This window comes from Cyclopterus lumpus, chromosome 25 (assembly GCF_009769545.1).
Source record: "Cyclopterus lumpus isolate fCycLum1 chromosome 25, fCycLum1.pri, whole genome shotgun sequence".
Lineage (NCBI taxonomy): Eukaryota > Metazoa > Chordata > Actinopteri > Perciformes > Cyclopteridae > Cyclopterus > Cyclopterus lumpus.
Window position 1 is genome coordinate 1,135,740 of NC_046990.1, and position 133,069 is coordinate 1,268,808.

The following is a 133,069-nucleotide window of genomic DNA, read 5'->3' on the forward strand; positions in this document are numbered from 1 at the left end:
GTAGCCCATTCTCTGGACTTAGCCCTCTCACACTGACCTGGCCTAGTAACTGCAGCCTTTTGACACCAGGCCCAGACTGGAGGCTTAATTCTGACTGACAGCTACCAAATGGCAAAATCCCATGAAAGGCCCCAGCTTTACACAACTGGGTTGGCCTGTGACCCTGAATGAACAGCAGCCCCAGCCCTCCACCTCCCCCTCTTTCCCAGCCTCATCAATGAGGTAATCAATAGCTAGTGACTAGTGATTAATGACTCTTACTCATCTGCTGTACATTCACAGCTGGGATGACACACACACACACACACACACTTGTGGACCCCTGCTGACAGACATTAATGAGGGTTGACAGTCTGGCAAACCCTTAACTGTTTTCTTTCACACACACACACACACACACACACACACACACTCACACACACACACTCACACACACACACCCACGCCAAACAAAAGCAGCCTTGTTCAGTCGCACCAACACTGGTCACATGATTCAGATATTGTTGCTGATATCTAGTGTTGTCTTCTAGTGTCTACTGTTAGCTTTTTGCTTATTATTAGCCTGCCATTTCCGGACATGACTAATAAAAACCTGTCCCTTGTTAACAAGTAGCTGAAAAGTTAGCGTGTTACATTGTCTTCATTCGCCACTTCATGACAGGAAGCTGAATCATGAGTCCAAAATGAGCCAACAAACAAAAACACGTACGGTTGGGCTTTTCCTTCAAGCACTATTACAATCTTCTGTCGTGTTTAGCATTTAGAGAGTTTGGGTAATAATCGTACTACTCACTGTTGCACAATAAACATAATAGGAAAAAGAGATGCTGTTGTTTTAGCGACTTTAAACTGTAGCTGCTGACACTGAGGATGAGGTCAACGGTGGTATCTGCTGTCATCTCCCCACCATGCGCATTAAGTTATAGAATGGTGCCTCATCACCTGCCGAGGGTGCACACTTTCAAACACAAACAATACATTATGTAGATAGAAATCACAGACAAATAGCCAACTTCAATAACTTCATAATGTTCAAATCATGGCAACAACGAGCATGTGTTTTCTGCATGTTGCAGTGGATTGAGCTCTCAAGGACAGCGTTCCCAGAACAATGTTCAGGAAGATGGATGTAAATAGGTCAAAAACAAGGACAATGAAGCTGAGCAAAAAGGTCAAACTAATCAACAATGACAACAACATACAATATACACAAGTTAAATGGTTTCTGTAAATTGCACACAAGTGTGTGTGTGGTCCATCGGTGTGCCCTGCAGTAACCACACTCTGATAATAGGGTTTAGGACTGTGGAGTACACATTGTCAGGTGCACCAGGTGGCTGTGTCAGAGCTCATCTACAGCAGCTGCCGATTCAGAGCTCATCCAAATATCTACAAGGAGGCCTTGAGGTAAAAATCCAATTGGGCTCTCAGCTGCGGGGCTCTCATCCCGGAGCTCAGGTGCAGTCTGGTTCCACATTTCTCCTCTCAAGCTCCTCCAGATCCCATTCTGCGTCGGTCCAGGAATGGGTTCCTAAATTAAGACTGCTAAACAGAAGAGCCCGACATTGTCGAGTTATTAAACAATTAATGTACAAATAGCTGGAATGGTTGCAACCAATTAAATTAAGAGACGATACAAGATTGATGGTACTACCTGACCACTATTCAGACCACTGCATGGGGGGGGGGGGGCTTTGAATGACAACACATATACATCCAAGCCGTAAATCATAATCCACTAACTAGCTTTTTCATGATAACATATAATATATGATAATATGATGACATATGGCATTTGATCATATAACATATGTCGTATGATCATATGATAACATGATTATATAACATTTGATCATATGTTGATATATGATTGACTTCAAACACAAAATTGCTTGACGGTAATGAACTATTCAATCCATATGATTTGGATAACAGGAGTGTCCGGCCAAGTCGTGGTGGAGGGGGAGGTGGGGGGGGGGGGGGTCAACTATGGACTGAGGTAACTGTCCCCTGTCCAAATGTTGTCTGTCAGGTGGCGTTTCAATGTGGACTGGAGCTTGGTTAACTGTCCTTGACCCACTACAAGCCAACAGCCTCTTACAACTCAAAGCCAACTTACTTCTAAACGTGTGTCTGATCTCTAATGCTGACCTCGTTTCAGGCTGTGAGGTGAACATGCCTACCTCGAAGACAGAGGACAGATTCCTGCACTACACATGTAGGAAAACAACTTTGTCATGCAGGCTAGTGTCTATCCAACGAGGTGTTAATGGGCAGATAGCCCACTTCCACCTATGACTGTTGGCTATTCTCACACGCCACAACCACTGTGGACCGATAGTGTTGCTCGTGAGGAATTTCTCAATCAATTTTCAATGAAAAGCAAAGAAAAGCAGCAGCCTTGAGATGCCATCAGCATTCCATCCTGGTCCTTAAAAAACATAACAAACAACAAACACACACAAGCTGCAAACCTTACAGAGGTGCTCGTATTGATCCTGTTTAAAGTGGTTACGTCCCTCAGTCACTGACACATACTCAGGTGGAGACATAACAACCACAGAGGAAAAACAAACTTCACATTCTTTCATCTCTAAAGAATATCCACATAAGGTCTTTTGTTTTGATAGGATTTGATTCAAAAAACATATCATCCTTTTTAGTCTGTGAAGCTAATTTTTTTTCATTCTTATGGAGGTTAAGCGGATATTAAGATACAAACTGGCACATGTGGGGCATGATTACACTTCAGTTATAATTGTTAACATGTCACTAGTCCATTTTAGTTTTGGTCCGTGTTGGTCAAACAGATGTTCTCTGTCTCTGGAGGTGGCACTGCTGGATGAGAGCAGCTCCAGGAGTCCAACTTGAGCAACATACCAGTGAGCTGTGGACATGATCTGAAAGGTGTGAGGAAGACATCTCTTAGACACAGCAATCATTTCTTTTCTTGTGGCTGGAGATTATTTGCAGATGTTCAGGAGCTCGGAGAGTTCTTTGTTTGTGTACATGATGTAGAGTCAGGGTTGTTCCCATTGGATTGTTCACACTATCTCTGAGTGTGCAGCAGCATCATGGAGTGCTCCCTGTACCGATGTCGTTATCTGCTCCGCCGTGCTGCTCTGAGGATGTGGCCACACTGACGTCCTCCAAGGTAAAGACTGTAGCAACGGCCTGAGTGAGGTCAAAATAGATCATAAGTTATGACTATAACTATGGATCTATGAGACCGACAGAGCATCTTTTGAAGCTTTGAGCAGCCTGAGGCCTTCCAGGCGAGAGGAAGAGGTCTGTTGCTCTCCTGAAGGGTTCTTCCCTTTTTTCCCTGTGAAAGGGTTTTTTTGGGAGTTTTTCCTGATCTGATGTGAGGTCAAAGGTCAGGGATGTTGTGTGTGTACAGATTGTAAAGCCCTCTGAGGGGAGTTTGTAATTTGTGATTTTGGGCTATACAAAATAAACTGATTTGAATTGTTCACCTGGATGCTTTACAGACCTTTAGTCAAGCACTGCACTTACCACAGCTATTGTGACTGGATGGATGTGTGTCACCCAGATACATTTTTCGGCATAGCTAATTGGCAATTTGTGACCATGGCAACCAACAAAACAGTATAATTTATGTCTAATTAATAGCATGTATGTTGCTGTTTTATAGTCTCTGCTCAGCGAGTAACATTTTCATGTTAGCTTATTGCAAATTGCAAAAGGCATGAGAGTGAGCTCATTTCCCTAAGTGCTGTGACTGAATGTATGTTTAAGAGGCTTTTAAAGGTCTGCCTTCTCTCCATGCCAGTTTAATGTTGTTCCCAGACACAGTGGGTAACAGGCAGGATCATTAAAATACCTCCAAGACAAATGAAAAGCAGTAACATGATTAAACCCTCTATTAGCACATGCACACTGAGCCTGATATAACATCTGAAGCTGGTCTTTGTTCACAGGAAGGACCTTCAGTGTGGGCTGGATGCACAATGTCAGTGTTTGTACATCAGCCTCAGCACCGTATCTTTGCAGATGTCCAGATGGCCTTCAACTCAGGGGGCTGCATCTATTTAGGGGCCCACCTGATCTATTTCACGGGGCTCAAGGATAACAGCGTCACAGGTTGTTGACCTGGGGTCAAAAAGGTTTCAGCAACGTTAAAATGAGGTGGTAGTTGTCGTCATCAGGCAGCAGACTTAATATGACTGGGAGCCATTGACCCTGTCAAGAAAGAATACAACCGTGTGTGTCATGGTCTTGGGTTGTGTAGTCTGTTTCCTGTTTCCTGTTTCATGTTTGGTTTTACTTCCTGTCTTTGTGTGTGTTTCATTCATGACTTTCTTTCCAACCAGTGTTCCTGCTGTCTTTCTGCTGAATAAACCTTTTGTTTGTTTAACATGTATTTCTGTTACTTGCCTGATTTTAGATTCAGTTTGCTTCATAAATCTTTCCCTGCTAACTCATCAATTAATTCTGCATTTGGACAATTTCATAATGAAGGTATTTAATGTCATTTAACTTCTGGGTGGTTAAATGAAATCTCCAAATAAAACTAGTGCATACGTAAAGATTTGATGAGGTGATGACAGCACCGTCTGCTCAGCACACAATTCAAATAATTATCATCATTTTTTTTCCACGTCTAAAGATGACAACTTGGCCTAATGAAGAAAATGTGTTCAGTAAATTCCAGTATTAAAAAAAAATTATGTTGACCTGATGGTGGCAAGTTCTAAACCCAATAAAAGAAATTGACAAAATAATGTATTTAGTTGTACCAACGTGATGCAGTTAATTTGAAAACTATGTTTTATTCTACCTTTATTCAAGAATCAGCCCGATATATATACACACTACAATATGGCATTATAAAAGTACCAAGAGGCTCCCTGGGTGGACCCGTGTGGTGACACTCACTGACATGTGGGCGGGGCTGGGACGCACAGGAAGTTGTGTACTGTGACTCCAAGTTGAACACATATCGGTAAACACCGTTAATCACAGGTTAGCAGATGAGAATGTTAATTACAACGACGGAAATAACAAGACCCAGAGGATGCTTCTATGTATCGACACCCCCTCTGTTACTGATAAGGGCCAGATGTTTGTGTGTGTGTGTGTGTGTGTGTGTGTGTGTTCACACTTTATAGTAAGAAGTGTTTGGAGGAACGAGGTGACGAGGGGGGTTTAATGTTGAATATGAGCTCACCAACACGTTGCTTTGTTGTTTCCCACAGCTCTATCCCCGTAACGACACACACACACACACACACACACACACACACACTACCAAAGTTACTAGCAAAACCGTCAGCCACACTACGATTTAGGACGACAATTTCATGAGCTTTAGTTAGTTAATGAAGAAGTGCGCAACTTATTTGACTTTGTATTATATATCAGTTTTATACATTTTGAAAGAAAGCAAAACCCCATTGGCAGTGTTTAGTTTTCCTTGTGAATGCTGTGAATGGGAGTCAGGAGTGTGTTAAGAGGTGCAGACCCAACGGTTCCTCCTCTTTTGGTCTTCTCCATGTTAACCGTCAGGGCCCAGACCTGACAGTTAACATGGAGAAGACCTTTCTTTAGCAGAAGGCACTAACTACTCACATTACAAATGCTTACTGGTCCTTTTCTATAATTAGAAGAACTGTCTGGTTCTGCAGATGAAACTAAACCAGGTTCAATATGTTCTATCATCTCTGTGACACAGTGCTCCTTACAATGATAAAGGAATACTCATCATAGATGTCATATAACTTTATTACATGATTACAAATAGGAGTATCTTTGCTGTGTGTTTAAATGCTGACAGGTTGATCCCCACTGACAGCAAAAGATGCTCCATCTATTATGCACATTGACAGAGTGAAGCAGAAAGAGCATCAGTTTTTCTTTCACCCGGATGTATCGATATTGTCTCCCTACAAACAAGCTGCATCTAAATCAATCAGCATGGCTCTATGCATCCAATAGCTGGCTAATTGATGCACTAATCCAGTCACTAAGTACTGCAGCGCTGTGGAGTCGGCCCAAAGCAAACACACGAGTCGTCAATGAGCTGCTCCTCAAACACGAGGCTGACAGAACATCTCTGCACTATAGATCACAGCAGAGAGACGCTGGCCTGAAGCAACTCGGCTTCCTCATCTAATTGGACTTCAGGAGATGAGGCTGCAGCACATTTATACCTTTCTGTAATATCACATCATGTGACGGAGAGGTTTGCTGACATGACCTCCGCCCACACTGAGGTCATGACCTCAGGTTTGGGAGGCTTTTAGTAAACGTTCTCCGGTTCAGAAGGAACCTGTGGTGGATTTAGAAAGTTGGTTCCATTCTTAGGGATTAATTAGATTTAACTGATAAGTTATTACTGGTAGCATGCAGAAGACTTTTAAAACAATATTTTGAATCTCCATGTTGGGAAATAAATAAGAAAAGACAGTCCAGGTGAACAGGGTAAAACAATTACTAATGGATATCACCATGAAACGGATTAATGACATTAGGACAATTCTATTTTTGTATTACACGTTTTCTGAAATGTTATGTTTAAGAATCCTTATGAGGTATTATTAATAGTGAATGTAGAAGAAATCTACAGATGCAAACAGACAAAGTAGTAAAATAAACGTTTTCTTTCCACTAGGCTTAAAGAAGAAAAATCTAAAAGTTGTTTTCAATGAATGAAAAACAATAATGTCGTAGCAGGCTTAAAATAACTATGGAACTAAAGATAGTAGAGAGGCTGTAGGATGGTGGAGGAGGTACTAAAGACAATACATATCATGTGTGTCATGTCATATATGCATGGACAGATTCAACTATATCACACTAAAAATACTACAGCATCAGAGTTGATTTTATTCTTAAAATATTGAGAATTTATTGTCATGTTTTAAGACAACACAATGTTGTGTAGGTGCATCAGGGATAACATTAAATGTGAAAAGTTGATGAAGAGAACACAAAGAGCCTTAGAGTCTAGCTGCTTTACATTCAGGCTCAGCAGACCGAGTGAGATGTGGACCTGGAGCCGAGGACCAGAACCTGCTGAGCACCACCACCATCCTGCCCACAGCACACGGCTAGAAGAGAACAACAACACCATGTTGGAGGATTCTATCGTACATGGTTCACCCGGCTGAGGGGAAGAACCGTTAGTGCCGTGCAGAGCTCTTGCTGAGGTTGTGAGACGTGTTTGAGATTTACACAACGATACAGTTGAGGTAAATAAAATAGTTTGCAGTGCCAACAGCATTTTAAAAATGACATTCAAAAACGTGATGTCAGCTTCCAGGTAACACACAGATCTTGCCAGTAAATTTCATCACGGAATTACAAATGTACAAACTTTTCTGAAACGGTATGTTTGAATGTGCAAATGAGGCATTCCCTTATTCAATATGTGCTCATTTTCATGGCTATAGGTAAAACATTATTGTTGTCGATATATTAGAGTCAACGTTTTTTAAAGAGGGAATTCTGAAAATCTCTTTGAATCCCTCCATAAATAATAAATAAAGTTATTTTCAACATCATAAAAACAGATATATCTAATACATTTAAACTAGGCATTATCTAATGGTAACTGTTGCTGAATTTAGGGGGACTGCAGACACAAATAAACTAAGTAAAGTAAATGTTGTCTTTCCAGTAGTCTGAAAGAAGAAAAAAAATTCTCAAAATTGCCCAGTGCATGAAATAAGAATGTTCTTGCTCGAGGTGCTTCTCCTTAATGGCGTCCAGCCTGGAAGCGTTTCCTGGAGCAGGTGAGGAGAAGAAGTGCCGAGCTGCTACTGGAAAGAGTCCAGAGGACCATTAGAGCCCCAGTGAGGAGCCAGGTGGACCACAGCGTGTGAAGGCAGCAGGAGATGGATAGGACTCCATCGTGGAAGTGTGTTCCTCCCCACCAACACGAGGCCTGCTGAGTCATTACAAGAGCACCTCTCTTAACACACACAAGTGACCCGACTTTCACGCCTGCCCGTGTTAATAATCAGTGCTCATAATGAACACAATCCATAGGTCTGCTGGGTTAAGGTCCTCAACAACCTTACTCCGAGCAACACCGGCCAGGCGCCGCATGAAGAGAGCGGTTTCCTGTGGTCACAGCGGTGCTACGCTACTGCCCCCCTGTGGACACACGGGGCAAAGACAGCCTTCAGGAGACGAAACACCCCATGAGGTACGGGTACTGTTCACATCCTTGTATGCATCATGCCATCTAATGTCATGTAGGTGAATACTAGGGGGTGCTGCCCATCCAGAGCTGCCCCAAATGAGGAAAGACACATCTTTACTTTTTTAAAGCTGATACTCTTAATACTGTTATATTTATATTCCCCCCTAAAAAAGCCCACACCAACAAAACTACGTAACAGACCCTATTTTCTGTGGGTTTCTTGGAGGAGTGGTCTGCACATCTTCATCTCTAAACAGGGGCAGCTTACATGAGGGTGTATGGACCAAATGATTGTCTGTGATTGAAGGGGCCTCGGGCACTGCAGTGCTCAGCTGTGGTCCGTGTGAGCACACTTAGCAGTCATTTGGTCGACTAATGCCTCAGACAGGTTCTCATGAGTGATTGAACCTGGACCATGTTTGTGCCATAATATGATCCATATGTGTGGCATACCTTTACTGCCACAAGCACATCTGTCCATCGCTTTGTGCAAAAACTGCCGAACCATGTTCCAGCAGACAGAAACATGAAGCGATGCAGCCGATCGTGAAGCGCTCCGTCGTGACTCCCGTTGCACTGACTCAGTGAACCGGGTGCATCCCAACACTTCCTTCTCTACGGCAGAGTACAAACACACATGTGTATTAGACACGTACACAATCGTTTTGTGCCTTGCTCCAGAAAAAAAATTACATAACAAAATAAAACAGATCAAATATTATAGCGTAATAATATTTTACAGAAGCAGCAGTAAAACATTATAATGGCAAGACACTCCCCCTCATCCTCACTTCCACAGAGGGAAGTCTGTTGTTGGGATGATGGAGGTCTTTTATTATAAGAATAATGCATTGAATTTATATAGCGCTTTTCATGATACTCAAAGACACTTCACATAATTATAACATCCTAAAAGCTCAAAATAAATAAGAATAACTAAAATACAGGTAAAAAACAAATAGGGACTTTCTGAGTCGCTTGGATCCTAATAAAAAACAGTCACACATTAAAAGCAGTTCTGAACAGGTGGGTTTTGATTTGTGATTTGAATGAGGAAAGATCAGTGCAGTCTCTGATGGGTTTGGGGAGAGAGTTCCAGAGGGAGGGGGCAGATATGGAGAAGGCTCTGTCCCCCCACGGTGCCTGGTCCTATGTGGGATGGACAGGAGATCATCAGATGAGATGGAGTGTGGTGGTGGAGCAGGTCTGTGAGGTAGGAGGGGGCCTGATGGAGTGTGGTGGTGGAGCAGGTCTGTGAGGTAGGAGGGGGCCTGATGGAGTGTGGTGGTGGAGCAGGTCTGTGAGGTAGGAGGGGGTCTGATGGAGTGTGGTGGTGGAGCAGGTCTGTGAGGTAGGAGGGGGCCTGATGGAGTGTGGTGGTGGAGCAGGTCTGTGAGGTAGGAGGGGGCCTGATGGAGTGTGGTGGTGGAGCAGGTCTGTGAGGTAGGAGGGGGCCTGATGGAGTGTGGTGGTGGAGCAGGTCTATGAGGTAGGAGGGGGCCTGATGGAGTGTGGTGGTGGAGCAGGTCTATGAGGTAGGAGGGGGGCCTGATGGAGTGTACTGGTGGAGCAGGTCTGTGAGGTAGGAGGGGGTCTGATGGAGTGTGGTGGTGGAGCAGGTCTGTGAGGTAGGAGGGGGTCTGATGGAGTGTGGTGGTGGAGCAGGTCTGTGAGGTAGGAGGGGGTCTGATGGAGTGTGGTGGTGGAGCAGGTCTATGAGGTAGGAGGGGGCCTGATGGAGTGTGTAATCACCCCGGTAGAGGTGCTGACAGGCTTTCTTCACCACGATGTTGATGTGAGAGGACCAGGATAAATCCTGAAGCTGTCCACTTCTCCACAGAAGCCCTGCTGATCCAGAGGGGTTGGTGGTTCCTCTCCTGCGTCTCCCTAAAGTCCACTATCAGCTGCTTAGTCTTGCTGACATTCACAGAGAGGTTGTTCTCCTGGCACCAGTTTCTCCAGGTGAGTCACTTCCTTGAGGTTGGCCTTCTTTTTGTTGTCAGAGATCAAACCTGATGAGGGTTGTGGAGTCAGACGCGGCCTGGCAGTCGTGTGTATACAGCAGGGGGCCCAGGACACATCTCTGGGGGGCTCCTGTGTCGTAGGGGAGGAGGTGTGACAGCAAACCCACACCGCCATCAGAAAGTTGGGGATCCAGCCGCTCAGAGTAGCAAAGTGTGCCGTAGTCCACAAACAGCCAGTGTGGATGAGGGGATTCATTGCTTCTTCTGTGGACCTGTTGGAGCTGTAAGAGAACAGTTCCAGGGACTGAAGTAGTGAGAAAAGGACGTAGTCTTTGACACGCCTCCCAGAGACGATGACATCATCATCATCATCATCATCATCAGGTCATTTAGACAGCAGGGGGAGGTTTCTTGTCAACAGGGACCACTGTTGACACATGTAATAACAGGTTTTATGTAGATTTTCACTTTGCTGCCTTATCGGCTATCGTGTCAGATGAGTGGGCTCAGCTGTTTCTACAACGTGTATGGTATGAATATAGCACATTGCCATGTCATTAACTGTCCCTCTAGAAACAAAGACAGCACAAAGTCGTTGCATCACGCCAGCGACATTTATTTCAAGTACAGGAATCAAATGATCTGAGCCACGTTCTGGTCTCATAGAGCATTCCCCCAAAGCAGTGTTTCATAACATGTGGCCTAACCCTGGTGACATGTCTTTGTGAATAACTGCCATTTAATAAACAATGGGCCCATGTGTAAGGTTATGCAGAAATATTACAAGACTGCACTGCTTCATGTTCACTCCCTCTGTATAAGACCTGCATAAGACCACGAGAGACCAGCCCTGAAAGAAAGAAGACCAATAACAAGCCACTGACTCTGGAGACCTGTTGAGGACTGATGAGGCACAGGGGGATCCCACTGGATCAGGATTCAGTCTGTTAGGAGGACCTGGTTAACCTCTCGCTCACCTCCCACAGCTTCTTTGCCAGGGCATCATCTCGCCCCTTGGCGCCCACTTGCTGTAGTGCACAGTTGGCGAAGTAACGTCCGCTGAGAGGCTCGATGCCCTCCTGCAGGGCACAGTACAGGGTGGTCTGGGACCCCCCCTCAGGATCCAGGAAGAAGGCCTTGGCAAAGGGAATCATGAGGAGCTGCAGCCACAGGCTCATACTGCGACCCAGCTCTGTGTGGACGACCCCTGAAGAAGAAATGATCCAAACATGTGAGGATTGTGGAGCCCCGCTTGGCCTACAGCCAATACTCTGCTCAGTGAGATATTGTAAATGACCCCAACATTCCTATATGAAAGGTGCAGACCTAACCTGGGTGGAGGCTGTAGCAGGTGACACTGGTGCCCTCCAGCCGGTTGGCCAGCTCCCTGGTGAAGAGCACATTAAACAGCTTGCTGTTGCAGTAAGCCCGGACGTTGTGCCAGGTGGACTGACCGGAGACCAAGTCCCTCTTGGGTGCCAGCAGAGGGAAGTCCGCGCTGCCACAGCGGTGCAGAAGTGCAGCCACAGTGACCACGCGACTGGGACCGCACTGCTGCAGCTTCTCCAGGAGGAGGTTGGTGAGCAGGAAGTGACCCAGGTGGTTGACCCCGAACGCCACGCAGAACCCATCCGCTGTGTGCCCTGGCCCCATCACACCTGAAACAGCGCTTCAATCACTTACATTGTCCTACCAAAGTCCAATGTGGGTGATTTCCTCTAACAGGGCTTTCTTTCCATTTGGTTTGCATAAAGAGACGTTTCTGGTACCACGGAGCATCGTCCCACCGTGTTCAACACCCTCACCTGCGTTGTTGATGAGGATGTCCAGTCTGGGTTCAGTCCTCAGGAAGGTTTCAGCAAAGCAGCGAACAGACTGGAAACTCGCCAGATCCAAGTGCATGAACAGCACCTGGTTGTTGCCGCTCTCCTGAAGGACAAGCAGCCTGGCTGAGTGTGGCTGTGATACACTAAACTAGCAGAGCTGAAGCGTTTGCATTTTAAAATACATTTTAAATATATTGGAAACAATGTTTCTTTCAGACTGGTCCTTCTTGACAGTGTGGCCAATGGGCAGTCTCCTGGGGGCTCAGGTCATTTCATTGACGTTACACTTTACTTCCACATTATTACAAATGTGTTGAGGCTACGGGCAAGCCGAACTAACTGTGTGAATACTACGCTATAGCTACTGCAGTCCAACAGAACAATACTTCTTACAGGAGTCTTCAGTTATTGTTCAAACTGTTTGATTCAGCTCCACACTCAGTGAGGAAGATGCAGCCTGTGGTGCTGTGTCACAAAGAGAAGTGTTGGATGTCGTTTGCATCAGGGGCACTATGTCTTGGGGCAGCCTCTCGTACTTACTCTACGGATGTGGAAAGCAGCCGCCTCAGCGCTGGCCTTGCTGCGGCAGGCGAGGATCACCCTGGCCCCTCTCTTCGCCAGATCCAGAGCCGTGGCCCTGCCGATGCCAGTGTTGCTCCCTGTGCAGGAAAAACATCAAGCTGAACACAAGCAGCCGCACACAGCTCGGCAGACAGGCGCGTAGAGCATGAACCATCACAGGCGTGCTTATTATACCGGACATGATACAGTCAGCACTTCCTCTGGAAACAAACCCGGCTCTTTAAACACACACATGGCACCCAGCACACCGGACTGTGACGCAAAGAGGAACAGAGGTCAGCATGATGGTGTGGGCCTATTGGGAACAATGCGCTCATCAGAACGAGGCTCCACCCACCGCACACTGAAGCTCCACCCACCGCACACTGAAGCTCCACCCACCGCACACTGAGGCTCCACCCACCGCACACTGTTCTTTACGGCGCGTGTCTACAGGTGAGGGCAGTACACGTGTCTGAAGACAGGTCTGTGAATGTGTAGACCAGTTTGTAACATCGTGACCGCGTTGACGTGTTTCCGTTACCGGAGACCCTCCGGCTGAGTTTGAGGCTACCGCGTCATAGCACGCGTCACCGGGAGCGGTACCTGTCACAATGGCCGTCTTCCCGTTCAGCTTCACCGAGCTGGAGCACCGAGCTCCCCTGAACACGCTGTAGTAAACGAGCACGTAGGAGAACAGAGCTGCTGCCACGAGGCAGAGCAGCGCCGACATGTCGGCTCCGAGCCGGTGGAGCCAGGGTCCTTCTCTTCTTCGTTGTCTTTAATGGCGTTAAAACGCAATACGCAGTTCAGGACTTTCAGAATAAAAGTCTGGCCAAACAGAACCGATGTTGTTCTCTTGGTTAATGGGGAAAGTAGATTGTTTGGAAAAAAATATTACAAAACATGGCGCTTTTCACAAAAAGTGACAAGGTGATATAATTTAAAATAACATTTTAGTTTCGCCAATATCATAAATAATTTGCTTTGAAGTTCAGTCCAACACCAACAGCTCTGCATCCGGTTGGGCTTCCCGGCTTAGCGTTCCTCAGCCGCCAGATGGCGCCCCACGCCATCAAAGTAACCCTCCGGTGTCAAAGAGAAAGTTTGTTATGGGCTTACTATAACAATACCATAAAAATAATGTCATTTAATTACATATAATTATATGTAATTAAATGACATTATTGTTACTCACAAAAACTAAGAAAAGAGATCACATGACTCCTGTATTAGCTGCTCTGCACTGGCTCCCTGTAAAATCAAGAATCACATTTAAAATTCTTCTCCTCACCTACAAAGCCTTGATTGGTGATGCACCATCATATCTTAAGGAGCTTGTAGTACCATATTGCCCCACTAGAGAGCTGCGCTCACTAAATGCGGGGCTACTTGTGGTTCCTAGAGTCCTAAAAAGTAGGATGGGAGCCAGAGCCTTCAGTTATCAAGCTCCTCTTTTATGGAACCAGCTTCCACTTTCAGCCCGGGAGGCAGACACAGTCACCTCATTCAAGAATAGACTTAAGACTTTCCTCTTTAATAGTGCTTATAGTTAGGGCTGAATCAGGTTTGCCCTGGTCCAACCCCTTGATATGCTGCTATAGGCTTATAGGCTGCTGGGGGATGTTTTAGGATACACTGAGCACCTATCTCCTCTTCTCTCTCTCCTTATGGATTAATTTACATCTCTCCATTGCACCTTATTAACTCTGCTTCCTCCCCGGAGTCGTTGTGACTTCACGTCTCATAGGGTCCATTGGACCTGGAGGTGTCTGATGCTGGTGAGCCGGCCTCCCATTGGCCCTGCTGATGCCCCGCCCCCCCTCCTCTCTACCTCCTTCTGTTTCATGGATTAGAGTTCCATTCATACATTGTCATATTCATGTAATGTGTTTATGTAACTCTGTAACTCTGTTCATTCTGTACACATGACATCTATTCATCTGTCCATCCGGGGAGAGGGATCCTCCTCTGTTGCTCTCCTGAAGGGTTCTTCTGTAAATATCACTCTGTCATAATGTTGCACAGTTACTTCTTTGTTGTGTTGCTGTCAACAGCTCCAGGGAGCGTCATGTGCTGCCATGGAATAATGTCCATAGTCAAAGTCCCAATGTTGTTGAACCAGGATCCTTTCACTACATAGTCGCCCCTAATGACCCCTGTCTACAGACTATCTACAGACTCACTGTTCACATCAAGTCACATCCCATAATATACCCAGAAACCCTAAAAGAACCAGTACTCCTGTGCCACAAACAGTGTTTTTTACATGCACATAGCGCTGATTGCCCTGGAGTCAGCAGGTCTTAAACACAAGGGGAAGTCACATGTTGTTATAATACAGTTATTACTAACATTAACATACATACATTAACATTAACACATACAACAACAATGATATCAGTAGCAGACATATTAAGATACATGTGACTGATAATAATAATGTCTTTGTTTGATGACCTCTGTAGTTGTGCCCCTCCCTCAATGATACGTTCAAACCTGCAAAACCACCTCGTCCAAAGTTATTAGTCACGATTTCTTGCATTCCAAAGTGTTGTGTGCGAACCCATCCTCCACAGAGAATTCAACATGGCAGACAGACTAAGTCCCTGTTGATGGACTGAAAGATGTATGTTTGACATCACATTCATTCATGAGCATCCAGCTTGCTTTGTGTATGTCATGTCTGTGTTGTGCGTTTATTGAACCTAGAGGTCAAAGTCGTTTGAAGTTGCTGCCGGCGCCTCGACGCGCCTTCATCGACGTTGATGTTTGGCAGCATTAAACTATGGAAACCCTTTTTTACCATTCCTGTCAAATGAGCCTAAAACGCCTTTTCAAGGCATGCCAAGATATCCAATATTTACATGGAGGTACGACGGAAAAAACATGAATAATTAGGCATATTTGAAAATAATGCAACAGCAGTCCGTGGATATTTATTGATATCATAATGTGTTTTGGACATTATACTGGATTGGATAGTCTGGACCCTTTGCAATGTAACAAGGCCGTTATTGTCAGAATGTTATCGATCGGTGGTTTACTATTATTATTATTATTATATCTTTATTTAAAATGAGGCTTCATAGGTGAATTGCTTTGATTTGGTAATTGTTTGTTTGTTTGTTGTTGTCTGACAAAGGCGTTTATTGTACCTGCTGTTGTGATTGTATCTTGAAATGGTTTGCATCACAAGAATGTTAGCTTTCCAAAGATATGTTGCATCCTATATGTAACATAACATAAGTTAAAAAATACACTTTATAATGTATATTTTCACTTGTAGTAGTTTACAGACCTCGTTCGGATTTATTCATATGTTTGTAAATATATATTTATGTAGAAATATGCGTGTACCTGCATTTTATGCTAACCTTTGTTAGCATAAAATGCCTGTGAAACACTTTGCTGCTTGTTTTGATATGTGTTATATAAATAAGCTTTATTATTATCAACCACACATCTTTAAATTTAATCTGAGACTAATAGTCCACAATCAAGCTTTAAGTATTAGAACTACACATAAAATAAGAATTTTCTACAACACGTGGTGTTTGCTGTCAAATCTAAGAGCCAATCAGCTCTCTGATGTGGCGACAGCCAGGCGTTTCCCATCATGCACTGGGCCACGCAGTCAGTGGGGAGCAACTGCGGCGCCTGGCTCTAAAATCTGCGGCCGCCTCGCTCTTGTGAGATTATCGTTGACCACGTGTGCATGACCGGCAACGAACCCAATGACATTCTGCATTGCTGAGGACGTTGTGTAGAAAATAATGTTGCACTAATGTCTCAAGTTCTCTAGAAATGTAACCGGTTATGTTGCACGCGGTAATGACTGCTAACACGGTCGCGTGTCATTTAGACCTGAACATCATCACATTAATTTCGCCTCTTTGCATTACATCGGGCCGCTATATATATTACATTTCATTTAGCGACGTATTATCATATATATTATTATTATGATTATTATCATACGCCGTAGACACAGCTACGGGGAGCGATTCAGGGTTAAGTCTTGCTCAAGGACACTTCGACATGGGCGGGGATTGAACCGCTGACCGTCTGAATGAAAGACAGACCTGATAACCACTTTCTTTTGTTTTAGGAAGCGGCTGTGCAAAGAGAGAGAGACCAGAGGACAATGTGTGTGTTCTATGTGTTTTCCTTTGTTTAATGTTAGCTGTTGCTCATGTGTCCACTTGGTATCCATGTTTTCCCCTTTGTAAATTGCGATTCATGGTTTTGAAAAGAATGGTTAAATGGTTGTGGTGGCTGGGGCGTGGTTAGGCTCAGCTGCGGAGGGGAGTGTGTGGGGGGGGGGGGGGGGGGGGCTCAGGGAACAGGTGCCTCAGCTGCAGGGGATCAGGTGATGAGTGTCTCTGCCCTATGTTAGGTTTGATAGGGATGGAGGCACGAGAGAGGAGAGCAGAGGCAGTCTGCTAGCTAATAAAGCATATTACGAAAGATACCCTGAGTGTGCTCATCCTTTGGTGCTGGGGGGGGACCCCATAGGAATGTGACAGGAGCTTGTTACACTGGTGCCCAACAGGGGGCCCCCTTAAAGGAAAAAAGAATGTGTCATCTGGTCACATGACATCTATTCATCTGTCCATCCGGGGAGAGGGATCCTCCTCTGTTGCTCTCCTGAAGGTTTCTTCCCTTTTTTCCCTGTGAAAGGTTATTTTCTGTTTTCTTTTAGTTTTTCCTGATCCGATCTGAGGTCAAAGGTCAGGGATGTCGTATGTGTACAGATTGTAAAGCCCTCTGAGGGGACTTTGTGATTTGTGATTCTGAGCTATACAAAATAAATGGAATTTAAATTGATTTGAATAATGTTTTTATTTATATTTGGCATCAATCATTCTAATACATCTAATTATAATCAGGGGAGTTATTACATTTTAACAAGCTGTTACATAATCAGTTATTACCTCATCTTTGATTCCACACCTTGTACATATAACATGCAAACTAATCTCCGACATGGATTCTTCAGCACCGCTGTAAAAACTGTTGTCATGGCGAGTCCAAGATAGACAGTCACACTGGCAAACCTTTACATTACATTTCTTGCCTATAATTGCCTGCCAGCCCACGTTTTTATGTCATGAAATGGTATGGTCTGTGGATATCTTCCCATACTTCCTGTTTAACAGAACAATAACAACCCAATAACCGGATGTTCATGGAAAGCTCTTCATGCGAGACCAGACAGTCTCTCGCTGAGCTCCCACAGCTTCTTGGCTGCAGCGTCATCCTTGGCTTTAGCATAGACTTCTCTCACAGTGCAGTTGGAGAAGTACCGTCCGCTGAGAGGTTCGATGCCTTCCTCGACAGCACAGTGCAGGGTGGTCTGGGCCCCCTGAACGGTGTCTTTGAAGAAGAATGCAGTCACGGGCTTCAGGAGCATTCGCATTATTGAGGCCATGTTCCTTGCCAGCTCAGAGTTGATTGTTCCTGTAAAAACATAGTAATGTAGTTTAGTTGCCTGATCTTTAGCGGTTATTGTAAAAATAACTATTAACTTTTTAATGTTGTTTAGACCAGCGGCTCCCAACCACCGGGCTGCGGACCGGTACCAGTCTGTGGGTCCTTTGGTCCCGGGCCGCACAGAAACATATTTATTACTACAATATTTAATTGATTATCTGAAAAAAAAATTACTTTGAAAAACGACCGGATACATCCGTCTGTGCGTCTTGACACATTTCAAGACAATCGTCTTGGTCACGTTATACGTTTCCCCAAAAATGAACACACATAATATGTGACGATAATTCAGCGTAATGGTGAGTTCTATTTTGATGTACTTTATATTTGTTTCAATGCCGGTCGTATCATTTTATTTCATCATATTCATCCGCCACAACTTGAAGGCCGGCCCGTGAAAACACTGTCTGACACCAAACCTGTCGGTGGACTGACCCGGGTGGAGGCAGTAGCAGGTGACCTTGGTCCCCTGCAGTTTCTTGGCCAGCTCATGGGTGAAGAGTACGTTGCACAGCTTGCTATCGGAGTAGACCTGGAAAACATCCATGGAAGAGTTCCCCAGTCCCAAAGCTTTATGGGTGTTCAGGCAGTCAAAATCTATTTTCCCAAAGTGATGTGCCGTAGACGACAGGGTGACCACTCTGCCAGGTTCACACTCCTTCAGCCGGTCCAGCAGCAGGTTTGTTAGGAGGAAGTGACCAATGTGGTTGACGCCAAACATCATCCCCAGTCCGTCCTCTGTTCGACCCTGAAGGAAAATACCTGAAGCAAAAACATGGAGGAATAATCCTGTTTCCAGACGATGGCAACCCAAGCAAGGCTTTAAACAATCTAATATCTGTAGAGTATAATGAGTCCTTGAATATAAAAACAGTATATATAAAAGTCACCATCGTACACATTTATTCATAATGTATGAACGTTGCCATCCAGAGTTCGATAGGTCAAGAAACACAAATGATAAGATCAGACATGTTGTAAACAAGCCGATACGTTGGCCAAATGAGCTGAAGCACTTTAAATCAAAGTCAATACCCCTAACATGTCTGGAACTACTCATTACTGCACAGGAAAACTGTATATGAATGCTGCCGCGAAAAATATTGACCAAGCTGCAACCAAAAAGTGCAATAGATGATATATTTATATTGCATTCCAGAGAGCATTAAAGTGTTTGACGCATTCCCAACACTTGAAAGGACACATGGCTCTAAGCAGGGTTTAGAAATACCAAGGTCCAAAAACTGAGCTCATTAGGGAAGTTCGGGGTTATAAAAAGTGAACACTATTCTGATCCTATTATCTGCATTTCTAGATCAAAACAATTGTATAACCATATCGTTTAAGCCATGACAGTTGGCAGTAGCATTAATGATCTGTTAGTAATAATGAGATTGAATGTTGCAATGAATGTTCTACACTACTGAAACTACAGAAGAGGCTAAAATGATGACAAATTATCTGAAAATGTATGTTGACAATGTTTCATTACAGGCAGGGAATTATTTATCACTAACTGTGTTTTAAAAATAATTAAATACAGCGTCTTTATTTGAGCTTCGTGTTTGAATTGTAGAAATGTGCCTCAACCAGTACAAAAACTATTATTATTACTATAATTATGCGAGGTGTTAAAGTAAGCCTGGAGTTCCACTTGTGTGCTAATGAGTTTGAATTGAATTGTATTTGAATGGACAACATGCTAATCCAATGTGGGGCACAGGACCTGTTCTTCCTCTCATCTCCATCACCTTCTAGCCTTCTGTGTGGTGATGTCTCATATTGTCTCTTCCTCTCATTCTGTGTGGTGATGTCTCATATTGTCTCTTCCTTTCATTCTGTGTTGTGATGTCTCATATTGTCTCTTCCTTTCATTCTGTGTTGTGATGTCTCATATTGTCTCTTCCTCTCATTCTGTGTGGTGATGTCTCATATTGTCTCTTCCTCTCATTCTGTGTGGTGATGTCTCATATTGTCTCTTCCTTTCATTCTGTGTTGTGATGTCTCATATTGTCTCTTCCTCTCATTCTGTGTTGTTATGTCTCATATTGTCTCTTCCTCTCATTCTGTGTGGTGATGTCTCATATTGTCTCTTCCTCTCATTCTGTGTGGTGATGTCTCATATTGTCTCTTCCTCTCATTCTGTGTTGTTATGTCTCATATTGTCTCTTCCTTTCATTCTGTGTGGTGATGTCTCATATTGTCTCTTCCTCTCATTCTGTGTGGTGATGTCTCATATTGTCTCTTCCTCTCATTCTGTGTGGTGATGTCTCATATTGTCTCTTCCTCTCATTCTGTGTTGTTATGTCTCATATTGTCTCTTCCTCTCCCAATGCGGAGCTTTGATTGAAAGGCTCTAAAAGGGGTCACTGGCCATCGTTTATCGGTCAGATGGCGTCTCTCTGGGAACGAATGGCATTGAGTTGAGCTCAATTGAGTTTTCCAGAACCTTATTTTGTGAATCACTGTTAACCCTGTTGAACAGATGTTAAAGTAGTCCAACCCATTCTAATGTGTATATATTCAATTCAAGTTTCATAACTTGATACTCTGGATGCTATATGAGTGACGTTCAACGTATCAAAGTGATCTTACCTTCCAAAGCTGGAACATTTACAATTGATGCACACATCATACCATGTTTATTATAAGGAATGGGCCAAATGATCTGAACCACTTTAAGTCAAACTGAATACCAACTCATTGTTGTTTTGTCTACAATGTTACATTGTCCTTTATTATTAGGGATAATATAAATATCTTTCTGCAAACTTTGCATTTGTTTTTAAAATCAAACTGTTAATGAGCAGGGATGACAGCTGAGGACACACAACTCTAAACAACAGGTGATGGTGTGCAGCTTGATGACATCTCACCTGCATTGTTGATGAGGATGTCCAGTCTGGGTTCAGACTTCAGGAAGGTTTCAGCAAAGCTACGGACAGACTTGAGACTGCCCAGATCCAACGGCATGAACACCACCTGATTACTGCCACTCTCCTGTGGGAGAAATCAAGCCGTATTTCCACTGAATGAGAAGCTGATTATAGCATAAAGATGCCCTTGGAAATGTGGAAATAAACTTTAACTAATTATCATCGGTCGTGTGAGTGAGGGAGCTCCTCTGTGTCTGTCCACAGCTAATCTCCCTTTCTACTGCAGCAAACAGCGTAACATCTTGCAGTTCCAGTTATGACGACGTGCTCAAGACCTCTCGTGGCTGCAGTGACTCACACATTCTCAAAACACCTTTTATGGCCTCAAGATATCATTCTAAGCAATTCTAAGCTTACATGCCATGGGGTGCCCACAAGCTGGTCTAGCATGCATTTAGGACAGAGAGCCTTCTCTTGATGGAACAAGCAGAGCATGCTAGATTTCTACTTACCTTCTTGACTTCCTCAAGGGCCGCCTCCCCTCTCTGCTTGCTGCGGCAGGCCAGAATCACTCTAGCTCCTCTCTTGGCCAGATCTATGGCTGTAGTTTTCCCAATGCCTGTGTTGCTACCTGGAGATAAAAACAGAGACAGGTGATCCATGTTTTAATTCCAACACACAGATGTTGCTTCTTTCAATTGAGGCTCTTGTATTTGGAATATCCTGCAGCAAGGATGATGGTTCCTTTTCATGATGAAAGTCGTGTTCATATGAAATGAATCATGTAACTAATAGCCCACCTGATTGTACAGGATCACTAAGACTTGATGTCGACTAAATGTGGTTTCAATTGCACAGTGAGTTTAAGAGTTATATGGCAGTTTGTGCAATGTAGGACACGCCCACAAGAACAAGACAACCAATTACAGGAAAAGTGTGCGGCATGTCCAAAAACTACAAACTATAACCGTATATTCTAGTCAGTGAAGAATGGATAAATCAGTAAGAGTGCTTATACGGTCCGAGTTGAGGTGCTGTGACATCAAGTAGACATATAACCACACGTGAGTCAGGATCTCTTGTCTTGAACCTTTAATGGGGGCTCAGTATGCATTAAGTCATGCAACAGGGTTGTAACTGAGAGAATAAAGGAACATATATTATACTTATAAAGCATGAATTACTGTCATGTATTCTACATAACAGCGCAGACCATTGGGTCGGCATGGTACTTCACAAAAATCTTTCCTATAAAGTGATGAGCTGCTCTCTGATGAGGAGAGAAGTGTAAGTTGCGACTGCTTGCTTCCAATTTTTAAGCAAGCAGTGTCCAGGCACACTAATCCTTTCAGAATTCACTATTCATAGTTTTTAAAAGACTTTCTTCAAAGGATGTGGCTCGTTGGTTGTCGGACTTGTCCGTCACCCTATGCCTGCCCTTCTTTAGTTGTATGAAGTTGTCTCATGGGTTAAGAATGGTTGGACGACCGTTCTCCAGCATATTCACCTTGAATGTATTCACATTTGGCCTTTGTGCACTTCCCAAACACACCAAGCCCCACCCAGATGTATCTTGTTCCCAAAAGTAGTAACAGAAGGATGTTGGCATCTTGGTCAGGCTTTGGAAAGTGGACAGCTACGTTTCTCAGGATAAGGATGGTGAAAGGTAGGAGAGAAAAGTGTGAGGCCAAGTCTGGATTATCAACTTGGGCAGGGCTCTCTGTAGAAACACCATCACTCACTTTGGTCCAGATTGGATCCACCTGTGTAAAGGTGTAATCACCCTGCTCTCCTTGTGGATGCATTCAGTGTCCGGTCGTTAGTTGGTGTTCCTCATGTCATTCTAGTTTGACCTAAGTTTATTTTCGATTCTTAATTGTTTTGCTCCATCTACTAATTCTTAATATACGCCTGTAAATTCTTTATTTTATATTCATAAAGCGTTGTTTTTTTATACAGAGTTGCAGTCTATATCAAGCTATACAATGTGCCTTTTCTTAATACCCAATTAGTTGGAAGTAGTCCAACCTCTCAGCGGACGGTACTTCTCCAACTGCACTGTGAGAGAAGTCTATGCTAAAGCCAAGGATGACGCTGCAGCCAAGAAGCTGTGGGAGCTCAGCGAGAGACTGTCTGGTCTCGCATGAAGAGCTTTCCATGAACATCCGGTTATTGGGTTGTTATTGTTCTGTTAAACAGGAAGTATGGGAAGATATCCACAGACCATACCATTTCATGACATAAAAACGTGGGCTGGCAGGCAATTATAGGCAAGAAATGTAATGTAAAGGTTTGCCAGTGTGACTGTCTATCTTGGACTCGCCATGACAACAGTTTTTACAGCGGTGCTGAAGAATCCATGTCGGAGATTAGTTTGCATGTTATATGTACAAGGTGTGGAATCAAAGATGAGGTAATAACTGATTATGTAACAGCTTGTTAAAATGTAATAACTCCCCTGATTATAATTAGATGTATTAGAATGATTGATGCCAAATATAAATAAAAACATTATTCAAATCAATTTAAATTCCATTTATTTTGTATAGCTCAGAATCACAAATCACAAAGTCCCCTCAGAGGGCTTTACAATCTGTACACATACGACATCCCTGACCTTTGACCACACATCGGATCAGGAAAAACTAAAAGAAAACAGAAAATAACCTTTCACAGGGAAAAAAGTGAAGAACACATTTAATCAATTGTCTATAGAAAAAGGTCAGAGGATGTGACGACTGCCACCCTGATGACCAACAGCAGCCTCAATATAAAAGAGCCTTTACTTACCGGTCACAATCACAGTTTTCCCATGCAGCTTTGTTTTGCTTGTGCACCGCTTCCCTTTCACCACCACATGACGGAAAATGTAAGCCAATCCTACGACAACACCCAGGACCAGCAGAAGAGTAGACATTGTCAAGCCCGTTCCTCACACCAGACTGGCTGCCTGGTGAAAGTCTGAGTGATTTGTGCATTGAAACTTCCTCAAACAATCACACCCATTTCCTGTCTGGGCGGGACAATGTGCTCTCTGTAATCAGGTGATACATGTCAGTTATGATGCAGTATTTGACCTTTTCTCTACATAAAGGAAAGCTTAAAAAGAATAGAGCTCAAGTAATATAGCTCATATTGTGGATAGCCATCATGGCCATGAGCAAAAACATGTGTTGTATAGTAAATCAAAATGTCTTGCAAAAGAGTTCACCTCCTCTTCCTCCCAGCCAGTATAATACAACAGGAAAGCAGCACCACCTACAGTTGCAGACATGCACATGTAGACATAAAGCTGCTATTTTTGCTGCTTCTTAATGTGATTGCATATTGAATGATTTGATATGCATCTATGTGACTCTTTTTGATTGTAGGATCTCTGATTGCATGTTTATCTATATAAATATCTATATGAAATCCAATCAGTAAAACTTGAAGCTGCACTAATCAATAGTTTGATTTTGGATAAAATGACACAAACGCTGATTGAATCTCACCGCTCAGTCAAAAAACTGAAAAACAGCAGACAGACACATTTAGCTCCACGGTGACCATTGAGGAGCATTCAGCATAGTTGGTGTGGACCGAAACAAGGCTAAAAGGAGGCAAACTGTGGACTTACACTGATCATGCATGGACAGACAAAGGACTACAGATGTAACGTGGACCTCTATGAATGGATGAGTAAATAGGAAACTGTTGGCTTTACAACAACATGTTCACTGTATGAAGTGAAACATGTCATTTGGTCACATGGCATTGTTGAGTGATTGCAGAAAAATATGAAAGCCTAAAAGTATACTCAGTATAGACATTATTGCTATATGTTGTAGAATCCTTTGAGTATAATTGTTATTATGTAACCTATCCTGTGTAATAGGATCCTGCAGCTCATATTACCGTGTAAGGCAACAACACTCGTGTAGTCGATTGTAGAAGACGGTTGAATTACAACTATGTGACACGTGCCGATGAGAGGAGGGGTAAGCTGCGTCTGTGGACTATATATGCTGCTGCGCAGATGACAGGATTCAGATTTTTGCTTAATTCTCCCTGAGAGGAGACTGCAAATCTCCCAGCTTTTTTTTACTTTACCTTCAGAGGAAAAAGCTTGACTAGAGCCAACTTATGTAGAAACCCCCTGAACACTTAGAACTTGTTGTATGTGGCACTGAGACGGTTTCATTAACTTGAAATTGTTGTATGTGATTGTTTTGAATAAAAACCACAGGAACTGGGACTCAAACTAAAGACTCTAGTTCTTCAGCACAGTCTAACCTTCTTCCTCTGTCCTGATACTGTATAAAATAGGCAATAGTAAAGTATAGACGATGTACATATAATCATACTGGGAGTAAGGAGTTACAACCCTAGTGAAAGCGCCTAAAGGCTTATAGCCGTGAACGAGGGTTAGTTAAAACACTGATATCGGTGAGGGATACTAATCCCTCCGGGATCACTCGGTGATGCTTAAGGAGTGACCACTGTGTTGGCTGTGGATCCTGTTCCCCCTTATTCTTCCCTAACCTCCCCTCCCCGGAGCAGGACATCCATATACGTTACAGCATACAGACAAAATGAGCTGAATCAATTGAATCAAAAAGACAACAAGTGTAGTCCAGAGATATGCCGGTAGACTGTAGGTGTAACCGGCAACAAGGCCTAAACCAACCTCAACAATGACGAGGAGGCGTTGTAATTATCTGTAAACTCATATCTCATATTCATGAACCAATGTGTTTTTTCTGGCACGCACCTTGTGTCAGCTTAATAATAATAATAATACTGTGAATTTATATAGACACTCAAAGACGCTTTACATAAGGCATAGACAAACAGAAACAAACTGAATAGAAAGACAAAGGGCAAACAAAACAAACAAACAGAACATTTCGGGTAAAAAGGAAAGAAACTGGAGAAGGAGTCATGTAGTGGAGGGTAGGGTGCGGGGTTAGCAGGTGAAGGACAGTTTGAAGAGGTGGGTTTTCAGGGCTTGTTTGAATCAAGATATTCAAGATTCAAGATTTTTATTTGCCATTTGTGCCTGGACCAACAGTCCAGACACATTGGAATTCTTATGCAGGGCTCTCCGAGTCTGACGGATATGGATGGGGAGGGCGTTCCAGGGGGGGGGGGGGGGGGGGGGGCAGCAGCTGAGAAGGCCCGGTCACCCCAGGTCCGGCGCTTGGTCCTGATGGTCTTGATGGTGTTTGCACCGGCGGACCTGAGACAACGGGTTGGGGCTTGGAGGGGGCGGAGGTCTGAAAAGTAGGGAGGGGCCATGTTGTTTAGGGCTTTCTAGGTGGTGAGTATTTAAGTCTATAATGAATTTGAGTGTAAAATGTCAGTGCAAATGGTAATGTGGTTGCGCTTTTCTAGCCAGGCAGAATTTTGCGTTGGGGTACAGAGAGAGTAGCGATTTTCAAAGTCACGGCTAAATATTGACATGATTTTAAGAAACGAGATGAGGTCTTTCAATTCCATGGCCTGTTCCTGTGGGCGCTGTGACCCCATGGGTCAGAATGTCGGAGGAAGAATGCTGTAAAGAGTGGGACCTGTTGCTGCATGATATTCACAGTTCACAACGAGGCATCTCCTTGAGCGAGACTTGGAACAGGAAAATGTTTTATTTCTTTGTAGGGTTTTTTCTGTTGTCGGGCACTTAAAATAACAATCTGAGCCTGTGGGAAAAACAAGCACTTAGTGGATGCAATGTTACATTGACACTGTACAGTTGCCCTTCTAGCTCTTTCCTGTGGGTTACAGGTGGGCAGGCTCCACACCTCTGTCCACTGTTACATTAGGACTACGACAAAGGAGAGAAAGGGACACTTTGCTGATTTTCAGCCGGCTCTGTGTCACTAGATGCAGAAACAGAAGGAGCAAGAAATACAACTGACCAACTAAAGTCTTAAGCCCACAGGAGTGCCCTTGTGGCGCCGGGATAACCAACATCCTGATCAATACACTCATTCAATTCAATTCAGTTTATTTTGTATAGCCCAATATCACAAATTATCCTCAGAGGGCTTTACAATCTGTACACATACAACATCCCTGTCCCAGGACCTCACATCGGATCAGGAAAACTCCCAAATAATAGAAGAAACCCTGTGAGAAAAAAGTGAAGAACCCTTCAGGAGAGCAACATGAGGAGGATCCCTCTCCCCGGATGGACAGATGAATAGATGTCATGTGACCAGATGAACAGAGTTACAGAGTTACAACACATTATATGAATATAACGGAAATGTATGAATAATTAGTAGTAGCCATGGACCAGACCTCCACAATCCATGAAACAGAAGGAGAACTGGATGCAGGAAGCAGGAAGCAGGGGCAAGGAGGCAGGACCCAGGACCAACTTCAGACACAGCCAGGTCCAATGGACCCTATGAGTCACAAAGACTCAAAAACTCTGGGGAGGAAGCAGAGTTAATAAGGTGCAATGGAGAGATGTAAATTCATCCATAAGGAGAGAGAGAAGAGGAGATAGGTGCTCAGTGTATCCTAAAACATCCCCCAGCAGCATATAAGCCTATAGCAGCATATCAAGGGGCTGGACCAGGGCAAACCTGATTCAGCCCTAACTATAAGCACTATCAAAGAGGAAAGTCTTAAGTCTATTCTTGAATGAGGTGACTGTGTCTGCCTCCAGGACTGAAAGTGGAAGCTGGTTCCATAAAAGAGGAGCTTGATAACTGAAGGCTCTGGCTCCCATCCTACTTTGTAGGACTCTAGGAACCACAAGTAGCCCCGCATTTAGTGAGCGCAGCTCTCTAGTGGGGCAATATGGTACTACAAGCTCCTTAAGATATGATGGTGCATCACCAATCAAGGCTTTGTAGGTGAGGAGAAGAATTTTAAATGTGATTCTTGATTTTACAGGGAGCCAGTGCAGAGCAGCTAATACAGGAGTCATGTGATCTCTTTTCTTAGCTTTTGTGAGTACACGAGCTGCAGCATTCTGGATCAACTGGAGGGACTTAAGAGACTTATTAGAGCAGCCTGATAATAAGGAGTTGCAGTAATCTAGTCTGGAAGTAACAAACGCGTGAACCAGCTTTTCTGCATCTTTTTGGGAAGATGTGCCAGATTTTTTAAATGTTACGTAGATGAAAAAATGCAATCCTTGAGATTTGCTTAACGTGGGAGTTAAAGGACAAGTCTCGGTCAAAGATAACTAGAGATTCTTTACAATGGTGTTGGATGCCAGGGAAATGCCATCTACAGAAACCACATCACCAGATAATTGATCTCTGAGGTGTTCAGGGCCCAGTAAAATAACTTCAGTTTTGTCTGAGTTTAACATCAGGAAGTTGCAGGTCATCCATGTTTTTATGTCTTTAAGACATTCTTGAATTTTAGCGAGCTGGTTGGTCTCCTCTGGTTTGATCGATAGATATAATTGAGTATCGTCTGCATAACAATGAAAGTTTATGGAGTGTTTCCTGATAATGTTGCCCAAAGGAAGCATATATAAGGTAAATAAAATTGGTCCAAGCACAGAACCTTGTGGAACTCCGTGATTAACGTTGGTGGTCATTGAGGCTTCATCGTTTACAAATACAAATTGAGATCGATCTGATAAATAGGATTTAAACCAACTTAGTGCGGTACCTGAAATGCCAATCGACTAATAGGATTTAGGATCCTTTATCTGATGCAATTAGGAGGTCATTTGTAATTTTCACCAGTGCTGTGGTGTTTTCCTAAATCCTGACTGAAACTCCTCAAATAAACTATTCTGATGTAGAAAGTCACACAACTGATTTGCGACTACTTTCTCAAGGATCTTAGAGAGGAAGGGAAGGTTAGAGATCGGTCTGTAGTTAGCCAACACCTCGGGATTAAGAGTGGGCTTTTTCAGGAGAGGTTTAATTACAGCTACTTTGAAGGAATGTGGTACATGGCCTGTTAGCAAAGACACATTAACAATATCCAACAGAGAGGTGCCAATTAAAGGCAACACGTCTTTAAGCAGCCTTTGGGATGGGGTCCAAGAGACAGGTAGACGGTTTAGAAGTAGAAACCGTTGAGGACAATTGGTCTAGGTTAATGGGAGAAAAGCTATCCAAATATACACCAGGGCATACAGCCGTTTCCAAGGCCACTCCTCTTGATGACAGATCGGCAGTAGTTGAGGGCAAGAGATCATCAATCTTGCCTCTAATAGTTACAATCTTTTCATTGAAGAAGTTCATGAAGTCATTACTACTGAGGTCTATAGGAATACACGGCTCCACAGAGCTGTGACTCTCTGTCAGCCTGGCTACAGTGCTAAAGAGAACCCTGGGGTTGTTCTTATTTTTCAGTCGGGAGTCATTACCGCCGGCGTGTATTATAATCTTACTGTAACTACGCTCATCTTTAGCCAGCAGTTTTAAACAAGATTCAATGTCGCCCGCTCTGGCCCCCGGGATGCATATGACTTTGGTCCCTGGCTTCACGTTTCTGACTATGGAGCTACCTATAACCAGAGTGGGTTTCTCAGCGGGTGTGTTGCTGAGTGGGGAAAACTGGTTTGAAACGTGAAGAGGTTGGTGGTGCTCAGTGCGCTTCTGTTTAGACGTCTTTTTCCCTCGAACAGTTACCCAGCATTCCGGCTGCTCGGGGGCTGCCGGGGAACAGCTAACAGAAGCTACGTCTGGTTGGTCCGCACCGGCTATGGGTTGGGGCGGGCAACTGGAAGTGCTGCAACACGCTTACCGGAAGAGAGAGATGATGCGTTCAGGAGAGAAACAGAAAAAAGAGATAATTGTAGTTTTACAACTTCAGGGATTATAGAAGTCGTGGCATGGGCCAGCTCTGCTTATTATATTAACATTGGACCACTCATGGAAATCAATCTGATACTTGAACAAAAAAACGTGATATGTTTGAATGGGTGTTGGTCAGGGCCCGTTGACATGTAATGTTTGTGTGCCCTGAAATCCATGGCTGTCAATGTAGACTCGCGGAAGGCTAAAGCAAGATTTATGCTCTTGAGGTGTGCAAGAGTTCCCAGGAGCCAACGGCGCAACAGCTGCATCCACAGATAAAAATAGTTAAACTTTTGGAATGCACCGCATATCATGTGACATGGAACAACCAATTACATCTGGCAGATATCTTTTCTTTCTGTAAATTTAAGTCTACGGTGAATATAGGAAGGAGAAGATAAACATTTTAGTGCAGGATGACCCAAAGCTTTACTAGCTGTTCCACAGGCTATTGGACTTACTCTGACTTATGAAAGGTCAGGCAAACTGACACACCGAGCAGTAACGTTACAGTTAGGGGTATATGTTTATATAGCATGTCTTAAGGACTTAAAAACATGGATGACCTGCAACTTCCTGATGTTAAAAGTTATTTTACTGGCCCTGAACACCTCAGAGATCAATTATCTGGTCATGTGGTTTCTGTAGATGGCATTGCCCTGGCATCCAACACCACTGTAAAGAATCTCTAGTTATCTTTGACCGAGACTTGTCCTTTAACTCCCACGTTAAGCAAATCTCAAGGACTGCATTTTTTCATCTACGTAACATTTCAAAAATCAGGCACATCTTGTCTCAAAAAGATGCAGAAAAGCTGGTTCACGCGTTTGTTACTTCCAGACTAGATTACTGCAACTCCTTATTATCAGGCTGCTCTAATAAGTCTCTTAAGTCCCTCCAGTTGATCCAGAACGCTGCAGCTCGTGTACTAACAAAAACTAAGAAACGAGATCACATGACTCCTGTATTAGCTGCTCTGCACTGGCTCCCTGTAAAATCAAGAATCACATTTAAAATTCTTCTCCTCACCTACAAAGCCTTGATTGGTGATTCACCATCATATCTTAAGGAGCTTGTAGTACCATATTGCCCCACTAGAGAGCTGCGCTCACTAAATGCGGGGCTACTTGTGGTTCCTAGAGTCCTAAAAAGTAGGATGGGAGCAAGAGCCTTCAGTTATCAAGCTCCTCTTTTATGGAACCAGCTTCCACTTTCAGTCCTGGAGGCAGACACAGTCACCTCATTCAAGAATAGACTTAAGACTTTCCTCTTTAATAGTGCTTATAGTTAGGGCTGAATCTCTTCATTGCACATTACTAATTTTACTTCCTTCCCGGAGTCTTTGAGTCTTTGTGACTCATAGGGTCCATTGGACCTGGCTGTGTCTGAAGCTGGTCCTGGGTCCTGACTCCTTGCCCCTGCTTCCTGCATCGAGCTTCCGCCCCAGTAATGTTACTGTAGATTCTTACTGTTTTTTTATTGTTTTACTATGTTTCTTGTGTGCACTTTATTTCTTGTCATATCATATGTCATATCTAATAACTTAGATGGCTCTTTCACAGTGTTTCCTAGAGTCCTCATTTTGTGCATGAGACATGATTACTGAGATAATAAATACAACAGGGATCTTAGAAGGTGCATCTTTATTTCTCTCTCTCTCTGTGTGTGTGTGTGCGTGTGTGTGTAAGTGCGTGCGTGCGTGTTTAACCTTGTACTGTTGCAGCCTTACGGAAGTGATACGGAAATGCTCCACGGTCCGACCTCGTGGGACCGCCGTCTTGACTGTGACGTCGAGGTGGCCACCGGGGCGCAGCTTTACAGCCGTCAGGACCGATAGGGACGCATGACTGAAATAGGTGACTTTACTGCATTCTTAGTTACCGCGAGACTACAGGCGACTCGAACAGCTGAGTATCGCGAGACTTGACCAGCTGTTTAGTCTGTTTTTTTAGACTGGTGCTCGTCGGTCTACACGTGGGGAAGAGACACTGACTTTCTTCAGGGACACGTTTGAAAAACTATCTGTATCGCGCTCGTCGTGGCGGCACCGAGGACCCTGAAACACTGTAAGTAAATGAGAAGACTGGCTGCGCCAGTAGCCGTGGAGGGGGAGAACATGCACGCCTGTAGCCACCTGCATCATGGTCACACAGTAGGACTTAGTTCTAAATCAACTCACAGGGGTGCAACACATGCAATGTGTACCATATCCCATTTGCCGACATGTCCACTCATCTCTGCAAGCTGCCTGTGGTTCACCGGTTCATCGACCGAGCGCAGTAATCCCATGTCATTGAACTAGCCTCCACATCTCTCTGTAATTCACCAGTCGGCACACTCAAGCTAGCTTCCCTCCCTGTTGTGTAATTTAGATTACCGTAATTCCCTTTCCCGTGCGCTCTCCCTGCACTAGCTAACCGCGCGGTGCTGCGTCTCCAACAGAAACCAACGCTCCCATGTCGGCAGTAGCACGAATGTGAGTGAGTTCGCCATCGTTTTCACCGGGCCGGCTAGTGAGCTAACGCGAAGGTCTGAGGCCCGCGCAGGACGCCAGCTCTCCAGGAGCGTCCTTAAACCCTGCGTCAGTCTGGGACGAGCCCTCGCAACGCACCCCCCGTGCGTTGCGTTTGAAGCGGCGTGATGCATCGCCCTCGTGCGGTGGTCGGCGTGCCGAATGAAACTCTGAAAGTGAGGCTTCTAATTGTCGCCGGCTTCTCTCTCAGTGGACTGTGCGACGCGCTGCTTTGACATTTGTAGAGCGTGTTTGTGTCCACGGACGGTTTAGCATGGCGAGCACCGTGCGCGGGGGGCTAGCCTGCTAACTTCACACCGTGCACCGCGGCCTCCCGACCAGCCACGCTGTCCTCCCGGTGGCGCTACCGTCGGGACGCCGTCACCTCTGCCGGGTTACCGTGATTATGTCCAGTCAACGTTCAGCCAAACTCCCACAGCTTTCGCCCATTAACGTTACTTCACTACGGGCAAACCGGCGTGCGTGTTGGTGATGGACTGAAGTTTTCTGACAAGTTCGCCATTCAATCGTTTATCAAGTTGCGGTTCTTGTGTATAGTTGCCATTGCTTGCTAAAATAGTGCACGGCTGTTTATGTATTCGTTCACAGATGTGTAGCATAGCCCGTGTAGCGTGCTCCGTTGGCCGCAGCAGCGTGCCGAGGTAAGTAAACATTGACTACTGAGGTGAGAGCCTCGAGGCTGGTTGGAGATGCGGACTGCTGCTCTGCGAGGACGCGTTCAAGCGGCCCCGTTCAACGCGCCCTCGCGCCCGGGTCTCTGTAGCGCTACGTGCTCGCCAGCTAGGTGATGAACATGGTCGTATCGTTACACGACGGGTTTCTGCATGGGGATCATTTCAACACGGCACATAGCGTGAGCCACATGTAACGGTAGTCTCGTTGTGGGTCATTAGCACGCAGCGTTAGCTAACGCTAGCTGACATGTTTTTGCGTTGAGTCGTTGGAAGTTGGCGTTGCGACCCTCGTGAACACAAGACGGCCCCGCACGGCGAGACATTGTCCCCGTCATGGGAGGGTGAGATGCGGCTACACTGGGGGATTAGCCTTTCGTTGTGGCTAACGTCCACGCTAGGTGGGTCAAAGTTGACTGGCAGTGGAGCCCCTGCACGTTCCCAGGCTGCAGGCAGAATTAGTCCGCGTCGGCTCTCGGCTCCCGAAGGGGTCCTGAAAGGGGACGAGAACCGGGGCCACTGTGCAATGTCTGCGTTAATGGGTACGAAGTGTCACCCTTTTGGAGTGTGTTTCCGGGTAACCCCGCAGGTCTGCCAGCAGTGCGAATGGATGCTAAAGGTCAAGTGGTGCAGGTGTACACTGTCTGCTGGACTGCTCAGACTGCAGACTGGACTACTACATGGAAGGTACACCGAGGCGACTCCGTGTTGGTTGCCTTTGTCAGCACGTAGTAGGGTGTGTGACATATAAATACAGCCCACCACTCCCCTTGGTGAAGCCAAGGTCAGCTGAATCCTGGAGGAAAGCACCAATGAGCACTGGTCTGCCCCTTGAAGGGAGCTCGAGATTAGTTGGACCGCTGGACTGCTCTAGTAACCTTGTCCAAGGTGAACGAGTGTGGGCCACCATTTCATAGGCACATGTAGGCATACAGTACCTTTCTGTTGTGCTTTAGGCTTCAACATGCAACACGGTTTCGGTTGCTGATTTAATTTAGCATTAAATTGTGTTTGTACATTTAACTTCGCAGATATTGGTCATTGCAAAACTGAAGTGCTGACTCGTCGGTGTGGCATTACAGTGCACATACGACTCACTATGATCACATTATATTCTTGGGGCTCAGGGACGGTACATTTAATTTTTCTGCTTGATAAAGATATTTGCAGGCTACAGTGCAATTCATTGTTCACTTGGAGCCCTGAAAGTCTCACCTGAGTTCAAATTGCTGGACATTTGATGAGAAGCCAGAGCAGCAATTTTGAGTGAAGGTGATTTTAAATACAATAATGTTTTATGTCTTTGTCCCTAATAACATAGTTACATTGTGCTGTAAAATAACCAGAGCCTCAGAGCCAAACCATGAGTTTTATGATCTGTTGCACCCTGAGTTGAAATTATACATCATCAATGAGGAAACAATTAATTACGTTACATGCTCTAAAATGTGAACATGGAGAGAAGAGCTGCAGGCACTGTGCGTATTTCCACGCAAGGAAAATCAGCGTAACTTCATTGATTTATTTCAGAAGCTAAAGGTTAAGTTCTTTTGGGCTACTGTCAGGTTGGGACCCCACAGGTCGATGCTAATGTCTCCTTGTTGCATTTAGTGTTGCTTTAAAGATGCTCGATGTCTTTTGACTGAAGCTGAAGCTACAGTTCCTTATACCAAGAAGCATATTCCCCAGAATTTATCTTCTGATCCCGGGACCGTCTTTTGGGAGAAATATAAATTCTATATGTTTAAACTTATTCATTACATTTAGTTTTAGAAAGTAAGGAAAGCAATATGTAAGTCAAGCAGTGTTTCTCTTAATAAGGAGAAACACTGGTATACCAGTACTTGGTATCAGCTGATACTCAAAGCTAGGGCTGGGCAGTATATCAATATTATATCCAGATTGTTATATGAGGCTGCTTTTGGGCATCATCATATGTCCTGTTTTTAAAGGCTGCATTACAGTAATGTATTTTCTGAATTTACCAGACTGTTGTAGCTGTTCTGTTATCTGTCTTTTAATCCATTTATTATTCCACATTATGTCAAAAATCGAATTGATGCTTTCACAAAATATTTACCCAATGGTCAACCCTTGAATATTGTTGCAATATCGATATTAAGGTATTTGGTTACACATTTTGTGATCTTTGGATTTTGTCCATATTGCCCTGCTTTGCCCAGATATTGTTCTCGGGACTAAAAAAGTTCTGATCAAGTGTCGATCTCTATTTGGAGACGAGGCTTGACATTAATGTGTGACCCCCGTTTTCAAACTCCTTCCTGTTGGTGCTTTATCGAGGGCTCCGACACCAACAACCACCTTTTTGTTTCGCCTTAACTGACATCCTGGGACACTAGTTCCTATTTCTACAGTAACTCTACACCATACTATAATGGAACTGAAAATTATTATTAAAATGTCCATATGCCATACTGGTATATCAAATGTGTCCAGGATTGTGTTTGGGTAAAGTCGTTTAAGAGATGCACAGAAAGCTGGTGGGTAATATTATCCATATAAAATTAACAGATTTGGATGGTAGTCTGTTCCGCCTCTTTGGGAACGAGTCTTCATAGCTATGCATTATTCAAGATGTGGGCCACAGCTTGGCACCCTCATGTGTTTGCACCCTTTAGCCTAAATATTGACACAAGCCCCGTATTGCTACACAGCAGCTCTTTCTATTTAATATGGCAATCCTCAGGATTTTAGTCCTGGTTGATTATAATTTGTATTTAGGTGAGAACAATGCAACTGTGCTCAGCAGTCTGGAGTCGGAGGCATTTTCCAGAACTGTGTGCTTATTTACACCGTGTCTTCATACAATGAAGGAAAACTGTAATGGCTAATTTCTCCTGGAATTTTGCTACAGGTACTCATTTGTAATACTGCAAATATTGAAATATTGCCATACTTTCATCAGAGCAACATACGCTCAATCACCCTGGTGTTACCTCTTTTGACAAAAGTGACTAAACAGACATTTATTTATATACAAATCTTTTGAGATTGGCTCTTTTTAATTTTGAAAAGATATCCCTGGATTCTGCAGAGGGCCAACGGTTGATTATGAAGAGCAGGTGGGAGTGCCAGCAGCCATAGAGGTCAAAAGTCCATATATATATATATATATATATGTGTGTGTGTGTGTGTGTGTGTGTAGGGGGCAGGATATGATTGAGTCACATCCAGATCATGTGATGCATTCCTCCCGGTGTAGGCAGCCATGGCAAGGTTTGTTAAGGAAAGGCATGTGCACATGTCCTTTTTTTAACATGGATAGAGTCGCCTCCTTTTTAGCGGCACACCAAGAGTCGGCTATGCAGAGGGCTGTTCCAGTGTCTCCCGTTGGGGCTGCTTTCCTAGGACATGTTGTTGCTGCCTTTCATTCTTTGGTTATTTCCCACACAATGATTTGGTAGTCAAAAGTAATATACAAGCTTTAAATAAAATGAACCACTCCACAGGAGTTGATAATATGCAGAGACAAGATTTTAGGCACAGAAGACATGCAACAAAGGTTCCTGGTCGAACCAAAACTGTGTACCCTGAGTTGTGGTTGGCATGTTTACTCAAAGCAACAGGGAGCCCAGAGCTGCAGTTCCAAACAGCATTTGAGTTCCAGTGTTGTCCTCGTGATGGAGGAGAGGGGTTATCGACTCTCCCTGTAGGACCGCCGTGAGCGGAGGACTTGTTTTACTTCGGTAGTAATTTGGGCTGCAGCGGATCACAAAACTGGCGGTTTGGATCGTATCACGCATCAGTCCGGGATCGGATCAGCACAAAAGAAAAAAGGGAGCAAACGTAACTTTGATCACGTTTTTTGGCGCTGATACTAATTGACTATCATCAATAATCCATATTAACGGATGCATATCAGTTTGCTGCATGATTATAGCAGCTGGTCTGCAAGACTGAATATTGGCCGATTTAAAAAAAAACGTTATGATGGTTAACGTTAAACTGTAATTAATCTGCGGCTCATATGCCTGACAAACTGTGAGGGTGTGTTCTTACGGAGTCGGCAAAGGGATGTTTTTACTGCTCTATGGAAGGTGAACACACGCCTCTGTGTTCAGCATCTGAGATGCTGTAGCCAGGGTGTGCGAATGTAAACGCACCTCAAATTCCAGTTTTCTAAAGCGTGGCCTTTTGAGGCAGCAGTCTCTGGCCGTGTCCAGCTGCAGGCCCTGCCTAGTGCATCCTGTGCAGGGTTTCCCCACATGGGACACGGGCAACGATGACGAGCGCTCTGGATAAGCTCATCTCCATGATGTCTTTGGCAGGATTCAGCTGAGATGGACAGCATAGCTTTGCCACACCTGTCTCATTTTAATTCAATACATTCATTTTTAAGGATTCTGTTATTCAATACAAAATAATTATACAAACAACGATGAATAAGAAGTATTTTTCAAAAGGTTTGCTCTTTGTAATCCATATACGTAAAAGGAATATATGAATACCAATATGTGTGAATACCTTTCTTAACCCTTACATCAACATGCCATGAACGGGCAGATCTAGACCAGTTTACCCAGATTTGCCATACATTGTATTCCTTGTGAAATGTCCCTCACTAATACAAATATGTGTGTCTTTCAGACGTAGCTGTTAGTGTCCTGAGGAAATGCCGCTGAGGCTTCGTTCTGTGGTGCCCTACACACTGCCCGGAGTCCTTGCACTGATCGGCTGGTGGTGGTACATCTCGCGGAAGAAAGAGCGGCTCATCAGCCATGACAGCCAAGATGGGGCTCCAACAGCTCCGGGTCTTAGAGCACCTCCGGCAGAGGGTAGCAATGGTTTGGTTGAGAAAGGCACTATATCCTCAACAAATGACACAGAAAGCCCCACCCACAGACCTCCAAAGGTCAGTAACCCGAGAACAGAACATGAGAATATTTCCCAAATCCATGGCACTGAAGCAGCGCCTTTGATGAAACAAAATTCTGAAGAAGCTGCCCCTCACCTTGGTAGAATAAAACGACAAGAAGAAGTCCATAACCCCTCGGTCTCGACTCTGCCATCACCTGGCAAAGAAGACCGTCTGCAGGTGTCACTGAAGGACCACAAAGACCCAGAGAAAAGCTCAACAATTGCCTTGGTAAAAGAGCTGGAGGAACACCTAGTCAAAGATCCAGCCTCCGCTCCAGAAGCCACCGTAGAAGAGGTCATCTTGCCCTGCCAGTCTACCAATGTAACCAGCTCCTGCCCCACAACAATACACCTTTCTGACGCAGAGAGGCCGGAGCCAGAAGGGGAAGTTGCAAAGCACTACAGCACTGTTAATACGCAAGATGAGATGGTTATTTGTGCAGCCAAAGTGCAGAGAGTGATCCCATCAGAGACAGACTCTCTAGAGACACCCCCTTCAGCACGGGATTTCCACCAACACATTCTAACCAGCACACCTACCCCCCTGACCCCGACCTCCACAGTCCTGACGCCGGTTATAAACTCCACCCCCCTTTCCGAAACCCAAGAGGGCATTCATGGAGAGGAACAGGATCTGGAACTATTAGCAGCTGGACTCATAACTGAGGTCATCTCGGCAGCTACCCAGGAGATCCTTGGTGTCACCAGCTGCCATGTGACACAGCCAACCTGCAGTAGCAACACACCACTGGTTAGCGGCAGACTGTGCTCCCAACAGGAGCCAATCGCAGCAGCGCAGCAGCACCACCATCTACAGAGTGGACCCTCTCAGATAGGCAATGAGGCTAGAGAGAAGGGTGAGCAAGGGATGCCTAACGGATGCTCCTCGGTTCCAGTGTGGGAGCCGGTTGAGGTCAGTCACAGGGTTCATCAGACAAACCATGCACAGAGAGGCCATTGGCTGACACCCTCGAATCAGGCAGCACAAAGTACCCTTTTGCTAAACATGAAACTGAAAGGGGATGAAGCAGCAGCGCTGGCGGACGACTCGGCCTGCAGCACATGCCACTCTGAGGACGGCATCAGCAACGAGGACCTCCAGAACAGCGTGTTTGAAAACCAAATTGATGTGATGCAGGTTACAGACTTGTCAGCAAAAGAAGCCACGCGGCCTCAATCACTGGAGACTGCCACGGAGGCAACTGAAGAAAACTCACTGGCGGCTGTGTGCGAGATCAAGAGGCTTAATGGGATGGGCCTCAGGAATGGAGCCCACGGGACATGTGAGCTGGAGACGGACCAGTCTGGAGGTGAGGCATCATTCTGTTGATTCTCTGTATTGGTGTTGAGTTCAATTATGTTGCATGCTCTAAAATGTGAACATGGAGAGAAGAGCTGCAGGCACTGTGCGTATTTCAGCACGAGGGAAATCAGCGTAACTTCATTGTTTTTATTTTAACCGCTAAAGGTTAAGTTCAGTTGGGCTACTGTAATGCAGTTGGGTTGGGACGCCACAGGTCGATGCTAATGTCTCCTTGTTGCAGTTAGTGTTGCTTAAAAGATGTCCGCAAAAGAAAACTGAGGCAGATAAAAAAAACAAGAAAAAATAGTTACGTGGTCTTTGAATTCAGGAAGGTTCAGCAACACTTGTACTGTAAAATTTAAAATATGGACAATGATATATTGGCCAACATGTTTTTATTTAGTTTTTTTTTTTAAAGGCTGCCCCCTATAGGCCTATGATTGCAGTCATTGGCCCACAAGTTAAATGTGTCTGCCCTATAAGAAGTCTTAAGCCTGCTCTTAAATGTGGCTGAAACTGGAAGCTGAATATGAAGAGGAGCTTCATAACTGAAAGCTCCTGCTCCCGTTCTTCTTTTGAAGACTTTAGGAACCACAAGTAGCCCTGCATCCTGAGAGCACTATGGTACTATGAGCTCTTTAACTAGGGATGCATCGGTTCATAACCGGGCTGTCCGTTCATTACTGCTGCCCCTGAACGCAACAGACGTGAAACACGTGTCTTGTTTACGTTCTAAGCTAGGCTAAACTAGCAGAGTTTTGGTGAGGCTAGCGGGAGCTTCAGCAGCCGAATATGGATACAAACAGGGGGCGCCCCTGATACTGTCCCCCCCCCCCCCCCCCCCCCCCCCCCCCCCCCCCCGACTAGGAAACGGAAGTGAATAACAAAGTAGATTGAACAGTTTTTTCCCCACAAATTTGCCTCCCGACTTAGTCATTGAGAATCAGAACTTTCTTGCACACTTTGAAGCCAGATACAACATTCATCTCTCTACGGACAGAGACACTGAGGAAAGAGGGGGTGGTATGTTATGAGTGGACAGCCAATGCTACAGAATTTAGTGTTTCATCAAATGTTCCATAAAGAGTTATTTTACTACTAGAGCCGAGTGCTCATTACCTACAACAGATAAGTCTATATTACTTATTGGTGAATAACAGCAGCTTGTTGTGCCCCATTTTATTATCATGTTCTCTTTGCAATGCTGGAAATGTAACACTCCAGTTGAGACATCTCTTCCATTTGTTACTAATATTGAATTAATAAGATGAGGGAAGTCAATTCGTCTTTTTTTTTTTCATGCAGTATTTTAAAAATAGTACATAGTCAGTGATTACAAAATGAATCATGTACACATTTTGATGCATCAAGAAGAATTGATTATCTTTTTATAATCACCTTGTAGCCTCAGAATGGAATCGTGAGGTGCCTAGAGATTCCCACCCCTAGTAGACACACAGAAACAAGCGGCTTTACAATCTGTACACATACAACATCCCTGACCTTTGACCTCACATCAGATCAGGAAAACCTGAAAAAGTGAAGAACCCTTCTGTAGAGCAACAGAGGAGGATCCCTCTCTCCGATGGACAGATGAATAGATGTCATGTGACCAGATGAACAGAGTTACAGAGTTGCATAAACATTTAATGAATATGACAGAAATTATGAATAATGAGAAGTAGACATGGACCACGATCCAGACCTCCACAATCCATGAAACAGGTAGAGAGGAGGGGCATCACGAGTTGCTCGTCCCTCAATCGTTGGGTTCCTTCCAGTTTCGAGTTTAGTCCATTGACAACCAAAACCTGCACAATTGGCCAAACGTTGTTTTCGGTACTACAATTAATGTAATGCGGAGCTTACAATACAATAACCTCACTGTTGGAGCAGTTAAATACAGTACATAAATAATTACATTATTAGATTAATACAATACAGTACATATTATTTCAGTTTTCTCAACAGAACATCCCTAAAACCAAAAAGAAAACTGAATTAATACCCTTTTCATTCTCTATGTACTGTATTGTATATATATTAATTAATTTATTTACTGTATTAACTTAAGATCAGTCTTCTGTCTGCAGCCAGGGGGAGTGTTTCCCCTCTGACAGCCAAGTCGGGTCAAAACCTGTCGTCATGGTGACTGGACTTTAGCTGCTTGTCAGGCAGCCAAAGCAGGAGAGCTACTCCCAGTTCTACCTGCAGGAGAGCTACTTCCAGTTCTACCTGCAGGAGAGCTACTTCCAGTTCTACCTGCAGGAGAGCTCCTCCCAGTTCTACCTGCAGGAGAGCTACTCCCAGTTCTACCTGCAGGAGAGCTACTTCCAGTTCTACCTGCAGGAGAGCTACTTCCAGTTCTACCTGCAGGAGAGCTACTTCCAGTTCTACCTGCAGGAGAGCTCCTCCCAGTTCTACCTGCAGGAGAGCTACTCCCAGTTCTACCTGCAGGAGAGCTACTTCCAGTTCTACCTGCAGGAGAGCTACTTCCAGTTCTACCTGCAGGAGAGCTACTTCCAGTTCTACCTGCAGGAGAGCTCCTCCCAGTTCTACCTGCAGGAGAGCTACTCCCAGTTCTACCTGCAGGAGAGCTACTCCCACCTACAGGAGAGCTACTTCCAGTTCTACCTGCAGGAGAGCTACTTCCAGTTCTACCTGCAGGAGAGCTCCTCCCAGTTCTACCTGCAGGAGAGCTACTCCCACCTACAGGAGAGCTACTTCCAGTTCTACCTGCAGGAGAGCTCCTCCCAGTTCTACCTGCAGGAGAGCTACTCCCACCTACAGGAGAGCTACTCCCAGTTCTACCTGCAGGAGAGCTACTCCCAGTTCTACCTGCAGGAGAGCTCCTCCCAGTTCTACCTGCAGGAGAGCTACTCCCACCTACAGGAGAGCTACTCCCAGTTCTACCTGCAGGAGAGCTCCTCCCAGTTCTACCTGCAGGAGAGCTACTCCCAGTTCTACCTACAGGAGAGCTCCTCCCAGTTCTACCTGCAGGAGAGCTACTCCCAGTTCTACCTACAGGAGAGCTACTCTAAGGGAACCTTACATTACTTCTGTTGTAATCTGTCACTATAGAGAAAATTTCAGGGGGGCGGAGGGTGATTTCAGGGGGGCGGGCCTCCACCCTGATATAATGGTAGGGGTAACACTGCAGTAGTCATTTTACACATATCAATAGTGGTGCATCCCTAATCGAAAACAATTGTTAGGAGGAAAACTTGAATTCCTCCGTCAAAGGGAATGAATAAAGTGATGTCAAAGTGTAGATTGTGTGCCTTCCAGTATCATGCTGACGTCTCAACTGAAGCAATGGTTTCTGTTCATGGTGCACTAGACGGTCTGTAGGAAACGTCCTATGTTGCTGTACATATTGACGGTGCTGATGGTTTTGTGTCCAGGATCTGATGTGAACAGTATGGACTCTGTGGACAGCGGCTGCACTATGGGTGCTGGTGAAAGCCAGAGCAACCACGCCGACTCCTCGAGCTCCGAGCTCATCATCTGGGAGATCGAGGTGCCGAAGGTGAGTCGATACAAAGGGCACGAGAAACATGTGTGACATGATATCTACCCTTCTCCCAGCATGCACCTTGTTCTCAAAATGCTCATGGTTGTTCATATTTGATTTTGTGGAGTATTCATGTTTAAAGAAATGGAACATATGCACAAAATTGATTTCATTTTTAACCAAAAGTAAATTATGGGATCGGTCTTCAATGTCGGGGTTTGAAACTGACTTATCGGAGCAGATGGTGGCAGACGACAGCACTTCTGGTACTGCATGCAGGTCAATGGTGCTTCCCCCTTTTGATAGCCAGACAGTCAACCAGTTAATGATTTACAGTATTGGGTGGAAACCATGTCCAAGGGCAAAGAGTGCATTTTGACCGATAACTAGAACTGTACTTATTTCTCCTCTTTTGTGTCTTGTGACCAGCTGTTTTAGGATATTAGCTGGTTTTGAAATGTTTCTATTTCAAGATGTATGTCTTCATTTGTGGCTGAGCATCACAGCGTGTAGAGAAGTCTGCAGTTTTCCCATTGAGAGACTTTGAACGCATTGTTGGTTTGGTCGATGAATAATTTAGAGTAACGCCAGCCTCATCTTTTTGAATAACACTAGAACCTGTCTGTAAAGTTCTTCATGCATATGCTGCCTCTTGATAAAAATATACCTGGGGAAAAACTAGTTTTCCACAGTTGAGAGCATTAAGGGGTCAGTAGAGCTGCTTGAGGGAGTGGGCAGGTTTCTTCACACAGACCCCCGGAGTCTCCCAGAGAAACCTGTAAACTATCATTTAGGCCTCCATGTTTTCCTCTTAAACACAGGACTTTTTGGGCTTGGTTTACACTCTTATAAAATGTTAACGTTACAGTTTTGACACGTTGTCTTCCTGTTCCAGCATCTTGTCGGACGGTTAATAGGGAAGCAGGGACGATATGTGAGTTTCCTGAAGCAGAACTCTGGCGCAAAGATCTACATCTCCACCCTGCCTTATACACAGGAGTTCCAGATCTGCCACATAGAGGGTGAGATACGGGCTTTGGATCCCCACATCCCATTTGTGTGTATTTGAAAGGAACCATTGAACCTCATGTTTTCTACCCGTGCTGTTCTGTGGTTCTCTCCAGGTACGCAGCAGCAGGTTGACAAAGCCCTGTCCTTGATTGGGAAGAAGTTTAAAGACCTGGACATGACCAACCTCTATGCACCGCCGCCGCCCCCACTGACATTACCATCACTTCCCATGACCTCTTGGGTAAGGGTGTGCTCTGGCTGTTCTGTTCCACCGTTACTGAAGTGGACATATCTTTTGCACCTACAATATTTTGGCTGAAAATGAGGGCGTATATCAACCCAGGCTCCATGGCACAAAGAGATTGTTGACTCATCACGTAGTTAAAACAACAAACTGGACTTTATCACGTACTTGTTTCTCAGCCGTTATTTGTCCTTCTGCAGAGTGAACTTGTCAAATGTGATAAGAACCTATGAACAACTTAGTGGGCGGTGTTTAACTATGCCTCTCGTTCCTTACCTTCTATAATGGTCTCGGTTGTGTGGCAGTTAGGCTTGTTACACTAGATCAACTTGTGGTTTATCTCACCGATTACAATCAGAACTGAGATGTTCTCAAAATGATCTCTAGACTGGTTCAGAGATGTTTCTGGTGAGTGGCAGGTCCGCCGCTGAGCCCCAAAGAGTCTCAACCCAGTTCTCTGTCTCTTTTCCACGGATCTGACGGGTGAAATAAAATGTAATATTTAATATTAGTCTGAACAACCCAGAATGCCCGGCCCGAAGGCTCATTGGACAAACACACGGCACATGTGTTTCTGCTCCTTTAAGGCAGGACTGTCATTGACAGTCGAGTGAATGACCAGAAGATACCGCGCTGCACCCGACAAGCTGGACCAGGTCTGCTGTTGGCCTGTGCTTTACTTTGTGGGTTACCGTCACAATGCACCGTGCGCTCAATGATATTCATTCAGGATGCAGTATTCTATTGGTTGTGAGGACGTGCACCCTGGACCCTGCAGGAGTAACCCTTCCCCTCGTGTCTGTTGCGTCCTCAGCTGCTGCTCCCCAGTGGAGTGACCGTCGAAGTGATCGTGGTGAACATCGTGTCAGCCGGTCACGTCTTTGTCCAGCAGCACACCCATCCCACCTACCACGCTCTGCGGAGCCTCGACCAGCAGATGTTCCTCTGCTACTCGCAGCCGGGCACCCCCGCCCTGCCCTCGCCCGCCGAAGGTAACCACGAGTGTCTGCAGTCCAGTGGAGCGTACGCTCCATGGGCGGCGAGGACTGCACCCGTCATATCATTCTATCCACACGACAGGAACATCTGTCTTCATCGTGAATATTCTAACCATCTAGTAGAAAATAAATTTAAAATCATTAATAGGAATCCTAATCCCAGTTTAAAATGGTATACCAGTTTAAATCAACAGTGTTTTTTGATTCTGTGTCTGTTCGTCCCCCAGTTGGTGTGATCTGTGCAGCTCCTGCGGTGGAGGACGCCTGGTGGAGAGCTCAGGTCATCACCTTCTATAAAGAAACTGATGAGGTGGAGATCAGATACGTTGACTACGGAGGTTACGACCGAGTTAAGATCGACTCACTACGACAAATACGGTTCGTGTCCGAGTTCTCGCTGTGTTCCAACTGTGTGGTGCCGAGTCGCTGTGGGAACAGTTCCTAATCCTTCCACCGGGGGTTGTGCTGCTCCCTGTCTCATCCTCTCCCAGTATGTCTGCATTCTTTCTGCTCCCTGGTCTCATCCTCTCCCAGTACAGTCCCAGTGTGTCTGCATTCTTTGGCAGAGGGGTGTGTAGGTGTCACTCTTTAGAACGTTAGTGTCTCCACACAGTGATCAGTGGACCTTCCCACTACTGCCACCATCAGGTGGAAAGTGTCCGTTGTAATTGTGACCTTGCCCTGACCCCTAGAATGTTGTGGAGCTGGTGAAGGCCGAGCCGAAGCAGTTGTTCTGGTGGTTCAACAAAGTGCTGACTACAGCAAGCTTCTAAAATGTGTTTCCAGTTAGTCATTATGGAATACCATGTGTACAATATATACAATGAGACATATTTCTGAAGCTTGTTTTATTTTCCAGGTCTGATTTTGTAACACTACCATTTCAAGGGGCTGAAGTATTGCTGGACAACATCGCCCCACTTCCAGGTACAACATTGTTTAACACCATTTTACCAGTAGTGCTCGTAGTTCTAGTGTAGTGTTGTTCTCCTGTTCCTCTGGTTGTTCTCACATGTGGTTAAAATGCCCCGTCATCAGGAGAAGATCGCTTTTCACCAGAGGCCACATCCGCGTTGGAGGAGATGACCAGAGGAGTGGCATTGCTTGCACAGGTTAGACCTCCTTCCTCACTGGCCTGAACTCCAGAGTGTCAATTGACTGTAACTGACTGTCTCTCTCTCTCTGAAGGTCTCAAACTACGACAACAACACAGGCCTCCCTCTGGTCCACCTGTGGAACATGGTCGGAGAAGAGGTACGATGCTCCAGCAGACCCGTCTGACACACATGTCCTATCGCTATACTGGTAGTTTGAAAGTTGAAAGGCCTGAATACACCGAGGGAGCTTTTACTCTCAGTCGAATAGATTCTTCTGTACAGGCCTCCACCAATCCCGTTGTCCCTCGTTTTCTTGGTCCCCCCCTTGCTGTGTAAACATACACATTTCTACTTTCCTGCAAACAGTTGGTAAACTACAGCTGTCTCTGGAAAGCTGGACTCGATGCATACAATCAACAGAAAATGACTGTTCCGTGTGTGTGTCTGTAAAGAGGCTGCACTAGTTCACCAAGCAATGAAACATTATCCTCTTGATAAAGTTGTATTCTCATATTCACGCTGTGCTACAAACGGCAGCAGCGTGACGAGGACTCCCCAAACATGCCCCAGAGTGTGTACTTTGATTTCTATGTTTTTATGATTCATAATAAGCTGCTTAGAGCTATTGTTGGGAAGTTAAACAAGTCATCATTCATGCCTAATATATTTGTGTGTATCTATTGTTATTTCTACTGCTATTAATCTAGAACATTACACTGCACTTTTGCTGCTTCTTGCTGGACTTCTGGTCAGACGCTGACCTCCATTTCGTTGTCCGTGTCCCCCTCAATGACAACGTTGAATGTGACCCCCCAACAGCTTTATAATGTTCTTCATTCAGCAATTGTTCAGATGCTTCACATTCAAATATTGGCCTTGGCTGGTAGGCATGTCATGTGAAACACAGGAGTTGAGGCACCTGAAACGAATGCATGATGTTGGAGCGGGTCAAAGCAGCAGATGAGTGACAGGTGATGAGTGACTTTTCTAATTCCATGTTTCTCTTCTCATTTCAGGTGATTTCAGTGAACCGTACGCTAGCGGAGAGGGGCCTGGGTGTTTGGGTGGAGGGATTTTGAACTCCTACACGCCCTGAGCTCCACCCCCTTATCCTCTTGGACCCGGGTCAGCATGAGGTCCCAGCCCCATCAGACACACCGGTGGATCTAAGAAGATTGCTTTTTTTTCTTTCATTGCTCTTTTTTCTTCTTTTTTCATCCACCCCCCCACCACCCCATTCCTTTGAAAATACATTAAAAATTATTTGCAGGCATAATCTACAAGAAAAGCACTGCTTAAAAAAAACGACCTCCCCTCTTGTTCTTGTACACAAAAAGAACTTAAGGAACTTGTAAAAAAACAACAAAAAAAACATTTTAAAATCTATATTGTAACTAAATAAAGGTTCAACCAATATTTTTTCCCCTCCCACATCCCAACTTGATTTTTGCTCTGGGCCTTCGCTCTCTGACTGGGTCGTCGTGCTGTGGAAGGACAAACGTTTGAACAATTTTGAGTTTCATTGACACTCGTCCGTAGGTTACTACATTTCAAAGAAGATTTGTCTGATGTTTTGGGGTTCTTGTCTGGATAGAATGTGAGGGGGGGGGGGGTTCTGGCTGTAGAGGGGCAGCGTGGACAAGAGGAGCACCCAGCAGAGTGGCATCAAGAGACGGAGCCTTCTCTGGGGGGTCCATCCAGAGCTGCTGCTCCACTTGAACCAGGACAGCTGCGTCCTGTTGCTCCACCAACTCGCACTGCGTTTTACAGCCGGCAGTTTGAACCTACCAGACGAACAGCAGTTGGACCCGTTTTTCATATTGGAGCGCGTTGGTTCATTTCAGTCAATATTTCCAAGGTGCATTTCTTCAGACCGCTAGGCAACATGCTGCTGATGATGATGCGGTTTGACTCCATTTTGTGACCGCACCTCCAAATCCCTAAACTAACGGTGGCCACATAGAAATAATAATCACAAGACAATTGTACTGTGATATGGAAAATTGTGCTCATTAACGGCACTCTTTTTTTTTTTTTTTTAACCTATCAAAACTCTCGGTAACAAATGCTCCAACATTTCAATCTGAAGGCAAGCGGTGGTCTGTTGTCACATGGTGGTCACTGAACGGCTCATGGGGGTCCACTGGTTTAACAATTCCAAAGAAATGGGTTCTGTGAGCTGCGATGAAGCGTTCACACTGTTGAGTTGCAGTGTGCTGCACTTTTAAAGACTTGAGGGAACCACCATGACATGGAGAACCACTCCACCAGGGCTGATCTGGATCCTGTTGGGGTCCTTAGTGCGCATGGGAAACAGCCTGGGAGCACCTGGGTGCTCTGTCCCCACAGACGGCAGGGCCTTGTTCAATTAAACATAAGGATATAAATAAGAGTGGAAATTATTACTTTTTAAAATGTTGCTTTTAACATGTACTTCCAAGTTTAACAAAATGATATGTGATACACATGAACAGTAGAAAGTACTAACGGCAGGTCTCTGACCAGAATGCTGCATTGATAGTGGAGTGGGAGCCAGTTGACTGTAGTTATATTTTTCTAATACATATACTCATGTTAATGTGAGCTACAGTGATGACTAAGGAGTGTAACTGCATCACCGGCTCTTTAGTGTGATCACTACTTGAGCTTCTAATGACCTCTAGAAACACGTGTTGCTTTACTGGGGTCCTGAAGGAGGCACAAGACCTTTCCCAGTGATCCCATTGGTCAGGAGGGCAGTTGACAGGTTTCCTGAAGTAGCAGTGCAGCATAAGTTACCGTAGTAATCTCCCTGTGGTGATACTTTTTACTTTATGAAACTAAGTGAGCTTGACAGCATCCAGCAGTCCTTGTGCTGCTTCATGAAACGGCCCTCTGGAGGAACAAGGTCCTGCTGAGCCGGGAGAACCCCGGTGCTCCCTCGTGTTGCTCTGCAGTGGAATGTGTCTCTTGCTACTGTAGTGTGTGTGTATATATAGATCTTCATTTTGTTTTCAGGCATTGAAATGAATGTTCACCCAGTGTCACGGCGTCAGGCCGTCCCTGTGTGCACGTCACTGGTCCACTCACACGAACCCTGTGAGGGATTCATTTCCAAGATGACTAATTCTAAATAACATGAACTCCCCTCTAGTTCTTTTTTTATTGAGTCTTTTTTCAATGACAAATGAAATCACTGTTACCCGAGCAATAAGGCAGCTTTATTTTGAAATTGAAGGACAGGACATGGGAAACGGGGTGGGCTTTAAAAAGTGCTCCATATAACACTACAAACAGAAAGTGGTCTGCATAACATAACTTTAGAAGCTCAATAATGCATCATGTCGATAATGTATCTCAGGAATGGTCGACTAGCTGGTTGCTCAACAAGCTGAGGGCATGCTTATGCTGGAACAGAGAGAAGTACGATGTATCGGATATTAGGCATTTTGACGAATAACATGATAACATTTCTGAGTTCTTGAAGGTGTCCTTAAGTTGGTGCTGGAATCGGAGGAGTAGCCATATTGTCTGTTGTTGGCTCGTGTGCATACTTCCTGTTTCACATGAACCGTCTGATCCCGCCTGTCCCCCTTTTTAAAATCCAGATCAATAACCCTCACCACACCTTAAAACATAATTTTAACCGAACTAGAGTTTTGTTAATTTCTCTGTAAATAAGATATTTGACTGTACTTTTCTATAACACTGGAGATAAAGAGGTATAAAGGGAACATTATTGATATTTTCTTTTTGTTTGGTTTGTTCTGGTTCATCCTGCCTCCCCTTTTTCAATCAATGTTCTCAAGCTGTGAGATAAGTGTTTGCATAGCTAGACAGGTCATCATTTGATTATTTAAATGGGTGTTAAGGTTGTGTGCCCAAAAAGCATTTAACATGTACAGACCAGTTTTGCTAGGCTCATCTTAAGTTTGATTTGTTGATTGTACAGATCTATTAAGGGAAAAAATAAAGTTATTGAACGTGTGTATGGTACTTTTTTCCCCACATGTTGGTTAAATTGAAAGGATTCATGGCATGTCTTGGTCACTTAGTTTTGTTAAGCCAATGGGCATTTGATGAACCGTGCTCTGGTGGCCAGAGGCATTATGTTTATATATATATATATATATATATATATATATATACACACATATATATATATATATATATACATATACACATATATATATACATATATATATATACACATATACATATATACATATATATATATATACATATATATATATACCTCAGGAACACCTTGAGGGAATGTCTTCAAGTTGTTTCCACAAACGTCCACATGGACTCGGGGATGAACTGAGTAGGGGTCAAATGTCGAGGCCACTTTGACCTCACAAAACATGGACGAGCATGGATGCTGCACGCGGGATTCATAATAGTAGCTTGTGAGGCTCACGGCTGTGTGGCTTGTCAGCCCTTCTTTCTACATTGAGTTTGTCTTTCATAATGACCCGAATGTTTCATTTTATTACAATTTCTTTTTATATCCATCTTGGACAGGAAAAGCTGAAGAAGCGGCTTTTCATTATAAAAGAGAAATAGAACTATGAATGTATTAAGTTAAAATATATAACTCGTCATGTATACAATTGTGTATACAGTCAGGGCCATAAGTATTTGGACTGTGACACAATTTTTCTTATTTTCCTCTTTACGCAATTACACCAATTTTAAAATGACAGTCAATATGTGGTTGAAGTGTAGACTTTAAGCATTAATTCCATGGATATAACAAAACTATCGCATTAACCGTTTAGAAATTACAACCATTTGTACACAGTCCCCCACATTTTCAGAGGCTCAAAAGAAATTGGACAATTGTCTTACACATGGTTTGATGGCCAGGTATGGCCTCTTCCTCCTTATTCCATGATAAACTAAGCCGATAAAAAGGTCCTGAGATGATTCAAAATGTTGAACATGCATTTGAGAGCTGGTCCAGGGAACTCTCAGCATGAGGACCAAAGAGGTGTCAATGCAAGTGCAGGAGGCCAGTAAAAAGTGATAAACTACACAAAGCTATCAGGCAGGCAGCAGAAACATTAGGAGTGACCAAATCAACAGTTTGAAGAATGAATGTAGTGGCAAGCTCACCAACACCAAAAGGCTCTGGAGCAGGAGGCCTGTCAAAGTCTACAATGGAGATGCCTTCATGAATCTGAATACAGAAGGTTGACAATGTGCAAACCCCCAGGAACACTGAAGGACAGGAAGGACAGACTACACTTTGCCAGGAAACACATGAATGAGCCTGATCAGATTTAGATGACGGTTCTTTGGAAGATCAAACCAAGATGAACTTGGACCAGAATGATGGGAAGAGAAAAGTGTAAGAAGGAAAGAAACGGCTCCTGATCCAAAGCAAGCCACATCCTCTGGTGAACATGGTGGAGGCGGTGCTACGTCTGGCTGCCAATGGAACTGGGTCATGGTGTTCATTGATGATGTCACAGCTCATGGAAGTAGCAGGATGAGTTTTGAGGAGTTTAGGGCTTTATGGTTGTGGTGGCTGGGCCGTGGTTAGGCTCAGCTGCAGGGGGGGAGCAGGGGAGTGGCTCAGGGAACAGGTGCCGGGGAGAGGCTTAATTAGCCTCAGCTGCAATAGATCAGGGGACTGCGTCTTGGACCCTATATCGTCCTATATTGTAACAAGTCCTGTCACAACCCCCTGGTTTCCGCCCCCCCCCCAGCACCAAGGAATGAGCACACGTCGTGTAACGTTTGGCAATATCCTTTATTGTGATCCTGCTCTGCCGGTCTCCTGCTCCATCTGCAACACACCCTGATATAGGGTCCAAGACGCATTTCCCTGATCTATTGCAGCTGAGACTAATTAAGCCTCTTCCCGGCACCTGTTCCCTGAGCCACTCCCCCGCTCCCCCCCTGCAGCTGAGCCTAACCACGCCCTAGCCACCACAACGGTCTACTTAGATTCAGCCAAATGCTGCAAAACTGATTGGACGGCGCTTCTCATTACAGATGAAGTGTGTGTATGTGTGTATATATTGTACTTACTTGATTCTTGTTGTTCTGAGTTTGGACTCATGGTTTAATGCACTTATTGTAAGTCGCTTTGGATAAAAGCGTCAGCTAATTGACATGTAATGTAATATATATATATATGTGTGTGTGTGTGTATATATATATATATATATATATATATATATATATATATATATATATATATATATATATATATATATACACACTTCTCAGTACATATGGATAATGACCCCACATACTGTGAAAACAGCCCAATAGTTTCTCAAGGTAAAGCAATTGAATATTCTTCAATTGCCAAGTGAGTCAGCTGATCTCAACTTGAGTGAGCTTTTCATTTCCTTCAGATAAAAGTGACCCACACACAACCTGAAGAAGCTGCAGTGAAGGCCTGCAAAGCATCTCAAAGGAGGAAACTCCTTCAGGCAGACTTCAGGCAACCATTGACTGCAAAGGATTGCCCTCCAAAGTAATACAAACTATCATTCTATTCATTAGTATGTTAGTTTGGGAAGAATTAATGCACTTAGTACCTTAGCCTTGATAAATGTACACAACCGTACTTTATTTGTTGTGGTCATTTGACTTTTACAACACAGACTTTAAATGTATTTGTATTTTATTTACAAATTCTGTGTGATTCTTTGACAACCAGTCACTGTTTGGAGTCACTTCTTCCTGATTCACATTGATTTACAGTATGTTACATGTTTTTATATTCCACCGCATAACGCTCTTGTCCCCTGAGAATGTGGGGGACTGTGTAAAAATCGCTATAATTTCTAAACAGTTAATGCCATATTTTTGCTATATCCATTGAAATAAAGCTGAAGATCTACACTTCGACCACATATTGACTGTTTTATTTAAAATCAATAGCAGTTGTGCACAATTTGAAAAATGGTATCTCTGTCCAAATACATATGGCCCTGACTGTTATATAATGGATATACATACACTTTCAGAACATTTCCTTGCATATCCTATCTAGCACTTGAGCTTTGACCCATTTCCTTACATAAGCAGGTTATGAATATAAAGGCCATTTTCACACTGGAGGCAAAACGGGACAAAAAAAATGAAAATGTGGAATATTTGAAGTTTTGTTTTGCACCGTCTCACGATAGTCATTGTTGTTACGATTACAAACGTCCCACTCTCTCCACATTGAAGAGCTACAATGTGCTGGTTCCTGTAGGAGGCGTCACAGAAGCATATCGTAACAAGTGTAAATGCTGAGCATCAGTGAACATTGTAAATGTGTTTATCGTGTGTCTTTTATTAAATGTGATACATGGCCTTTAAGGCAACCTAAATCAAAGTCACTTGTTAGTCATGTGCTCAAACTATATCCTGAGACCGATAATTTGTCAATCTGGTTCTTCTGCGCCCTTTTACTGTAGCAACGGTGGGAAAGACATCCAATCAGAGGCAACAAGTCTGTAACTCAGCTGTCAGTCACTGCTCCAGAAGCTCTGATCACACTGTCCAAGCAGGCTGATCAAATATTAATCAAGATTATGTTACAGTATTGCCTACTTCGTGCATTCTGAATCAAATTGTACTGTAGCTGTAAAATAAGTTGTGTGACCTGGCCACCATGTAGAAAACGGTAATAATACTTTAATCAATATCTATATGTGACTGTAGTTGACACTGAATCATTGGTAATCATTTTAGCTTTTAGGATGTTATAATTATGTGAAGTGTCTTTGAGTATCATATAAATTCAATGCATTATTATTATTATTATTATTATTAATGTAATGTAATTACATTAGATTACTTGTTTCACCTATCTAGCGAAGCTTATTGTTACAGACATGCTGACTGATGGGAGAAGCAGTTTCACACTGAAATCCAGGTCAGTTATTCAAGTCGCCACTTATTTGTAGTCCGTGTTGTTGTCTGGCTAGTGTTCATTCATCTGTTGTGCCGTTTAAAGGCCCAGAGGCCCACAGGCTGTGGACAGGATACAACAGAATGGGGCCTTCAAAATAAACTTCCAAATGTGTCTCAAAAGAATTGCGACGCCGTGAACATGCATAACGAGACTTTTCCACTCGAGTGACAGTAGATAATCACATATAGTGTCTCATTGTCACCACAGCTACATAATGCTGACTCTCAGAATGCAATATGTGGCTCTGCTATTCCAACAAAAGGGATACTATTCTAAATATACTCTGCATTATGATACCAATTTCCAAAGTACGAAACCTGCACAATTATTTGAAACAAAGGGGTTTGTTGGTTTGAAAAATGGGATGAATGCACAACATGAATGTCCATAATGGTGACATGTAACTGAAAAGGTGCAACACAAAGCACGAGTGTTCAAAATGTCATTCGTTCAAGCAGCGACGCGTTTCTCCAGTGTGCTCATTCGTATCATGTTGCTGATATTTACTGGAATACATTAAAATATTACATGTGCATATTGAAATTAAAAATAATTATATTATCCAAATAAGAGACACACAAATGTCCATTATTTTGAAGCCGTGAGTGTATTTTGGTTTACATGAAACATCCGGTTGCCAGCTGAATTTAATGGCATATCTGCTGCTGTGTTGTTGAGGAACGGTCCCCTTCTGGTTCCCATTAGAATGCTAGAACCCCGCAACCCCGTTCCGCTGTGGTTCCGCTGCGGTTCCGCTGGACCCCCTGCGCCCCGGTAAGTACCGCTAACATCGGTCCGTGTGTTGACGATGCACCGCTTTGACTAACGTTACCGTTATTGGCTTATCTTCACCGACACCGCGGCGGACCGCAGCCGGTTTTCACTAGCGGGCGCTTCTTCCCCTCCCGAGTGGTGCTCTCGTGCCTCGTAATCCGTGACCCGTTCAGACAGGACTCCTGCGGGGTGAAGGCTCCGGCTGAGCGGCACTGACCGAGGCCTTGTGCCGCTCGCGCTGTGCGGCGAGCCTCTGTCCGCAGGAGCCTGCTTGTGATTAGTTAGCTGGAGCGGCTATCCGCTAACTTAAGGTCGCTGCTAACATTAGCTAGCGTCCAGTCAACGTTGGAGTCTTTCTTTTTAATCAACTCCGTTTGGACGACTGACGTTACGCTCGTTATTTAGACCGACGTTACGTTATTTAGACCGGCGTTACGTTATTTAGACCGACGTTACGTTATTTAGACCGGCGTTACGTTATTTAGACCGACGTTACGTTATTTAGACCGACGTTACGTTATTTAGACCGACGTTACGTTATTTAGACCGGCGTTACGTTATTTAGACCGGCGTTACGTTATTTAGACCGGCGTTACGTTATTTAGACCGACGTTACGTTATTTAGACGGACGTTACGTTATTTAGACCGGCGTTACGTTATTTAGACCGGCGTTACGTTATTTAGACGGACGTTACGTTATTTAGACCGACGTTACGTTATTTAGACCGACGTTACGTTATTTAGACCGGCGTTACGTTATTTAGACCGACGTTACGTTATTTAGACGGACATTACGTTATTTAGACCGGCGTTACGTTATTTAGACCGGCGTTACGTTATTTAGACGGACGTTACGTTATTTAGACCGACGTTACGTTATTTAGACCGACGTTACGTTATTTAGACCGACGTTACGTTATTTAGACCGGCGTTACGTTATTTAGACCGACGTTACGTTATTTAGACGGACATTACGTTATTTAGACCGGCGTTACGTTATTTAGACCGGCGTTACGTTATTTAGACGGACGTTACGTTATTTAGACCGGACGCTCGTTATTTAGACCGACGTTACGTTATTTAGACCGGCGTTACGTACGTTATTTAGACCGACGTTACACTCGTTATTTAGACGGACGTTACGTTATTTAGACGGACGTTACGTTATTTAGACGGAAGTTACGTTATTTAGACCGACGTTACGTTATTTAGACGGACGTTACGTTATTTAGACGGACGTTACGTTATTTAGACCGACGTTACGTTATTTAGACCGACGTTACGTTATTTAGACGGACGTTACGTTATTTAGACGGACGTTACGTTATTTAGACCGACGTTACGTTATTTAGACGGACGTTACGTTATTTAGACGGACGTTACGTTATTTAGACCGACGTTACGTTATTTAGACCGACGTTACGTTATTTAGACGGACGTTACGTTATTTAGACGAACGTTACGTTATTTAGACGAACGTTACGTTATTTAGACCGCCGTTACTCTCGTTATTAAGACCGACGTTATGTTATTTAGTCCGGCGTTACGTTATTTAGACCGACGTTACTCTCAACGATAGATTACGCTCAATGTTACGTTACGCTCAGTGTTACGCTCGCTATTTGGACCAACGTTACTTTTTTTTTTTAGTCCGACGTTACTCTCGTTATTTAGACCGACGTTACTCTCAACGATAGATTACGCTCAATGTTACGTTACGCTCAACGTTACGCTCGTTATTTCGACCGACGTTACGTTATTTCGACCGACGTTACGCTCAACGATACATTACGCTCAATGTTACGTTACGTTCAACGTTATTTAGACCGACGTTACTCTCGTTATTTAGACCGACGTTACGCTCAACGATACATTACGCTCAATGTTACGTTACGTTCAACGTTATTTAGACCGACGTTACTCTCGTTATTTAGACCGACGTTACGTTACGCTCGACGTTACGTTACGCTCGACGTTACGTTACGCTCAACGATACACTCGTTATTTAGACCGAAGTTACGTTACGCTTGACGTTACGTTACGCTCTACGTTACGCTCGACGTTACGTTACGCTCAACGATACACTCGTTATTTAGACCGAAGTTACGCTCGTTATTCAGACCGACCTTACGTTCAACGTTACGTTATGTTCAACGTTGCGTTATGTTCAACGTTGCGTTATGTTCAACGTTGCGTTATGTTCAACGTTGCGTTACGCTCAACGTTGCGTTACGCTCAACGTTAAGTTACGCTCAACAATACACTCGTTATTTAGACCGACGTTACTGTCGTTATTTAGACCAACATTACGTTACGCTCAACGTTACTCTCGTTATTTAGACCGGCGTTACTTTTCATTATTTAGACCGATGTTACACTCGTTATTTAGACCGACGTTACTCTCGTTATTTAGACCGACGTTACTCTCGTTATTTAGATCGACGTTACTCTCGTTATTTAGACCGACGTTACTCTCGTTATTTAGACCGACGTTACTCTCATTATTTAGACCGACGTTACTCTCGTTATTTAGACCGACGTTACTCTCGTTATTTAGACCGACGTTACTCTCGTTATTTAGACCGACGTTACTCTCGTTATTTAGATCGACGTTACTCTCGTTATTTAGACCGACGTTACTCTCATTATTTAGACCGACGTTACTCTCGTTATTTAGACCGACGTTACTCTCGTTATTTAGACCGACGTTACTCTCGTTATTTAGACCGACGTTACTCTCGTTATTTAGACCGACGTTACTCTCGTTATTTAGACCGACGTTACTCTCGTTATTTAGACCGACGTTACTGTCGATATTTAGACCAATGTTTCGTTATTTAGACCGACGTTACTCTCGTTATTTAAACCAACGTTACTCTCATTATTTAGACCGACGTTACTGTCGTTATATAGACCGATGTTTCGTTTTTTAGACCGACGTTTCGTTATTTAGACCGACGTTACTCTCGTTATTAGCTCGAATGCTTCCGAGAGCTAAGTGGGGCAGTTAAGATATAGCACTATATCACAGCGACAAAACACTGCTATTTGAATGCGGCCATGCATATTGACACATGCTATTACATTACACTTTGAGCTTCTGCTCGACTTTTTTATTTGGCGTACATCCGATGCACTTAAGTATTTAAGTAAAATCAACTTCTTATTTCGTCAGCTGTTCTTCTCAAAATACCCTCCACCTAAAATAACCGGCGTTGGGCAGTCCAGCAGAGATTAGGTTAATCTCTTGTGCAAACCGCCGTGGAGTCTGATTACTGTAGTAGTGGAGACTGTTTATGGCGCAATGCTGGGGAAACTGCTCCAAAGGGGTCCCCGTTTTATCAATAGCCATCAAAGGATGCTAGGTGACTGAAACACACGCGTTTTACATTGCAATATATCTACGTAATGCATAAACAAATCATATATATATGAATTATATGATCACAGTCACATATCACCATCTGTAGGATAACATGGCAGTGTATGTGAGGTCACAGTCTAGAAGGCAGTTTGTTGAGGGACCAGGGCCTATTTGGTTTAGACAGACCAATACTGGATTTCTGAGGCTGATGCTAATATAATAATATAATATTCTCATTATTACACGTGTTGAGTAAATTGTCCGATGATGATGCCCTACATTTGTTCAGTGCTCCCTGGTAGACAAACTATGTACTTGTAGTGAGACGTTTCAATTAACATTTGTATTATATTTTTGTACACGCGATTATGACTCAATGCAGGAAACTCAATAATTGGACATTTCAAACTCAATTCTTAAAATAATAATCACCTGTAACAATTATGTGACCCCGGGCTGCCTGTTCCTTCCTTGAGCAGCTGAATATGGATACAATCTGAGCGGCACCCCCTGGTTTAAATGATACTGTATGGAAGCATTTCACTTCTTCTAAGTAAATCACAAAGTAGATTGAACATTTATTTTGCCAATGATTTGTGACCTTACTCGGTCATTGAGAATCAGTGCTTTCTCGCTTTATTGACCACTTTATCTTCTGGCAAACAAGTAGCTATCGTTAGCATTAGCAAATGATAGTCGATATGTCAATAGATACTGAAGTGTCTTAAAACCTGCATTCTCTCAACTGTCCACCAGGGGGAGACACCTCTGATTGCATAGAAGTCTATTATAAAATTACTTCACTGGATTTATTACCTCAGTAAACATGAGTTTGTGGTCTTAATCTCTAGTTTCAAGTATTCTTCAATACACAACCTGCCATCGAGCGTGATGCGGTGACATCTCGCCAACGGACGATATCTGTAGGTTTTTTTATTTACACATTGGAGGGTCTGAAGTGATCTAATTTAATGCATAACAGCTTTTATAATATGTTATACCAATATCTTGAAATATCCATATCAATATCTTAATGATTTCAGCCCTAAAGCCCAGTCATATAAAGGTCTTTGTTATTATTCACAACGACAATCTGTTGCACTGTTTACATGAAGCAATAACACACTAGTTCCAATGAGTAAGAAGACAATACACCTGGTTGGCAATATAAAAATCTTAACTGTGTAACAAAATAAAAGAATATTTAATGTGAAGTGTTCAAGCTAGTGGAGCAGAGAACAGAGCTGTGACCGATGTGTTTCAGCTGGAACATGACGCAGCAACAGTTGGTGCTGCAGTGGAAACGTGGGATCGATCAAATGCAAACGTTGTAACAAGGTGTAGGCTGGAGCCTACCGAGACATAATGACACCCTCACTGTTTGCCTGGGCCTTATTCTCATGTCCCATGTCTTTTGGAGTGACTATTTTCAATTCCTGCATCGTACTTATTCAATGGCTCTTGTTTTTTACACGCACACACACAGCTTGTAGCAGGAAGGCAAGGCTGTTAGGATGGGCATCTTGTTAACATCAAAGCCAGACTCTTGGTAAATAGCAGACTCAGAGCGGCTCTGTTTATAGGATGGGGCCTGGCACTGCCATGTGGCACTGGGATGCCGCCAGCTACAATGAACCCCCAGTGAAGCCGGACGGAAGGGAGAGGCAGGAATTGGAAATGGATTAAAGGAAGCTGCAGCTAGCTTCTCCCTCCAGACCTTCTAATGGGTTTAACCTGGTTCTCTGTTGTCTGTGTCCCAGTCATCAGAATCAGAACCATTTATGTTGGACATACAAGGAATTTGTCTTGGCGGGTGGTGCATAACATTGGACAATAAGACAAATAAACACAGTGCAAGAAATATGAAGTCATGTAGCAATGATGTAGTTAATTGATGAAATTAATAATATAACTATATAATGTGTTGCTAACGCACTGCCTTTCTTCTCTCCGTAGGTGCTAATGACTGTGATGCAGCTATGTGTGTTACCTGGCAGAATTTGACTCTCATCTCTACCTGGTGACAGAGCCGTGGACTTTTAACTTTCTGTCACCACCTGGCTATAATACAGCACGCCCTATGATAAAGTCAGCCATGCTGGTTGCAGCTGACTGAGTAGCATTGGGGGGGAAACTCAACTTTTCTCAACTTTAAAGGACTGCCATGTCTGTGTTAGAATGAGAAACTGAGCAGTGGAAAGCAAGTGAGACTGAAGGGGCCCCGAGTGTGTGTGTGTGTGTGTGTGTGTGTGTGTGTGTTGGTAACGGTAAAGAAGAGCCATCCTTTCAGGCGGTTGGCAGCACCTGAGGCAGCCAGGCCCCGAGCATGACTAGCCTGTTCAAGCGCAGCAGCAGCAATGGAGGCTCTGGCAGCAGTGGAAGTGGGCAGGGGCATCTCAACAACAGCAGGCCCAACCGGCACGTCCGACGCCTGGAATTCAACCAGGCCATGGAGGACTTCAAGACCATGTTCCCCTCTATGGACTACGAGGTGATTGAGTGTGTGCTGCGCTCCAACAACGGAGCAGTGGATGCCACTATCGACCAGCTGCTCCAGATGAGCATTGACGGACAGGGCTCAGATGACAGCTCAGACTCTGATGACAGCATTCCACCAGAGGTCAGTGGAAAGGGTCCAAGGGCACCGACGGCACTACATCTAGCGCTGGCCCAGCCTGATGGGCTGTTGGTATTGACATTATAAAGCAAACCTATTTCAGTGATTACCAGTTGGGTCCGTGACGGATAAACATTTTGATAAACATACCTGACCTTCATCAAATGTTTTTTTAAGTCATAATTAATGTAACTTCATGGACATGAAATTCTGAGACAGTAGAAATCGCTTATAGTGATTCTGTCTGATTAGGTCAAAAATGATCACTAAGTGGATGTTTTGTCTGCATGAGCTGTAATCGTGATCAAGTTCTTTACACTGGACATCAAAAATAATCCTCCAGAATCTTTTTTTATTTTAATTTTAAAGAATGCTTTGTTGGCTCAACAAAAACCCCAAAACCTGGGGTATAAATAACCTTCATGACAATTAAGTTTTCACTTTTACAAAAGCTCTTTTGGACATCAAATGTAAACCACAACCACAAACTGAACACAGTCATTTTCATTGGCTCTCAATCCCTCTGCTGGAGAAGCAGTTTGCACTCTTCTGCTGATTTAAGACGGGTTGGGTTTATTTTGGGAGTTCCTCGTGTTCTCCTGTTACACATCACATGCACGATGTCATACATTACCTTGACCTATAAATACACCTGCTGACTATCCAGTCACAAGGCTTTGACCAGGGCTTCATGACCTGCTAGAGAGGAGGCTGACTTTGAAGCTTGACCATGACCCCAACGACGCGTTGTCTAGTGGCCTTTCCGTTTCCCCATCACAATGTTCTGCTCGGCTGGAGCATAAACGTCAGATAACGGACTCTAATTGGAATCCAAGAGGAATTCTTGCCAAATTGAAAGTGCATGAGAGTAAGACCGGTTCATTAAACGAGGCTTGTGCTGCGCTGTCGGTTCCTTTCTAGATTCTGGAGCGAACACTGGAACCTGACAGTTCAGATGAGGAACCGCCTCCAGTCTACTCCCCACCCACGTATGACATGCACATTTATGACAGGAAATACCCAGAAGCCCCACCAACACCCCCACCAAGGTAAGGAAGAGGGACTGAACATTTACATATAAGAAGTTCCTCTTATTTAATTTAATGGGTGTTTCCTTTTGACTCAAGGTTTGATAGTATTGATTCTGGTTTAAGACGGTACCAATACTCTGACACATGTTTGTGACTTTATACATTAAACCATTACTTGATTCATCAAAAATAATTATAGACGGATCAATCAAAAATGAACATTATTATTGGTTGCTCAGACCACATAACCAGATGGTTTATTGTTTTGTATTGATTGCATTGGCGTTCATATAAATGTAGGCAAAATGTTTGCAATGGGGAGCTTGTCCCTTTTTATATAAAGCACTGTGGCGCAAGCTACGAGCACAAAGGCTGCTATACTACTGCTACTACTGTACTGTACTACTACTGCTCCGCGTGCACTCGATGACCATATCCTCAGACACCAGAGGGCGCACACACATGTACTGTGAAGAAGACAACCAGTGTTATTAGAAAGAAGCCATAAGCCATCCTCCAGAAGGCAGAGGAGGAGCTGTAATAAACTGTAAACTCATATTCATGGCCTACTTTATTGCCTTCATACAAGCCCTGTAAAGAAAGAATTCAAGTATTTAATGCATTATATTGAAACTAATGTTGGATAGACTGTAATAAAAAATCTGACTTGTTAACAGGGTGTCATCACTGCCCAAACCTTGGCAACGTACAAGCCCTGATGCCATTGTCTGGAGCCCGGGTACAAACAAAGCTGAGCAGCTGCATTGCACCTATGTTGTAGGTGTAATGTTTAGCGTGTTCACAACCGTAGTTTGGCATGTTAGCATCCTAAAGCTTTGAGGTGTAAATCCTGCTAGGCTCATCAGCCGGGGACCATCGTTCTTAGAGGTTTCGCCCCTTACCCCGGTACATCCCTTGGTGATGGGGCAGTGGACAGAGAGAGCTCCAGTGGTCCCCTGCCACAAACGTATTAAGGCGTGGCTAGCTCCCCATGTCTTTGGATACCTAACTGAGAGCCTGTGGGGGCTGGTCTCCTGCTCATGGTATCTGCCGATTCTCCCATCCTGATAAAGTGGCTTCTCTGTTGACTCCTGTTAGAACCATGTGGCCTTTTATCACAAGTAGATGTTGCAATTAGGCTTCATCCTCGAGACCTTGGACATCGGTGCCAAATGTCATGTCGCTGCATCCAAACGCTCTGGGGATATTTCACTCAACATGTGAAACGGTCATTCGTGTAGGATTCATCCTCTTGAGACCACACGATACTTCATGGCACATCTGCTCTGATATTTGAGTCCAGATCAAAGTGGTGGCCCCCACGCAGCTTGTGTGGCTAAGATGGAGGTTAGGCAACCTATTACAAAGAAGTCTATGCTCACTCGTATATTATAGCCTATAATAAACTAATGGTCAAATCATTCTTAAAATGTAATCAGTCAGCCAATTTTATGTCAGACATTGTTACTGTATGTTGAAATATGGTTTATCATCTCAGACCTGTGATTTTGTGACTGGGCAGTTTTAAAGGATGTAAATGAGTAATGTATTTTGAGATGCTAGAGGTAAGTTGGTGTGTACTTAATGCAGTTGGTAGACTTACTTGTGTGTCCTGTTACTCCATGGGCTCTGGTAGATTTGAAGCCCAGCCTCCACCAGGTCACCAGCAGGTCAGAAGTTACCGGAACTGGAACCCTCCTTTACTTGGAAATCTCCCCGATGATTTTCTGCGAATCCTGCCACAGCAGTTGGATAGCATAAAGGTAAATCAATGTCAGCATATAGACCTTAAATGGGTGCGTGTCATTTCTTAGTTCTTCAAAATGTCCTTTTGTAAACAGAAAACACGAACAGTGCTGGTCAACACTGCATCTGCCAGGTACATCTGTACAGGAGCTTGTTCACATGAATGCCAGCCGATGGTAATTGACCTACTGTACACAAGGGCTTTTGAAATCTTTCCTCATCAATCACTGATGATTTTAGTTTGTGTTGACCGGCCCATTTGCTGCCAAGAGGTCACTGATGTGGCCATCACCTGGGCAGCATACTGCCTCCAGTCTAATCTAGGCTCCATGCTGACATCAGCTCTGTATTTAAAACACAGACATGAGATCTCAGAAAGAAAAGAATGTTTTCCAAAATGTTTACCGATGCCTGTAACGTAGCAGGAGTACTGATACTCACTGATAGTCTCTCCTGTCTTCACCTTAGCAAAGCTCTCAGAGCAGTCTGTCTCAGCCTTCATCGTCATCGACTTCCTCCGTTTCTTCAATAAGCCAATGGACAGCCCAGTCTGGTTCTCAGTCCGGAGCTGCTGGTTTGACAGCAGGAGCTACAGAGCAAGACAAGAAACTGAAGCAGTACCTTGATGACGAGCGCATCGCTCTGTTCCTGCAGAACGAGGAGTTCATGAGAGAGCTGCAGCGCAACCGCGAGTTCCTCGTCGCCTTAGAGAGAGGTACGAGTGTCCCTTCATCCCAACATGCAGAGAAACTCTGCTCATAATGTCAACATGAGGTCAGTGTCAACAGCTGTACTGATTTGGTGGTATCTATATAAGAATTTAGTCACTGGAAGTAATGTATAGAATGGATATTTGGTTGTGCGATACTGAACACGTATATTATTAAGATACTCACAAGTCCTTTGAGGTTCTCAAAGGTTCCCTGTGGACTTTTTTTTAAAATTCTAGTGGTGCTGTGGTCCCTGTTTGGTTTGTCATCACACAAGGACACTTGGGTGACAAAGGACACGCACTAACCAATAGCTTCATACTGTTCTGTGACCATAAGCGTTGGTAACAGGCCAAGATATGGAGGCAGGAAGAAGAAGACTTCCGTCTATAAAACATTTAACAATGTTGGATTTAAAATACCGCTTGGCAAATGTTTTGTAAGGGAGGAAATGGCCCGCCACGTCATTTTATGTGGCCCGCGACGGCTTGAAATGCATATGCTCACCTTTGCCTAGGGAAAAAAGAATTTGAAGAAAAAGATCCTGTGCTTTTATTTTGAAGGTAATGTCTTATGCAGGGTACGTAGTCTCTTCGACTCATACTCCTTTGTGCTGCGTTCACACCAAAAGCGCACGTGAGTTTACTCGCCGGAGAGGAGGCGTGGCTTATCTTCAAGAAAACAGTTAATTGCCGTTGTCCACCGTAGAAGAAATAACCATTAGTTCTGCTTTGTACGTGTTGAGGAAGTCCCACAAATGTCGGACCATCAAGCCCTTGTGTCTGGGTTCATAATATTAATATTATATATTATATATAATATAATATTATCCGTATCCGAACACAGCTTCTCCAGGAACTGCGTCTGGATGACGGGCGCTTCCAGATGATCAACTTCTCCTCCATAGTTTCTGATTCTTCAACAACAACATGACGTCAGTGAAGTCAGGAGGAGCATCTCAACGCTGTAACGACACAGCCTCACACACGTGTTTCACCAAAGTTAAAAAAAATCAGCTTGAATGAGGGGAATTTTTAGCGCCGCGTCATTCACGCCACCCGGTGGAAATGAAGCGTTAATCACATCCATACGCGTCTGTGCATTGACTTTGTATTAAAAAACATCCCCAGATCTCCCATCAGGAATTCCTCCATCAGGTCTATGTCAGTGTTGCACCTCACCAGTGGAGAACCACTGCCCCAGACCAGTGGAGAACCACTGCCCCAGACCAGTTGAGAACCACTGCCCCAGACCAGTTGAGAACCACTGCCCCAGACCAGTTGAGAACCGCTGCCCCAGGCCAGTGGAGAACCACTGCCCCAGACCAGTGGAGAACCACTGCCCCAGACCAGTTGAGAACCGCTGCCCCAGACCAGTTGAGAACCACTGCCCCAGACCAGTGGAGAACCACTGCCCCAGACCAGTGGAGAACCACTGCCCCAGACCAGTGGAGAACCACTGCCCCAGACCAGTTGAGAACCACTGCCCCAGACCAGTGGAGAACCACTGCCCCAGACCAGTTGAGAACCACTGCCCCAGACCAGTTGAGAACCGCTGCCCCAGACCAGTGGAGAACCACTGCCCCAGACCAGTTGAGAACCGCTGCCCCTGACCAGTGGAGAACCACTGCCCCAGACCAGTTGAGAACCACTGCCCCAGACCAGTGGAGAACCACTGCCCCAGACCAGTTGAGAACCGCTGCCCCTGACCAGTGGAGAACTACTGCCCCAGACCAGTTGAGAACCGCTGCCCCTGACCAGTGGAGAACCGCTGCCCCAGACCAGTGGAGAACCGCTGCCCCTGACCAGTGGAGAACCGCTGCCCCTGACCAGTGGAGAACCGCTGCCCCAGACCAGTTGAGAACCACTGCAGGAAGTCGCTCTCCTGCAAGTAGAACTCGGAGTAGCTCTTCTGCTCCAGGTTCAAGAGCAGAAACGAGCCAAAGTGGGGGCTGGTCTCCTGCTCATGGTATCTGCCGATTCTCCCATCCTGACAAAGTGGTTGTCGGTCCTTCGGTCCCCCCCTAGGGGAAACACTGCATTTATATAAATGCATGTACAATATTTGGTTGTGTTTTGTATGGTTCAGTGAACTAAACCGTGTTGGCACTGTTCCACTGAAGAGTATCGGAGCTAAAATGTGTAAAGCAAAGAAATGGTTTTCCAATAATCATGGGACTGGTGTGAAAGCATTCCTTGTCTTTTGGTTTAGGTTTGTAACTTTTGGTTTTCAGAAATTGGTCATATTATCTAAGCAGAGTGGAGGTTGGCTTTTCTATTGGTCAAACAAATCATTCATAGGGCGTTAGAGGTTCAGTTGTGCCTAAACCACGCCCAAGTCATAACATCTGCTCTCTGTTTTTAGATCGCTTGAAGTATGAATCAAAGAAATCAAAGTCCACTCATTCATCCAGTATGGAGAATTCCACAGGTAGATATCGCTCATCAAGCTGAGTTTGACTGAATGCATTCACTGTGATATGTGTTGGTTGTGCCACAGATACACTCCTATAAATCCTGTGTTTATGTGCCAGTACATGAGTGTTGCTGTGTCTGTGTGCAGGAGAACAGCACTCTGCAGCTTCAATGGAGGCAGTCTCAGATGACGCCCTGTTCAGAGACAAGCTCAAACACATGGGCAAATGTAAGTCTCCTGGTGTACAATACTGCTGATGGTTCACACATATCAAATATCCAATAGTCATTGGCTATGACCTGGAATGTGTTTCTCTCCTTCAGCAACAAGAAAGAAGCTGTTTGAAATTGCCAGAACATTCTCAGAAAAGACAAAGCGGAGAAAGTCCAAAAGGAAGCTGCTCCTGAAGCACCATTCGTATTCTTTGCTTTACCTTGGTCGCATTATCTGGCTGTTTTTTATATTTCTAAAATGTTTATTTACCACAATCATATACGCACGATCAAAGTGCATACTTTAATAAGGTAAAAGAAGCATTTTAGTGATTTAGCAGTGACGCAACACATTGTTGTCCTCTCAGGAGTGCAACATACAGAGGGATGGATGGTTTAGTTTCTTTAATGGAACAAGTGAAATCTATATGGAAGAAAGCAAAACGATTCCCATTTACACTCTCAAAGTCTTACACCACCAACATAAGGCACTGCCATACTCCATGACCACCATCATTGGTTTCTGCTTCACATCAGCCAACGATCAAACTCCATAACTGATTTGTGTGAGGCCTTGAATTGTGTGACTGATACGGCTGGCAAGGCCAGGGTTTTGGTGTCCTTAACTCATTATTTTCAGGTTGGGCACAGCCAACTCTACGGCCAATCTCCTCGACGATGTAGAGGGAAACCCTTGCGGTAAGAAGTGCATGTCAATGTTTTACTGCTGTCACTTCTTAACTGATCGAGCTTCAGGGGCGGATGTTCCCTCAGACGTCAGGTCACTGTCCACACAAAGAGCCACCCCAGAGCCCTTCAGTACTTCTCCATCGAGCTAACCTGGGCCGTTGGGGTTTGAGCTCCAAATGCTGCAAAGAAATAGAACTCACTCATTTTCTTCCATTCTGTTGCAAAATATAAGGCAGACATGTTAAGAAAAATGTGGGTATCTGCTGTGACTTCAAAGGGAAATGAGACAACTGGGTCTGTTTTTTTGGGTGGTGTATAACAGTTATGTGCCCTGACTTTGTCCAATTTTATAATGTTCTATGTTCATGTATTTTTGTATTCGTGTCCAGAGGAAGATGGTCAGCCCAGAAGAGCAAACACTCAGGAAGAAAATGAGCAACGCAATGAGCCGATATTATGGTAAGAAAGACTGAGATGAATGCACAGTTCTTCCCAGCAATAATTGTCTTTATTAAAGAAATGCTACCATCCTTTCTGTTTGATGGCTTGGGACAGAGAGCGTTACTTTATTACCACAGACCTTCTAGTATTTGAGTTTGGTACGGCTTGTATACATGGTGTAAAGTGTAGTGTATTTAGTGTACTTAGTGTGTAGTGTACAGTGTAATTCAATTCAGTTTATTTTGTATAGCCCAATATCACAAATTACAAATTTGCCTCAGAGGGCTTTACAATCTGTACACATACGACATCCCTGTCCCAGGACCTCACATCGAATCAGGAAAAACTCCCCAAAAATAACATTTCACAGGGAAAAAGGGAAGAAACCTTCAGGAGAGCAACAGAGGAGGATCCCTCTCCCCGGATGGACAGAAGCAATAGATGTCATGTGTTCAGAATGAACAGAGTTACAGAGTTACATAAACACATTACATGAATATGACAATGTATGAATGGAACTCCAATCCATGAAACAGAAGGAGGTAGAGAGGAGGGGGCGGGGCATCAGCAGGGCCAAGGTGGGAGGCCGGCTCACCAGGCATCAGACACCTCCAGGTCCAATGGACCCTATGAGACCTGAAGTCACAAAGACTCCGGGGAGGAAGCAGAGTTAATAAGGTGCAATGGAGAGATGTAAATGTATCCATAAGGAGAGAGAGAAGAGGAGATAGGTGCTCAGTGTATCCTAAAACATCCCCCAGCAGCCTATAAGCCTATAGCAGCATATCAAGGGGTTGGACCAGGGCAAACCTGATTCAGCCCTAACTATAAGTACTATTAAAGAGGAAAGTCTTAAGTCTATTCTTGAATGAGGTGACTGTGTCTGCCTCCCGGACTGAAAGTGGAAGCTGGTTCCATAAAAGAGGAGCTTGATAACTGAAGGCTCTGGCTCCCATCCTACTTTTTAGGACTCTAGGAACCACAAGTAGCCCCGCATTTAGTGAGCGCAGCTCTCTAGTGGGGCAATATGGTACTACAAGCTCCTTAAGATATGATGGTGCATCACCAATCAAGGCTTTGTAGGTGAGGAGAAGAATTTTAAATGTGATTCTTGATTTTACAGGGAGCCAGTGCAGCGCAGCTAATACAGGAGTAATGTGATCTCTTTTCTTAGTTTTTGTAAGTACACGAGCTGCAGCATTCTGGATCAACTGGAGGGATGTAAGAGACTTATTAGAGCAGCCTGATAATAAGGAGTTGCAGTAATCTAGTCTGGAAGTAACAAACGCGTGAACCAGCTTTTCTGCATCTTTTTGGGACAAGATGTGCCTGATTTTTGAAATGTTACGTAGATGAAAAAATGCAATCCTTGAGATTTGCTTAACGTGGGAGTTAAAGGACAAGTCTCGGTCAAAGATAACGCCTAGTGTAGTGTACTTGGTGTACAGTGTAGTGTACTTAGTGTACTTGGTGTACACCAGCCAGCGCGCGTGCTAGATGTCCAGTATTGTGCGAGGGATGATGGTCTCCGACCAGTCAGTGGCCTGTAGTGTTTTAGCTCCACCTTCTTATCTGCTTAGGTCTCTTCTAACCACAAAGGTTGAATACCATGCAGAGGAATCGGTCACGTCATTATATTTCAAATCCTACATTTACTTGATGTTTGTGCAGAAAGCATGTCATCTTCTAACTAGCAATGTGTATGACATCATCGTGGAGGAAGAACCGGTCCAAAACAACAAAAAGATAATGGATGTAATTAAAGAAATGGTGAGGCCTGAATTTATCCTTTATTCCTTATCAAGTGACGGAAGAAAAACAAACTTGTGTTACTATCTCAGTCCGGTCATCCTGCCCATTCATTCCAATGAATATTGTTGTGCTGTTATTGCCTCTTTGATAAGTAAGAGTCATTAGGGCTGGCTCCGTTTAGCTTTAATCTGGTGTTTGGCATCTTGTAAGAAAATGTAAGATGTTGCCAGTGAACAGGCTGGAAGAAGGGGAACGGTTAAGTTTTAAGACAATTTAGGGAACAAAGGTTACACGCACCTCAATTCAAGGAAATTGGAAAGAAAAGCAATTTAATTAAAATATCAATAAACCTGTGTTCAACAGTATACACGGACTATCTTCTGCGTTTTTTGCTTTCTTCTTCTCAGCTAAGCTCACAATGGAGATGTCCTCCTTGATCACTGGGCCTTCTGTAGTTCTGTCGGCCGGCACTTTCAAGAGTCTTGAAATGAGGCCCAGATGATGTCTTCATTGTTTAATTTAGCATTGAAACCCCCTAATCACACACTCTGTTCTGCATTTCAGATCCTCTTATGCGGCACCATATCATGGTTACCATGGCGAAGGCAGCATGGCTCATTGGTGGTGGCCTTGCCCTCTTCCTTGTCTCCACCTGCTCACCCCTCCCTAATCCAAACCAGCCAATGTAAGGCTCAGCAATGAGACCCCCTCTTCCCCAGGGAGAGGGACTGGACTGTTCCCAGCACTGACCCAACGGTCTGGAAATGCATTTCCTCTGTATTATACCACTTTGTTAATATATCATTTTAAATGTAAAGGAAAATACGTAAGTCCTTCCCAGTATGTGTTAAGTTCCTTTAATCCCCTGAGTAGTGGTGATCTTGCCATATGAACCTTTTATTACTTTTCCAGACTGTATTATGATTGGTGCCCCTCAGGCTTGGCGTTTCAGACCCTTTCTATACACTCAACCATGTAGAGCTTTTTTTACCATGTTTTCTTATCAGATTGTAATATTCTGCTGTTTTTGAAAATCCGGGTCATGTATCTGAAATTCAGTGTCAGAATATTGTGGCCATTAAAGTTGTGGCTGCCGTCAACACTTGGCCAATGTGAGCCGTTGATCAAAAGTTTACGACTTTGGCACGGTGACAACTGTTGTTCAGAATATCAGACCAGGGTGACCATGAGCAAACATGGGTACCACGTGAATGATGACGTAATGCTTCAGATGGGTTGCGACATAACAGCATATTGTTGTCATACCGACAGACTTATGAAATAAATCCATTCCTTCAGTTGCTTTCCCACACAGCAATAACATGACATTAATGAGAATGAGTCTGAGCATACTACCATTTTATAGTGGGAGCAAACCAGCGGTGTCCTCGGCGGTAGGGAACCATTACTGTTAATGGTGAACGCACGGTTCAAAGGGAATTGGGCACGCCCATTCCAGATGTCAATATCTACCTCCTCCTACCCATAAACCCTTGCATGTTTCACCCTAGTGTAAGTGACAATGGAACATCAATGGAGAGCGATGAATGGTTTTCCCTTCCAGTGAGCGAAACTTCAACCTGTGGCTCAGATCTGCATTTTTGGGCCTTGCTGTCATTTCTCCTGTTGGGGAATGGCATTGATCTCACCTTTACCTACTGGACCACACTACAAGTGTGACGCCACTGCTCTGGACAATGTTAATACTGTAAACAATGGCGTCATGTTTGGCCATGAGAGAATTAATTGTTGTAATTCCCAAATGAATGATGAATATGTTTGGGGGGGATAAAGCATCTGAAATGTGATTGGAGGCCTGTGAAGACTCATTCTGAAGACTGAAGGTGGACCTTTCTACTGGTCCTTCCATTTGTATGTGTAGATGTGAAACTAGCATGGATTGAATAAGTAGTACCTGTGTGGTGTGAACAGGTGTGAGGGGAGGTTAGATCTCCCTCTGCAGAACAAGTTGTTATCGCTTCAGAAAAGCTCCACAAATGAACCTTTCTGGATTGTTTTCTCGATCTTGTGTCAGTGTGATCTGTCACGTATCTACTATCCCCTTTGATTAAACTACTTAAATGTGCTATTTGCTTTTTTTAGTGATGAACAAAGTTTGGATGGCTGACTGCTTTTAAATAAGGAATTTGTTGAAGGCCCACTAATGCATGTTTTAGACATTGTTATAAGTCATACGGGACATTCTTTTTTTAAAGCGACAAAAGGGAGACCACACACAGATCTTTGATCTAAAAGCGGTTTAAAGCTCCACAACTTCCATTAGTAAACCCAGAATGAGGCTGGTGCAGCAGGCCTGAGAGAGAGACTCCCAGAAGTGCTGCCTTTAATGCCTTCTTGGAGGCTCCAATCAGCAGGTGAATGTCCTAGCTCCTCCCACCAGGAAGCCGGCCAGCAGAGTGGGAGGGTCGTCACACAGTGACAAAGCCACAGAGAAATGTCTAACTAGATTTCATTGATGTTTTCCGTCTGTCAGCTGGTGGGAGCAGCTGTTTTCAGTGATAGTCTCTCTGCCCGGGCTCAGGGAGAGCCGAGCAGGTGAACACATGGGAGCTTCTAGCAGCTAAGTCCCATATTGTTCTCCCAGTTCTGCTGCTGCCAGGTGGCCAACAAAAGAACTGAATGCAGCTTTAAGAGATGTGCTGGAATATAAAGCAGGTAGCTGGGTCAAAGGGTCCTCAGGTCCAGGTGCTAGATCCTAAAGAGCAGTACTTCAGTGAGAGTCATGATGCCAACACTTCAGACGTACGCTAGCAGGTGAACTGTGGATGAAGTTCTCCGTTGGTATCCGTGTTCCCTGGTTGGGCTAGTGTTCTTCAGCAATGTGGAACTCGTTGGACGGTGTTCAGGTGTAGAAGTCGTGGCCTCCAGCTTTAGGGGACACGCCCTTCACCAGGAGAGATGTGACGTGTTCACTCATGACTGCTGCTGCTCATTTCTCATTCACATTGTGTCCAATTTGACCAGCTTGTTTAGCCTTGTGTCCAAGTGAAATGAAATCGTATTAAACATATCTATAAATGATTTAACTTTATTGGCTTTTTGGGAATTTGATTTGCATAATGGACGCTCAATAAAATAAAAAAGACGTCATGTTCAGACATGAGTCACAGGAAGCATGAACAGTTGGCAGGCTTTTCCTTGTAGTCCATGACCTTTCACCCAGACAACAACAATCCAAATCCACAATATTGCCACATACTCTCATATCCTTAGTCTATAATACTATGAAAGATAAAAGGATCACAGACCTGCAGTCCGTGTTTGAGGCTGCGGATGCTGGATTGTGTCCTCGGGAGCTGACTGCTGTGGTTCCATCTGTCTGGCTCTGCTCTTGATGTTTGAGGAAACTTAAACTGATGTCTTCTCCTCTCGCTGATCTGGATGTGAAGTCCTTATTATTGTGTAGAAGGGATGAGATATACTGCAGATCACAAGATGCCACACAACAGGGTGTAGTTTGAGGTCATAACGTCGTCTTTGAAATGTCAGAAACCATTTTGTTAAGTAGTAAACCTTTTATTAAGTATCTGCAGTGTCCATTTCTTTGTCTTACTGTTTTACATACACCTCTTTTTCATATGAAGATGTGATTTTTAGTTGACGTACTGCATACACATCTTTAGTATTAAAGTATTAAATGCTTCCGGAATTGTTTTTCCAATGCAAGGTTGTTTCAATATGGAATTAATCTAATATTTAGTTACATTTTAATTTAGTTTTATAGTGCACATATAAAATGCAATCATTAAAAATCAATGTATTAATTGATTATAGTTGTTTCCATTGACACTCAAGACTCCATATACATGAGTTCGGTTAAGGAAAGGTGCTTGAACACATGAAAAGATGTCAGTGCGCACACACACACACACACACACACACACACTCACACGCTCAAGTGCTCTTTGAAGCTGGTCAGCCGAACGGAGCAGCATCATTTCTGACGTCATGATTCAGCAACATGCTCGTTGTCCACGGCGATATGATTTCCTCCGAATGTAAGCCACATAAAAGCACATCCAGGGCTCGACTCTTTCAACCCTTTTCTACGGAGCTCACCTCTCATGTGTCTGTTGGGCTTTGAGATGCCCCACAGCATAATAATAATAACAATAACAATGCATTTTATTTATAAAGCACTTCGTCATCGTGTCGTCTGAAACTCTGACGGCTGGCTTTCTGAACAAAGGGAAGATTACACGTTTGCTTCTGCAACAATTCTTAGTGATTGTTGTGTTTTCATTTTCATATGTACGTTCTCTTGGAGGAGGTTTCTTAGTCTTTAATGTCATTTTGTTGTACCTTGTCTGATTTGTTTGTGAGCTATATTTGTAAATACAATAACATGATTATTAAAGTTTTGTATACAGTAAAACTTCTTGGAGTTGATGACACAAAATGAAAGGAGATGTTTTAAAGTGTTTTTTTCACTTGGTTTTGGGACATATCATAAATTATAACATACTAATATGTGAGTCAGTCATCCAGCTCAATATTAGATAGTTTAGTCTGTTATTGTTCCATCTATTCAGGATTTTAATTATCCCATTTAAAAAATAAAAGGACGTTTTTTCTGTACATGTTTTGAACAGTTACTTTTCTTTTACTGATCAGTTCAATAATAGAATATAAAAGTACATAATTGTACTGTATTAAAAGCAGTTATGCATACATTTATTCAACAAACATTTATTGTAATTTAAATGGAAAATTATTGAATTATTAGACTACTGGAATTTACTCTCGCTGTAAATGTTCAGTGTTTTAATTTAGTTAAATCAGCTACATCTATTTAACAGATATTCACTGGGATTTAAAGCAGATTTCCTGCAATTTAAATGCATTTGTGCTGTAAAGGTAAATAATGTCACTGTATTAAAACGGCTGCATATGTTCATTATCGTAAAGAAAGGAAGATGATGAAAGAGATTTTTAGTGGGTGTTGGTCTCTGCCAGGTCTTTATTTTACTACTTGGTCTATTTTAGCCAAAGTCACCAACATTTTAGTTAATGCCTTAATGATGATTAAAACATAAGAAACATAAGACAATGTGTCTAATAATAAAATGGTCTTGATCAGCTGGAGAGGTTTCACTGTGACGTCTGTTCTTCAAGATGTCATTTTACAATCTCCACTTCCACAGCACTTACAAGTATTCCTATATTCCTGAAAGTTTTTATGGACAGGTTGTTTTTTTACTAAAAGCATGGCGAAAATAGTTTTCTTTTTCTTTATGACTCCTGTCCGTACTATCAGATTTATGGAGAAATACAAAGAGCTATCCTAAATACCATCAGTCTGCACTTAGAGCAGGGTTAGAGTTAGCCTGGGGTTAACTCTGGGGTTAACTCTAACCCCTGGCTCACCGCTGTGTACCCGTCACCGAGCTGGGTGGACTCTACAGGACAGAAAGCTCACGGCCTTCCAGTCAGAAGCTCGGAGTTATCGGGAAAGTCCGTGCATGAGGACAGGAGGTCCAGGTTGGCTCTCCAGAGAGACGATGCAGGACAAAGGGGGTCTACCTACCAGGGCCCCAGCACCAGAACCAAAGGGGGTCTACCTACCAGGGCCCCAGCACCAGAACCAAAGGGGGTCTACCTACCAGGGCCCCAGCACCAGAACCAAAGGGGGTCTACCTACCAGGGCCCCAGCACCAGAACCATGTGGCCTGGACTAAAACCCTCACAGATGACAAAAGAAGAACCACTCGTGATGGGAGTATGACTGAACTTGAATTGTCTAATTCTGTCATTACAGACATAGTTAATAGGCAATGCATGCCGTTACAGTTTTATAGCCTTTTTGGTTGGTACAGCGTTTCATATCTTTTATGTACAGTTAATAATATTTATGAAAAACACAACAAATTGTGTTGGCTTTAAACGTACACTTGTGTAGATATAATTTTACAAGAATAAAGAAAAGATTCCAAATGTAACATGTTCCAAAAATAATGCAAACATCTTTGTACAAGACTTCAATAATACATTTAGAAACATCCTCCAATAATTTAGCAGAAAAGATGAAGCCCAGTTACAGGATGAGCTGTTTAAAAGGCTTTTTTAAATCTAGAAACAGGATCAAACTATGCTCAGGGATGAGTTCAGAATAATCAACGAGTCTCTCATTACTGAGAATGTCATAAATCCAGATTCTTCTATGATTAAGTTGAATTTAACTTCCTCTAAAATGATGGAAGTATCACACATTAACCAAATGAAGTTTTGTATAAAGTAGAATAATATTCATGACAAAACTTTGAAATCTGTTTCTTATTATCCACTGTATAGATGTATACTTGTTTAAAGAGATAGGCCGACATCTGCTTAAATAACATTAAAATAACATTTTAATAAGGAAGAGGGACTCAATGACTTTAAGATGAGGGGTTAGGTAGTGCAACAATTCAATTCAATTCAGTTTATTTAGTATAGCCCAAAATCCCACATTACAAATGTGCCTCATTTACCTAACATTCAAAATTCAAACTCATTTCCTGTTTTAGGACTCAGCTCATTCCTGCAGAGCTGCAGAACAGAGGAAGATGGAGGATATTCAATTCAATTCAATTCAGTTTATTATTATTATTATTATTTAGTGTACTTAGTGTGTAGTGTACAGTGTAATTCAATTCAGTTTATTTTGTATAGCCCAATATCACAAATTACAAATTTGCCTCAGAGGGCTTTACAATCTGTACACATACGACATCCCTGACCTTTGACCTCACATCGGATCAGGAAAAACTCCCCAAAAATAACCTTTCACAGAGGAGGATCCCTCTCCCCGGATGGACAGAAGAATAGATGTCATGTGTACAGAGTTACATAAACACATTACATGAATATGACAATGTATTATCATATATCATCACAGCAAGATTAGACCACAAGGGTATTAATAGCACTACGAACAATGAACCACTGACAAGCACCTTTGTCGTTCTGCTTCCAGACAAAGGTGCTTGATAAAGTCAGAGAGGCTGGACGGGCAAGTCGTCACTGATGGTAACCAGCACAGGTGGGATGGGAGGGACCGGTGTGACGTCACACACTCCTGTACAGCACGGTGTGCACCTTTCATCTGTTTGGGGCGGGTCACGGAGAGCGAGAGGGGTGACTGGCCCAGTCCTCTGCTGACGTGCCCGAGCCCCTCCCCCGGTGCCTTTGGCCACGCCTCTAGATTAAAGAAGCTCGGTCCTACTCGGTCGGAAGCCATTGTACTACCGGGGATCGTCTACCGAAGCGAAGTGTCCAACTGCGTGTTAAACAGGCTGTTTGAACAGAATCCGAACGGCACTAGTTTAGATTGAACACCAAATAAAGCGCGTTGCTGCGGAAGTAACCGAAAACACGACGTTGACGCGGGGCGAACGACGACCGTCTTCTCCACCCGGGCCGGTTCGCTTGGCGGAGGGATCCAACGGACTCCGGCAGACATCGGAAGGGCAAACCCGCCTTCCAGCTCCTTCGCTCCTCTCGCGTTAGCCGTCTCATTTTAAAGTTCGTGCTTAGCTTTCTCTTCGGTCTGTGCTCTTATTTAGATGGCAAGCTTCCCAGACTCTGTAAACGAAAATGATATAGGTAAGTAGAAATGTGGGGTTTAGAAATACGATCACACCAAACCAGTGTTATTGTTCCAGCTAGCTTAAATGGCCTCCACTGGGCTACGCCTGGGTGGGCGGCCGTGAGCGTGGTGTTCTTGTTGTTCCAACTCTCTACCGCGCCTTCTTCTTCCTGTAGCCCCCCGCCCCGTGCTGAGCGGGGGGTGCAGCTCCGACTCGCCTCGGTGCGGAGCAGTGGAGCTAGCTAGCGCCACCGTGTAGCGCCCGTCGAGTCTTTTAAGTTAGAACCGTGTGCACCGTCTTAGTTACCGCTTGACAGACCAAACACCGTCCCCACGGCCCGGTGGGGTTCCGCCCTTCGATCATTTGTTTTGTCCGTTAATGGACACGTATTCCCCCGGAGGAGCCTCGGCTGCTTCCCTCCCCCACGCGCTTGTGATTCATAATCTCGAGACGAGGGATACGTGCGCGCCTGTAGGTTCACCCCCAGACGGCTGTACGACGTCACTGAATGGGACGGGGATGTTTATGAATTATACATATTGTGTCTCTCTAATCTCCGTGAAGCATGTGTGTTAAACCTTTTCAAAGAAACGCCCGTAGCTGCAAATATACATGGTTTCCACATCAGCCGATTGGTTTGTTTTTCTCTCCTCACACCCTACTGCTTTCTTTAGAAATGGCTTCCACTCGGTTGCCAGTGGGTTGTGTTGCTAGAATCTATACAATTTACAAGGGACATGTTATTCAAAGGTTACTTTTCAGATCTGTCCTATACTCATTGACCTGGGGCAAGTATAGGTCTATGCAGTGTGTTCTTAACACCTACATGCATTTGAGTTATTGCTGTAATTCGTTTAACCACAGCTCATTTAAACTGTTAAAGTTGTCCACCTTCTGTTTTTGTACCACTGGTTGGGTAAGCCCAGGCAGCCAATGAGATGCCTGCATCAGTGGTGAGCCCCCTCATGTTTGTAGGAGGAAAGAATACTTTGGGATGATTGGCCTGAACAAGCTGAGGGGCTGTAATGTTTTCATAAGTGATCTTATCCATGGGTGTAGTTAAAGTAACAGTGTTGCTGTTGTTTCTCCAGGTAAGGCGAAGTTCATCGGTGAACTCCTGGTGCCGGTTGCTCCCTTCGACCAGAAGTCTGGCCGTGAGGCGTGGACAGTAGCCTTTGCACCCAATGGTTCCTACTTTGCTTGGTCTCAGGGGCATCGCATTGTCAGGCTCATTCCCTGGACAAAATGTCTGAAGAACTTGTAAGTATCATGTGGAGCAGTGTTGTAGCAACCAAGCAAAACATCAACATTTAAAGTATTCATGGAGCAATTTGGGGTTAAGTGTCTTGCCCATCGACATAGACTGCTAGAAGTGTCTTGAGGATCAGAAACTACCAGATATATCAATTTGGAAGATGCGTAACATTTAAAAAAAACAAGTGACCTCATGGTACAAACCCTGTACAGTGTCAAGTTGTTGAAGGAAAAAGGCCCAGCTAGAATCTCTCTGTCAGCATTGAACAGAACCTAACATGTTTGTTCAGTGTACTTTTACTGTTGTACCACTGAGAGACCGCAAAGGACTGTAGGGGAAAAGTACTGTAATGACAACCGCTAAAATGATGGGCACGATTTTATCATCACAACTCACAGACTGTTCTCAAATAAAATAAGTGCTCTTATTAGATAATAATCTTGTTACACTCTGAAAACAATACTTTTTAGGTGTGTACACTTTACATTACATGTCATTTAGCTGACGCTTGTATCCAAAGCGACTTACAATCATGTTACATTAATACACCGTAGACACAGCTACAGGGAGCAATTCAGGGTTACGTGTCTTGCTCAAGGACACATCGACTAGGGACGGGGATTGAACCACCTACCCGCTGATTGAAAGACAGAGCTGCTAACCACTGACCCACAGTCGCCCAGATTTTACAGTAACTGTGGAAAGCTTTTGGAGAAAGAGAAAATATAATCAGCTGTAGAATTCCCCCCCCTCCCGCCCAACACAGAAAGCAGAACACACACAAAGAGCTGCTCCTCACTGCCAAGGACATGTACTTCCATTATCGGCTCCCTTTCTGCTAAAAAGGCTCTGTTCCACTCCTTCGAGCCTTGTGACTCTCAGAATACATTCTTTAATCAAGGGTGTTTTATCAAAGTCCAAAGTGTTATTCAACAGCCTAAACATGCTCGAGAGGACAGTTGATGAATGTTTCAGAGATGTCGGGTTGGGAGGATTAGTTATTACTCATGTCGTCACAGCTGTTAAGTTCAGTTTGATAAAGCAATCGAACCGTTGCTGCTTCCCATTAAAAACTTTCCGTCTGCAAATAGCTTCCATTATTGTGACAAATTATAGGAAATGCAATGTACTGATTACAGAGTTAGCTGAGCTTTATCTATGATATTCTTCAAAAGAAGCAGGTATAATTAACCAAATCTGGGTACATTTGACACTATTTGGTAAGTGGATCAGTTTTCAGGGTTTAGATTAGTACTAACAGTACAAAGAGAAAGGGCCACGGGTAGGGGGTTTAGGACTAACACCTCCAATATGTCATTGAGAAACAACTTCATCTTCATGCGCGATCGTGGCTCTTGTTGACCGTATCTCCTCCATTCTCTGTTGCTGTAGTTCAACAGGCCACAGTGGCGAGCCCACCAATGCCTGGAGCCCTCGGCGCTCTTCCCTTCAGAACAGCAGCGAAGGCCACCAGGGCATCCCAGAAACCGACGAGCCCCGCGAACACACCATCGACTGCGGTGACATCGTCTGGGGCTTGGCCTTCGGCTCCTCTGTGCCGGAGAAGCAGAGCCGCTGTGTTAACATCGAGTGGCACCGCTTCAAGTTCGGTCAGGACCAGCTGCTACTGGCAACGGGCCTCAACAATGGTCGCATCAAGATCTGGGATGTTTACACTGGTGAGGAAACCTTTTTGTTTCATTTCATTTATATCAGGGAAAAGAAAGGTAAATCATTTCTCCAAACTGGTATTTTGGAGGCAATAAGTTGAATCAACACGGTCTGAAGTCCACGCAGCTAAAAGCTGATCCTCCAAAGGTACGCCTTGTTTCGACGGTGTCAAGTAGTAAACCAGAATGGGTCTGAAGTTTAAAAAGAGAAACTATTCAAAGATGTTACTGCATATCGAGTACGGACTCGATATTCCCTTTTGTTAAGAAAACCATGTAGGGATGTCATTTCTATTGTAGATTTGAGCTTTTGTTCAAATATGAAGCTGTTGTGAAAATGACATATTTCAACAGCCTGGAGGTCGGCATTAGGGCCATCAAATATATTCTAAAAAGAGCCCCGCGACCCTAAATGGGATAAGCGGTTCGGATAATGGATTGAAGTTAAAAAGAAACAGATATTTAAATATAAAAACTAATATTCGTTTGTGAAAAAATGCAGCACATCAGGGGCTGTCTACCTGACTCCGTCCTCTACCCGCCTGTCGGCATTGGACGGTGGCTCGCTAACCTGCCAGTCTGCAGACTTTACTGAACAATGACTCCATGAACCCTGTTTGTATGCCCGTCTATTGATTATCTTTTATTTCCTGCCTGCCGTGGCGAGTGAGTGGAATCTGCCGGTCGTGACACAGGCCTGAGAACCTTGGTCACTCGATATCAGGATACTTTTGTGATTTAAAGTCTGTTTCGTGGGGCGAGTGACGGACGTCAAAACACTGTCAGTGGGGATTGGTGAGGGATAAATTATTTACAACCGTAACAATGGCAGATAGGGGAGGGAATCTCTAAGCAACTCATGTTTCGATGGGCTGCCATGTGATTTATTGAGCCATTATCTTTTATTAATTAAATATTAGTAACAAATGGAAGAGATGAGTCAACAGGAGTGTTACATTTACAGCATTGCAAAGAGAACATAACATGCTAAAAATAAAATGGGGCCTCTAAGCAGCATCCTCGTGGTAAATTCATCATATTCTGAATCATGTGACATGACAAGCTGCTGTTATTCACAAAAAAAATGTAAACAAGACTCACTTGTGTTATGTCTGCTGCATTCAGGGGCAGCGTTGGGGAACGGACAGCCCAGTGTCCCAATTGTTAGACATAATGTTGAGAATTGAGTTTGACATTTCTGCATGGATTCACAAGAGAACCGTGATGCATCGAAGAAACGCAAAAAAAATGGGAGAGAATTTGTGTCCGAACAGCCAGCGCCACATTGCGTCATGTAAACAAACCAGGTGCTCATGTGCCCCTCATCAGACTGGAGACATAACGCTTCAAAGAGGATAAGTAGTACCTGCTGTCCTCTGACCTTTGTACTCTTTAAACAGAACACGTTTTATAGAGTGAGATTTACTGGGCATGACATACAATATAGTCAACAAGTAGGAAACTGTCAGGTGATCTCCCTCGAGCCAGCTGAAACAACTGTTGTTTTCATTGTTCTGTTACAAGCGCTCAACCTTGACTCAGGACTACTTTCACATCACTATGCATGAGTTTATTGATGGTCTGTGTCATTTAATGGCTTTCTGCAGGAAAACTGTTGCTGAATCTGATGGACCACACTGATATAGTGCGAGACTTGACCTTTGCTCCTGATGGCAGCCTGATGCTTGTCTCTGCATCAAGAGATAAGACCCTCCGTGTGTGGGACCTCAAAGATGATGGTACGTAAAGGAGCTGTTTTCAATGTGCTGTCTTTTCCATTTTTTCTTCAACTCGGAGCTGGCTCAGTTTTGAAGTAGAAGCTAATTGGTAGTCTTTATTCTTTTATATAGAGGTCCTCGGTCTGCATGAACCACACCATGCAGCCCCTCACTCACTAGCAAGCATTCACAGATAATGTGCATGGATCACGGTTCTATCATAACAGTAGTTGTGTGACCTACAATCTTCCAGGAACTGTTCATGGGTCACTTCCAATCAGTTGCACATGCTGCTAATTCTTGGTTTACGGTTAATGGACCTTGTTATCTCAACTCAGTCTGGTGATATGCTGTATGTTTCTGGTTGTCAACAAATCCCATCATGAGACCAGAACCAACCTTTAGTTCCATCTCACTAAGTTAATGGAGGAAACGAATGCACCCACACCCTCTTTGAGCAACGTTTAAAAACTTAGTTTTTGTACTACAGACCACCAGAAGACTATGGGGTTCAAATCAAGTGTTTGCCATAAATGTAATAAATACCTAATAACTAATGGATTTAAGTAAATGCCACATGGCCACTGCCTCACTGGAATCTTTTTGTGGCACATCCGACCTCCCTTCGCTCTCCATTGTTTCCCATCGGCCTGTACTATGCTGTCTTGAACATCTAAACATGACTCATTGTGTGTGACAGTTGAAAGGAAAGCTCATGTAGTGTTTGTCTTGTAGGTAACATGGTGAAGGTTCTGCGGGGGCATCAGAACTGGGTGTACTGCAGCGCCTTCTCCCCCGACTCCTCCATCCTGTGCTCAGTCGGCGCTGGCAAAGCAGTACGTATACAAGTTCCTTTCTACCTACTTTGAGGGGATTGTTAGCTAATCTTGGCTCAATTGCTTGTGACAGTTATGCTCAATCATGTTAAATATGGAAACGCATCCACCTGCCCTTCCATGTCCACCTTGGATCAAACTGCTCGGTGTCATGATGCGTTGTTCCACCTGCATCTAGATTCTGTTTGGTTTCGTTTGCAGAAACAGGCTTTTGGTGTTCTGAACTTTGCATGCAGAGCAGACAACAGTTTTCATGATTGTCGTAACGCTAGTTCCATCATTTAATTCAGATACCCAAGTATGTATGTTGAAGGAGGGGAAATCGAACTAAAACTACATTACGACAGGGGAATCTTTTTTGAAGTCACTTCCAAAAAACACTGATGCCGTTTTGAAAACCATTATGACCTCATGTAAATCTTGCATATTATCAAAAGTCCGATAAGAAAACCATGTGCTTCTTATATTGCATGTTGAATTGAGCACCCATGTATCTGCAGCCCTTATGGCAGACATGTTTCTGGACATTGATTCCATAGACCACCATTTGTTCACCATATCTCCAATGTTGCAGCTGTAGATCCACCTGAACATGGTTGTGATGTAGATATGGTGGTAGCTTTGTTAGGCTGTGTGTGTGTCCCTACAGTGTGTGTCTTGCTCTCCCTGTCACAGGTGGTGGCAGAGCTCAGTGTGTGATTGGTTTTGAAGGGAGCGCCGCGCTGACATTTTGAGCAGCCGGTGCAAATCGGGGACGCAAAGTGCGCAATGCCCAAAGGCCTGGCCAGGGGCAGCCTGGCACCAGCCTGTACGTAGGTGCTGCTTCGTGTCTGTCTACCTCTGCTGTTGCAGTTCCTCTATTTATTTTGAACTGTCATGAAAGGTGCAATGTGTAAGATCGCTACCTGTGTACCGTTAGTTTGCTGACCAGGCCCCTGGGCTTCGTCCCGGGTGAACCTGTGTTCCAAACTGCTCTGCCGTCCCTCTGCCTTCTGTCCTCCTGGCAAAGCGGTCCCATGGCGGCCGGAGGACGAGCGCTCTAGAAGAAACGTTCCGGGGACGCGCAGCCTCGGTTAGGGATTCAGTAAACACACACGTGGCTAGGGTCAACACGTACACACACGTGAAGATTATGAGATAGTGTTCTATTGACCAGCTCTGAGTTTCAGCAGTCAGTTAATAGTTTGATGTTTTTAAAATAACTGATGACTTTAAATTTAGATTGTATGTGGCCAGATGTTACACATTGCACCTTTTTTAAAGTTAGTCAATACTCCCTCTACCCCCTCCCCCCATATCCCAAACTCACCTCCCCCCCTCCCTGCCCCCCTCTTTAAATAGCTCCGTCCACTGCTGGCACAAGCTAGCTTCTCTTTTGTGACAAGGATGTCTGTTATTGTCAGTATGAATGTTTTCTAGTAGCATTGTAATGGTGCTAATGGCAAGTTGTAGAAGATAATTCAGCCAGCCACAACACAACCACCATCACTTTAGATTAGTTTAGGTTTCAAATAACTTTTTTGTTGTGCCTTTTGCCCTAAAAATGTGTTATATGCCATGTTTCCATCTGCAGTTCTGCTGTGGATTGTTCTGCTTTTCTAAAAAGCATTTGAGTTTCTGCTATTGACAACAACAGTGGAACAGCAATAAATTATACTTTATTCATCCACATTTCTTCATCAGCACACTTGTGATGGAAAAACACAGCTAAGAAAAGATGCATATGTTTTTCACTTAACTTTGAGATCTAAAAATGTGTGAAAACTAAGTGGTATTAATGTGCATGTCACTGTTTTTTTCGTAAATTATTAACTGCATTTGTTCACAAGCAGCGTTTGCATCACTTTAGAGCATTTTTTAATCTTCAAAGCGCTACAAGTTGTAGAAGTTATATAACTGGAGAAAAGACATTTCTGACCGTGCAAAAGCAGCAAAAATCTTTTTTTGTGTGTGTGTGTGTGTGTGTGTGTGCACGCGCGCATGGGCATATTTGTATTTTGCCAGAGGTATCAACCCTTTGGCCATAAAATATGCTTTTCTCTTGCAGTATCTGTCTCTCTTCGTAGGCTCCTGCCGGAGGTGCGAGCCTTTTGTAAACACAGTGAACTAAACCTCTGAAAGGGGAAACCAGTGGAGTAACTTTATGTTACCTTAAGTTACTACTTTTATTTTCTCTCTTGTTAAAATAATATAACTATTTATTCATAATATTAAGTCATGTCATAAAAGATATATACATTTGATGATGTAGTTTAAACCTGTTACATAAAGATGATAATCAATGTAGTTGTAGTGTTGCATTTTGACAGCCATGCTGCTTGTAGCATGGCTGGTTACATTTGACAAATGACACTGAGCATAACTTGAGTGCAACTATTTAATTCTGTTTTAATTCCTCTTGCTTAATTGAATTAGTAAATGCTTTCTCTGCATATGGTAATGATGAGTGAAACATAGCACACCATGCTCTGTTCAAACCATTCCATGGGCTATAACCGGCCTCTCCTCACATTGCAGGTGTTCCTATGGAACATGGATAAGTTGACCTTGATCCGGAAGCTAGAGGGGCACCACAATGATGTGGTGTCCTGTGAGTTCTCACCAGATGGGGCGCTGTTGGCCACCGCCTCTTATGACACCCGGGTCATCGTATGGGACCACCACACGGCCACCGTCCTGTTGGAGCTGGGGTAAGAAATGTATATGATATATATATATATATATATATATATATATATATATATATATATTAATTGCTTCACAACAGAGTACTGAATTGAGTAAACCTGTTTAATTTAAAATGTATTTTTCAGTCAAGTTACATCTAACATCCTCCCCATATCGAACCTGTGAAACTCTTTATTCATGAAGTTATTAAGCTCATGCTTTCATCTTTCTCCAGCCATCTCTTCCCCCCTCCATCGCCCATTTTCGCTGGCGGGGCAAATGACCGCTGGGTTCGCTCTGTGAGCTTCTGCCCTGATGGTCTTCACATTGCCACTATTACGGATGACAGGTACGACACTGAATGACACCAAACTACTATTACTGAACTGGTTCTGTCATTGCTCCACTTCCTCAACACATAACACAGCAGTTCAGTGCTTTTAGAGGAGACTACAGGGCTTGATATTAATGCTGTAAACTCTGTTTGGGTTCAAGTGGAGTGGAGGTTGTTGGAAGGAGATGCCATCACAGCAACATAACATAGATATTAGAGATCAAATATGACCTGCTTAACCTCCTAACTCAAGACACTTGATTTATTCATTAATAAGTTTACGTTTTGCTGCCTGTCCTGAGGCTGCAAACGGTGCTGAAACGTTCATCCTCGGTGTTTAAATTGTACAAGCGTTTGTTTGAGAGCACAGAGCTCCTGCATGCTGCTCTGTTTGGCACAGGAGTGTCACAAGGCAGCTATTAGTCACTGAAAATATGTTGAAGAGAAGCAGGAAGCTTTGCAAGAAGGAAAAGCCAGAGAAGGATATGTTGGCAGCTGTTTGATGATCTATCTTCTCATTGGATCTTTTCCTTCAGTTGGCTGGCATGTTTAATGTAAACACTCCGACCCATAAAACGCCTCCAAAGCTGAATAAACTAATGTTGGCGTGTTTATTTTTCGTTAGGTTCAGGTCCAAATGTTTTGTGTGTCATTTATTGAAGAGATACCATCAACCAAGGAGTCACCTGACCGGATGTCGTGTTTTAGATTAAAACACCACTCGTGATTCATTCTTTTAGGCCAGTGAACCTTTGCCACACAAATGTGGTGTCATCTTTTAGACAAGAAAGAAAGACAAATACGTCATGCATGTCATTTTAGCTGCATGTACACAGAAAAAGGTATTTAGAGCCCTGCAATACACAACTATGGAGATTAAACATGACTTGACAGACATGCTGCGATTCAGTAATAACACGGCGAGTCATCAGGATCTCTGGTCAGTTCAGGTGGTTTACGAGAGGCAGACGAGGTCTGTGCTCCTGGTCAAATACTGACGGCGTTGGCCTTACAATGTTTCACATTAAGCAGACGCTTTCATCCAAAGCGACTTGCAACACATTCATCCACCGTGGGCACAGCTACAGGAGCATTTGGGGGTCAAGTGTCTTGCCCACGGACACATGTGCTAGCGGAGCCGGGGATCGAGCGGCCGATCCCCTGATTGAAGGATGACCCTGCTCACCACTGAGCCAGTCGCCCCGACGAATACAAATACAATGCATGAAGTTTTGATTGTGACAGCAGTGTTGTGCGTTTCTTCTCAGGCGGGTGCGTTTCTGGAGCATCGAGGAACGGGCTCCTCAGGCCATCGCCTCTCTCTCTAATGGCCTCTGCTGTGCCTCCTCCGCTGAAGGAAGTGTCCTTGCTGCTGGGTAGGACACATCACCCTGAACACTAAACACTACCTCAGTCCCACCTTATTGACTTCTGCCATGTTTCTTTAAATCTCAGTTTGCTGGCACCATGTGCTGTATGCATTCTTGGCTATTTTTGGTTTAATTTCCACTGACCTCGCTCGTTTTCTTCCTTCTAGGACTCGTGATGGGAGCGTTCACTTCTGGGAGTGTCCTCGTAGCGTAGCCGGGCTGCAGCATATTTGTAGGATGTCCCTCCGCCGGGTGATGACCACCCAGCAGGTGGAGGCCCTGGCTATTCCCACGCCACTCCGTGACTACCTGGCCTACAAAGTCATCTAATCATCTAACCCCCCCCCCCCACACACACACACACACACACACACACCCCACCACCACAGCACCCGCTGACCCAACTGCACTTGCCGCAGCAGCGTCATGTCACAAACCATTGAATTGTTTTCAGAAATATTTTACATATTTATTTTTGTAAGTACTTTTAAGCCAATGAGTGTGTTGGGGGGCTCCTGTCCCCTCCATCATTTTGCAGTAGCACCGAGAAGTGTTCAGCTCCTCTTGCAGAGGGTTCAGTAACGCCTTCATCTTTTCTTCTGACTGTGGGCTGTTTAAAGGATGGAGGAGTTTGAAGGCCAATACTCTGAGATGGAGGACATGGTCTCTAACAGCTAGCTACTTCACAAGCCAGAGTGATCAATCACTCAGGCAGATAGATATATTGGTGTTGGCATATATAGGACTTTTAAAAATCTAGTTTCGGAGCACTCGACTAACAACAAATCCGTTTGACTACAACGTTCAGCACAGTTTCATCAGCCCACTCATCACAACAGTCCTTGACTTGAATTTGGTGCCTTCTAAATACTTGTTTGTCCTTTGCTTTGAAGCTCCCTGTGGAGGTGTTGACCATTAGCAGCACTATGGAGATCGTCCTTGTGTTCCTAATGCATGCACCTGGCAAGGTGACCTGTTCCTAAAGGTTCCACCCAGCTCCTGAGTTGATGGTTGGTTGAGGTAGTAGGAATATACTACAGGGATGGATGCCTTACAGTGTTGTGGTGAGAAACCCTCAAAGAACAACAGTGGTCCAACCCTGACATGCCCCCCCCCCCCCCCCAAAAAAAGTGTGTGTGTAAAATTGTATCGCGTCTATACACAAAATGTTAAGTTTTTTCCACTCTGTCATCTGTAAGCAGTTTTTTTTTTTGTTAAACATTTGTATTTTTGTATCATTGACTTTTTGTTCTCCTTGTAAATGTGAAAATGTCTCCAAATATCAAACAAGTCGTTATATTTCTGAACAGTTGGTTGAGACTTATTTACACCCTGAAAGTAGTCCCACCAAGCGACCACCAATCAGCTCCTCGCCATGGCCGCCTGGCATTGAAGAGCTTCCCGGTCCCTCCTGATGGAAACGTGTGTGCGTGGCGATCCACAGCGACTGTTCACATTGAGCTGCCGCTTGGCGACGGTCATCTTTAGGTCACGAGTCACTGATGTGAGATCTGAAGAAGGGAACGAGTGCCGGTAGGAAGGTTTGAACATCATTGGTTGCCCATGCCAACTCGTACAGAAGCACATCACATGAAGCCGTTACAATTGTGATTGTCCTGCCTCTGAGATGCAGTATGAAGCAGCAGATATATTAATGTATAAAGTTTATTTTCTTGTATGTTTTTTTGTGGTTTCAGTAAAAAGCTTTTTGACAAACTAGGTGATTATTAATCTGAGTACATTGAGAACACTCAGGGTTTAGCATGGGGCATACAATATTGTTCTTGTATTATTTGTATTCAGTATTTTTCTAATTTTTTTTTAATTGATACATTAATTTGATTATATACTATCTACAACATGAAATATTTGGAACGAATATGCAGAAGTTACTTTGAGAGAGCTTTGTCAAGATTAAACTGGTGATCAGCCAACGTCGAGTGAGATCTGCTCTGTAAACAAAGTAAACAAGGAATTATGGTAACTGGACTTTTCTAGTCATCCGAGCTCCACACATGCTCATGGGGAAGGTTGACTTCTTCCCCTTGGTGTTTACCTCACGCTCCACAGGGCTCCGTGGTCAGGGAAACCAGCCCCAGACCTGTTGGAGGTTCTGTTCAGACCCCAAGAGGCTGCAGTGTCCACCACTATGCGAGGAGGAGTGGGGTTAGACATATTTTGGTACAGGCTCAGTTTCTGCCTTAGTGACTCGTGAATCACAAAAAGTGAGCCGGGTGTTTGACTGCGCTGGACTCATTGCATCTAAAAGGGCCGTCCGCTCCCACTGAATCCAGAGGAAGAACCAAAGATGGAAGTGCATGACTTCAAACCTGTACCCACGATCCTTAGCTCCCCGACACAGAACAGGGGTGACCATGTGGGATGGGGTCATGTGATCATGTAGACAGACATACGGTGTTGTAGCACCGGGTTCTCTGATTCTATCAACCAACATGTTATTTTAGTCTTTAACGTAGGTTGTGGATATCTTTACAATTACTCATGTTTATTCAAATAAAATAAGGTTTATTGATATTACTATGATCCCACATGCCATAAAGGAGGAGTTGCTGCCGTGACTAAATATCACTCTTGGGTCAAAAAAGAATTCAGTTCTTAAAACAATGACACAATGTGATATTTATTCAATCACACAACTGATTAATAGCATTTCCTCTCAGTTGTATCTCCCTACGTTATGGTCTAAATGTCATTTCTAAGCCTCTCCCAGGTGTGTACTCTAATCCTTGTGCCCCAGTTAGAGGCCTAAGTAAGCCCCCTAGTCTTCAGGTCCTGCTTGTGGTGGGTACTGACGCACTAAAACAACCATGAACTGGCCACCCACCTGAGACGAGCACCTTAGTAAACCACTCTGGTCACCACACGATCCACAAACAAGCAGGTTTCACACCTCATCACCGGACGACGTGCGTCTGCCTCCCAGGCTACTGATGACCTCTACACATCACCCCAATGTCAACGTCACGAAATCTAACCCTGGACCATCAAGATGGACGAGCCCCCCTCACAAGCCGGCTCAAAGGCTGCAACGTGAAGGGAGACCAGACGAGTGTAAAAGTAAGAAAGAGACGCCAAAAGCAACTTGAAAACAATACGCAGCGTCAAAGATGAGCAGCCAGCCTCCCAGTGCAGGAAGTGAGGGGTCGTCACATTAACTCATAACAATAATGATATAATAGTAATGATAATAATGGTAGTGCATCCTATTTGTATCAAACCTTTCAGTCAAGAAATGCAGCCAAGTGCTTTACAATAAACAAAATAGAGAGTGAACATTAAACTCATGTCATTTGAGACTCATTAGACATAAACTCTGAAAGTATGATGTGTCTTATGTAAATTGATATTTAGAACCTTGGCGTCTGAGGCCAGAAGAAGACACAGACCCTCCCACCTTACCTCCGGACACAAGTCCCCTGCAGGTCCAGTGAAAGCCTCCTCACATCAACCTCCCTCTTACCACCGGCTTTGATTCCAGATCTACTGACAACAACAATAATAATAATAATAATAATAATAATGTATCAATAATGAATTAGACAACTAAAAAGGTAAAATAGATAAGGAGCGTCTACAAGTCCCAATGGCAACAGGAGAACCACGGGTCTGACTCAGAATAGGAGAACCATGGGTCTGACTCAGAATAGGAGAACCACGGGTCTGACTCAGAATAGGAGAACCACAGGTCTGACTCAGAACAACAGGAGAACCACGGGTCTGACTCAGAATAGGAGAACCACAGGTCTGACTCAGAACAACAGGAGAACCACGGGTCTGACTCAGAACAACAGGAGAACCACGGGTCGGACTCAGAATAGGAGAACCACAGGTCTGACTCAGAACAACAGGAGAACCACGGGTCTGACTCAGAATAGGAGAACCACAGGTCTGACTCAGAACAACAGGAGAACCACGGGTCTGACTCAGAATAGGAGAACCACAGGTCTGACTCAGAACAACAGGAGAACCACGGGTCTGACTCAGAATAGGAGAACCACAGGTCTGACTCAGAACAACAGGAGAACCACGGGTCTGACTCAGAATAGGAGAACCACGGGTCAGACTCAGAATAGGAGAACCACAGGTCTGACTCAGAACAACAGGAGAACCACGGGTCTGACTCAGAATAGGAGAACAACGGTCTGACTCAGAACAACAGGAGAACCACGGGTCTGACTCAGAATAGGAGAACCATGGGTCTGACTCAGAATAGGAGAACCACGGGTCTGACTCAGAATAGGAGAACCACAGGTCTGACTCAGAACAGCAGGAGAACCACGGGTCTGACTCAGAACAACGGGAGAACCACGGGTCTGACTCAGAACAACGGGAGAACCACGGGTCTGACTCAGAACAACAGGAGAACCACGGGTCTGACTCAGAATAGGAGAACCACAGGTCTGACTCAGAACAACAGGAGAACCACGGGTCTGACTCAGAATAGGAGAACCACAGGTCTGACTCAGAACAACAGGAGAACCACGGGTCTGACTCAGAACAACAGGAGAACCACGGGTCTGACTCAGAATAGGAGAACCACGGGTCTGACTCAGAATAGGAGAACCACGGGTCAGACTCAGAACAACAGGAGAACCACGGGTCTGACTCAGAACAACGGGAGAACCACAGGTCTGACTCAGAACAACGGGAGAACCACGGGTCTGACTCAGAACAACGGGAGAACCACGGGTCTGACTCAGAACAACAGGAGAACCACGGGTCTGACTCAGAATAGGAGAACCACGGGTCTGACTCAGAATAGGAGAACCACGGGTCTGACTCAGAACAACAGGAGAACCACGGGTCTGACTCAGAACAACAGGAGAACCACGGGTCTGACTCAGAACAACAGGAGAACCACGGGTCTGACTCAGAATAGGAGAACCAGGGGTCTGACTCAGAACAGCAGGAGAACCACGGGTCTGACTCAGAACAACGGGAGAACCACGGGTCTGACTCAGAACAACAGGAGAACCACGGGTCTGACTCAGAACAACAGGAGAACAACGGGTCTGACTCAGAATAGGAGAACCACAGGTCTGACTCAGAACAACAGGAGAACCACGGGTCTGACTCAGAACAACAGGAGAACCACGGGTCTGACTCAGAATAGGAGAACCAGGGGTCTGACTCAGAACAGCAGGAGAACCACGGGTCTGACTCAGAACAACGGGAGAACCACGGGTCTGACTCAGAACAACGGGAGAACCACGGGTCTGACTCAGAACAACAGGAGAACCACGGGTCTGACTCAGAATAGGAGAACCACAGGTCTGACTCAGAACAACAGGAGAACCACGGGTCTGACTCAGAACAACAGGAGAACCACGGGTCTGACTCAGAATAGGAGAACCACGGGTCTGACTCAGAATAGGAGAACCACGGGTCTGACTCAGAACAACAGGAGAACCACGGGTCTGACTCAGAACAACGGGAGAACCACAGGTCTGACTCAGAACAACAGGAGAACCACGGGTCTGACTCAGAACAACGGGAGAACCACGGGTCTGACTCAGAACAACAGGAGAACCACGGGTCTGACTCAGAATAGGAGAACCACGGGTCTGACTCAGAATAGGAGAACCACGGGTCTGACTCAGAACAACAGGAGAACCACGGGTCTGACTCAGAACAACGGGAGAACCACAGGTCTGACTCAGAGGCCCACTTCATTTGGCAAAGTGCATAATAGGTGTAATGTATGAACATAAAGGTAATTAATATGAGAAGGTATGTACACATCTAACGCATTAACATCATAACCAACAGTAAATATATTGTTATTTAACTAGCTGATTGAAAATTATTTCAAAATGTGTATTTTAAAAAGAGATTATTTTGAAATCCTATATCAGAATGTATTGATTGTCTTTAAGTAACACCTTGAGGTTATCTGCTAATATAAAGTCTACTGAGTTTGTAACTATGGACCATTTCCTTTAATATCTTTGCATCAATAAAGCATCCGTTTATTGAATGCATCTATGATGTACAGCCGTATTGACTGAATGCGGCATGTCCTCTTATGTTGTCACTTGTTACGGTAAAGCAGAGTTAGTACAAACACCGTGCGGGTCTCTGCGATGGGCAGCAGGGGGCAGTGTTCCTTCACGTGGACGAGCAGTATTTGTTCAAACACACTTGCATGTTGTTTAATTACATCGTTTCCACAAGTGTGTCTCCATTCGGCCAACATGCTCCACCCGGACTCGTTCTCGCGGAGGGTCGCTCGGTGGCGCAGACTCGTGGCTCACTTCACGTCCAAATGCGGAAACGTGTTTGAAGAAACGCATCGTTTCAGCGTGCGACGCGTCTTCGGGTCGCCGTGCGCGTGACACGCCACCCGTGTGGAGGAATGGACGGAGGAGACCGGGCGGTCCGCAGCGGGACGGGGCCGGCACACGCCGAGGACGCTCTGCGGGCGCGCCGACGGACCCAGAACCTGGCGGAGAGGCCCATCTCCGGCCCGCAGGCTCACGGGACCGCACGCGCCGCACCCAGAGGCCTCACGCAGCGGGAGATGTGCACTTCAAAGGTAACTTACGGAAGCGGAAATGCGCTCGAGCCTGCTGTAACTTCTGTAGAGGCCAAAGTGGTCCTGGGACCCAGAACTGGGAACAGGTGCTACACTTTATTCTGTCCCCCAGCCGACCCGGTGACCGCGTCACACGTCCACGGTCTGCTTCCGCGCTCACGCCTTAACGTTACTCTCACGTTGTGGTCACCCGTTGAGAAAGTAGTTCCGTTTGAAACGTGAACGTGTGAGGGGACTACCTGTGCTGTGGGCTCCCTAACACACCTGTACACATCTCTAGATGATACAACCATTGTAGGGTTCATCTCCAATAATGAGGAGACCCCATCTCCTGCTGACTAAGGCCCTGTTATACAACACACGTGTACACCTGTTTGACACCTCAACAGCAAACAAACGGAATAATTAGACTTCTTCTTTTCTAAATCAATCTAGTGCGCTAGATCCATGTAACCCTCCCTCTCAATCAAAGTCCCCTCTGACCATACTCCAGGTGTGTGAGTACCACGTGGTTGGGAAACAATGCAGAGTTTTTTGTTTTATAGGATTTTGGGCGTGATGCATGTGCAGTTTCCCGACAGCGTGTGGTGTAGCTGAGGACTGGCTGCTGTCACTCTGTCGGGCTGGCCACAGCCCTGGGTGTATGCTGGTGGCAGGAGGCTCCATTTAGCTGGGGTTGCCTCCCGCGCGTTCTGAGAAGGTCCTGAGAAACTCACATGAGGTGGGAGCCGAGCGTGGTGGCGTGCTGAGGCTCATGTAGACGAGCAGAGGAAGTGTTTACCATCGATGATGGACTAACTGTAGCTCTGACGGTTCTCTTTTACCGTTTCCTGTCCTTTTATTGACCTCCTAAACTGCCCCGCCATAGACACGTCCTTCTCTATCAAGTCATGATTGAAAGCCATAGATATAGATAATGGTAACGTCAAATACCGCAGAACAACAAACATGGCATCAGGGCTGCACCCGAATAGCCGAACATGCATAAAATAATACAACATCTTATTTTTCAACAATACTGTAGAATAACAGACGTTATTCTTAAATGCCTTTAATTACACAGAATTACATCACAAATCCAGTATGCATGCCGCTACCCAGACAGGGGGAACAAACTGTCTCCAGGCCCCCCCAGCAGGTAGCGCTTCACCAGAGGGTGGCTCGGCTACGGACCTGCCACCTCCAGTGGCACCAAGAGTCAGCTGTAATAGAGCCTTGAAGCCTTTACTCACTAGGACGACCTGGTGGTGCGCTGAGCCAGAGGACCATGAATACTTTAGCTGAGCACTCTCTTCACCTCATTCACTTTCTGGAAGAGAACGTTCCTTCCGACCCGAGTGGAGCGCTCCTCATGGATATCGTCAATGGCCGACACGACACGGCTAACAGCGGTAACATCTCAACAAACCTTTGAAACGGAGTGGAACGTCAATGTTTAGTAAAAAAGCTGAATGCTTAAATTACTATTGAGTTTCCTTGGCCTCCCAAAATGATACAACATACAAAGAAGTCCGACAGTTGCTGAACGTAAACAATTGTATTTGGGCAAACTGCAACACAAAAATAAAAACGAGCTGAAAAATGAAGACGACAACGTTGTTTTCTAGCGTGTCCTCTGGTCAATAGGCAATCATTGACACACGGGAACACTGCCTCACATGCTCTCTGTCTTTCGACCCCACACTCGGTAACGCTATGCGTACGCCGGGTACAGATGGCACACACACCCTAGTGGGCTGAACGGAGATGATCGTGGCACACTGGCCGTTAAATAAAAGTAATGTTGCTATAAGCAGTTTTTTTAGTTGGAAGGAGATTACAACCCAAAGCCCTCAGCCACCATCTCTGAGTTCAGCTGCCTGTTCCACCAGTAGAGACAGCCCTCTGGTGGCGCGTGTTGTGCACTACAATACATCACACCAATACAGCAGAGTGTGTGTGTGTGTGTATTTATGACTATTAACACGCATACCATCGGTACTTTTCAAAGACCCTGGTGTACCGTAGTGCCATGCAAGCCTTCAGAAGGTGAACACATGTCAGGGCTAAATATCGATGGTTGCATCGTTAACAAAATAAGTTTGTTATTTCCACTTTATCTTCCACTATGTTGCATTTTGCTCTTTTACCGGTTTGAATGTTGAATGCATAGTTCTAGTGGTATCCAGCTATATTGACCATTTGAATGTTTTTTAGATTGTGAAGCCTGGCAGTTGTGTGCTGCATAGTGTTGGTTTGTCTGCAGTGTTGTGAGTAGCACCAGGTCTTTGTGATGAGCACTCACCCAAACTAGAATGTGCTGAGTCAGCTGCCCTGCAAGCCTCTGTCCCTCCCCAGTGTGCTATTTATACACACCCAAACCAGCGTCTGCACATACCACCACACACCAGAGCATGCACATGTCTGATCTACACGCAGGCACACACACACACTTGAACACAGCTCGGCAGACTTGAAAGCGCCTTGTAAACAATAGAGAACACAAACACTGGAGGCGGGGTTAGAGCTCTGCCTCAGTTTTCTGAGACACTGTAGAGAAGGAAGCAACAGGTGGGCTCAGAGCAGCAGAGAGGGGCTCAGCAGCGAGGCTTTCACCAACCTCACAGGATCACATGTAGGTGAGGTAAGACCACACTGTAGGTCAGCTTTGATCTGAGCTTGAATATGGTTGTATTTGCATACTTTTGCTTGAAACAGAGAGGGGAGTGTGTTGTCCCGTTGATTGTGTGTGGTTCTCGGTTAAATACACCACGTAGTTCCCATTTAAAGAGGTGGATAATTTAAAATCAATTTGAAAAAAATAACACTTTTATTGATCCCTGTGGGTACATTCTTCTCTACATTGACCCCTCCTTAGTTATTAAGGAGCAGTGGGCTGCAGTGAAGCCCGGGGAGCAGCTGGGGGTTCACGGGACGACCACTCTACTCTCCCCATGAGCTGCAGCCGACTCAAGAAACCAAAGAGTTGCTCTCGTCCGTTGTCACCTTGCTAACCCCAATCTGTGGGTGTACTTGGCGTCTGCTATGCTGTGATGACACGTGTCCACCATAGTGGCATTGGTGTGATGTATGTGTTGACTTGCATAAGAGGATACTTGCTTGTACATGTAATATTTAATAATGTCTGTTCACTTTCTCAGTTAAATAATAAATAAATACAGTATGCCCACTGTGTTGAAATGTTGTCTCAACCAGTGAGACGTAGTAATGCAAGTCAATGCAAGTCAATGCAACCGCTACTTCATTTAGCACTGGCTGCTACCCGCTCACGTTCACTCGCTCTCCTGCCGATTCCAACACGGATTGTTCACAATGTGGCATCATGGAGGGAAATATAGGGCGTGTCCCCTGGACGTGTCTCTAGTGGGTTTAAATGTGTCTGCCCTGGTGCATTGTGGGAAGAACGAGAAGTTTGGCATTCACATGGTTCCAAAGTATTGGGAAATCCTCAGTTGGCAAATTATATTTAAGAATAAAAAGTAAAGTACTAATGCAGGTTTTCTTACTGTGCATACTCTTTATTATCATTAATAGACCATTATTATTGACCATAATAATATTGACCAACTGTTGGTTGGTTTAATATAGATTACTCTATCATTTAATGAGCGATCAAATAGTTTGTTGGTGAAATATGATAATTTATGGTCTTTCAATGGAATCTCAAGATTTTGCGATACCCAATGATGGTGCTAAAAACAAGCATTTACCAACTCAAATTTCTCATAAAGAAATATGATCAAACTCAGTTGAGTCAAACTATTGTCCACAAATTTTCTCTTGAAAATACTCAATACTTAGCATTTGTCAAGTATTATATTAGAAGTAAACACAAACGACTTTAGCATGTGCTTATTGGCCCCCCGTTCCATTTGGATGGACACTGTTGCACAGCAAGAGGCTCAACAGTCAGTCTGCATGTCATGTCATGCAGAATGTAAAACTGCCTTTTCATTGGCTGAAACGAGTCTGAACTACATGTCATTCTGAACGCATCCTGTGTAGACGGAGGCGGAGCCCGGAAGCTTCCGCTCTGCTAGCGTGTCGCTCATGCTCCGCCTCCTGTGGAGTGGGAGTAACTTTCCACCCCTGAACTCAGCAGAGTGCTGTCCCCTTTCTAGTAAAACTGGTTTGACAACTCCCAGCTTATAATGCATCTTTAAAGGCCCAGTGTGCAGCATTTAGCCAAATGCTTTTGCTGAAATGGGATATGATGTTAATAAGCATTTGATGAGCGTATAATTGACCTGAAGCTAAGAATCGTTGTTTGTGGTAGATTACAATCGACATAGGGAGCGGATCCTCTTCTCCGGGTCCACAATGTCGCACTGCCATGTTTGTCCAGTAGTCTAGAGCAAGCTAAACAAACACCTGCTCTGGGTTGGGCCATTCCCTTTGCTGCGTCCTCCACCAGAGGAGACGTTTCCTTTGGTTGCTATCTGTAACCTCACCGCTAGATGGTGCCAAACCCATCATACCTTTAAATATTTACTTAGTTTGGTGCCCTCCGATATTGGTCCAGTGAACAGCAGTTCGTTTCCCTGATTCCTTTTGGAGCAAGTGGCGTCCTAGTCCCTGTCAGTCCTCTGTGTCCTAGTCCCTGTCAGTCCCCTGTGTCCTAGTCCCTGTCAGTCCCCTGTGTCCTAGTCCCTGTCAGTCCCCTGTGTCCTAGTCCCTGTCAGTCCCCTGTGTCCTAGTCCCTAAGTGTCCTAGTCCCTGTCAGTCCCCTGTGTCCTGGTCCCTGTCAGTGCTCTGTGTCCTAGTCCCTGTCAGTCCCCTGTGTCCTAGTCCCTAAGTGTCCTAGTCCCTGTCAGTCCCCTGTGTCCTGGTCCCTGTCAGTGCTCTGTGTCCTAGTCCCTGTCAGTCCCCTGTGTCCTAGTCCCTAAGTGTCCTAGTCCCTGTCAGTCCCCTGTGTCCTAGTCCCTATGTGTCCTAGTCCCTGTCAGTCCCCTGTGTCCTGGTCCCTGTCAGTGCTCTGTGTCCTAGTCCCTGTCAGTCCCTTGTGTCCTAGTCCCTGTCAGTCCCCTGTGTCCTAGTCCCTACGTGTTCTAGTCCCTGTCAGTCCCCTGTGTCCTAGTCCCTGTCAGTCCCCTGTGTCCTAGTCCCTACGTGTCCTAGTCCCTGTCAGTCCCTTGTGTCCTAGTCCCTACGTGTCCTAGTCCCTGTCAGTCCTCTGTGTCCTAGTCCCTGTCAGTCCCCTGTGTCCTAGTCCCTGTCAGTCCTCTGTGTCCTAGTCCCTGTCAGTCCCCTGTGTCCTAGTCCCTGTCAGTCCTCTGTGTCCTAGTCCCTGTCAGTCCCCTGTGTCCTAGTCCCTGTCAGTCCCCTGTGTCCTAGTCCCTAAGTGTCCTAGTCCCTGTCAGTCCTCTGTGTCCTAGTCCCTGTCAGTCCCCTGTGTCCTAGTCCCTGTCAGTCCCCTGTGTCCTAGTCCCTAAGTGTCCTAGTCCCTGTCAGTCCCCTGTGTCCTAGTCCCTAAGTGTCCTAGTCCCTGTCAGTCCCCTGTGTCCTGGTCCCTGTCAGTGCTCTGTGTCCTAGTCCCTGTCAGTCCCTTGTGTCCTAGTCCCTGTCAGTCCCCTGTGTCCTAGTCCCTGTCAGTCCCTTGTGTCCTAGTCCCTACGTGTCCTAGTCCCTGTCAGTCCCCTGTGTCCTAGTCCCTACGTGTTCTAGTCCCTGTCAGTCCCCTGTGTCCTAGTCCCTACGTGTCCTAGTCCCTGTCAGTCCCCTGTGTCCTAGTCCCTAAGTGTCCTAGTCCCTGTCAGTCCCCTGTGTCCTGGTCCCTGTCAGTGCTCTGTGTCCTAGTCCCTGTCAGTCTGTGTCCTAGTCCCTGTCAGTCCCCTGTGTCCTAGTCCCTGTCAGTCCTCTGTGTCCTAGTCCCTGTCAGTCCCCTGTGTCCTAGTCCCTGTCAGTCCCCTGTGTCCTAGTCCCTGTCAGTCCCCTGTGTCCTAGTCCCTGTCAGTCCCCTGTGTCCTAGTCCCTGTCAGTCCCCTGTGTATTAGTCCCTGTCCGTCCTCTGTGTCCTAGTCCCTGTCAGTCCTCTGTGTCCTAGTCCCTAAGTGTCCTAGTCCCTGTCAGTCCCCTGTGTCCTAGTCCCTGTCAGTCCCCTGTGTCCTAGTCCCTGTCTGTCCTCTGTGTCCTAGTCCCTGTCAGTCCTCTGTGTCCTAGTCCCTAAGTGTCCTAGTCCCTGTCAGTGCTCTGTGTCCTAGTCCCTGTCAGTCCCCTGTGTCCTGGTCCCTGTCAGTGCTCTGTGTCCTAGTCCCTGTCAGTCCCCTGTGTCCTAGTCCCTGTCAGTCCCCTGTGTCCTAGTCCCTGTCAGTCCCTTGTGTCCTAGTCCCTACGTGTCCTAGTCCCTGTCAGTCCCCTGTGTCCTAGTCCCTACGTGTCCTAGTCCCTGTCAGTCCCCTGTGTCCTAGTCCCTACGTGTCCTAGTCCCTGTCAGTTCCCTGTGTCCTAGTCCCTGTCAGTCCCCTGTGTCCTAGTCCCTACGTGTCCTAGTCCCTGTCAGTCCCCTGTGTCCTAGTCCCTGTCAGTCCCCTGTGTCCTAGTCCCTACGTGTCCTAGTCCCTGTCAGTCCCCTGTGTCCTAGTCCCTGTCCGTCCCCTGTGTCCTAGTCCCTGTCAGTCCCCTGTGTCCTAGTCCCTACGTGTCTTAGTCCCTGTCAGTCCCCTGTGTCCTAGTCCCTACGTGTCCTAGTCCCTGTCCGTCCCCTGTGTCCTAGTCCCTGTCCGTCCCCTGTGTCCTAGTCCCTGTCAGTCCCCTGTGTCCTAGTCCCTACGTGTCCTAGTCCCTGTCAGTCCCCTGTGTCCTAGTCCCTACGTGTCCTAGTCCCTGTCAGTCCTCTGTGTCCTAGTCCCTGTCAGTCCCCTGTGTCCTAGTCCCTACGTGTCCTAGTCCCTGTCAGTCCCCTGTGTCCTAGTCCCTACGTGTCCTAGTCCCTGTCAGTCCCCTGTGTCCTAGTCCCTACGTGTCCTAGTCCCTGTCAGTCCCCTGTGTCCTAGTCCCTACGTGTCCTAGTCCCTGTCCGTCCCCTGTGTCCTAGTCCCTGTCAGTCCCCTGTGTCCTAGTCCCTACGTGTCCTAGTCCCTGTCAGTCCTCTGTGTCCTAGTCCCTGTCAGTCCCCTGTGTCCTAGTCCCTACGTGTCCTAGTCCCTGTCAGTCCCCTGTGTCCTAGTCCCTATGTGTCCTAGTCCCTGTCAGTCCCCTGTGTCCTAGTCCCTACGTGTCCTAGTCCCTGTCAGTCCCCTGTGTCCTAGTCCCTACGTGTCCTAGTCCCTGTCAGTCCCCTGTGTCCTAGTCCCTACGTGTCCTAGTCCCTGTCAGTCCCCTGTGTCCTAGTCCCTACGTGTCCTAGTCCCTGTCAGTCCCCTGTGTCCTAGTCCCTGTCAGTCCCCTGTGTCCTAGTCCCTACGTGTCCTAGTCCCTGTCAGTCCCCTGTGTCCTAGTCCCTACGTGTCCTAGTCCCTGTCAGTCCCCTGTGTCCTAGTCCCTACGTGTCCTAGTCCCTGTCAGTCCCCTGTGTCCTAGTCCCTGTCAGTCCCCTGTGTCCTAGTCCCTACGTGTCCTAGTCCCTGTCAGTCCCCTGTGTCCTAGTCCCTACGTGTCCTAGTCCCTGTCAGTCCCTACGTGTCCTAGTCCCTGTCAGTCCCCTGTGTCCTAGTCCCTACGTGTCCTAGTCCCTGTCAGTCCCCTGTGTCCTAGTCCCTGTCAGTCCCCTGTGTCCTAGTCCCTACATGTCCTAGTCCCTGTCAGTCCCTTGTGTCCTAGTCCCTACGTGTCCTAGTCCCTGTCAGTCCCCTGTGTCCTAGTCCCTACGTGTCCTAGTCCCTGTCAGTCCCCTGTGTCCTAGTCCCTACGTGTCCTAGTCCCTGTCAGTCCCTACGTGTCCTAGTCCCTGTCAGTCCCCTGTGTCCTAGTCCCTACGTGTCCTAGTCCCTGTCAGTCCCCTGTGTCCTAGTCCCTACGTGTCCTAGTCCCTGTCAGTCCCCTGTGGCTCACTGCACACTGAGTCACTTGGTCACAACATCAGTTTAGAGGAGGTCACACCGGTTGCTGCTGGTTTCTGTAGACCACGTCTGTGTCGACTTTGTGTGTCTATGTGTGTGACTGAGTATCAGACTGTACCAATCAAATGAATGTACACGTTGCATTTGTACTGCTTTGTGTGGACCCCATGATGGCAATCCTCACATGTCGGGATATGTATGATATTTCTTTTGACCCCATGACCTCTAGCACCACCATAAGGGCAACATTTTCCCTTTTTTACACAAGACAGCAAAATGTAATGATCTGACCGCATGAGATCCTACTTCTGTTAGCCTTCACTTAGGGAAGTTACTCTGGGAGCATTTTCAGGCAGGCCTGGCCTCCTGTGGCCACCAGCAGGGAATAAGTATTTCCCATTTGAACGTTGCATGAACAGTATTTTGTAGCATCAAGTTTCCGTTTACAATTTTTCACGTACAATTTCAATATATACTATACCGGTCAGTTTGTTTTTTGCATAGTTTTTTAATATAATTGTCAGTATGTCCCTGGTTTCACATTTTGCATGCGTGTTCCTGTTATGCAATACTGTGGAAGAGAGTAGCAATGGCCCTAGGGGGCAGAGCTGGGATCAGACATGTTGCCACAATATGTACACGACTTGGACAGTTCAGTAAAATGCATGAAGAGGCAGAGAGGTGAAGAGAGCTGCCAGCTGGAAGCTCCTCCTCTCAGCTACTGGCACCAAGACCCTCAGTGTCAAATGTACAAACCAGACCTCAGATCCTCTTCATCATTTAAAGTGGACGTCCTCCTGGGGGCCTCTGGACCTGACCCCATCTCCACTGAGTCAGCACGTTCTTCACAGACTGTGAATTCTGTCCTAGTCTCTTTGACTTTGAGTCTACGGCTGTGGTCAAGCCCTGGTACTCGTTGTGTTACTCAGCCCGGAGAGTGAAAGCAAAAGGCTCTGGAGAAGTGGGTACTTACCTGTTCTAACCAGCCTTTTGCATGAAGGGAAGCAGGAGAGTTGTGGAAGTGCTGCTATGTCTGAACCACACATGGCTCTGTCTTTGGTTTGGATATAGTTATATCATAATAGTAATAATAATAACAATAACACTTTGCAACTGGCTCTTCTGTAGGATTCTTCCAAATCTACATTTGAGTTCATATCTTTCAGCCAAATCAAATAGTTTCAACCTTTGTTTCTTTACAATGCATGTTATACACAACCTGTGTCTTTACACCACTGGTATGAAGGCAATCAAGTCCTCTATGAGTATGAGATGTGAGTTCCCAGGTAGGTAACATTCCTCATGGCGCTGTGCCGGTTCCACTGGTTGTCTTCTTCACGCTGCGTGAACGCCTTTGTGCTGCTCGAAGCTGGAGGGCCATCAGCCTGTTCCACTCTTCACAATACAGATGGGTCCTAATGTGAAGGCAGCACTGACATGGAACAGCTGCAGCTCTCAGTGGAGGAATCCAGCACTCCTCAGAGTGAGGTCACATGAACACAAGCGTGTTGATGAGTGTGTCACATGATGCACCTTCAATCCAAAGCACTGAACCCTTAGAGACTTTACTTGATGTCATCTTCATGATCAGAGGAAGAGTCTCCAACGCCGTATGGACAGTCAGGCTCATCCTTCTTCAATAAAATAGTTCAATTAAAGGTCCAGTGTGCAGCATTTAGGGGGGGGGGGTCTTTTCTTCACTGTATAACCACATGAAACTAAGAATTTTGCATTTTTTGTTGGCTTATATGAGCCCTTAATATCTCCATACAACGGCTCCTCTTCTCAGAGTCCATGTTTCTAGTCCAGAATAGACCAACCAAACCCTGGCCCTAGGAAGGACCTTTAACGTCCTCCACGTGCGGGACACGGAGAGGCCTTTAACCTTTACTGTTTGTTCTGTTTGAGAACGTGTTTCTTGTTCCTTGATCAGTGTTTTTAATGGTTACAGACTTCACTGGGTGGTACACATGAGAAGGAAAGGCGCTCACGGTGCTTCAGCTTCCCACAGACTCTTCACACATAGAGCTCATACAATGTATGATGTTAGTCGGTTGGATTCACATGTGTCATTTGTGGTTGTGGCTGCTTATTGACTCACCTTAATCACACTGTGAGCCTTCTCATCTGCTGCTGGTCCACACTGCGACACAACGACAGGAGCAGGCCCTGCTTCACAGAACCCTTCTCATCGTTAGTCTGGAAAACATCAGCTGTATTCTCATCAAATATTCACTTTATCATCATGTAAGATCAATTCTGTGGCATTTTACTGGATAAACACAGTTAAAGATGAGAAACTTAACAAAGAAAGGCTGATTAATGGACTAATCATCTGTGACAGATGACAGAACAAACCCTCTTTATCGCTTATGGTTCGTTACTTTCATACCTCGCCTCAAAATGATTGTAGAGAAGATAACTTTATTTATCCCGAAGGAAATTCTTGAGTTTCATTAAAGATTACAACAGAAGAATATAAAAAAAACAATAGAATACGAATGTAAACATATTTGAACAATATAATAACAATGAATAAGTGTAAAATGATGAGGTACAGCCAGAGTACAGCCCCCCCTGTCCTCTCCCTCTTTGCCCCCTCATTAAACACATTCTTATATGGCCTGGCTTGGGGCAGTGCAGGGGAGTGAGACCGTGGGAGGAGAAAAGGCATGTAGAGGAAGTGGAGGGTTTCTTAGGGTGGGGTGCAGCTCTGATTAGACATGTGCACTGACAAACACTCCGGAAACCTGAAGAGGGTAACTCCAGCAGCGGTTTCCAAGCTATCGCAGCGATAAGGCAAAACAATAAACTAGTCTAGATATTTATTTAAAAAACACTCTATCAGTTTCCTTACTGACTTATAAAAGAAGCCTCACACACACACAGGACAGATAAGGGATTGAAACTAAACGTGAAGATCAGGGCCATTACGGTTTCATTTCCAGAGAGTCGTGAGTTCACGGTCGGCCGCCGCCAGTCACTGATGGATGCACAGTGTTGGCATGTCAGGAAGAGCACTGTGAGAAAGATCGAGAGAGGGGGAGGGACATGGAAGGGAGGGAGGAGAAAAACAGGGAGTGTGATAACAGCGGTGGGAAGACTTGTTGGCTCTGTCAGTGCGTTTCCCAGCAGCCCGCTGCGCTCACGGATTCTTCTATTACAGTGCCTGGATTATGAGAGCAGGGGCTCTGATGTCCAGCAGAGACTCCCGACCACATGGTAATGTACAGTAGCAGAGCGGTCAGTGTAACCTGCAAGACAAGGGCCAGGAAAGGTGCTGCCCTCATTTCCTTATTTGACAGCAGTGCCGTTGGAGAACCACTCCAAGCTCATTAGTGTGTGTGTGTGTGTGTGTGTGTGTGTGTGTGTGTGTGTGTGTTAGGTGGAGGCCCACGTGCCTGTGAGAGTGGACTCTGTCCCTCACAACCCAGGTCCTGTGTGTTCTTGTGTGTGCGTGAGAAACCAGTGGTTTAGAATCAGAGAAGATATTCTGTCTATTTTGTGTGATTTCAAAAGAGCTTCTTTGCTCCTCAGTCAGCGTCCTGTCTTTCTGTCAGTCGGCCTTCCTTCCTTTGCTTCCTTGCTTTCGTCACCTGTAAACACAGGCAGCTGAGGCATGCCCAGGCACTGCCCAGGTATCGGTATGCGTCAGTCTCCGACCTTTGATTTTCTGCCCTTTTAATCTTTTATGGAAGGGGAGTTAACAGGAAACCGTCCTCACTTCTTGAAAACTAAATCTAATTGATGAATTGGCACTTTGTCCGTGTGGAGAATCACCTGCTCCTGTTGCCCTTTAGGGGTCGTCCTCAGTGACACTTCAGGGCACTCCAGGAACTCACAGCTGTGTGGAGCGTTTGGGTGGAACTTCATTTCACACATCAGCATGTGTGTTCTGGTTTTGGGGGTCCTACAGATCTTTTGGTGGCTCCGGAGGAAGCTGTGTCGGGGTCACATAAAAAGCTCCTCTCTGCGGTTTGCAGGTGGAAAAGGGAGGCGGATCAGTGTGCTGTGTCCTTTTTTATCGTTGCTAGACAACTTCCGAATTACATAACACAACCTGAACTGTACGCTGTTTTCATCTCAAACGGTGCAGTTTAAATCTATGAGAGCAGCGTGCCCCACTGTGCTCTGGTCAGATTGTGGTAAAGTCCTGTTGCTCCTGATATCTGGCACAAATTATGACAATGAGAAGAAAACGCTGATGATGTCAAGAGCTTTGTTTCCGCTCTGAGTTGAATTGTTTTCAACTTTTTCTCTTTTTGTCTCTTTATTTAAAAGGGCCCACGTACAGTTAAAACATGAATGTCACCATTTGATGCTCTGTACCAGATTGTAGCGACAGCTCATTTGCATCTGTAGTCCCTTGACAGACCATAACAAACATAACACAATAGCAAACAGTACAGGATGAGACACAAAGAACAGTACATGTGGTAAGAAGTACAGCACATTAAAAGTAAGTCATACAAATCACAAGTAATAAAACCATTCAAAGTAAGTAATACGAACCCTAATAGTTTTGCTCAATGAGTACAGTGCTGACCAGCTGATATCTTAGTTTATCTTTAAAGTGCTGATGGAGCTGCAGCTCCTCACCACGTCCAGCAGGTGTTCCACTGAGTTGTGTCTTTCACACACTTTTTTTGCCAGGTTCTGGCCAGGTAAGGATGCGTGGAATACAAATCTGTATCTGCTGCATCGGTTTTGATCCTTTTTTGTCCTATTCTAGGACTGAGATGTTAATCAGGAGCCATGTGAACAGAGTTTCTGGAGCACGTTCCTGGTGTTCGCTTCAGATTCAGTGATGTCAACCAGTGATCACAAACCAACACAGGCTTTTCAGAGGAGCTCCAGTGCCCCTTCATCTCATTTCATTGATTTAGACTGGATGTTACTTCACACTGTTGACTATTTGAAACTAGATATTGATAAAAAATATATAATACCACTGGGATGAATTTAGAAACATACTAGAACTTTAGAATGTAGACCTGTTAATGCGGCTGTGGCAGATGTTTCAGAGGCCCGACCAGAACCTCTCTGTGTGTGGTCAACGTTACGTTAGAAGAGCTCTAACACATTATATAATCTGCCTATAGAACTGTATGACTCTGAGCACTCTTCAATGTGCACAATGCTTTGGAACAATAATATAATCATAAAACATTAAGATCAAGTGTCATACATACATTGTTGATGACAGCTGTGGTCTCTACTTTACACGGAGATGGCTTCAGAGCGCTGGCCTTCCTCTAGTTCGGCATGGTGGACCCTCAGGGGGTGAGACCCACAGGATTAATGAGCTCCAGGAATCTGACATCGTCTGCATCAACAGGCAGAACACTTCCTACTGAGCAGTTTGATCTGTGTGGAGATGGATATCTATTAACCTGAAGAAAGACTCTTCCATCTCCGGCTCCTCCTCTCTGCACGTCACCACGGCGATAGAGGATCGGGGACAGACGAGGTCCTGACAGTTTGAAAAGAACATTCAGAAACAGCCAAACACAATCCACGTTTTATTTTTAGGAGTCACGTAATCTATAATCTAGAGAACATGGTAGTCATACATTCAGATTTCCCCCACTCTGATTGGGTGGCTCTAAGCTCTGGACCCAGAGCTCTCGAGTACACCGCCATCAACAGTTTTGTGGAAAGAACTATATTCAACAAATCTGTCCACCAATCTGTGACTGACAATCTGTATTTCCCTGTCAATAATTGAATAAGAGTTAAGTAATACACACTAATGACACTTTAAATGTGCAACGCATACAATGATGTATGGCACTATGACGTAAAGCCCGGCACACAGAGCGTTAATAAAACCAGTACTGCCTGAATAAGAGTAGGATAGGTGAAGATGGATTGGTCAATAATTGCTGAAGTAATGGATCAGGTGAGTCACTGGTGAGGCAGGAAGTTGTCCAAGAAGACTGATGCTTTCTGTCTCTGGCTGCAGCCGCCTTCTCTCATCCAGACACGTCTGAATTCCTCTCAAAGATTCACTGGGTCTCTGATCTTGGAAATTCAACTATCTTCTCATTCCTGGCATGCACAGTTTGGTAATATAGGTCCAGCATCCGCTTCTCAGAGCCACCGGTAACTAGTAGCAGTGATTATGAAAGGGTGTTAAGTGCTGGAAGCATTTTGGAGAACGTTACTCTTGAATTCTTCTCCTTTCATTGCCAAACTCCTGTTGTGTCTTGAAGGTCCCTCCTGACAGACCGTTGTCATGGATTGGAAACATGATTGTGCAACCACACTTTCTGTTGTGCAGGTAGATGTTCCCCGTGATGGGCCCTTCACATCTCTCAACCCAGCCATGAATGCAAACCCTCCGTTAGAGGTCCAGCCTTTTCTCACCTCGGTGTTGTTAATCATATCTTGACTTAATTTCTCATATTTCTTTCTAGCCCCTTTGGAGGGTTCCAGTTTTATATGAATGTATACTTGGTAGGTCACTTGTTAAGATGGATGACAAGATGATTATTAATTATTTAACAGGTCCTTAGCAACAAAATAGGATATTTGTGATTGCCTTTCAAAATGACATATGAGTATTTTCTAATCAACCAGCCCATCAGCAGGACAGTAGGATTTATGTACTTTCCAGAACTCTTACTAATCAGTTATAAATGTAACAACGTTATGTTTTTTATAGCAACCTTTCCACTATTGTACCCTAACCGTAACCGGGTATTAATGATTGGTTCATTTCCAATATGGCCTTCTATGGTTAAGGTTTGGAAAGCACAACAACTACATGGTGGGGGAAAGATTGGGATTTAGGTTGAAATAACTTTTGAAAAGACGTTTGAGTTATAAAAAACCTGCTTTTATAGTTCTGGAACAATGTGGTCGGGTTTAAAAGAAATCAGCTTTGCCTGCTGGTCAGAAACGGGACATAAATGCGGTCTCTGTCAGCCACAGGCCTGGTCCAAGTTTCCAGGGATTATAACAACATCTTGAAGTATGACTGACAAGAGCCATGATTCACACAGGTCCTTATCCCAGATGGATGGAAACAGGCGGTCGTACAGACAGCTGGTCAGGCAGCCCATGTTGACATGATACCCCATATGGTCCTCCTTAGGCCCTCATGTATCGAGCCCTGCAGGTCAATGTCAGATTCCACAAAGCTGCCACCTCATGCTTTGTACGACACGTGGAGTCACTTATGATAAAGATGTCGTGTTCAATTTGTGTCCTTACCATTGGAAAAGGAGCAAGTTCTTCTCACACAATGCATGACTTAGCTCTGTTTTATGGATCTTATGAAGCACTTGAACATCATAGTGGTGAGCCAGAAATATCTAAGTCGGGTTTTCATGCTTCTACGCCGGCGACAGCCGTGGCCACCCGTTATCTCCAAGCAGAATAAAAGCCATCAGCATGGCAACCGCTACATGGATACGCATACACACAACAGCACCTTACTCACATCATGCATACACATATGCATGTACACATCTGCATTTCTAACAAGTCTTAAAATGGTGTTTGTGCACAGAATATAGAAGTCTCCAATTCAGCATTATCTCCTGGATACACCACAAATACTGAGACTCCTGTTACCCCGGCCCGTCCATTTCACTTACCATGGACACGATGCAGGAAACCGCCAGTTGCCAGGGGATTAAGCCCCCCCCCCACACATACACACACACACACACACACACACACACACACACCAAGGGCTGAGAAAACACATTCCAGTCAAATAATAGCAGTGCAGAGTAAACCTTGTTGTCAGGGTTCAGGTTTGGTATTCAGACAGTCGACTGGTTTTAAACATCACAGTTGAGACCCAGTTGAGGTTTTTTTTCCTCAAATGCCCTTTACGGTAAATTCTGTGATACTACCCATGCTTCTGGTTTTCATTCCATTCCTGTTTGTTGTTCCTTTATGACAGACGTGTCTTTTAATTGTTACTGAATAAGAAGTGACGTGAAGCTCCGTGTTCTAGACACCCAGCTGCCAGGTGAGCCAGCTCTCCACAGAATACATGAATACATTCCCCTCTCCACCTGCATCAACTCTGTTGAAGCTTGTCCTGCTGGTGTAGATTTAAACTTTCAGCTCTGCCCCCTTTAGAACCAGTTCTTCTTGTTTCAAATATGCACACCCTGTATGAAATGTAACTGCAAAGCTTAGCGTTGTGCAGACTTCAGATTGAGAGTGAGGCTTCAACGTGCTGCTATGTAACTAAGGGCAGCAGAGGGCCCCCCTGGACCAGGGCCGACGTACTGTTGGTCTTACCGCACAGACTAGTCTGCATCCTGCTGACTTCTTTAAGAATGAAGTATCAACAGAACTGAATGTGACTGTGGTCAGTGGTGAGCAGGGTCGTACTTCGACCAGAGGATCGGCAGTTCGATCCCCGGCTACACTATGTGTCCTTGGGCAAGACACTTACACTTAACCCCAAATGTCTCCCTGTAGCTGTGAATGTTGTATGAACGTTAGTTAGTCCTGATGTGCAGGTGGAACCTTAGCCCCTCCCATCAGTGTGTGAGTGATGGCATGTAGTGTTAAGGAGCTTTGAGGATCCCGATAGACTGGTCCCTGGTCACTCGTGGTCCCTGGTCTGCCACGGACAGGAGATGTTCTCTCCATGGTTGTTTTGTACATGGAGGTCTACGAACACCTAACCGTATCGTGAACCTGCGATCACTTCTGATTGGAGCTGCCTGACAGCTGCTGATGAGGAGGCATGTCGACGTCAAATCGTTGTTCAGATGTTTCTGCTGTGAAGCCAGCGAGTCTGTCCATCGCTGTCACTTGAAAAGAGAATCAAAATGCATGCTGTGTGAAAACGGGGTTCCTTTCCTTGGTGCTCCTGTTGGCGTGTCCTTCGTCTCCTGGGCAGCTGAACACTGGGGCGACTGTGGGTCAGTGGTTAGCATGCCCGTCTTTCAATCAGGGGGTTTGCGGTTCAATCCCCCCCCTAGTCGATGTGTCCTTGATCAAGACACTTAACCCTGCATTGTTCCCTGTAGCTGTGTCTACGGTGTATGAATGTAACATGATTGTAAGTCGCTTTGGATAAAAGCGTCAGCTAAAATGACATGAAACACTGTACAAGTATGTATACGTATGTGTAGACATTTCAACTATAATAACAGCCTCTTCTGCTACACCGTGAGATGAATGTTTCATGATGCCTTTTGTTGATACTGATTGAACTGTAATGGCTGTAGTGGTGGAGCAGACGTACAGTCTGTAGGTCTTGGTGAAAGTCTACCAGTACTTATTTTTGCTGATGGCATTTTCATCCTTAAGAAAGTGTCCCTGTTTGTGAGTGATGCATGAACAGGTTCAGTGCAGGGGCAACTATGTGTATGAGCCATGAGATGTCTGACCATGGCCACAGAAGAGGGGTAGAACCCCAGACCAACAACGCTGTGTCCTCCTCATCTCCTGCAGGCTGCAGCAGGGAAGCTCTCAGTGGACGGCTTGCTGCACAGTTCCAGCTGTGAGTTGCAGGACGACATGAGACGCCTGGGCTCCAACTCAGAGGACCGCCCTCGCCTCACTGCCGCCCTCTCCTGTCTGAAGAGTGCCAATGACGCAGGTGAGCCTGGCTGCTCTGCATCAATTCAGTTTATTATTATTATTAAGATTTATTCATTCTGTTTAATATTTAACAGCCATCTGGGTTTTAAAGTTTAACATATACCATTTGCTCTTTAAAACAGGCATTTTTAGATATGTGGTTCCTTTTGATTCTGGATTTGAAATCCAAGCAGGAAGAGCAGCCCAGTAAAGGAGCTTGGAGCCCAGCTCCACTGGGTGTCATCAGACGAGGCTTTTAGTTTGAGTCACCACTCAAATAGAAGCGTCGAGTATCGTGGGGTCACTGGCATCGTTTCACCATTTTTAGACTGTGACTCAACGTCCACTTACTGTATAAGCTTCTCCCCGAGCTTTCAACTGTATCAAATGGTCCTCACCAGCTAATGGGGTTTGCTCCGTTGCCATGGAAATTGAACGATATTTCCTTCTTGTTATGCTGCTGGCTGTTTTACTGTATTATTACTTTACAGTTGTAATAATTTCATGTTGTGTGGGTCACTGGCCCTCGAGTGTTCTATGCACATTGTAAAGGTAAACTCAATTATAGTATATTTGAATTTTTTGTGCACTAATTTTGGATCTTTACTCTTGGACTGCAGCTGATTCGAGGCCTGACTCGTACAGCTCTGAGCCGCGACAGGACAGGGACGTCTTCTCTCCCATCAGCCTCCCCTCCAGCTCCGCCCCCCTGCAGCCCACCAGCACCCACGGCCGCTCCATCTCCATATCAGTGGTACCTTGTTCGGGTGCCCAGAGAGCTTGCGTAGTATCTGAGGACGCCTTCACCCTGGAGCCGAGCCACCCCGGAGCCACTCCAGCCTCAAAGACGCACAGCAGCAAGCCCTCCCACATACCACCACCACCTTCACGCAAGCTGCTGCAGCTCCTCCCCAACATTACAATGACCAGAAGCAAGAGTCACGAGTCCCAGCTGGCCAACCGCATCGAGGACCTGGCGCCACACAGGTGGGTTCAGAGCTGATGCTGCAGTCGTGTGTTCGTGGTAACGATGGCAGACCAGTCGCCTGTTTATACATGCACTTTACATTTCAGACATACGTTACTGCCTTCCGGTAGAGCCTCAGCCATTAAGTCATTACATTGAAAATACAAGATGATTTTTGCTTAATCAATCCCACAGCAGGGAAAACGTCACCCAACAACTCCAGTGCATGTTTGTGATCTCCAGAAGATGAAATGTAAAGTGATTTCAGTGTGAGGTCCTGTACTGCTGCTGGAGAATACCCCCCTCATCATATATCAGGCACATCGCCATGTAACCTCCGGAGCACCTTCCTCCCAGTGGATTCTAACTTTGAATTGAGTTCATGGCCTTTCCTGTGAAACCACCACCAGGAAAAACGTCCGCACTCTGCCTGGTAAACGTGCCTCCCAGGGCCCCAGGGGGAAGGGGCCCGCTGTGGACAGGAGTGTTAGTTGCTCTTTGTCCTTGCAGAGCCAGGAAGAAGAACAAAGTGTTGGGTGCTCTTCAGATCAACGGCTGTGGTAACAGTCCTGAGGACGCAGCGCTGCGGTCACCGCTGCGGTCACCGCTGCCGTCTGCCCGAACACCCGGCCCCGTCCCGGCCTCAGCCCCGTACACGATGCCGGCCACCCCCACCCTGCTGGACAGTGAGTCCTCATAACAGACGCTGGCCCGGGTTCTTTCTGTGTTTTGGTTTTCCCATCGTCTCTCTTTGTGTTTTTCACATACTACGCTGTGATGTTCTCCACAGATGTGACCATGCATAGGAGTTCCCCTCAGACCATGAGGAGAGACATTGGCCTGGCTGTAACACACAGGTCAGTTACTGTCCACCTCCTGTCTGGTTTAGAATAGAAGACGTGAGATGAACAAACTATTACACTATTACAAGTGTTATGCAAAACAAGCTGCTTGGAGACGTTTGTGTTTAAAGAGTCGAGCGGCTGAAAAAGTCAGAACGTTGCATTCCTACTTTTAATAGCAAACATATTTTTGGTTTAGCTTAAAAAGCTAATTGAGACCTTATGGGGTGTTTGGGTTAGAACATGTCTGCCCCTTTTAAAAACTACCTCTCACATCACATGTGCTGATCATTTGCTTGTGACGGTTAATATTATTTCCTGTGACTTTCCATGGAAAGCTTTCACCGTTCTATAGAGGTCGGGGCACAGCTATGGAGCCCCCTGACGACGTGGTAGCTGCACATCCTCCATATAATGAGTCTCACTTTGGGGCTGCAGATGGCTGATAGTGAAGACAACATTAAGGAGGTTGATGAAGGAAAGAATTCCACCTTTGGCACAGAGAATAAATCGGGTTCACCTCCTCCATTCTCCTCCATTCACAGTGTGAAGTATAACTTTAGTTTTAGTATTGCACCATGAAGTTGTGGTAGCAATAATAAAGGCCTTTCAGTACTTAATATGGGTCTACACTGGATCCAAATGCTTCCTTTATGCCCCTGTGGGGCCTTCCTTTTGTGACTGTGGGGGGGGGGGGGGTCTCCAATCCCAAGCCAGACAACCCTCCATTCAATACTACACTGAATGGAGGAGGTGAGTTCATCTGAATGTCATTGTGATAAATAAAGGTTGTTGTTCTCCCTCGGTAGGTTTTCCACCAAGTCCTGGCTCTCCCAGACGTGCCAAGTGTGTCGCAGGAGCATGATGTTTGGTGTCAAGTGCAAACACTGCAAGTAAGAGGCTGTAAATGTCAGCTCCCCGCTCCATGTGATGATAGCTGCTGTGCTCTCATTGGGGTTCGTCATTTCTGTTCACAGGTTAAAGTGCCACAACAAATGTACCAAAGATGCTCCCTCATGTCGGATATCCTTTCTCACATGTAAGCACTTTCTTTCACTTATTACCAGAGAAAGACCTGATGCTCTAGTGAAGTACTGCAGAGGTATGTCAGCTCATGACCTCTCGTGACAAGTGTATTCAGGAAGTCAGCTGTGTCTATGTACTCATCCTCACGGCCCTCATTTACCACCTCGGAGCGTAGGATCTACACTAAATGTTTGCCTACGTACAAGTGAGGAAATGTGCCTACGATTTATAAAAGCTATTACAAACTACTGCCGCTCTGTTCTGCAGTTAGCTGGTGGTATACAGAGGGGACAGTACAGAGCTGACATGAAATGGGGAGAGATGAGGAATAACATGTAGAGACACCAGGGCCAAGTGAGGAGTTGTGGTTTCTATACAACCTGGTCTCTTGCTCTGGACACTCGATCCACCATGTTGTTGCTGACCAACCAAGATGACGACAACATGAGATACTTCTGGATCCTTCTTAAAGCAAAGAGTCACAGTTTCTGTTCAAGTCTTGGGGTGTGCTTGTGGTTCTTATACAGCGTAACCTGAGCAGATGTGTCCACTCTTATGGTGCTTGGTTGAGGAGCCCGTGGCTCTCTGTTTCCACCACAGTGCTTTGTAGTGACACCGGCCTGGTTGGGTTTAGAGCCCTCCTGGTTCTCTGGGTGTACCATGATAACACACAACGTGCACTGATTGGACCCACAAAATGATCCTCGAAGAAAAGGGTCAGACGGTGATGCTGTGCTGCTGAGAACGTTTTTTAAGACAGACTTCAAAATGTGTGCGGAAAAAAAAAGTGTCCTTCCATATATTCATTTTGATGTAAAATGAGTTAATGTTTGAATGTGATTTGCAGTGCCGAGGATGCGGAGGGCCGAATCAGTGCCATCAGATATCAATAATCGGATTGATCACACAGCAGAGATCCCACTGCAATTTGGCACTTTACCAAAAGCTATTACCAAAAGGGTAAGTACAGGTTTCTTTTCTATAGATCTTTATTCATAATTATATATAATATGCTTGGAATTCTCTTCTGTACTGCTGTTGCTGATTTTGGTGTGTGCGTGTGCGTGTGCGTGTGTGTGTGCGTGTGCGTGTGCGTGTGTTCGTTCCAGGAGCCTACCCCCAGTTTGAACCAGCTGGACTCCAGTAGTAACCCGTCATCAGCCACCTCCTCCACACCTTCGTCCCCAGCACATTTACAGCAGCATAACCCCACCAGTGTCAGCGCCACCCCCCCAACCAACCCGTCACCAGAGGGCTCCCGGGACAGCCGCTTCCACTTCCCAGGTCAGCACCACGCACACACACACACACACACACACACACACACACACACACACACACACACACACACACACACACACACACACACACACACACACACACACACACACACATACACACACACACACACACACACACACACACACACACCAGCCTTGTGTAAAGTAAGCAGGATGTTGGTGGTAAAACACACTCATTGTATCTGGTTAGACGGGCTGCACGGTGGTGTAGTGGCTAGCACTGTCGCCTCACAGCAAGAGGGCCGCGGGTTCGATTCCCGGTCGGAGCGGTCCTTCTGTGTGGAGTCTGCATGTTCTCCCCGTGGCAGCGTGGGTTCTCTCCGGGCTCTCCGGCTTCCTCCCACAGTCCAAAGACATGCTGCAGGTTAATTGATCTCTAAATTGCCCATAGGTGTGAATGTGAGAGTGAATGGTTGTATGCCCCTACATGTGCCCTCGCTGGACTGGCGGCCTGTCCAGGGTGTCCCCTGCCTTCGCCCTATGTCAGCTGGGATAGGCTCCAGCGCCCTGCGACCCTAATGAGGATAAGCGGTATGGATGTATCTGGTTAGATATATTTATGATGCTTAGTCTGCTCTCATTGATATCAATGTGGTGGATGAATTATTAATAGAAACTCCCTTTAGAATGCAGTAACACAGCATAGCACATGGAGCGTAGCACAAACGGCAGCCTCCATAAGGACCATAAGTTGAATCAACAGCTCTCTTAAACATATAACCTCAAATCACTCTGAAGTTCACGTGCTGCCACTCGGAGCGTTGAAGTGACATCATTCGTCCTGCGTGGCGTTCACATCTCCAGCTGAGAGATTGACGATCAAGGAGTCCACCCTAAGCTCTCATAGCTAACTCTGTCACATGCCTCTATCATAAAAACATGCTGTTTGTGTCGTGTGCCTTCTGTTGTTTACACAGCACGTTTTAATAAATGGTGGATACCAGCGCTGCATTGGCTCATGGGTTCGACCAATCACTGTACACTTGTTCCCCTTGTGCTGAGAGAGGACCTGCTCTAGTATTGAACTAGTTTGAGTAGTTAGTCCGTGTCATCGATGATTGGCTCAGCTTGGGACTAGAGGTCAGGACCTGTTGTTTCTAGTTCACGTTTACACAGTGACTCATGAACACCACCAGGTAACCAGGAGTCATTGTCAAGGTACTACTCTGTAGTCATAAAGTCATTACAGCAGCACAGTGTGTTTACATGAGCGCCCACAGAGGGTCCTGACTCCTCCCACACAGTGTTCCTCACCGTACACGCTGAGCAAGGGTTAACATTCACTGCCGACGGCTGCATTTAACTTCTATTTAAACAGATAGAATCCAACATCTATTTTGGCATAACAATCTGGCCAAGAAGGCTGCAAGCTGCTCAACACACACACACACACACACACAATAAAACAAAAAGAAAACAACACATGACAGAGTACACGCTCCAGAATAGGCAGACACATACAGATAAGAAGACGTGACTAAATTGTTTCATATACGTAGTTGCAAATGGTCAAAATTTGTGATCGCTTTAAAAACTGATAACATTTGCTGAATTTATGAAATATCATATGTATCCATACTGTGTAAAGTATTCGTGCAGCGTGTGTGAATGATGAGAATTACCCTTGTGGCCCAGTGCAGCATTCTGAAGTTGTCTCTCCAACAGATGTTCCTGCTTCCACATCTGCTGCTGCTCAACATTGTGGCAGCAACAATGAGTCGGGGTAAGAGAGCAGAGGTTCCATTTTGGCTGATCATAGCTAATTCCATTCCATATTCTGATCGGGAACAAGAAATGTTTTGGATAAATGAGACACTGTCTCCAGGACAGTGTGTGCTACAGAGAGCACTGCTCTAGTGTGCTCTAGTGTGCTCTAGTGTGCTCTGTGAAAGGTCCGACTCACATGTTGGCTTTCTTATTGATGTTCAAAATCTAAAATGAGTGCATATACCCATATCACATTCTTTAAGGTCTCAATAGAACAATCCGTAGGCTAGTATGTACAGATCCTAATAAGCCCACCAAGGATTTAGTGGGTTGCTAATCTTGTAGTTCTGCTTCCAGAGTGTCACAGCTGGGCGTCACTGAAATTCAGCCAATGGCAGCGAAGCAAGGAGGGGTGAGTACTGACAGCCGTTTCACTTCGTCTTTTTGGTGAGGGACTTCCCCAGGGGAGGTGAAAATGAAGTTATTTGCCTGTTATTAATAGGGTGAGGTGCTTATGTGGTTCACAGCACTTGTCAAAGTACTGTTTTGGGGCACATATCTTATTTACTATCGCTGCTATATTTTGCCATCAGTGAAAGTTGGTAGAGGTGAACATGTGGTTGTGTTCTCTTTATGAGGGAGGCCCACATCACATCCCTGTGAAATAATCATGTGTCTTTGGTTTGGTGCTCCGCCTCCGGCCCAATGCTGTCGTCAGCTGTTACCTCCGTATGAGAGCAGTGCAGAGCGGCAGCCGTGGGCTAACCAGTGGGGCACGCTCACGTGCACTAAAAGGTGCACAGCATGTTCTCCAACAGCCGGCCAGTAACAAAGCAAGAGACGCTTTGGTAACGGCACACACAGAGGGAGCTCATCCATTACTCCTCTACGCCCCCACACATAGGTGATCGTTGTTGGATGACATATCACTGTCCAGAACATCAAATAGTACTTCTTGGGCCGGCTGCGGCTCAGAGTTTGAGCGGCTCGTTTTTCAGTCAGAAGATCTGCAGTTTGAGTTACTCCAGTCCATGTAGATGTTTCCTGGGGCGAGACACTCAGGCTGTGCCCTCGGTGAACGTGTGAATGTGAGATAGTCCTGATGGGCAGGTTCACCTGGACAGGCTGCCGGTCCATCACAGGGCTCATATAGAGACAACCATTCACGTTCACATTCACACCTACAGGCCATTTAGAGTCCAATTAACCTGAGCTGCATGTCTTTGGACTGTGAGAGGAAGCCGGAGAACCCAGAGGGAACCCAAGCTGCCACGGGGGGAACATGCAAACTCCACACAGAAGGACTGTCCAGACCGGGATCCGAACCCGGGCCCCTCTTGCTATGAAACAACAGGGCTAGCCACTACACCACCATGCAGCCCTCTAGTTGACAATTCTATTCTGCAAAAATGTATTTAAAAATTTAGTAAATTAACAATAAAACTAAATATTTCTGGTAGTTGCCACTGTAGCGCTGAAAAGACCCTTTAGGAATGTTACGCCTACTATGACCCACTGTATGAACTTTAAATAATGCTTTCCTACTTCCATTTGAGTTATCTGTTCCTACCATTTAGTTGTTGATTTGATCCTCCTTCTAAATGAAACCACGTTCTCTTCTCTGGTTGTGCCATCTGTTTCAGGAGGACTACCCAGCAGAGAACGAGGAAGCAGCTGACCAGAGCGCCAGAGAACACGGCCTTTCCACTGATGCGGGTGATGAGGACGGCTTGGAGGACCTGCCTGCTTCCATCTGCCGCCGTGGGGCTGTCGGCCGCTGGAGGGGCCCCATCTGTCGTAAGGCCAGCCAGACCAGCGTCTACCTGCAGGAGTGGGACATCCCATATGAGCAGCTGCAGCTAGGAGAGCTGATTGGCAAGGTGAAGACAGACATGTAATATAGACACACAATGGCAACATCTGTGTCCATCCCAGCTGACACATTGGACTCTGTGATGGTCCAGGGGCACTGGGGCAAGGTGCACAGGGGTCGCTGGCACGGGGAGGTGGCCATTCGCCTCCTGGAGATCGACGGCAACAACCAGGAGCACCTGAAGCTCTTCAAGAAGGAGGTGATGAACTACAGGCAGACCAGGCACGAGAACGTTATTCTGTTCATGGGCGCCTGCATGGCCCCGCCGCACCTCGCCATCATCACCAGGTACGGCGGCACGCCATCGCAGCTCTGCTCTGGTTCCCTCACTTCCTGCAGCATCCGAACCACCGTTATGGTGAACACTGGTGATGGGACTTCCTGTGTTTTGCTGTGTATTTTTGTGTCTTTTGAATTTGGTCTGAGTTCCACTGTTGCATGTGTTTTCTCTGCAGTTTCTGTCAAGGAGTGACTCTGTACTCTGTTGTAAGAGAAAGAGGTCACATGCTGGACATCAATACAATCAGACAGATTGCACAGGACATTGTAAAGGTAAGCAACCCTTGAACCGCGTGAGACCGACAGAATAATGACAAGATAAGAAATCATTTCAATATGCTCATTTCTGTTGATCAATGAAACAGAAAGAGGAAATTAGAGATACAGTGGCTTGTGAAAGGATCCAACCCTTTCAAAAGTAATCATATACAAATGATACATTGAGAATTATCTCTGTGTAATATTTCATTTTCAAAGACTAGCACTCAAAATGTACTATTTCAATGTGACATTTGTTTATTGTTTGCATTCGCCCATGTTCTAGAAGCTCCAAGTTATCACATATGGGAAGATAATAATTAATTACTTCAATAAATAAGAAGAAAATGTCATTTGAAAATGAAGAGCAATGTTAGAGGAAGGACGCATCATTCTTTGAATTCACTCTTCTTCCACTCTTCTGCAGGGAATGGGGTATCTGCATGCCAAAAACATAATTCACAAGGATCTGAAGTCTAAGAACGTGTTCTACGACACAAACAGGGTGGTCATCACAGACTTTGGCCTGTTTGGGATGGCTGGAGTGGTACAGGAAGGCAGGTGGGAGGGACATCTCTCCATCCAATATCTGTTCCTCTGGGAAGCCAAGAGCCCGGTCTTTAGCTGTGTGTGTGTGTGTGTGTGTGTGGGTGTGTTTAGAAGGAAGAACGTGTTGAGGATACCCCGGGGCTGGATCGACTACCTGGCTCCAGAGATTGTTCGGGAAATGAGTCCAGAGGTGGACGAGGACCAGCTGCCATTCTCCAACGCTGCTGACGTTTATGCATTTGGGTATTGATTGATTGATTGATTGATTCATTGATTGATTGATTGATTGATTAGAATCAACAGCCTCCTCAGGTTTATCAACAGGCACTCCGTTGTTGCTCCATTCTAAAGTATTAAAACGAAACATGTTTCATTGTTCATCTTTGGTGCTTGGTCGTGTCTTTAGAGTCTTTTTGTTGTTACCTTACAACACGTTCATGCTAGGGGGTTTCACTCTTACTACTTTTCCTGATCAGATTTCTGTCATCTTTGTCATTTTCAGCACAATCTGGTATGAGCTGCAGGTCGGAGACTGGCCAATGACCAACCTGCCCGCGGAGACTAAAATCTGGCTAGTGGGCAGCAATGTGGGCGTGAAGAAGGTGCTGGCAGACGCCAACCTGGGCAAGGAGGTGACGGTGAGTCTGTCACATAGCACGTCGAAGGGCAATCCTCACCAGCAGGAGTGTAAGAGGCAAACACACTCAATGTCCTGCTGAATAAAACAATGACACCATAGCACCATGAGACGGGCATCATCAGGACAACAGCAATCCTCCTTCCATCTCAACAGGAGATCCTGTCTGCCTGCTGGTCCTCTGAAGCCGAGAACAGGCCCACCTTCACTCCGCTGGCCGGCATGCTGGAGAGGCTGCCTAAACTTAACCGCAGGCTGTCTCACCCTGGACACTTCTGGAAGACACCTGAGTAGGTATCATAGCAACAGAAGGCATTGCCAGGATGCACGGTGGACCAGCCTACAACACCATTTACACCAGCATTCAAGAAAGGTCTTCACCATTTTGTTTAGTGGATGGATGTCTACGTTTTAATGTCATGGAAGCAGAAATGAGATGCAATGCTCCATCAATCAAATGGAACATGTTGTAAATACGATTTTGTGAAGAAGTGTGAACATTTTGAAGCTGTCCTGCTGAGTATCAACTAATACAAACCACCTTTTCTACCGTGACTGCTCTTTTTTACTTTGAGGAAAGGTCTAGTAAGTTTTGCTGTGCCTTCATGCTTCTTCAGCTTCTTTTCCAGACACTTACATGTGCTTTTCACAGTCAGCAGTAATGTCCTCTCTTCACCTCTCCTTTTTCCTCCTCTCGGTGACGTCCTCTCCTCCGGGTGCAGACTGATCCACCTCTGCCTCTTCCTATTGTGTCTGATCTCCACGGTCTCCCTTTCATCCCACATTGTCCCCTCTGATTCCCGTCTCTTTATGTTCTCACTTGTTTCCCACCAATTCCTTTTCCTGTCTCCTCACTTCATTATTCTCCTGGTAAAGGCTTTGGGATCATCATCATCATCACTGCCATCAGGGTTTGCATCCACACTGGTCATACATATACAAATATAGCAGCTGAGCGGCCATGGTGCTTATTAAAACTGAAATCAATATTGGCTTGAGGAAATATTGACAATATCATTTAAATATCTTCTTTGAATGAGTTCTTTGACATTTCAAAGGGGAGTCTTCAGAGTTCTTCTGTGGGGCGGCATGTCCTCCCTGTCCCCCCTGGTGTGTTGGCCTGTCATGATAGCTACGTTAGTGGGACAGCTGGTTACCATCGTACTGGTTCCCTCCACACAAATGGGATTTTCCCATTGGATTTAGGATTATGGAGACTTCTAATAAATCTAAATCTAATACATATTCAGTAATGTACGTTCTGTATTCAGAGCTGGTGGACTGTGACAGGCCAACGGAGAGGAAGAAGGATTCTGTTAAGGGGGCGAAGACGAGCAAGGGGTCATGTGACACGGCGTCCAAGGGCTACTTCTGTTCTCGTTTTGAAGTGCACTAATGCCACTTTTCATTATATGAAAATGACTTTAGCGTCCCATTAGCTGCTATTAAGACGACATCCTTTGTCTTTGTCTCCATTATCAGTTGTTACATTTCAAGCGGGTAATATTTTGACCATCTGTATATTTATCTGCATGTCAGTGGACACTGATGCAGGAAGGCTGCTGGTTTCAGCTTGTATGGCTACTTCCTATGAAACCTGCTGGCGGGGAAGTCTGTGGATGGTCCAGATGGTCCATGTATCATTTATGGCTCACAGGTAATGCATTTTATGAGTTTGATGATTGTTTGACTTTTCATTAGCGTTCTTTGAAAGCAGCTCTCAGTACAGCCTCACAGAGCTCCCAGCAGGGTTTAGACTGGTAGTGTTCAAAGCTGTGAGCATGTGCCAGTTACCTCCACGGTACTGTGGTCAATCTCTAGGACTGAGATCTTCAAACCTGGACCAGTAAAAAAAAAAACATTGGCCACCGCCCTTCAGAGGCAGCTGGTCCTGAATGACTGTTTGTTCAGGGGAAATGAGGCTGAATGTGGTGGTGGATGGTTGCAATAAAGACAAGTCTTTTTACCCAGAATGCCACCTTTTGATATTGAAAGTAATAAAGTCTGTTATGGCTTTTTACGCCTCTGGTCTGAACAATTGAAAATATTAAAGCTGATCTCCAGTGACTCTGTGTGCTCGCTTTCTTCCAGAATCAGTGTCATGATGATACCAGCTACATATGCAGTCCATGTTTAGACACTGGTATAATATACAACATACCTGTACAAATAAATGACAAAAAGGTTTTGTTAAGGAATACAGAGCAGCTGGAAGTTAACAGTGTATTATACTCTATTTATTATAAGCAAGCATCAGCATTTTCCTTCTTGATTTATTCACTTTGAACCTATTTAAAAAAAATATATTCTGACTCTGTGGCAGCTGGCCAATAGCAGGCCACAGGGCCTGGCCCCATCCACCTTGAGCCACAAAAAAAAAAGTATACCAAAATTATAATATTCATATTTATATATTATACAAATTGTCAAATATTGTTTTGGAAATATGGAATATACCCTGTAATATTTGTAAATAGGATATCTGCGCAAAAAATATATGCTTTTCCTGCACATCCTCTCCGCCTGGGGCCAAATCGTTTTGGCCCACAAGAGGCGGGTCAAGAAGCAGTTTAGCCAATTACTGATTAAAGATATAAATGAGTGATATACAATTTAGCCAATCAGCGTCCCAAAATAGGTTCAACTTTGGGTCGAAGTCATTTGGTTCCTTTTCAACTGGATTCTGTTCCTCTTCTATTTTTTCTTTTCTTTTGTGTGAAGGACTTTGTAACTACATAAGGCTGGAACAATATACGGCAGCTTCCACAGGTTCAAGAGGAACAGGAAGTGTTCACGCAGCAGACGGACCTCCAACAGAACCAGGTTTGTTGTGGCATGCTCGTGGTTCCCTCTTCACTTTGTGAGGACACGTAACACCTGCCATGGATAGGAAGGGCTCACACACTTCCAGCCCTTTCACTGGTGAATGTGCTCCACACTGACCACGACATGGCTGCATCTTATCTGTGACCTCGAGTTGACCCTGCATGTTCGCTCCTGTGAGGCTCGTGACCAGTCATTCAGGGTTCTCTAATAGAACCTTCCACTGGATTGAGGAGGAATATTCCTCAGGCATGCCAAGCTATGTTATGGTGTCAAAAATGTATATTTTGCAAGTTAAAGTACTGCATTCTAAATGTAAATATGCATATTTAGTATTATTAGTGAAATGTGTGCAGTTATACATGTTAGATCCCCCCCAACCCCCTTTGTATTTATGCATTGAGTTGTTTTTACTTTCTAATGACTTCCCTTAAAGTTGTAACTGTTCCTCTTATCATCCAGACTGTTGAGATGGCAGTAAACAACACGCCGTCCACCCTGCAGCAGATCCTCTGTCAGACACACTTCACTTCCGGTTGTGCCATGCTGTGCCATGCAGGTCTGTACCAGCCTTCAGACCTCCAGGGCAGTGAGTGAGTGGTAGCTTGTGACACCACCTGATGGCCCGGTGAAGAACTGAGCCTGGCTCCATGGAAGCCATTCCAGGGCTCCAGTGGACACACACGGGATGTGGGAGAGCTTCTGAGATCTCACACCAGACCACAATGTCTTCCAGTAGTGTCTGCTGGTCATGAGCTCCAAGGTGGACCGGAGCCGGACCGGAGCCGGACCTCTGTCCTGGGCTGGGTCATGCCTGATGGAACCACGCCCCCTTGAGAGAATCGAAACCTATACAGATAGGTTTCGATTCGAGTAAGAAGAGCGCGTGCCCGTTGACAGTGTCATTGTGCTTCCTGCTGCTCCTCTCCTGGACCATGGCTTTCAACCAGCAGACACCGGTTCATGCACCAGTAAGTGATTCACACTGTCTCCAGGGAGGGAGGGTCCCGGGACCGGTACCGATCAAGAAGGACGCGTCCTCAATCTGAACCGCGACACATGATTAGTTTCATCAAATAGGAGCCACGAAATATTGTTTGTGATATATTTATTTAATTATAGCGGGCACAGTTTGTCATTGTGTCTTCAGTGTCGTGGCAGAACGTGCACGAGGCTTCTTGATATAAGATGATCCTCCTGTACACACGCACGCGTGCACGCACACGGTACACGGACTGTTCTTGACGTTCTCCCTCACGGTCGGGCTTTAATAAGTGAGACTTTACAATAACTCTTTAAAAACAATCGTCGTCAATAACAAACGAACAGATACATATCGATCAACTTCTCAATAAATAACTCGACAGATCTTTTGCGAGCAACAGCTTCTTGTGCGCGTGACGCTACTGCTGACGTACGCGTTTCAATGGGTAGAGAGAATACAAAGAAACAGAAGCTTCTCATACCGTTATTATGAGTCTATTTTATTTATTTATCAGGAACTTAAATATACAAGTAAATATACAGAAAACTAAAAAAGCCTAAATGCATTTATTCATTCTCATATTCAAGTATTTAACGTGTCTATATTTCCAATAACATTCATAAATGAAGTTGGTCTCTGAATGTCTGCTCTACCGATCCAGCAGGATGAAGGTGATGAGCTCCCCTCACAATGTTTAGATCTGTTGGATCGCAATGGTTTGAATTAGTAAGAAGTGGTCCCCATAATACAAGATGGGGAAACAAACTAATCTGGAAAGTGTAGATAGAAATACATATCACATTAATGCCTGAACTTGAAGCGAAAGTAACACAATAGCCCAAAGATTCAATAAGTACTGCCATGTACTACAAAGGGGATTAAAACACATAATAGTAAAACAAAATGCACAAATGTGCAAAATGTTAAGTCACTGGGATGGACTAAACACACCAGCTGGACTAGCTTCATTTATATAGCCTATTATCAACAATCATAAATGTGCCTCAAGGGGGTTTATACCAGCAATAAGAAGTATATTAGCAGTGTGAGTGAAATGCAGCTGTTCACCTGTTTAGTCCTGTCCCTTGTAGAGAATCCCCTTCACTGGATCGATCCATGGGGGTCTGCAGGTGGGGAAGTCCATCAGCATCAGTGGACGAGTCCTGCCTGGAGCCGATAGGTCAGACCGCTCTTCTGGCCACTCCCTCTGCTGTTAACATCCCATTAATCATTGTCCTGTGCTGTCTTTAGCATACTGCCTCTATGCTGATATTGATAGTAATTGCATTTATTTCTATCTTATTTGTTTCTGTTTATTTGTCATTAGGACACATTATGCTGAATTCATCCCATTCATCTGTGCCGAGCCGCAATCGAGGCTTTTTTTGTTTTGTTTCTTGTTTTACCAAAAAAAGGCCTTTTGGTTTTGATCTGATTGTGATTTTGGTAACGGCTGTATGTGAAGACATGTTAAAGGTATCCTGCTGAACCGTGTTACCATTCTGTGTTTGTCACTCACACACAATGTGTGCATGTTTCACATTGCTCGATAGCGCCATTAGTGGTCAAAACCTCCACAGGGTACCTTAACAATGAAGTTTCTTATTTGCAACATAAAAACACAAATTCAAGCCATATTTTGGCCATTTCTACACAATTTATACGATATAAATCTAAACAATGACAGTTTGTTGTAGACCATTCAATGATGTGTTTGTTTTTTCTCCAGGTTCAATGTGAATTTACAGTGTGGTTCCAGGGACAATGCAGACATTGCTCTCCACATTAACCCCCGGTATGACAGCCACCCTGGTTATGTGGTTACCAACACCTCACAGAAGGGCAACTGGGGCAGTGAAGTCAGGAAGCTCAACTCTCCGTTCCCGGCTGGCTCCACCTTCAGCCTCATCATCACTGTCTCCCATGATGCCTACAAGGTCTGACTATCTGAAAATGAGCGTCTCCGTTTGGTACACAATTCTAGAAATGTAATCCAGGCAGATCCTATTTCACACATCTCTTTGGTGAATGCAAAACAGGTCCTTTTAAAGAACACAAGTTATAGTTTGTACATAAATTATTTTGCAAAGAATAATTAAAACACAGTCACCTCTCAAGTTTGACTTCACTCGAGTCTGCTTGCACTCTCGCTCAGCCTGAGAGTTTCACAATGAGCCATGAGTATCATTTGTGATTGTTCATGGGATTCATTGTTTCTAGCAAAATGTGGAGGAAGTCAGAGAATGGTAAAACACAGTTGTTTTCAATAAAAAGATATTTACATTTTCTCAAATAAAATTCCATGTTTTCTCCAGTTGAACGTCAATGGCTGCAACTTCATGGAGTACAGACACCGTATCCCATTTCACCAGGTGGACACCATCACAGTAGCTGGGAGCGTAGAAATCTCCTCCATTGCCTTCCAGAACTCTATGGTGAGGATGTTACCAGAATTAAGTATGGCATTCATTGTGTTGTATGTACATTATTGTCGTATAATGCTCTTGTTGAAAATAATACCAAACCTGATACAGTATTACAGAAGGAAGAAGGATGATTAAAGTGTTTTCCTTCTGGTTTAATTTCCATGGACAGCCGGCATTTCCTGCTCAGCCTGCGTTTGCTTCACACGTAGCCTTTCCCACCAATGCTGCATACCCTTTTTTTGTGGCGGGTCCACCGCAGACTGGATTCCCCTCCCAGACTGGATTCCCCTCCCAGACTGGATTCCCCTCCCAGACTGGATTCCCCTCCCAGCATGGATTCCCCTCCCAGACTGGATTCCCCTCCCAGACTGGATTCCCCTCCCAGCATGGATTCCCCTCCCAGACTGGATTCCCCTCCCAGACTGGATTCCCCTCCCAGACCGGATTCCCCTCCCAGCCTGGATTTCCTCCTGCAATGCCTGTGAGTATCAGGCAGGGGGGAGTTAGAGTTCTACAGAGCTGCTCTGGGGCAGCACAAACCTCACTGGTCAGTTTGCACAAATTGCTAGAAAAACAAACTTAATTCTAAGCCGGCCATCTAAGAGACGGGGCAGACTTGGTTATGCCTAAATATGGGGATAACAGCGCACATTTTCAGGTAGTCTTCAGTCTCTCCCGAAGGCATTTGTAGCTATGCACTTAGCAGTTTACATGATAAGAGACAGAAATACATTAAAAAGAAGAGCTGTAGAGATTTCATCCTGGCACCTCCTGTCTCATCTCCACACAGCAGACAAATCATAGGAGGAAGTGGGTGTTCATCTGGGAAGGCCGGTTTCAGAAAGTTGCTCAGTCCCCCTAATCCAACGTGGAAATGTGTCCGGGATGGAGTTTCTGAAGATATTTGACTGTTTGTTACTACTATTGGTAGTAAAAAAAACAACCTCATAAAAAGGCAGCCAGTTAATTCAAGAATAAACGTACATTCTGCAATGTATTACCACATTCTGGAGAGGCTCAAGAGGTTTTCGTTTCCCTCAAGAGGTTTTCGCCTCTTGTCAGGCCACAGTTGAAAATAAGAATTTGTTCTTAATCTGTTTCGCCTGGCTAAATAAAGGTTAAATAAAAAATAAAAAAGAGGGACTCAGCAGAGTGTCCCTTATTCCAGGTTGCATTGATGAAGAAGCATTATACAATGGTTTGAGGTGGAAATGTCTTTTCAGAAATACCATAGGTTTGGATGAGTATCGACCACCACGGGTAAGCTAGAAGAAACTGAGAAAGGACCCGCCACGTCATTTATGATCATAGATCATGATCTATACATTAACTATACTCTTCATTAATTTAACTAGTTTAAACCAAGAAGGGATATTTGTATAACTCATTTTCCCATTCCGTCTTTTTACAGGCTGTTCCATATAAGAGCCCCATCAGTGGTGGACTTAAACCTGGCAGGACCGTCACTATCCAGGGGACTGTTCTCCCCAATGCCACAAGGTCTGACTTCCTTATTATTAGTTACTATTAGAACACATTGTAGAAATGAAACAACACCACACTACACCTCAAGACTGTGTACGTAGAGTGGTTGATACAAATCAAAATAAAGGCAATCCCAGATGCTGGCCAAAGACCCTAAATCTGTGCCTGGACATAGCCTAGACTCTACGTCTGTGTCTAGACACTACGTCTGTGCCTAGACACTACGTCTGTGCCTAGACATAGCCCAGACTCTACGTCTGTGCCTAGACACTACGTCTGTGCCTAGACAAAGCCCAGACTCTACGTCTGTGCCTAGACACTACGTCTGTGCCTAGACATAGCCTAGACTCTACGTCTGTGTCTAGACTCTACGTCTGTGCCTAGACATAGCCTAGACTCTACGTCTGTGTCTAGACTCTACGTCTGTGCCTAGACATAGCCCAGACTCTACGTCTGTGCCTAGACATAGCCTAGACTCTACGTCTGTGTCTAGACACTACGTCTGTGCCTAGACATAGCCAAGACTCTACGTCTGTGCCTAGACATAGCCCAGACTCTACGTCTGTGCCTAGACACTACGTCTGTGCCTAGACATAGCCTAGACTCTACGTCTGTGTCTAGACACTACGTCTGTGCCTAGACATAGCCTAGACTCTACGTCTGTGTCTAGACTCTACGTCTGTGCCTAGACATAGCCCAGACTCTACGTCTGTGCCTAGACATAGCCTAGACTCTACGTCTGTGTCTAGACTCTACGTCTGTGCCTAGACATAGCCTAGACTCTACGTCTGTGTCTAGACTCTACGTCTGTGCCTAGACATAGCCCAGACTCTACGTCTGTGCCTAGACATAGCCTAGACTCTACGTCTGTGTCTAGACACTACGTCTGTGCCTGGACATAGCCTAGACTCTACGTCTGTGTCTAGACACTACGTCTGTGCCTAGACATAGCCCAGACTCTACGTCTGTGTCTAGACACTACGTCTGTGCCTAGACATAGCCCAGACTCTACGTCTGTGTCTAGACACTACGTCTGTGCCTAGACATAGCCCAGACTCTACGTCTGTGTCTAGACTCTACGTCTGTGCCTAGACATAGCCTAGACTCTACGTCTGTGCCTAGACACTACGTCTGTGCCTGGACATAGCCTAGACTCTACGTCTGTGCCTAGACATAGCCTAGACTCTATGTCTGTGCCTAGACATAGCCTAGACTCTACGTCTGTGTCTAGACACTACGTCTGTGCCTAGACATAGCATAGACACTACGTCTGTGCCTAGACATAGCATAGACACTACGTCTGTGCCTAGACATAGCCTAGACTCTACGTTTGTGTCTAGACTCTACGTCTGTGCCTAGACATAGCCTAGACTCTACGTCTGTGCCTAGACTCTACGTCTGTGCCTAGACATAGCCCAGACTCTACGCCTGTGTCTAGACTCTACGTCTGTGTCTAGACTCTACGTCTGTGCCTAGACATAGCATAGACACTACGTCTGTGCCTAGACACTACGTCTGTGCCTAGACATAGCCCAGACTCTACGTCTGTGTCTAGACTCTACGTCTGTGCCTAGACATAGCCTAGACTCTACGTCTGTGTCTAGACTCTACGTCTGTGCCTAGACATAGCCTAGACTCTACGTCTGTGTCTAGACTCTACGTCTGTGCCTAGACATAGCCTAGACTCTACGTCTGTGCCTAGACACTACGTCTGTGCCTAGACATAGCATAGACACTACGTCTGTGCCTAGACATAGCCTAGACTCTACGTCTGTGTCTAGACTCTACGTCTGTGCCTAGACATAGCCTAGACTCTACGTCTGTGCCTAGACACTACGTCTGTGCCTAGACATAGCCTAGACTCTACGTCTGTGTCTAGACTCTACGTCTGTGCCTAGACATAGCCTAGACTCTACGTCTGTGCCTAGACATAGCATAGACACTACGTCTGTGCCTAGACATAGCCTAGACTCTACGTCTGTGTCTAGACATAGCATAGACACTACGTCTGTGACTAGACATAGCCTAGACACTACGTCTGTGCCTAGACATAGCATAGACACTACGTCTGTGCCTAGACATAGCCTAGACTCTACGTCTGTGTCTAGACATAGCCTAGACTCTACGTCTGTGTCTAGACATAGCCTAGACTCTACGTCTGTGTCTAGACCCTACGTCTGTGCCTAGACTCCACATCCTATCCCGTTTTCATAAACCAGTTGCAGATTCAGCCAAGTGATGTAACAGAAATACAAACAATGGGGGCAGTGAAAGCATCTTACTTCTGAAGCGACAAAGAAACAGAGATATGTCTTTCTCACTGCCAAGGCTTTAAAGGAATACAATGTTCAGTTATTCTATGGCCGGTGTTGTTCTCCAACCAGATAGTGACTGCTCGTCCTTGTTCTAATAACAAGTGTGAGTTTCTCAACTTTTACTGAGGCAGTCTGATGATGCGCCAGAATTTAAGTTGCTGCCCAGAGAAGGAACATGTGAATCCCACATTCCTGTCTTGGGCCAACATGTGTTGAGTTTGATATTACACATTGCTCATATTGCAATTTATTACACATGTTCCTGGTCTTTAAATACTAAGGAAGCATTCATGCAGGAGGCCCAGTGTCATGTATTACTCACTCTTTCCTCTGTTTCCTCTCAGATTCAATGTGAATCTGAGCCATCGCTCTGGCATCGCTCTGCATTACAATCCACGTTTCAACGAGAACTCTGTGGTTCGAAACACCAAACGGGGGGAGCAGTGGGACGCTGAGGAGCGTGACGGAGTGATGCCCTTCCAGCAGGGGAAGCCTTTCACGGTACCACTGAAAACACGCCACTGATTGCACACACTGACCAGGTGGTGGAACGTCACTGATAAACTGCTGATGGATTAGTCCAACAGTGGATTCCATGAGCAGTTTGTATACATCTTTGTATCTACTTGAGCTAAGTGCATAGTTAACACAATTCTGAGCACAAGTAGTAAATCGGACTATTTTCATTTAGTAATCTGACTTTATTGTTGTTTGTTCCTCTGGATAAATGCCAGAAGAGAGGGAATCACAGATAGTGACGTGAGCATACTGAACAGGCATCATTTGAGTGATTTATACAACAGTTCTTACTCAAAACATACATGTTATAATGTCTAGGGCTTTTATTGTGAAGGGTAAGGACGGTAAGAATCATATGTTTCACGTTGGATAGGCCAACTTGAAACAAGCCAGGTGTCATTTGGATGTATGTGCCTTCATGGCTTTCTTCAACAGACAATGAGGTCGATGACGGACTAACTGAAATGGAGAAGTGGCTTTCCCTTACTTTAAAGCCAGTGAGCTACTAATGGAAGTGTATGAGGAAGCAAAGCATATCATTATGTAACAATGGACACACGCTCGCTGTAATAAAACAGACAAATCGTGGCAGACAATAGCAGACTGATAACTATCAACTGAAACCGTCATAATTATACCATGGAATCAGTAATAATCGGTACAGATACAGACCTTGGTAACTCCCACACTAGTGGTGTAAAAAAGACACTGGCAAGTTTGTTAGTTTTACTGTTATTAGGGAGGCTCTTCAAAGTATGTGATTGCAAAATGCCCTTGTTTTCTTCCAGCTGATTATCTGTTGTGAGAGCCACTCCTTCAGAATTGTGGCCAATGGGATGCAGAGGCACATCTATAAGCATCGTTTCACTCCCCTTAAGAACATCACCTCCCTGGAGATTGATGGAGACATCAGCCTGACCTCTGTGATGGTGTAGACATCCAGCACCTCTGGCTGCTCTTGATAATCTTATCCACAACATGCTTTCTCTGATTAAAAAACATTGCATTAATAATTAATCCATGCTAATGTATTATACCTTGTATTTTTCACCTGTTTATAAATACTACTAATAATCATTCTAATTTGTATACTCCTGAAACATTACAAGGGAAATCCACCAACAATGATCAGGTCAGGTTTGTCCAAAGGCATTCGGTGTCATGTATAGAGACAAATAGGCCCAGCAACACTGCAAATCACAACGCACACTGAATGCAGCTGACAGCAGATAAATGTCCAATGCTCAAGTCTCTAAAAAAGGAATAGTGTTGGAAATACAATTGCATCTTAACTGTGTAATCATTCATGTTTGAAACACATTGAACATTGAAATTAAAGTATAGTGTGACAGCATGTGTTATGGTGTGATGAATTCTTGCCTGATGGAACTTGATCGGATATATGGGAAGACAATGAACAATTAAACTACTGTAGATAACAAACAGCTAATAAACACACCTCCAATCCCTCATGATGCACTGTAATAACTACACCAGAAATGAACACATTTTCCTTTATTTCTATTTTTGATCTGTTTTCTGCAAATTGAGCCTGTGAGAATGTGAGCAATGTAACTTTATTTTGTCATTGACTAAAATCATCTCTTAACTGTATTGGAGGCTGTTATGACAGTTTACCGTTATGTAAAAACAAGACTGATTTTCTGGTGGCAAGCTAACTAGAACTACAAGCTAATGGGAATGTCTTTAGGTTTATAGGTATTGCCTCATAAACCAAAGCATTGGACACATTTATGCTTCGACCTGATGATGGCACAACAGGAAATGTTAAGGGGTCACAAAGTGATTACAACTCGACACAAATGTGTGTACCAAATGCCATGTTGCTCCAAGCCACACACGCTAGAGGGGAAGTCAGGGTCACCATAGTCATTAGGGTACAACATCTGAGAACCACGACTGTATCCAACATGTTGTGCTGTTTAATCGGGGAGAGGTTG

General features: G+C 44.9%; 7 protein-coding genes across 21 annotated transcripts; 5 read left to right on the plus strand and 2 right to left on the minus strand.

Annotated features, from left to right (window-relative positions):
• Nucleotides 1–6,870: 6,870 nt before the first annotated feature.
• On the minus strand, nt 6,871–13,334 carry dhrs13a.3 (dehydrogenase/reductase (SDR family) member 13a, duplicate 3). Of its 5 annotated transcripts, none has more exons than XM_034529027.1 (7): nt 13,128–13,329; nt 12,501–12,619; nt 11,940–12,063; nt 11,466–11,792; nt 11,112–11,341; nt 8,624–8,785; nt 6,871–7,073 (listed from the first exon to the last, which is right to left on the minus strand). In XM_034529027.1, the coding sequence occupies exons 1-7, from the start codon at nt 13,252–13,254 to the stop codon at nt 6,963–6,965; spliced, it is 1,200 nt and encodes a 399-aa protein (XP_034384918.1). In that variant the 5' UTR covers nt 13,255–13,329; the 3' UTR covers nt 6,871–6,962. The 5 variants fall into 5 exon arrangements, with proteins under 5 accessions (XP_034384918.1, XP_034384917.1, XP_034384919.1 ...); XM_034529026.1 differs by having other exon boundaries at nt 6,960–7,912; nt 13,128–13,334; XM_034529028.1 differs by lacking the exon at nt 6,871–7,073 and adding an exon at nt 7,809–8,121 and having other exon boundaries at nt 13,128–13,326.
• A 4,013-nt stretch (nt 13,335–17,347) lies between these two features.
• On the minus strand, nt 17,348–23,875 carry LOC117728150 (dehydrogenase/reductase SDR family member 13-like). Its single transcript, XM_034528914.1, has 5 exons — nt 23,684–23,875; nt 21,406–21,524; nt 20,894–21,017; nt 18,453–18,779; nt 17,348–17,984 (listed from the first exon to the last, which is right to left on the minus strand). Exons 1-5 carry the CDS (start codon nt 23,808–23,810, stop codon nt 17,725–17,727), a joined length of 957 nt encoding a protein of 318 aa, XP_034384805.1. The 5' UTR covers nt 23,811–23,875; the 3' UTR covers nt 17,348–17,724.
• A 7,633-nt stretch (nt 23,876–31,508) lies between these two features.
• On the plus strand, nt 31,509–49,867 carry akap1b (A kinase (PRKA) anchor protein 1b). Of its 6 annotated transcripts, XM_034528945.1 has the most exons (12): nt 32,369–32,643; nt 32,774–32,826; nt 37,465–39,044; nt 42,442–42,566; nt 43,447–43,573; nt 43,676–43,803; nt 44,621–44,798; nt 45,032–45,182; nt 45,664–45,731; nt 45,843–45,916; nt 45,993–46,058; nt 46,918–49,867. In XM_034528945.1, the coding sequence occupies exons 3-12, from the start codon at nt 37,490–37,492 to the stop codon at nt 46,978–46,980; spliced, it is 2,535 nt and encodes an 844-aa protein (XP_034384836.1). In that variant the 5' UTR covers nt 32,369–32,643; nt 32,774–32,826; nt 37,465–37,489; the 3' UTR covers nt 46,981–49,867. The 6 variants fall into 6 exon arrangements, with proteins under 6 accessions (XP_034384832.1, XP_034384835.1, XP_034384834.1 ...); XM_034528941.1 differs by lacking the exons at nt 32,369–32,643; nt 32,774–32,826 and adding an exon at nt 31,509–31,718; XM_034528944.1 differs by lacking the exons at nt 32,369–32,643; nt 32,774–32,826 and adding an exon at nt 32,020–32,128.
• A 4,562-nt stretch (nt 49,868–54,429) lies between these two features.
• cuedc1b (CUE domain containing 1b) lies at nt 54,430–73,959 on the plus strand. Of its 2 annotated transcripts, XM_034528663.1 has the most exons (12): nt 54,440–54,584; nt 59,906–60,569; nt 61,488–61,615; nt 63,234–63,360; nt 63,439–63,519; nt 63,812–64,058; nt 66,418–66,483; nt 66,616–66,696; nt 66,792–66,885; nt 67,321–67,379; nt 67,760–67,829; nt 70,128–73,959. In XM_034528663.1, coding segments are annotated over exons 2-12 (1,248 nt in total). In that variant the 5' UTR covers nt 54,440–54,584; nt 59,906–60,275; the 3' UTR covers nt 70,129–73,959. The 2 variants fall into 2 exon arrangements, with proteins under 2 accessions (XP_034384555.1, XP_034384554.1); XM_034528664.1 differs by lacking the exon at nt 63,439–63,519 and having other exon boundaries at nt 54,430–54,584.
• Nucleotides 73,960–76,743: 2,784 nt separating this feature from the next.
• On the plus strand, nt 76,744–88,309 carry wsb1 (WD repeat and SOCS box containing 1). The gene is made up of 9 exons (XM_034528609.1): nt 76,744–77,168; nt 78,244–78,412; nt 79,800–80,086; nt 81,685–81,816; nt 82,531–82,631; nt 85,149–85,321; nt 85,534–85,647; nt 86,901–87,008; nt 87,170–88,309. The coding sequence occupies exons 1-9, from the start codon at nt 77,129–77,131 to the stop codon at nt 87,330–87,332; spliced, it is 1,287 nt and encodes a 428-aa protein (XP_034384500.1). The 5' UTR covers nt 76,744–77,128; the 3' UTR covers nt 87,333–88,309.
• Nucleotides 88,310–93,140: 4,831 nt separating this feature from the next.
• LOC117727988 (kinase suppressor of Ras 1-like) lies at nt 93,141–121,110 on the plus strand. 3 transcript variants are annotated; one of them, XM_034528581.1, is made up of 18 exons: nt 93,141–93,558; nt 110,988–111,135; nt 111,737–112,103; nt 112,594–112,769; nt 112,874–112,940; nt 113,735–113,818; nt 113,903–113,964; nt 114,799–114,911; nt 115,061–115,235; nt 116,918–116,975; nt 117,317–117,371; nt 118,603–118,839; nt 118,924–119,120; nt 119,288–119,384; nt 119,797–119,930; nt 120,030–120,161; nt 120,421–120,556; nt 120,712–121,110. In XM_034528581.1, the coding sequence occupies exons 1-18, from the start codon at nt 93,379–93,381 to the stop codon at nt 120,847–120,849; spliced, it is 2,556 nt and encodes an 851-aa protein (XP_034384472.1). In that variant the 5' UTR covers nt 93,141–93,378; the 3' UTR covers nt 120,850–121,110. The 3 variants fall into 3 exon arrangements, with proteins under 3 accessions (XP_034384472.1, XP_034384474.1, XP_034384473.1); XM_034528583.1 differs by lacking the exon at nt 93,141–93,558 and adding an exon at nt 96,104–96,176; XM_034528582.1 differs by lacking the exon at nt 93,141–93,558 and adding an exon at nt 104,621–104,777.
• A 2,147-nt stretch (nt 121,111–123,257) lies between these two features.
• Nucleotides 123,258–132,462, plus strand: LOC117728177 (galectin-9-like). 3 transcript variants are annotated; one of them, XM_034528951.1, is made up of 9 exons: nt 123,258–123,378; nt 123,841–124,349; nt 125,455–125,543; nt 126,093–126,300; nt 126,679–126,798; nt 127,049–127,270; nt 128,201–128,289; nt 130,934–131,090; nt 131,897–132,462. In XM_034528951.1, exons 2-9 carry the CDS (start codon nt 124,314–124,316, stop codon nt 132,041–132,043), a joined length of 1,068 nt encoding a protein of 355 aa, XP_034384842.1. In that variant the 5' UTR covers nt 123,258–123,378; nt 123,841–124,313; the 3' UTR covers nt 132,044–132,462. The 3 variants fall into 3 exon arrangements, with proteins under 3 accessions (XP_034384842.1, XP_034384843.1, XP_034384841.1); XM_034528950.1 differs by having other exon boundaries at nt 123,262–123,378; nt 126,959–127,270; XM_034528952.1 differs by lacking the exon at nt 125,455–125,543 and having other exon boundaries at nt 126,959–127,270.
• The last annotated feature ends 607 nt before the right edge of the window (nt 132,463–133,069 follow it).

What these genes read in the sequence shown, in the direction of transcription:
- dhrs13a.3 (XM_034529026.1), bottom strand. Translation starts at nt 13,254, where the DNA reads ATGTCGGCGCTGCTCTGCCTCGTGGCAGCAGCTCTGTTCTCCTACGTG. An exon ending in GAAGACGGCCATTGTGACAG is followed by an intron (nt 12,620 to 13,127) that starts GTACCGCTCCCG and finishes TTTCCTGCACAG; the next exon opens with GGAGCAACACTGGCATCGGC. An exon ending in CTGCTTTCCACATCCGTAGA is followed by an intron (nt 12,064 to 12,500) that starts GTAAGTACGAGA and finishes CTTGTCCTTCAG; the next exon opens with GAGAGCGGCAACAACCAGGT.
- LOC117728150 (XM_034528914.1), bottom strand. Translation starts at nt 23,810, where the DNA reads ATGTCTACTCTTCTGCTGGTCCTGGGTGTTGTCGTAGGATTGGCTTAC. An exon ending in GAAAACTGTGATTGTGACCG is followed by an intron (nt 21,525 to 23,683) that starts GTAAGTAAAGGC and finishes TTTTATCTCCAG; the next exon opens with GTAGCAACACAGGCATTGGG. An exon ending in CCCTTGAGGAAGTCAAGAAG is followed by an intron (nt 21,018 to 21,405) that starts GTAAGTAGAAAT and finishes TTTCTCCCACAG; the next exon opens with GAGAGTGGCAGTAATCAGGT.
- akap1b (XM_034528941.1), top strand. Translation starts at nt 37,490, where the DNA reads ATGCCGCTGAGGCTTCGTTCTGTGGTGCCCTACACACTGCCCGGAGTC. An exon ending in CACTTCCCATGACCTCTTGG is followed by an intron (nt 43,804 to 44,620) that starts GTAAGGGTGTGC and finishes TTGCGTCCTCAG; the next exon opens with CTGCTGCTCCCCAGTGGAGT. An exon ending in CAACATCGCCCCACTTCCAG is followed by an intron (nt 45,732 to 45,842) that starts GTACAACATTGT and finishes CCCCGTCATCAG; the next exon opens with GAGAAGATCGCTTTTCACCA.
- cuedc1b (XM_034528663.1), top strand. Translation starts at nt 60,276, where the DNA reads ATGACTAGCCTGTTCAAGCGCAGCAGCAGCAATGGAGGCTCTGGCAGC. An exon ending in GCTCAAACACATGGGCAAAT is followed by an intron (nt 66,697 to 66,791) that starts GTAAGTCTCCTG and finishes TCTCTCCTTCAG; the next exon opens with CAACAAGAAAGAAGCTGTTT. An exon ending in TGTAGAGGGAAACCCTTGCG is followed by an intron (nt 67,380 to 67,759) that starts GTAAGAAGTGCA and finishes ATTCGTGTCCAG; the next exon opens with AGGAAGATGGTCAGCCCAGA.
- wsb1 (XM_034528609.1), top strand. Translation starts at nt 77,129, where the DNA reads ATGGCAAGCTTCCCAGACTCTGTAAACGAAAATGATATAG. An exon ending in CAGTCGGCGCTGGCAAAGCA is followed by an intron (nt 82,632 to 85,148) that starts GTACGTATACAA and finishes CTCACATTGCAG; the next exon opens with GTGTTCCTATGGAACATGGA. An exon ending in GGAAGTGTCCTTGCTGCTGG is followed by an intron (nt 87,009 to 87,169) that starts GTAGGACACATC and finishes TCTTCCTTCTAG; the next exon opens with GACTCGTGATGGGAGCGTTC.
- LOC117727988 (XM_034528581.1), top strand. Translation starts at nt 93,379, where the DNA reads ATGGACGGAGGAGACCGGGCGGTCCGCAGCGGGACGGGGCCGGCACAC. An exon ending in TAGGAGAGCTGATTGGCAAG is followed by an intron (nt 118,840 to 118,923) that starts GTGAAGACAGAC and finishes GTGATGGTCCAG; the next exon opens with GGGCACTGGGGCAAGGTGCA. An exon ending in GGAGTGGTACAGGAAGGCAG is followed by an intron (nt 119,931 to 120,029) that starts GTGGGAGGGACA and finishes GGGTGTGTTTAG; the next exon opens with AAGGAAGAACGTGTTGAGGA.
- LOC117728177 (XM_034528950.1), top strand. Translation starts at nt 124,314, where the DNA reads ATGGCTTTCAACCAGCAGACACCGGTTCATGCACCA. An exon ending in TTGCCTTCCAGAACTCTATG is followed by an intron (nt 126,799 to 126,958) that starts GTGAGGATGTTA and finishes TTCCATGGACAG; the next exon opens with CCGGCATTTCCTGCTCAGCC. An exon ending in GTTCTCCCCAATGCCACAAG is followed by an intron (nt 128,290 to 130,933) that starts GTCTGACTTCCT and finishes GTTTCCTCTCAG; the next exon opens with ATTCAATGTGAATCTGAGCC.